The 128,065-nt window shown below is 36.4% G+C and overlaps 4 protein-coding genes across 7 annotated transcripts; 3 read left to right on the top strand and 1 right to left on the bottom strand.

Moving 5' to 3' along the window:
* Positions 1-11,672: 11,672 nt before the first annotated feature.
* slc25a51a (solute carrier family 25 member 51a) lies at positions 11,673-16,608 on the bottom strand. Its single transcript, XM_048197503.1, has 2 exons — positions 16,427-16,608; positions 11,673-12,757 (listed from the first exon to the last, which is right to left on the bottom strand). The coding sequence occupies exon 2, from the start codon at positions 12,675-12,677 to the stop codon at positions 11,829-11,831; it is 849 nt and encodes a 282-aa protein (XP_048053460.1). The 5' UTR covers positions 12,678-12,757; positions 16,427-16,608; the 3' UTR covers positions 11,673-11,828.
* Positions 16,609-17,013: 405 nt separating this feature from the next.
* LOC125272574 (thymosin beta-b) lies at positions 17,014-17,937 on the top strand. Its single transcript, XM_048197504.1, has 3 exons — positions 17,014-17,172; positions 17,294-17,411; positions 17,564-17,937. The coding sequence occupies exons 2-3, from the start codon at positions 17,312-17,314 to the stop codon at positions 17,593-17,595; spliced, it is 132 nt and encodes a 43-aa protein (XP_048053461.1). The 5' UTR covers positions 17,014-17,172; positions 17,294-17,311; the 3' UTR covers positions 17,596-17,937.
* A 6,244-nt stretch (positions 17,938-24,181) lies between these two features.
* On the top strand, positions 24,182-37,918 carry pgm2 (phosphoglucomutase 2). The gene is made up of 13 exons (XM_048197502.1): positions 24,182-24,448; positions 26,426-26,593; positions 28,291-28,482; positions 30,963-31,046; positions 31,155-31,348; positions 33,006-33,195; positions 33,418-33,515; positions 33,592-33,775; positions 34,518-34,611; positions 35,068-35,197; positions 35,286-35,475; positions 35,571-35,704; positions 36,747-37,918. Exons 1-13 carry the CDS (start codon positions 24,374-24,376, stop codon positions 36,847-36,849), a joined length of 1,836 nt encoding a protein of 611 aa, XP_048053459.1. The 5' UTR covers positions 24,182-24,373; the 3' UTR covers positions 36,850-37,918.
* Positions 37,919-38,845: 927 nt separating this feature from the next.
* Positions 38,846-124,004, top strand: tbc1d1 (TBC1 (tre-2/USP6, BUB2, cdc16) domain family, member 1). 4 transcript variants are annotated; one of them, XM_048197498.1, is made up of 24 exons: positions 38,846-39,279; positions 40,876-41,155; positions 41,628-41,870; positions 64,248-64,538; positions 64,921-65,115; positions 72,535-72,624; positions 73,332-73,436; positions 73,830-73,962; positions 76,427-76,518; positions 77,113-77,223; positions 77,378-77,488; positions 78,944-79,030; positions 80,190-80,470; positions 83,078-83,176; positions 84,551-84,670; positions 86,118-86,254; positions 98,417-98,605; positions 102,797-102,958; positions 106,960-107,121; positions 109,834-110,078; positions 114,575-114,734; positions 119,083-119,252; positions 121,947-122,123; positions 122,434-124,004. In XM_048197498.1, exons 2-24 carry the CDS (start codon positions 40,880-40,882, stop codon positions 122,644-122,646), a joined length of 3,849 nt encoding a protein of 1,282 aa, XP_048053455.1. In that variant the 5' UTR covers positions 38,846-39,279; positions 40,876-40,879; the 3' UTR covers positions 122,647-124,004. The 4 variants fall into 4 exon arrangements, with proteins under 4 accessions (XP_048053455.1, XP_048053456.1, XP_048053457.1 ...); XM_048197499.1 differs by lacking the exons at positions 83,078-83,176; positions 84,551-84,670 and having other exon boundaries at positions 38,849-39,279; XM_048197500.1 differs by lacking the exons at positions 38,846-39,279; positions 40,876-41,155; positions 41,628-41,870 and adding an exon at positions 51,035-51,293.
* The last annotated feature ends 4,061 nt before the right edge of the window (positions 124,005-128,065 follow it).

Raw genomic sequence — 128,065 nt, 5'->3', positions numbered from 1 at the left:
GAATATCAGGGAGCTTTACGATTCTGATGACAAAGTAAGGTACAAAACATTTGTATCAAATTTTGTGCAGTAGATTGAACAATTGGGCCTCGCTATGTAAATGTAAAGATAGATGTGTCATGATCACAAGTTGGAGTGCCCTAGTTAGCCACTAGAGGACACTCCAACCCGGACTATTGCTTCACCACTTTTGGACTTCATTTCCCATAAAGCACTTCCCGGACTCATTATCCCATCATTGCATTCAGCTGTTTTGTGTTTGATCATTTGTGTCTGTCTATTTATACCGTTTGTTTCTGCTTTTGTTATTGAGGTTTCATTTACGGTCACCGGCTTCTCTGTTTGTTTTCCCTTGTTTTTGTATGGACTGTTTTGTGGAGTTTGACCCTTGCCTGTTCTGGATTACGTTTTGGATTACCCCATTAAAGCTGCATATGGATTTTACCTTCTTGTCTCTGTGCCTTACGTGACAAGATGTATTCAATAGCAGAAATGACAGCTATCAACTACAGACAGTAGCCCCTCACTGCAGAACACTCAAGATCCAAGGGGCGGAGTCGGGTAGGTTAAGGTATATGGAAAGTGGGAGGAGTTAGATCTAGAACCAGGGGGTGGAGATGGGTAGGTTTAGAGCCAGGGGGCAGAGTCGGGCAGGTTTAGGGCTATGGAAAGTGGGAGGAGTTGGATCTAGATCCAACCCCACCCCTTGGATCTTGTGTTCTGCAGTGAGGATCATCTCACTACAGAAGCTAGATGTGTGTTAAAAAAATAAGATTCATTTAAAGTCAGTACGAAAAGGAAGTTGTGACAGTCTTTTCTTCCCTATTGTGCTGTATATCTGAATGAAACAGCTGGGGAAAAAGGGGAATGGGGCAGGACTTGATTTTGTCCACTGGGGATTGATTAGATGGTTGTGGTTTGCTTTTGCTGTGATATCATGTGAGTGACAGGATGCCCTGCCCTCATGCCAGTAAACACGTCATCAGAGAAGAGATGTCGCTGCAAGAGGCAGGGGAAGTTATTTTGATTTAAAGCACACGGAAGTGTTTTCTCAGACACTCCCCCATCACCCAAATGCATTCATGGCCTGTCATAATTACCGTAGTCTCGAAATGACAACACGTCACATTCTGTTCAGAGCTGTTTATGTTCTCGGACTGGGAATGCATTTCATGCAAAACTATCAACGGCTATATGAATCTGCAGAGGAAAGTGGTACAGCGGTCACGTGGTACAAGTAGGAGCTCTCAGAAAATTCCTATCTTACAAGCTGTAATAACGAGCTCTAAGAGGACGTGAACAGTTTTTACAAGTTGAAATCTCGTAATTATGGTAATTACAAGTTAGTTAGTCCCGCCCCAAAGGCTCACGATATTGGTTAGGCCAGTGGTGCTGTGTAATGGTGCATTCACATGGGGCATCAGCGTTAAAGTCGTCATGAAATCAATATTGACCCTATTTACTTTGTTAGTGCATATTACTAGTCTTTTTGAACAATTAATCCGTGCAAGTTAATACACAGAAAAAAATTGTTTGTCGTGGTAATCTTTAATCCAGGGATGCAAACAGGTAAGGGGAAAAAAGGTGAGAACATTACGTGGTGCAGGGCATGGATTTTTTTTTAAAGTTATTTGCTTTACATTTAAACTAATTTTTCATGAAAAAAAATAACATATTGTTGTAACATTTTACCAAAATCAACATTTGGTTAAAATCTGATGTTATAAAAGACGAAGTGCTATGCAGGATATTTAAGACAATATTGGCTGATTAGATGGCAATACTGTTTGCCACATCTCAGACCTCAAAAACATAAAATATTACCCATTATAGACATGAGTTTTAAAGTAAAGAGTAAAGGAAACACTGTACAGTACTTACTGAAACAACCAGTTCTTTATTTACCCTTGTAAGTTCACAAGTACCCTTGTTGCCTGTGGTGGATTTTTCTGGACCTCGGCAACTAAAGATGCGTTCTGTGACTATGACGTTCTGTCAATAAAAAGCGTTCACTGAAAGCTTCTATGTGTACCAGGTGGCCGCTGTACCACCTGACCGCTGTAGATTAATTTAGGTGTTGACAGGGGTGCCACTGAAACACATAATTCCCAGTCCGAGGACGTGAACAGCTCCAAATATAACGTCACGTGTTGTCATCTCAAGATTATGCGGTGGCGTGAATGCAGCATAACTTCTCCGCAATAGAGTACCTCAGGGATGACGCATTTTTGTAGGCAAAACCCGAAAGCGAGTTAGTATTTTAGGGCTTCCGGTTCCATCGCTCCGAAGTCTATGAGTTTTTTTAATGGGTTTTTGCTAAATCACCTGAAATAAGGTCTGTGATTAACAAAGCCTCTAAATATTTTCACGTTTTGATCTATGACATAAAACACACCAGTTATAACCTGCTTGTGATTTTTTAAACCTTTACTGTGTCTTAAAAACGGCGGTTGCTAACAAAGTGCTAAAACGGACTACTTCCTTTGGCGGGGACTTTAGACGTTCATCATGACAAACAGGACATTTGGACAGTATTGCTCATGAAAAAGTGGATAAGTATTCATACACAGCACAGATCATAATCAGCGAGCATGTTTTTAAATAGTTGTTTTTTAAATGCAGTTTGAGGACGCACGGTGGTGGTGACGATGTTGATCCGCGACCATGGTGTGCTGTAGTCCGTTTATAGCCTACTGTTAGCTTTTTATATCTGACGACTTTATTTAGGCTTCAAAATGTATAAATGTGGTGTCAACTTGTAAAGATTATCTTGATAGACAAAATGTGTAAGTGTCATAACCCTTTGTTAAACACAAAGCTTATTTTCTGCGATTTTCCAAAAGTCTATGGGAAAAATGAATCGAGGGAACCCGTGCGCCGGGTTGGGCTACAAAAACACGTCATCCCTGAGGTACTCTATGTCGTCTCTCATTTTAAATGCACGAGCCCTTAAATCAGTGTTGCCAGACGTACGTTAATTATCGTATTTGTACGATAATTTGACCTCTGTACGATGTACGATCAATAATGAAAAAAATCCCATAATGTACGATAATTTCAGTATTTTGTGACACTTAAAATGATGGTCGTTATAATCGGCTCATTGATCTAGCTGTGTGGATCCTAATTTACATAACATAATTTTGCCTGTACAGCAGCAAAAATAGTGTAATAGTCCAGCTTAACTTAGTTCAATATTGATTCTTTCCGTTGTAAAAATCATTAGTTATTAATTTAGTTCATTTACCTATACTAAAATGTCGTGTACGATAATTGGACATTTCCAATCTGGCAACACTGCCTTAAATTCAAACAGATTCTGATTGGCTGTCAGTGTTTTATCGTTCAACAGCTGGAAAAAAATAATTCTGAAAGCGATCCCAAAAATATTATTCCTCTATATCATTATCATTATACCTGTGGTGTGGACTCTGCTATTCTTTTATATGTAGATTGATTTTTAGAACTGTATCTTTATCGTTATCGTTCTTGGTGTGAACGGGCCTTAAAGCTGCTTAGTGCTGCGTTCACGCCATGTCCTAATTACAGTAATTTTGAGACATTCTACTCTGAGCTGTTCTGGGAATTGGGACTGGGAATTATGCATTTCTTTGACAACACTGGGCAAATTCCAATTGGAAGTGAGCATCCCTATCACTTCTAAGGGCAGAGCCCTTGAAGTAGGGAATTTGGAGGGAACAGGGTACTTGTGTGTCATAATGAAGCCGTTTCAAATGCACTTTGTGAATGGGGCAATGAAAGACCACAGAATTTCCTCAGATTTACATGGAATGATACACAACAATGTTAGGCAGCGGCAACAGGAAAATCGTATTCTAATTAATATTATACAAATATATGAACATTTATAATAAAGTTTTAAAAATATGCTTTATAGCCTATATGTGTGTTCTTGATTTGCTCTTAAATGTATAAGTTCAGCATTAAACACATTTCTTACCTATGAAACTTTTTTAAACTTATTATGAAATGCATGACGAAAATGTGTATAACATATCACAACAAAACAACTTGAATTAATCTATTGTGTTTATACGTTAACGCCAGGTCTCCCGCCATATCTAGATTTAAAATGCATCAGGAGGACTAGTCACCCTGGGCCAAATGACAATAAACAATTAAATTATTTCCTTCAAGTAACCATGGCATGCTCCTTCACTAACGGATTTGTGGAAGGGCCACAAATTGTTTTCACTTTCCTACAAATGGCGTCCGAAGAGCTCAAGAATGCAAAAAAAAAAATGCAGTTTGGATTCGCCCACTTTCAACACCTGTCCTAAATGAATCTACAGCAGCTAGGTGCTACGTCGGTCACGTGGTACGCGAAGGAGCTCTCAGAAAATTCCCAGTTTAGGCTACATGTTGTAATTACGAGCTCTAGGAGTAGGTGAACGAGTTTACAATTTGAAATCTCGTAATTACGACATGACATGAATGCACCTTTGATTCCCAATGAAACAAGCAATGTTTTATTGCGCCACAAAAAGAAAAGAACACAGTGTTTATAGTTTTTAGGCGATTCAACATACGATGACTTACTTATATGCCTAGATGTGGCTGCATATTAAGCTAAGATCTTAAAGATGACACTTTTCTTCTTCTAAAAAATGACTTACCTTCCAGCTCATCGTGGGCGTTGGAGCCGTTTCAGACATGCTATCGTCGCCCCCTGTTGGAGACTGTTGTTTGTGCACTCTCCTTCAAAACAAGGGTTATTTCTGCACACTGCAAAGGAGAGCCCAGAGAAGGTCAGAGAAGAGTCAACTAATATATAGAAGTAAAATGCTGTATGCCTGGTACACATAGTTCTGACTAGAGAAAAAAGAAAGAGAAAAACTAATAAGCCTGTGTTTACTTGCTATACTTATTTAATGTCAATTCTGAAGAAATAATGTAACATGCAAAAATGGATGTCCTTTTATGTGATAGAAGGCCATTATATAGGCTACCTCATGTCTTTCGAGCATATCAATAAACAAGGGTGACATTATTTAAAATGCAACACATCTTAATTACAGAATATGATGATCAGAATAAGTAGGCCTTCACATTTCATTCAGTAAGTTGTTTTAATTACATTTTACAATGTTTTTACAAGTTACAAAGTTTTTACTTAAATAAAAAACACAAAAAAAACAAAGTTTTAACACTTAACATCACAAACACACACACAAATATTTGCAGTAAACAGTTACATTTATTTAGAATAACTTAAGATGACAGGCATGAACAAACTGAGGTCAGGAGATACATGGGGAAAAGCTTAAAACATGTTTAATTGTAAATGCGTGTAAAATAATGTTATCAACAATTGTAAACAGTCTGACACATGAACAACATTTGATCTACTTAGAACATAATTATCTAAAAATTAACTTGATTTAAAGGGATAATTGCAGAGGTAATATTTAGAGGTAAATATTGTTTATAAAGATTTCATCTCTCAGTTCACATGCAGTTGTTTTAAACAGTGTGTTTTGAGCTTAAATGTTGCCAAGTTCAAGATTAAATACTTTTTTTTAATTTTTTTACATCAGTTATATCTTCTTAACTTAAGTTTAATAGTTTAAGTATGTGCTCAAGTGTTTTTTGAATTTTAAACTTGAATGACATAGAACAAGATGTGAAATATTCCTTCATGTTGATGTCTAGTTTGTGAGATTAAACTGATTTTAATTTAAATTTTGATCCTCCGTAGGTCAAATGACTTTTCACATATGAATGTGCAGGTCAGAGTTCAGCTTCATAGTATGCAAGAAAGCTTGTGTATTCATTCTCCCACATTTGCATACTGTTCAAATGTTTGGGGTCAGTAAGGTTTTTTTCTCTTTTTTTGACATAAATGAATACTTATATTTAGCAACATTGCATTAATTTGATCAAAAGTTACAGTAACACTTTTTAAACGTTACAAAAGACTTCTATATCAAATGAATGTTGTTCTTTTGAACTTTCTATTTATCAATAAATTGAGAAAAAAAAAAAAAAAACTTATTATGGGTTTCACAAATATATTATCCTGAGTAACCTAAAAAAGTTTCAGAGATTGAGAAAGGACAAGGAGGCCAAGCGAGCTCAGTTTATGAAGGACCCATATAGATTCAGCAAAACTTTGTTGGAAGAAGCAAGATCTGGGAGGTTGACCAGTCCTAAGGAAGTTGTGGAGGGATTCCTTAAAGAGAGTCACAGTGACACTTTTGGGTCACCAGAACTAAAACTCCTGAGGAAGAGTTTGACACCAGTGAACCAAAATGGAGAGTCCAGGAAAATGTACATAAAGCTGATCAGCATCTGCTCTAGGACCAAATGATATACCTTATAAAGTATACAAGAGATGTCCGATGTTACTCCACCGGTCATGTAAACTATTGCGTAGGATATGCGCAAAAGGCATCATCCCATTGTCCTGGAAAAGAGGGGAGGGCTGCTTCATAACAAAGGAAGCGGACTCCTCTGAGAAAGGAACGTTTTTTCTCTATGTTGGCCAGAAGCATGGTTACCTACATAATGAAAAACAAGTATGTTGATACATCAATTCAGAAGGGTGGCATCCCAGGCTTCTCTGTGTGATTGGAACATAGAGGTGCCCTCAGTCAGCTAATTCGGCTGGCCAAGGAGAGAAGAGGCAATTTTACAGTAATCTGGCTCGATTTTGGCTAATGTGTATGGATCATTCCCCCATGATCTTATTAATACAGCCATGGGAACACAGCACAAGGGAAGGAATCCAGAGGGCCGTTAATGGAGTCAACCTCCAATAAGAGGCTTTATGGATGACCAAACTGTAACAACCTCAAACTATGTACAAGTTAGATGGATCCTAAAGGAACTTGGTGATGTGGCAGCATGGGCAAGAATGAAGTTCAAACCAAAGAAGTCAAGAAGTATGGTGATCAGAAATGGGAAATTGACAAGTTTCTAATTCAAGTCCAGGGGAAGGTTATACCATTAATTGAGGAAGACCCAGTAACATGTCTAGGCAAGTGGTATGATACCACTCTTAATGACAGAAGAAGCATATCCAGGACAGGCAGAAGAATTGTTGAAAAAGAGAGTATTCAGGCTTACAAGGAAAGTTCATGGCATCACTCTTTCAGCATGGCCTGCTACCAAGACTTATGTGGCTCCGTGCCCATGACATTAGTGGAAGGACTTAAGAGGCAAGTGAATAAACACCTTCACAGGTGGCTTGGAATTCCACCAAGTTTCACATCAGTAGGGCTATACATCAGATCGGGACAGTTACAGCTACCCCTGTCGTCAGTGGTTGAGTTCAAAGTGGCAAAGTGCAGGGCTGTGATGATGTACAGAGATTCAGGTGATGAGAAGATCAGAGGTGCAGATGTCACCACAAGAGCAGGACACAAGTGGGCAGCTGATGCAGCAGTGGTACAGGCAGAGAGAAGGCTGAAGTTGAATGACATGATTGGGAGTCAGTGCATGGGGAGACAAGGACTCAGAACTACCCATTTCTAGCAATGGGGGAAGGCAGACATAATGCAGAGGAGAGAAATAATCCAGGCCAAGTTCGACACCTGGAGGAGGAAGAGCGAAGGGCTAGGGCAGAGGTAGGCAAGTTTGGTCCTAGAGAGCCACTGTCCTGCAGAGTTTAGCTCCAACCCTGAAAAAAAAATACTCACCTTCCTATAGCCTTAGTAATCCTAAAGAGCTTGATTAGCTTGATCAGGTGTGTTTGATTAAGGCTGGAGCTAAACTCTGCAGGATAGCGGGTCTCTAGGACCGAAGTTGCCTACCCCTGGTCTAGGGCCTTGGAACTGGGAGTACATCAAGCCTCGACAAAGTGGGACTTGCCAAAGTGGAAGATCATGTGGCCTGAACTTTGGAGACCTTTCGCATCTCTTTCCTGCTCCGATCAGTGTATGACACTCTTCCATCACCAGCAAACTTGTACAGGTGGGGAATGAGGGAGGACGCAGTTGCGTAAGTTATGTAGAGGGAAAGGAACCTTGGCGCACATAATAGCAGGATGTAAAACTGCAGTTAGCCATGGAAGATACAGATGGAGTCAGGATAATATCCTCCAAGCACTATCTGACAGCTTGGAGCAGGAGAGATGGAAAAAGTTCATCAGTGAGGGAGAGAAGCCACACTCCTCCAAAAAGGCCAAGAAGAGCCTCCTGCAGTAAACACAATCATGGGAGATGAGGGTGGACCTGGGAAGGAAACTAAGTTTTACCCAGGTTGTCCAAACATCCCTAAGGCCAGATGTGGCTATCTGGTCTGAGCAGGGAAGAAGGATCATCATGATTGAGCTGACAGTCCTATGGGAAGATTGATGCGAGGAGGCCTCAGACAAGAAAGCAACCAAATACCAGGACCATGTACAACAATGCAGGAACAAAGGGTGGAAGGCCTGTTTCCAATTGAGGTTGGTTGCAGGGGTTTCCCTGCACAAAGCTTTGGGAATGGAAGAAAGGGAGATGAAGACAGCTACACATAGGTTGGGGGAGGCAGCAGAAAGAGTCTCTTGTTGGCTTTGGAATAGGCGGGAGGAGTTGAGCTGGAAGCCAGGAGAAGATGGGCCGTGACTGGCCATCAATGCTGACCCGCCAACTGGAGGACGTTGTGTTTTAGGGTCAAACAACAGAAGAATGTTGGATGCCACCTGATGACAACATATCCTAGCTGAAAGCTAAAGTCATAAGTGACTGCAGGAGTTGGCATTTCATATGTATTTAATAGTATGCAGTTTGAACTATTATAAGTGCAGTTGAATAGTATGAACTGTTTTCAACATTGATGATGAGAAATGTTACCTGAGCACCAAATCAGCATATTACAATGATTTCTGAAGGATTGTGTGACACTGAAAACTGGAGTAATGATGCTGAAAATCATTCAGCTTTGTCATCAAAGGAATAAATTACAAATTTTAAAGTATATTAAAACAGTATTTTAGTACTGTTTTTATTGTATTTATGATCAATTAAATGCAGCCTGGGTGAGAACATGAGATTTCTTTAAAAAATATTTTTAAAAAATTGTAACGACCCCAAATTTTTGAACAGTAGTGTAAAAGGAAGTGAATAGAGCACGAAATGTACTTTAACTGCCCCTTTACAAATATAATCCATTCACACTGCTGTTTACACCAGAACTGGTGTCAGATTGACAACATAGTATGTGAAAACTAAAAGGTGAATCTTAATTCCACAAAACTGCACCAAATTACATTTACAGAGACAACTGATATCATCCAATGTGCACCTTGGCACTTTGCCATTTTCAACTGAGTCTGTGGTCTCACCTTAAAATCCAAATATATTTGGGAGTCACTCAAAGAAGCTTTTAGTGCATGAGAAACACAAACCAAACATGGCCAAATCATTGCTTATGCCATTGAAATAACCCGTTATATCTTAAATGGGCACAAAAGCATGAAGAATTCTGGCTCAGATGGGACGAATCTGTTACCACATGAAAGCTACAGCGACCACAAACACCCAACTGACTCTGGTGTTTATTGGTTTCCAGATGACTAATCAATGCTTGGACTGAAACCAAAGTCATCATAATATGGTGACTGGAGTCTACAGCATTTGGCGGCACCAAAGCTAACTCAGCAAAACTATATATAAAGCTGGCAGCAAAAAAAACAGTAAACTGTGCTCCTGATCATTCCCACCCTAGTAATGACACACTTAGTGATTTGAATACTTTGTGGTTAAGAGACCACAGTACAGTCAGTTTAGAAAAAGAAAAAGCTGGGAATATAGAGTCCCTGAGTGAGTTGAGGTCAACAATGTCTCTCTCAACACTCGCTTTTTCTCGTGTGTGATCCAATCCGAACATTATTCATTTCATAAAACTGGATGAGGCATATGTTTCATCTAGTCAGATGCTGAATTAAATGGATAGTTAAGTTAAAAATGAATTATTTTATGTAACACAAAACATAAATTCTGCCCACTCTTTTCAATATAATGAAAGTGAATTAAGACTGGGGCTGTCATGCTTCAAAATGAAAACAATTATTTTATCAATATAAAAGTATCAGAGAAGTCTTCTGCAGCCAAATTAATTTAAGTCATTATCCACTGAATATCCACCCTTTTATGAGCACTCATGAAACAGATGTTTGATTCATGAATGTTCTTTTATGTCTGTCAATGAATCGGCTGATTCAGTTCACAAAAACAGTCTGCTTCATTCATGAATAATTTTTTGTGTCATGCAAGATCCTTCCGAGGGGATTTCTCTTTCCTCAATAAAACCATTCCATTGGGTAAGACAACTTTTTATGGGTACTGCTGCCTGATTAGAAATGATAAAAAAAAGCACTTTTTCTGTGTATTTAATTGTGAAAATATGTTAAAGGGGCCCTTGATTATGATTTCACTTTTTTAACTTTAGTTAGTGTGTAATGTTGCTGTTTGAGCAAACATCTGCAAAGTTATGACGCTAAAGTTTATTGCAAAGAAATCGCTTTTTAAAGACTACAATTAGCTTCTTCCTGAGTTGGTGACATCACAAACCCCAAAATTTATATAAATCCTGCCCCCGGGAACACGCAACAAAGGGGGTGGGGCCATGTTAGGCTGCTTTAGAGAAATGTTGTTGTTGGCATGCCGTCATTTGCTGGACTGCTTCACAAACGAGTGTCAATTTGCACAAAAGATTAACATAACGGCACATGCTAGTTGATGAACAGAATCAACTCCACAGTAACTACATAAATTCATCCACTCACCATTCAGAAACGTCCAGTTGCATTCTAAAAGTTGTAACTTCTTCCTGAGTCTCTCCATCAGTGTCCAACTCCGGTTTGAACAATGCAAGGCTGAACACCATTACTGACAATCATAATTTTGGCTGCGTGAGATTCTCCAGTTTTGTTGTTGTTGAGCAACCAAAGCAAGAGCTGTTAAAGCTCTGCCCTCTTTTGGAAAGTGGGCCAGGAGCAGCAGCTCATTTGCATTTAAAGGAATACACACAAAATTGGTGTGTTTTTGCTCACATTCAAATAGGGGCAAATTTGATAAGCTATAATAAATGATCTGTGGGGTATTTTGAGCTGAAACCTCACAGACATTCTGGGGACACCAGAGACTTATATTACATTAGGTCTTTTAAATGACATATTTTACCATTTAAAAGTTTTGGGTAAGATTTTTTTTTAAAGAAAATTAATATTTTCATTTAGCAAGGATGCATTAAATACATGTATATTGTTACAAAAGATTTCTACTTCAAATAAATTCTGTTCTTTTAAACGACACTGTTTTGAACATTGATAAGAAATATTTCTTGAGCACCAAATCAGCATATTAGAATGATTTTTGAATGATCACGTGACACTAAAGACTGTAATGGCTGCTGAAAGTTCAGGTTAATAAATTACATTTTAAAATGTATTTAAAAAAGAAAACAGTTATTTCAAATTGTAATATTTCACAATATTACTGTTTTTACTGTATTTTTGGTCAAATAAATGCAGCTTTGGTGAACATAAGAGACTTATTTTTCTATAAACATTAAAAAAAATCTTACCAACCTCAACTTTTGAGCAGTATCACAAATTTAAGAAAACATGTTTTTCTAAAAATGATCAAAATAAACATTTTCCTTTCAGTAAGCCTTAGGTTCAAAGTCATATGGAATGACATGAGGATAAATAAATGAAAACAGAATTTTCATTTCTAGGGTGAACCTTTAATATAGCATACTATCCCTTTAACATATTGTCTATTGTACAATATGTATTTAGCAGCAGAAATTGAGTAAGGAAGACTAATTTTCACTCCTTTCTCTGACTTGAATTCCCCCTTTGTTCTTTCTTATCTCAATCAGAGCATTTTCAGTAATAGTTCATATGCAGCATTTATGATTCCCCATGAGAAAACAGATCTCTGGAAGTTCAAATGCACACCTCGGAAAAGACGACTCACCTTCCCATCCCTCTCTCTCAAAACGGTCGCCAATATTACTCTGCAGGACTGGAACTCCCCTCCAATCTGTACTTGTGCGTGAGACTTAACTACATTCAGAGGGTAAAACAGCACACCGAGAGCCGCTCCCAGAATCCCCCCACATACAAAGTCATTAACCAAATGTCCCGCCTTTGACTCGGCCTCAGGGAGCAGTTCTTTAATTGGTCCACGCAAGCCGAAGAAAAAAACATTGCTAGGGCCATTTCTGAGTAAGATTGGGACAAGGCCACGGTAAAGTTCTCGGACGCCATGTTGCTGAAGCAAAACACGAAAAATATGTGCAGTGTTCTGAAAGTTTCCATGATGACGTGGATCCTGCAGTAAAGTTTGGACCCTCTCGAAAGGCGTCAAGACTGCTTCAGCGGTTCCCGCTAAGACTGCTGCAATACTGTCCGTTAACAGGATGGGCGCTTGAGGAGCGTGTAACCTCAGCAACCTGGAAAAGTCCTCATAGAGTCCAAACATAATTGCAATAGTGCTGCTTTTCTGGAGTAATGGCGGGAGGATGCCTCGGTACAGTGTGCGCAAGCCATCCCTCTGGAGCTGCCGCACAGCTTCCCATGCCGGCACACCGAACAATTGCTGGCGGAACAGCGCCTTGTGTATGGGAAACGTGATGGCGATGTTGGCGAACGCTGCTACAGAACCACACAAGTAGTGGTTCTGATTCTGCAGTGGCTCCTGGTCTTGGTCAGCGGAGGCCATGGTCTTTGTTGATACCCAATCAAAGGTTGAAAATGAGGATCAGATATGACATCATCTGGTGCAAAAACTATAATGTGCTTCTGATGAAAAAAAGAAACAATTGGTATTTAAAACAAATATTTTTCTACATAAAAGTAACAATTGAAACAGTATATTGCATTGCATGAGTTATGAATTTCAATACAATAATGCATATAAAAATATTTTATAAAATTGGATAATTCAAGCCATTGAGTTTTATTACCAAATTGTGTGCTTGCGTGTCTGTATTGTAAGCATATAAAATGACATAAGCTGACTATGCATACATAACAAGAACAACAAAATCAGATCTATATGCCTTATAAGCTGAGGACTATTTTTCATCATTTGACCACCTCTGCCCTTTTGCTTTTTATCCTGCATATAGACCTTTTTTATCCTGCATAGACCTTCAGGTCACAGATTTTTATTTTTACAATAACTAACTAACTAACTAACTAAATAAATATAAATTATGTTATATCTGATATAAACTACTGTTTAAAAGTTTGTTTGTTTAAAAAATGAAATTAATACTTTTATTCTGCTATGCATTCAATTAATCAAAAGTGACAAGTGAACACAAAAAAAAAATCTATTTCACAATATTACTGTTTTATTGTATTTTTTATCAAATAAATGTAGCCTTGTGAGAAGACTTCTTTCAAAAACATTATTTTTTTTTTTAAATTGCATCGAACCCAAAATTTTGAACGGTCGTGTATTTTTCTGATACTGTCAAAGTGGATTTGAAATATAAATAAACATATATTATAGAACAATAATTATAGAATAAATAAACATACAAAAATAAAATAACTTTAAACAGCCTTATGTACACTTAATTTATTTGGCTCATGGGGATTAAAAAAAAAAAAAAAAAATGCAGCCCCTTTGGAAGCTTGATGAGGCCCCCTAATGGGCTCCAGCCCACTAGTTGACAACCACAGGACTAGTATGTTGAATTAAAGGGTTAGTTCATCCAAAAATTTCTGTTATTAAGTACTCACCCTCATGCCATCCCGAGCCCTTAACGCTTGTCTTTGGAACACAAATTAAGATATTTTTGATGAAATCTGAGGGTATCTGATCCACACATAGACAGGAATGTCATTGCACCTTCTGGTATTAAAGACATCGATAAAATTATGTGATGCTGACACAGGAGCCGGCCAATACTGAGCCCGCGTTTGGACGTAAACATGGAAGCTCTGCAACGAAAATAGCATAGCAGTATGACAGGACAGACGAATTTGTTGACTAAAGTCGTTATTTTTGTTTTGTTTTTGCGCACAAAAAGTATTCTTGTCAATTCATAATAGGGCTGCACGATTTATCGGAATTTTATCGTACGCGATTTGGCAAAGGCTGCGATTATTTTATGCGCTGCTTGTCAGAGCTGTACGGCTCTGTGACCAGTAGTAAATGCTTCTCCATCTGAAAGCCAGAGGGCGCTCTCGTGCAGAAACTGCAAATATGCCCTTCTCCGGAAGTAGAACACCCGTCATTCCAGAAAAACCCATTATATCGCTGTAGCTTAGGGGTGTTCATTTCCAGGTTTTTTGAAGTCGACTCCGACTCCCACTGTAAGAGTCGATGGAATCGACTTCATTTACTGTACATCAAAACAGGGTCATAAATAAGCCAAGATGGCAGTCCTTACACAGTTAATTTATTTTTCCCCGACGTGAAGCCTTAAAATCCCCTCATTAAAACAACACACATTTAGCGAGACTGTCCAAATTAGTCCAATTTAGATATGACTTGATGAGTAGCTGCTAATTGCGGATAACTAATTTTACCGAAAGAAAAGTCACGAAAAACATCTGTGGTCGAATATTATGTCAGAATTAAATAAATGAGAAAGCAGGGATTCTTTAATGAATTCATCTCATTACAATGGTCGTGGGATGGCATGATCATTGTCTTAAAATTGCTTGGACACGAGAGTTAAAGAAACTAAAATTAATACAATACATAAAAAATGCATAATGTACACTTATTAAAGTGTTTATTGTTGATGTGAGTTTTTTATTATTTTTATGTATGGTTAGTTTAATGGACACAGTTAACTATGGAAAATCAAATTTATATTTATTGCAATAGGCTAATATAAGCTACCATCAATACTAAAGCTGACACGGAGGTATGTATAATTACAAACTAAAGACACTATGACTGTTATCTAATTCTAAAGTAAGCTACCTAAATGTATGTGACAAAGTTTCTACGACAGCTCTCTGACACGATTCGTCAGTGTCTGAATTCCTCGCTTCTTTTCGTTCACTCCTTGCTTAGTGCACTTAACCATAGACATTATGCACTTAACTGCCATGCATTATATAGGCTATGGATTCGAGAATCAGTAAACAAGCGAGCGATTCCGGACACAGCAACAGAGTCGACACCGAGAGTCGATTCCTGTGCTGGAGTCGACCCCGGCTCTGGGGCTACTCTTATGGAGTCGACTCCCCATCACTACTATAGCTGAATAAACAGAAGATTGAAACGTTTTGATTGGTTAAACATGACTAATAAACACACGACTGCCTTATTCTGTGTAAGAAGCCACATCATCTCACAGAAGGACGCTCAACTATCGTTATAAAGTGAGTTTGGAGTAAAACGTTATTAAATGTTGTATTTTGTTGGACAAGATGTTAATAAATGCTTCTCATGTCTGGAAAGATGTTTAATGCGTACTGCTTTTTCAAATGCACATTATAAGCAGTTCAAACTTGCAGTGCTTTCAGATGGATTAGCATTTGGAGCCATAGTTCATTGACAAGCCGCGCATAAAAAATAATCCCAGCTTTGCGATTTCGCACTAAGCCAAATAATTTAAGCGCGGTTTCAATGTTTTTTTTTCTAATTGTCCGATTAATCGTGCAGCCCTACTTCATAACATTAAGGTTGAACCACTGCAGTCACTTCGACTATTTTAGCGATGTCTTTAATACCTTTCTGGACCTCAAAAGGTGCATTGTCATTGCTGCGTATGTGTTGGTCAGATACCCTCGGATTTTATCAAAAATATCTTAATTTGTGTTCAAAGGTCTTACAGGTTTGGGACGACATAAGGATAAGTACTTAATGACAGAAAATTTATTTTTGGGTGAACTAACCCTTTAATACCGACATCAGATACCCCTAGTTGATTTTAATATAAGGATTTTTTTTTGTCCAGGTCATTCACTCCTAATCTAAAATAGTTATAGTCTAAAATTAAATACAGCAAATCCAGTATAACATTTAATTCCACATTGCTAGAGAGATGTGGAAACCAGTACACATTTTCATAAGTGTACAGATCAATAATAATATCATAATAAATCAATATGGAGTTTCATTCAAACGGCTTTCATAATATTTCTGCCATTTTGGTTTATTATTTTTCTTTTGATGCAGCGGTGAATAATATACCAAGTCGCTGTATCTGTAGTTTTGTTGAGAAACTATGGATGACATAAATTATGGTTGTCATGGAAATTCATGTAAAGGCGTGACCTGTAATGTTTATGACAAAGAAAGACAAATAAATTAGCCGCGCCCGTTCATCTCAGCGATGCAGAACAGACATAAGACCATTTCATACAGTCGGAAGATTATTTCGGTCAATAAACATAATGAAGCATCTTCAATTGTTGACAACAATAAGAGCTACATCATCCAAAAACACCACATCACGTTCAAACAGGCAGAAACCGATCATATTATTATTGTTTTACCCGCTATGAATGACCTCTGGGTGAAGAGATGATAAAATATCCCGTGACATAGACAATCTGATGACTAAGTCTCTATTTTAGAAATATAGAAATCTCGCCTCATGTCATTCGTGCAAATACACGCGCTTCCGTCGCCCACATGTACCACAACACGCTCGCGCGCATCTCGCGCTCTGATTGGCTTGATACATGCCATCACTTCATGCGCTGATCTGAGATCTGCTGTGCCTGACAATGACATCGATGCCTTATCTGAGATTTGATGTGTTCTTTGGTCTTTTTTCCTTTTAAGAACTTTATTTCAAGATCGCATGTCAACTGACATACAGCAGAACAATGAAGATCATTGTACTTGATAATATGGCGTCATCATAGATTAATGAATAAAATGTAAATAGGTTATTTATTTTTTATTTTTTTCACGTCTAACAAAAAGAAAAATACAATTATTATAATATACAAGTTCAAGATATTTGTATCAGGACATTTATTTTCATCCGTGTTTTTTGGGGAATGAAGCTAGCCTATACTGACAAAGACAAAACTTGTCAATCAATTGATCAATTAACCAATGACAATAAAGGAGCAAAATTGTCAACAAGTTGCACCTGCAATGTTAATTAAATTGAGCCTCAGTTATTTAGCAGTCAGATTGTATTGTTTAAATCCAATATAAGTGTCAACTCAGAAACCCCAATTGGTATCTCCTACATTTTGTTTGTTGTTCTTCTGCAGTAAAGCCAGAGGTTTGGGATTTTATTTTGTTACATGTCTCATCTAAGTGCACTTATTTGTTATGGGGTTGACATGCTTTAGTTTATACTTCTATTTGTTGTTCATCTGTTTATCCCATTTCTTTCCCCTTAGAAAAACTGAGGTAAAACAATGGCTGACAAACCAGATATCAGTGAGATCTCTCAGTTTGACAAGACCAAGCTGAAGAAGACAGAGACGCAAGAGAAGAACACGCTTCCCACCAAAGAGAGTAAGTTTGAGATCTTCTGTTAATTTTGTTCCCATTAGTAACATTCTTCGCTAATCTCTGCAAATTTGTTTCAAACCTGTTTTTTTTTTTTTTTTTTTTTTTTTTTTTTTTTTTTTTTTGCTTCAATGGGCTTTTGTTGTTCCCTCCTGCAGCAATTGAACAGGAGAAACAATGTGAGGCATAAGTTATCTACTTCAGATCATCACCAAGGGCAAGATGTAGAGGACTCTGTGATATGGCAAGTCACTTCACTTTAGGCAGAAGATGGCATCTCCCAACCACCAGTCACTACAGCCATAGGCTGGAGTGGGATATTCACAGTTTTAACTTCTGTAGTAGACCATTCTGAAGGATGACTGGCTTTTCATGATCATTTCTACAGTATGATCATGTGTTTGTGAAGAGGCAGTCATCTTTGCAATGAGGATGTCTAATTCTCAGAAAGTTCTATGTAAATCCATCTGTAAGAAAATTAGTTTTATCTGCCCTCATTTTGAACTTTGGTGAAATAAACCTTTCAAATGAACTGGTGTCTAGTCATTTTTAACTCTGGGTTAATGTAATTTTAATCTGGCCTGGAAACTAATTCAATCCTGGGCTGTCGGGCCTTTAATCTCATAGGCCTGCTATAGGTTTGCAAGAGTTAACTCATTGTTTGCATCTCTTTGAGCTTACTTTTTGGTGTGATTGTTTGTGATCCACTGTGCTGCTTTTTGTTTCTGTATAAAGACATGTGTTTGGCATTAAAGGGTGGGTTCACCCAAAAATTCTGTCATTAATTACTCATCCTGATGTCATTCCACTTTAAGACCTTTGTTCATCTTCAGAACACTTTTTTTTTTTTTTTTTTTTTTTTTTTTTTTTTTTAAAATCAGTGGTATGTCTTGTCTGATTTAATCACTTTCAAGGTCCAGAAAGGTACTAAAGACCTAGTTAAAGGGTTAGTTCACCTAAAAATGAAAATGTCATTTATTACTCACCTTCACGTCGTTCTACACCCGTAAGACCTTCATTCATTTTTGGAACACAAATCAAGATATTTTTGATTAAATCCAATGGCTCAGTGAGGCCTGCATTCAAAGCAATGACATTTCCTCTCTTAAGATCCATAAAGGTACTAAAAAATGTAAAACTGTTCATGTGAGTTCAGTGGTTCTACCTTAATATTATAAAGAGATGAATACTTTTTGTGTGCCAAAAAAAAAACCTTTTCAACAATATAGTGATTGGCGATTTCAAAACACTGCTTTGGAGCTTTACGAATCGAATCAGTGACTCGGATCTCCTATCAAACAGCTAAACTGCTGAAATCATGTGACTTTGGCACTCCGAATCAGTGATTTGATTCATAAAGCTCCGAAGCAGTGTTTTGAAATCATTATTTTGTTTTTTAGCCGCACAAAAATATTCTCGTCGCTTTATAAAATTAAGGTAGAACCACTGAACTCTTCACTGTTTTGAATATGTCTTTAGTATCTTTATGGATCTTGAGAGAGGAAATGTCATTGCTGTGAATGCAGGCCTCACTGAGCCAATGGATTTAATCAAAACTATCTTAATTTGTGTTCTGAAGGTCTTACAGGTGTGGAACGACATGAGGGTGAGTAATTAATGACATTATTTTCATTTTTGGGTGAACTAACCCTTTAAAGTCGACGTGACAGCAGTGGTTCAGCCTTCATTTTATGAAGCGATGAGAATAATTTTTGGGCGCAAAAAACGACTTTATTCAACAATATTTTATATTCTTCTGTGTCATTCTGCTATATTGTTTACATTCATCGCTTCCAGGTTCTACGTCAGAACGGCGACTCAGGATTGGCTGTCTCCTGCGTCAACATCACACGTAAGACGTTTGTCTTTAGTACCTTTCTGGACCTTGAAATTGGTGGTTAAATTGCTGTCTATGGAGGAGTCATATACCTCACGTATTTCATCAAAAATACCTTAATTTGTGTTCCGAAGATGAACGAAGGTCTTACGGGTGTGGAATGACATGAGGGTGAGTAATTAATGACAGAATTTTCATTTTTAGGTGAACTAACCCTTTAAAATGCAGTGGCTGTATCAGAATACACACACACCCCTGCTGTGTAGTACATCTGAATCACAATCATGAAACTGTTGGCAAAAAGCACCCGGATGGAAGCGTGTATCCAATGGACACTTTATCCCATAAGGACACGGGAGAGGATTTGTTCAGTGACGACATGAAGAAAAATATATTAAATCTGCATTTATACTGCACACATTCAGAACACACTTTTTTAATGGTCACAAGTTAAGTCCTTATAGTCAAAAGAAATACCTACTCAGAGTGTATGCAATTTCAGTCTCATTGTCAAGTTCCAGCAGCGTGGCGCTTCTGCAGTCGAATACTATTGTGCAGTGTCTCGCGTGCTCTGTGAACGGCCCTCTAATCTTAAATTAACACCTTCAATGCGAATATGCAGCCTGCATAGCGCACAGCGAAAGAAGATTTTTCGTGTAGGGCACCAATGTAGGGAATTATAATCTGCCAGTGGTCGGGAGTCAGTCAACAGCGGTTCTCACAGAACATATTCTTTGTTCCCTATCTAGTTGCTTTTCAGCGCACGAGTGCTATGTGAACTTTAAAGAACTTCTAATCTCAAAATGCATCACAAGACACTGCATCCCTTGCCTTAACGTTGCATCTCATCTTTTTATGCACAAGAACATGTTCTGTGTGAACTGCCCTTTCCAACGTAAAGATGCTTTTTGATCTCTTTCATTGCATTCCTGACCCACTTATACCATTCCAAAAAAGTTATTCTGAGTTATTCTAATGGCATCTCTTGAGCATTGAGTTTCAGCTAAGGTGATGACAATGCACTTGTCCTCCACTCCCTGTCAGAATCATTCAGCAACTTGAGATGTGCATCAGTTAGCTAGGCATGTGTTGTACTTCTTGGCCTTTCTTGCAGCTGTTCTCTTTAAGAGTCTTGCTCTTTAATTTTAAACAGATCCTGTTTTGTAGACACCACACAATTACAACTGTATATCTGCAAAGTCAAGTTTGACAGCAGCAAAATGGCAAAATGTACAGAACACATAATATCTGAGGTGAAACCAGGGCATACACCCACCATCCTGCAGTCCTATATCATAGCTTGTTCCTTTCAATCCGACCACCATCACTGTGACCTTGACCACCCACTTCATCATATTATTACACCTTAAAAGATTTTTATTTTTTTCGCCCTACACATGACATCTTTTTAAAGGTGCTCTAAGTGATCCTGGGTGGATGTAACTTCCTGTTGACATTCAAAGTGTTGTCAAACAAAACAGAAGGCGTTTCTCAATGTCAAGGAATGATCCTCGGAAGCCAGAATTTCGAGGATGCTACGTCATCGACATCCGTTGAAGGACTGTTCCAATGTCGAGGATCCTCGGAATTTCAATCAAGGACTGAGTCCTTCATTTGAAAAATATCCCATATACAGGAAAGGATGCATATGTGTAGCCTTCGTGCTCTTCACGCTCTAAAACAACCCACAATCCTATGCACGCAGCTTTGCAATCTTGTTTAAAAAAAAAAAAAAAAAAAAATGTTGGACGTTAGCGGGCAATATGCTTTCAAATGTAAGTATATTTACGTTATCAAACATTTGTTATAACTGTAGTAAATATGTCAGATAAATAAAGTTTAACGTTTAAATGTCAGTACAAATTACTACCGTATTGATATTATAAATTATACAAATACAAATTACGTTATTGATGGCTAACTGAACCGGACCATCATTTAACAATTGTTAGCTTGGTTGCTGTCACCGGCATTTCTTTTACCTTTTCACTGACGTAATGACGCAATGACGTGCACTTGCTAGTCTGTTCCATTTACGTGTTCTCCGAATGCTAAAGAGGAGCCTCGCCTAGCCTCTGAAGGAAGTGACTTGGAAGGACCAGTCCTGCCAAGGAAGTATCCTTGACATTGAGAAATGCCTAGAGGCTAGCTAGACCCTCCCTCCTCCTCCTCCCCCTCCCCTCCGTGCTTTCTAAAACAGTCATGAACGCGCATTTAAAATCATTCTTGTCGGTTATTGGCTGGAGCATGTTTATTATGTTTTGTGGTCCAGGCTGCACCAGTTTGTTTTTATTGCCGTTTTCGGAACTTGTGGCCACTACAGAGACCGCGTTTTTTTATAGTGTGTTCAGGGGACAGGCAGCTAGCAGATAGTGAGGAGATGTTTGCTGTATGTGACAAAAAATGTTTTGGCCTAAAAACGCATGGCAAGTTAAGCCTGGGGTTTCTAAAAATCTGTAAAGGTCCTCTGGACCACAAGGGGGTGCTAGAGGGTAATTCAGAGAAAAAAAAATATACAGAATATTTTAACATTTTACATTGTTATTGCCTTATTCAGCTTTCTAAAGGCAGGTCAGAAATGAATACATTAATTGTGATTATTTTATTTCATTAATAATACTTGTTTTTAACAGTAGGACTGAACAGTAAGGGAAATTCTAGGTTTCTACTCAGTAAAGATGGCTTCAAACAATTCATTTTTCTTTTTCAAGTTTATATATCTAAAATTACTGAAATCCAAATAAGCTTGGCAGATCTTTTTGCAAAGGGTTTAAACAAAAGTTTGTTTATGCATTAACAATTATTACGCATGCACCTGTGGAACAGTCCTTAAAGGGATAGTTCACCCAAAAATGAAAATTGTCCCATAATTTACTCACATTAAAACCATCCTAGGTGTATATGACTTTCAGCCGGACACAATCGGAGTTATGTTAAAAAATATCCTGGCTCTTCACAGCTTTGTAATGGGATTGAATGGTGCCCGGGTTTTTGAAGTCCAAAAAAGCGCATCCATCCATCATAAACGTAATCCAATGGGATAATAAATGCCTTCTGAAGCGAAGCAATGGGTTTTTGTAAGAAAAATATCCATAACTTTATAAACTACTGGTAGCGGCCTTACACAAGCAAGGTCCGGTGGAAGAGCGACTGTTTACAGTTTATAGGCAGTAATAATAATTAATAATAATAATTCCTTAAATTTATATAACGATTTCTGGCACTCAAAGCGCTTTACATATTGAAGGGGGAATCTCCTCAAGCACCACCAATGTGCAGCATCCACCTGGATGATGCGACGGCAGCCATATTGTGCCAGAACGCTCACCACACACCAGCTTATTGGTGGAGAGGAGAGAGAGTGATGAAGCCAGTGTATGGGGATGATTAGAAGGCCATGATGGACAAAGGCCAATGGACAAATTTGGCCAGGATGTTGGGGTTACATTACACCCCTACTCTTTTCGAAGGACATCCTGGGATTTTTAACGACCACAGAGAGTCAGGACCTCGGTTTAACATCTCATTCGAAGGACAATTAAGGTCACGGTTACAATAAGTTAAGACACTAAAGAGATATTTCTACTGACTCTGTAAAACACTAGGAAAAAGATGCCCAAGGTCCACCTGTGTGAACATAGACCTGCTACAGTGAAGGACTGCAGATATGGACAGCTGGGACAGGAAGGACAGCTGATCGTCCTTGCAGTGCCAAAAAACGTGTGGTCCCCAGACATGTTCAAAAAAGCAGTTGAAAGTGAGAGTATGTTTCGTATTTGCTGAGTTTACCACTACTGTAAGTGGTGCTGACACACCAGTACAGTGCCTGGCCTGCAGTAGCTGGTTACATAAATGCTGATTTCACTGCCTGCAGGGCAGGCCAACAGAGGTGTGACAGACATTCACAGCTTTTGTGTGGGTGACAGCAATGGAGCAGAACAAAAACATTACAACCCTAAAATGCATTTGAAAAACTAATGGCAAATATTTAACAAATATTTCCCCTGAACAAAAGAACCATATGTTCATAAGGCCTTTCACAAATAGACATTTGGAAAAAGGTCACGTAACATAAAATGGCACTTTCTGCATTATTACATAAATCATTTTTTAGTATGTTTATGAAGCCACTTTCCATCCTTTCCATTCTCTGGTTCCCGTGCTGTATCTGATATGAAATGGCATCCCATTAAAAAGCAACTAAATAGCAAAACTGAGCCTTCTGATGAACAAACATCCCTTGCTAAGCTGAACTTGACATGAGCTTAGACTCTCAGAGCACTTTTTATATGCCAATGCATGACCTAACAATCAATGGAAAGAATGCAATGCATAATATTATCATCCAATATTGACCTTAATCTGTTTATATATATGGCAACTCAACAGGTCAAATTCATAATAAGAGAGAAAATGTCTTTAAACAATAACTTATGTTATGATCTTGATACTTCATAGTTCAGTGATAGTAGAATCTGTAATCTACCACAGATATTCAAAGTCTGTAATCTGAAATTCTATTCAAGTCTCTTACAAATACTAATTTTATACAGATACGTTTAGCTTTATTTATTGCAGCACATCAGTTTAATGATATTCCACACATTTGAAACGACTTCAGTGTTAGTGTCACTAATAGCAGTAGTTTGGAGCCCTCTGCTGTATGAAATAATATCTACAGGTACATCTTAGGTTCTTCATGAAAGTACTGTGTATAATAACACTAACGAGCTTTTACATTCACTTTCAATGCATGTATTATTAGTAACAACAGTGGACGCTAAATTTATCTTAAGGAATAAAAGTTAAATTGATCAGGTCAAAGAACTGAAGCTTTTTCCTGTAGCTTGGGGGACAGGCTGATAACCATAAGTGCTCCACCAATGAGCTGCTACGCAATGGCATGAGCGAATCACGCGTCCCGCCCCCTCGATAAGACCCCGCCCACTTCGTTTCATTCACTCAGCAATACGGACATACAACATCATTTATAGTCCAACAGGACAGTCACTGGTCACGCTATCGCTATATTCATCCAGAGCGACCGTCAGCATTCATATGTTCGTGTAATAGAGCAGAAGTTGAATCATTTGTTTGTTTGAATTACTGTTAAGTCTCGTAGAAGAGCAACATGGAGAACGGCCTGGAAAGCACAGGAGACAGTCGTCTGGACCAAGCTGTCACGCAGTGGTTACTGTATGACAAGGTACGACCAAACACATAGCTTTATATATGTGAGATTTGACATCTTTAGTGCTGAAACTGAAGTTCAGTAGCAGGTTGCCAAATCTCTTTTAAGTGGCTCATTACCTAACAGCTCAGTTATGAAACCGTGAAGAGGAACATCCTGACATTGCTTTATGTGATGATCCACTAAGGCGGTTATCCACTAACTATTACTAAGTGCCACTTTTCAGAGTAGTTGTAAACATGCTTTACAGTATGCTTTACAGGAAGTGCTCTTTCTCTTACTAACTAGTTTCTAATTGTGATTCGGTCAGTTTATTGATATGACATTAATACGAAGTTTATTGATATGACTTATTTATATGACATTAATACGGATCCTATTAAAAATTCTTTGCTCAGAGGTTGTTAAGGATACATTTTTGTCCAAGAGTTTTCTCCTAAAATTCCTTTGGAGAATTTAAAACAGAAACAAATAAGAGTATAGAGCTAAACAACTATAAAATTAATATACAGTACAAGACTGTTCAAAAGTAAGATTTGAAAGAAGTCTCTTATGTTCACCAAGCCTGAATTTGATCAAAAATAACTATTTTAATATATTTTAAAATGTAATTTATTCCTGGGATGGCAAAGCTGAATTTTCAGCTTCATTACTCCAGTCTTCAGTGTCACATGATCATTCAGAAATCATTCTAATATGCTGATTTGGTGCTCAAGAAACATTCCTTATTATTATTATTATTGCTGAAAACAGTACTGCTGCTTAATATTTTTGTGAAAACTGTAATACATATTTTGATGAAGAGAAAGTACAAAAGACCAGATAGAAATCTTTTGTAACATTATAAATGTTTTTACTGTCACTTTTGATCAATTTAATGCATCCTTGCTGAATAAAAGTATTATTTCTTTCAACAAAAAGAAAAAGAAAAAAGCTTACTGACCCTAAACCTTTTAAAAAAGATTTTAAAGTTTTGATAATTTGTTTGGTTTGAGTTTTTCTTTTCATATCGAAATCACTGTCTTTTGATAGCAAACCTTGGTATCTTCTATCTTGGCAAATCTGAACATTTCACAGATTGTTGGGCAAATGTGTCAGATTCAGTTGGTACAAAAAACACATGACCTGCCTGAACTGAAAGCGAATGAGCACTATGCTTCGAAAACAAAGAAACAGACAAACCGGCTCAAACTTTTTTCTAGATTGTTCGGTTACAATGAAAAGGTCAGAGTATTCTCTAATACACTAATATTCTGTATATTTAACTCATTTGAAAGCAAGTGCACACATCATATTGTTAATGTGTTCATTGTGAGGGAAATACTTTTCATTTGTCCTGATATTAAACAGAATGTAACTCATTGTCAATGGACAATTCCATAAATGCAGTTTAATATCGTTACAGTAATTGGAGTCGTGTGCTTAACTGGGTCACATGAAACGTAGTTAATGGTTTTACACAGAAGTTTATGGTCGTTGATTAGATAAAATTGGATATTTAGATTTCAACCTCTTTTTCAGTGCAGAATGTAACAAAGTTGATTGAATTCTGTTATAGGTATCACTATATGATTAATTTATGTATTTTGGCTGTGTATGTTTGCTGCTCAGATAGGTCATCAAAAGTGTCTTTGCAGTCAGGATTGGATCACGGCCCTTCGCTTTGCATCCTCACATGGTCTCACTTATCAGGAGCATGAAAGCATATTGTCCCTCACATGGTGGACAGGAGACATGTAGACACACACACAAAATTAACACTAATCAAAATCATCAGGACAAAGTGCCTAGAAACATAGAAGCTCCTTTCTTTCCCCCCTTCTCTTTTTTTTTATTACACTTCTAGAAAAGTCAACATAAAACCAAAATGGACCTTATTTACTTTCCTAATACACATTCCTGGTCTTATTGTGAATGATTACATGAGTGCACATTATTTGAAAGGATTTTTAAAAAGTTGTATATAATATATATTTTTGTGTGTGTTAACAGAATCCAAAGACGGCTGCTGCTGTGCGGTCTATGGTTAAAGATAAAGCCTTGTCAGAGCTGCAGAGGTGTTTCGGGGCCCGTATGGAGTTTGGCACAGCTGGACTGAGAGCTGCCATGGGACCTGGAGTGTCCTGCATGAATGACCTCACCATCATACAGACCACTCAGGTGATGTACTGTACCCAAGCTTCCCATGTCATCTTCCCACTTATTTGTCACTCGGAATCATTAAAACTTCAAACTATGACATCAGATCAGGAAATTCAAGTGCTTCACACAGAAGCTACAGGCTGGAGGGTGTGTCTAGGTTGTATTTGGCAATATAACACCACGACTGTCAAAACGGCACTGATAAGTAGTTTTTTCCAATAGGAAAGTCAGTCCTGGGGAACTACTTACCCTCCTTAAAGTTGGCATATTTTTTTTTAAATGCATGTTATAGATCTTATCGTGAACCAGTAAAAAAACAGGCTTCTCTAATCATTTACTCCACTTAAAGGGATAGTTCACCCAAAAATGAAAATTCTTTCATCATTCCTCAAGTTGTTCCAAACCTGTATAAATTTCTTTGTTCTGCTGAACACAAAGGAAGATATTTGGAAGAATGTCTGTAACCAAGCAGATCCCGCCCCCCATTAACTACCATCATATTTTTTTCCTACTATGGTAGTCAATGGGGGGGTGAGATATGCTTGGTTACAAACATTCTTCCTTTGTGTACAGCAGAACAAAGAAATGTATACACGTTTAGAACAACTTGAGGGTGAGTAAATGATGACAATTTTTATTTTTTGGGTGAACTTCTTCTGCCTCCACTTCCACTTCTGCCTCCACTTTTGAGAGCAACAGCTATATCTCAAGATCCAATCAACAGCTGATGCATATAACCAAGTCCCTGCCCTAAATTTGTTTTTCTCAATAATCCGTGACACTAGGTTGTATGTCGCAATATGGAAAAAAATATCTGTCATTACTTCAGTTTTATTGCGACTTTAAGGTGTGAAATTTTGTGGCAAAAAAGGTCCATTGTTTATTGTCAGTAGTGTAGCGAATCGATGTATGAAGCACGTCTGACACCAAAGTCACTTTTATACCAAGCAGCTTTCTGTTGGCCAATGTGGCAAATCCCCATTACCAAATTTAACCTGTTTCGTAATCTGTGTGAAAAGTGCGGAATTCCTGATCACGCGAGTTTCTATTGAAATGTCTGAATTTCGTCCATGATAATTTGCCGGACATCGGTAAATGTCACCAATGCGAAAAGATGGTAGATGTGCTGAATGAAAATGCAAATACATTCTCTGACAGTAGGTGGCGCTAAAGAAAAAAAATACAGCAGTACACAAGGGCAGCTGTGCACAATTTTAGTTTCTGAGATTACTTTTCACGGAGAAGAAATTAATTCAGAATTTTGTATTCACTTTGCTATTCTTGTCGCTATAGCAATATAGTCTGTTTGTCGTAGTGTAGTCTATCGGCTCTGGGAAATGTGACCAGAAGCGTGAATTTCATTGGTTAGCTAGTTTTCTTTGCAGTATGATGGAAAAGAGATTAGAGGACCTCTTCTGGCTTTCCATAAAAAAAATTAGCGCATTTTTGGCATGCGAATATTCATTCATGCAAATAAAACGTTTATTGCACCTAATTTTTGCACCGGCCGCACGTCTTGGTGTGAACAGGACTTAAACTTTCATTTTGGTCATGGGACCACAGCACTTGTACAGTATACAGTCCAATTTATTAAGAAGTTATGGCGTTCTGATTTTTACATAAATGCAAACACTTTTAGAATGCTAGCAAATGTTCTGCAGAACATAAGGTAATGGATAACATTGATATTATTTTCTCTCTTTTGCTTCTGGTAGGGTTTCTGTGCGTACCTGGAGCAGTGTTTTACAGATCTGAAGCAGAGGGGGGTGGTGATTGGATTCGATGCTCGCGCTCACCCCCCTAGTGGTGGCAGCAGTAAAAGATTCGCCTGCCTTGCTGCTTCTGTCTTAATAAGCCGAGGGGTCCCAGTCTACCTCTTCAGTGACATCACACCCACTCCATACGTGGTACGTATGAACCTGCTACACTTACTGGCACTGTGGTAGAGCATGACACATTAGAGCCACAGCACCCACTCACTTTCTTAATACCTCTGATTAATACAGTGCTCTGCATTGTGCCCAACTCTCAGAAAAATGTGTAAAAATTGTACCTTTAGGGGTACAACGACTTGTCACTGGGGTAGTACCTGTAAAAGTACAGTACTGTGCAAAAGTCTTAGGCACTCAGTATTTTCACCCCCCAAAAAAGGTTTTAAGCCAGTTATTTATATCTTTTGCTGTAGTGTGTCAGTAGGAAATATCCGTTCACATTTCCAAACATTCATTTTGCCATTAATTGTAATAATCCAGTGAGATTTTTGAATACACAAGGAGTCTGACAACAGCCGGTGCTCCACACAGTGATCTGATCTCACCATCATCGAATCCGTTTGTGATTACATGAAGAAACAGATGAAACTGAGACAAACTAAATCCAGGAGAACTGTGGCCGTGTCTCTAAGATGCTTGAAGAAACCTGCCTGCAAAGATACAGTACTGTGAAGAGTTTTAGGCATGCTGTAAAGTGAGATTATAGAATATTATAGTATAGATTTCATTTATCAATTAACTTATATTAACTAAATCAAAACAAATTTTGGTGTGACCACTCTTTGCATTTAAAACAGCTCTTGTCCAGGTACACTTGGGCATAATTTTTCAGGTAGCTTTGGAGGCAGGTTTCTTAAAATCTCTTGGAGACACAGCCACAGTTCTCCTGGATTTAGTTTGTCTCAGTTTCATCTATTTCTTTATGTATTCGCAGACGGATTTGATGAGGGTGAGCTCTGATCTCCATGTGGAGCACCGGCTGTTATCAGTCTTATTGTGTATTCAAAAATCTCACTGGATTATTACAATTAGTGGCAAAATGAATGTTTGGAAATGTAAATGGATATTTCCTATTGACACACTACAGCAAAAGATATAAATAACTGACTTAAAACCTTTTTGGGGGGGTGAAAATACTGACGTTCCTAAGACTTGTGCCCAGTACTGTACATCTTTGTACCTTTTTACCCCTAAAAGGTGCATCTTAGTACCTTAGAGTAGCAATATTAAGGTACCTTAAGATACTACTATGAAACGTTTAGGCATTGATAAGCTATAAAGTTGTTCTTTTAAGGGTACTGCTCCAATGACAAGCTGTTGTACCCTTAAAGATACAGTTTTTGCACTTTTTTTTCTTTTCTGAGAGTGAACAATGTCCCTTAGCTGTTCTGAACACTGTAAACCACAGCTTCTTGGGTTTATTGCTTTAATCAAGCAGCAATGTTTCTTGAGCACCAAATCAGCATATTAGCATATTGACTGTGACATGTTCCAGTACCATTTACCACAGTAAAAAAAGCAAAAATATTAAAATTGTATATAAAACATGAATCTACTACTTTCCTTTTCTAGCTGATGACATGGTACAGTAATGGTATCATCGTGGTACATATGCCATGGTACTGAATGATTACCATACTAATTTGTATGGTACTTCATGATGCTTCTATTGAACATATTAAAAAATATGAAGTAGTAACATTGTCCAATTTTTTTTTTTTTTTGTTATTTAGAAGTGTTGTGAGTTGTAGTGTTCAAATATCTTTTAGAAAATTTGCTACTTCCAGCTACAAATAATTAATTACAAATCAAAAACCAAACGCATGAGATAGAAGACAGATAAACACAATTGCACGTGAAAACATTGTGAGATTGTTGCATAAGAGACTGGAAGGGTTCATGAAGATTCTTCACCAATCATCAACTTTTTTTTTCCCACGAGTACACGGACACACTCTCGCTCATTCTCTTATCACTCGCTCAACCTTTCACTTTGAGCCCTCAAACAGCTTTCTCTCACTCTGTGTCCTCTAGCCCAAAAACATTTTGGTCCCTGTTATGTAAAATGGAGTAATAGTCCAAAAAACATTGGTTTAAAAAAATCAGATACACCATATTTCTTATAACTTAAGAGGGAAAAAGTTATGCCATCCACTGTAGTTTGACATATTCTTCATCTTTTGGTGGCCACAAGGGAATCTGGGTACAAATTTTCGTGTAGTCAGAGGTCTGCCACACCATGATCACGTGAACCTTGCATGCTCAGAGCATGTTTTTTTTTGTTTTTTTTTTTGAACGTACAATTTTAGGTAGCTATTTTTTAAGATAGTGTTACTTTTAAAAGTTACATGATTCATTAATTAATTCATAATGACAGCAGAAAATTCAGTTTTGCCATCACAGGAATAAATTACTTTTTAAAATATGTTAAAACTGAAAACAACAATTTTAAATTGTAATAATATTTCACAACATTACTCTTTACTGTATTTTTGATCAAATAAATGCAGGCTTGGTGAGCATAAGTGACTTCTTTCAAATACATTAATAAGTCTTTTAAATGGTAGTGTAAACTTAGAAAAAATTAACACACCTCTTCCCTTTCCTTCTTTTAGCCTTTTACTGTGTCGCATCTAGGATTGTGTGCTGGTATCATGGTAACAGCCTCCCATAATCCCAAACAAGATAATGGATACAAGGTATCATCCATCCCTCAGGCTAAATAAGATGTTTGATTTGGAAGAAGCATGTTTTTTGAGCATGTTTGTTTAGACTTCTAGGTTTTTCAATATGTGTGTGTGTTTAAGGTGTACTGGGCAAATGGAGCTCAGATCATTCCACCCCATGATAAGGGCATAGCTGCAGCTATAGAACAGAACCTTGAGCCATGGCCTGAATCATGGGACACAGATGGAGCTCTTCAGAGTTCCCTACTCAATGACCCATACCAGGACATACACAGAGAATACTGCCAAACCATACAGCAGCACTGCTTTCACAGGTACACTCACAAAGACATGTCTGCAGAACTAGGACTGGGTCAAAAAGTTGATTTATTCAATTTCTTTTGAACCATACTAACTTTCAAAAATTCCAAGATTAATACTTTTAATCTTTGCTTTTGTCAATGAATATGTAAAGTTAACTGTATTTATGATTATGAAATTATGCCATTAAACATGCCTTTTATTTTTAATACTCAACAATATATATTTTTATTATTTATTTTTTGAAAAAAAAGTCAAAATATTTTATATATATATTTTTTTTAATAGTTTTTCTCTTAAAAATAAAAGTGTGCAAAGATCATCAATCATGACAACTCTCGGAATAGTTTTAGCATGTTATTGAATATGGCAATGTTAAAGGGTTAGTTCACCCAAAAATGAAAATTCTGTCATTATTCACTCACCCTCATGTTGTTTCACACCCATAAGACCTTCGTTTGTCTTCAGAACACAAATTAAGATATTTTTGATGAAATCTGATGGCTCAGTAAGGCCTGCATTGCCAGCAAGACAATTAACACTTTCAGATGCCCAGAAAGCTACTAAAGACATATTTAAAACAGTTAATGTGACCACAGTGGTTCAACCTTAATGTTATGAAGCGACGAGAATACTTTTTGTCTGCCAAAAAACAAAATAACGACTTTATTCAACAATATCTAGTGATGGGCGATTTCAAAACACTGCTTCATGAAGCTTCCAAGCTTTATGAATCTTTTGTTTTGAATCAGTGGTTCGGAGTGCCCAAGTCACGTGATTTCAATTAACGAGGCTTCGTTACGTCATAAGTGTTTTGAAATTTTAATGGTTCACCACTGGGGGGCGTGACTTTGGCAGTTTGATACGCGCTCTGACCCACTGATTAGAAAGAAAAGATTTGTAAAGCTTCGAAGCTTGCAGTGTTTTGAAATTGCCTATCACTAGATATTGTTGAATAAAGTCGTTATTTTGTTTTTTTTGGCACAAAAAGTATTCTTGTCGCTTCATAACATTAAGGTTGAACCACTGTAGTCACATGAACTGTTATAAATATGTATTTAGTAGCTTTCTGGGCATCTGAAAGTGTTAATTATCTTGCTGGCAATCAGATTTCATCACTGAGCCATCAGATTTCATCAAAAATATCTTAATTTGTGTTCCGAAGATGAACAAAGGTCTAACAGGTGTGGAACGACATGAGGGTTAATTACAGAATTTTCATTTTTGGGTGAACTAACCCTTTAATGTATTTGGTCTTGGCGGACTAGATCTGCTACACTGTTGCTGCTGTTGATTATAGCTGCTGCTGCAGAGCAAGTATGGATTTACTACTGCTAATAGATACACAGACACGCTGCTGCGAGCATGTAAGATATCCTGCTGCTGCTGCATAAATCCCTTAGCAGATCTAGGCAGTTTCAGAGGAGCTCTGATAGCACACTAGCATACCGCAAACAATAAAAACCAGACTATTTAAATGTTGAGCAAGCAATCTCATTGGGTGCAGGATCAGCAGATGCCAATCAGCTTGCGGCATGTGGTAATGATGTGATTGCTTGCAAATTGCATGTGAAGGACCTATCAGCCTGCGCCCTCCAGAGTTTCATGAGTGCCAGTACCCAGCCCTAATAATTAATCAGTCTGGTTTTTGCACATTTTCTGTTCTCACAGGGAGCTGAATAAGAATACTAAGGTGAAGATTGTCCATACATCAGTTCATGGAGTGGGCCACATTTTTGTCCAGGCTGCTTTTAAGGCATTTGACCTTCATCCTCCATATGCTGTGGAAGAGCAGAAAGATCCTGACCCGGAGTTTCCCACTGTCAAATACCCCAACCCTGAGGAGGGAGAGGGAGTCCTGGTACAATACACATGCTCACGCACACACACACACACACACACACACACACACACACACACACACACACACACACACACACACACACACACACACACACACACACACACACACACACACACACACACACACACACACGCACACACCCATTTGGAAAAGTGACTTTTTTTGTTCTTTACATGCAATGCCAGATGGACAGTAATCTGTATGTGTTTGTGTATGTAGACGCTGTCCTTCGCGCTTGCAGATAAAGAGGGAGCAACTGTTATTCTGGCAAATGACCCTGATGCTGACCGACTAGCTATTGCAGAGAAACAGAAGAGGTCAGTGTTATTTGGCATTTCGCGTTGATTTTCATTCAATGTGTCATTTTATGAACAGCAATAATTCTTTCTGTAGTGGGCAGTGGAGGGTATTCTCTGGCAATGAGTTGGGTGCTTTGCTCGGCTGGTGGATGTTCCAATGCTGGAAGCAGCAGAAAGTAGAGGGAAAAGCCTCCATTAAGGATGTCTACATGCTATCCAGCACGGTCTCTTCAAAAATCCTCCGTGCCATCGCAGTGAAAGAGGGCTTCCACTTTGAGGTACCCCTGCTTTTTACCCCTATAATGTGTAATATGAGTGATTCCTCAGTTTTGTGGCCCCTTTACCACAGTGGTTCTCAACCTTTTAACTCTAAGACAATTTTCAAAGGCCCTCCTATCTAAGCATATCAAACATATGTTATCAGTTTAATGTTTTTTTTTTGTTTTTTTTGAGGCCCACCTGGAAGTTTGGTTGAGAACCACTGTCAGAAAATGTCATTTTCTGACATCAGCAAATATTGTAATTGGTTAAATACTGGGATAATTTTAGAGTAAACTTTATTTTATATGATTATCAACTATGTAGCTAAATTATAAACTGAATTTAGTTGCAAATTGACTGTTCCATGGGTCAATAAGAATGTGCGTTCCCACAGCCATGGAAACCTAAATATCAAGGAAATTTAAAAGTGTAATTTTCAGGCCTGGAAAAGTCATGAAAATGGATCTTAAATAGTCAAGAACATTCCTATAATCAATATAAATATATTTTTGGAATGCACACTTCTAAAGTATTTCTTTGGCTCTTCTTTGTGAGTGTGATCTCACATAAAATGTCTTTTAAAAATCCTTATTCAGTCATCAGAAATGATTGGAAAGGCCTGGATAAAATCATGGAAATTCTTTGGTCAGATAGTTCTGCTTCGTACAATATCATGTTTGATTCATCAGATTCATCATTCACTCTTGATCTTTTACTTTTTGCTTTTGTTTGCTGACTCTCTGCATGTCTGTTATGCAGGAGACTCTAACAGGCTTTAAATGGATGGGAAACAGAGCTAGAGAGCTCATGGACCAGGGAAAAACCGTTCTGTTTGCCTTTGAAGAAGCTATTGGTACACTTACATTCACACACCTTATTTATATTAGTAAGCCAATGACTGTTATTTCTTAATTATAACAGAAATCATGGAGGCCCTTGAGTAAGAAACTTCATCTCAGATTGATCTTTTGTTCCTTTTCTATGTGGTTTTGGATGGAAAATTTTCTGATATATAACACATAACCTAAATCTTGATCAGTTTGACCCTGTACTAGCTAGGGCTGTTTATCATCACATGATACATATTGCAGTATGTATCATTATAATTAAAATAATTTGTATGCATCACAATATCATAAAATCATTGCAATTCAAACTACACCAAACCAGAGTATAAGGACCTCTTATGTTTTAAACAAAAATAAAACTAACTATCCTCTACATGAGATGGTTCTCTTATTTTAAAATACACAGTGGTGCCAAACCTCAAAAGCTTTAACATTTTTCTTTGGGTGCATTGTTTTTGTAGGTTACATGTGTTGTCATGCAGTTTTGGACAAAGATGGTGTGAGTGCGGCTGCCATTGCTGGCGAGTTCATCTCTTACCTGGCTTCTAAAAATATAACTCTGTCCCATCAACTCAGATCCATTTATGAGGAGTAAGTCACAAAAACTTTAGCATTGACATCTCTCATAAATTGTCTTCTTGCTAATCATTACTGTCACATTGTCTCTCACTGATTTCAGGTATGGTTACCACATTACCAAGAATTCCTACTTTATCTGTCACAATCAAGACACCATAAAGCGGTTGTTTGAGCGTCTTCGGAACTACGACGGGGAGAACTCGTACCCTAAAGAGTGCGGGGGCTTTGCCATCACAGCAGTGAGAGACCTTACGACCGGCTATGACAGCAACCAGCCCGACAACAAGGCTGTGCGTAGCCCATAATGACCAGAATTCTTGTGACAGTTGATCTTAGTTAAATGTTTCTTATCTTATATCTGTGTGTCTCTTATTATTACTCACAGGTTCTGCCTACCAGTAAAAGCAGCCAGATGATTACCTTCACCTTTGCTAACGGGGGTGTGGCTACAATGAGGACAAGTGGCACGGAACCTAAAATCAAATATTACACTGAGCTCTGTGCTGCACCAGGAAACAGGTTTTACAGTCATCATTTGCCTAATTTTTAAATTATTATTATCATTATTAATTAAATACTGTTTTTATGTTACAGTACAATATCAATTTTGCAATAGTAATATATTTCTTTAATTTTTTTAAAAAATTACAAATAATACTAAATATATATATATATATTAGTAATAACAATATATGACATATGTATTACTTTAGTTATAATAGAATTATTATTATTATGTATAATATGTATAATATATAGGAATAATTATTCTGTACAGTATATAATAATTCAATAGGTTTATACAATAATAATAATAATAATAACAATAATATATTACATATAAATATATATTGATTCAGTTATAATAGAATTATTATTATTATTATTATTATTATTATTATATAATTTATTTTTAGTATTATTAAATACGGTTTTAATGTTACAATACATTAGTATTATTTGCAATAGCAATATTTTTCATTATTTTGTTTAATTTTTTATAAATAAATAAAATAAAAACTTATTATTATTTTTAATAATAATTAAAAATAATTTTTTTTTAAATAATAATATAGTACATATATTTATATATTACTTTAGTAATAGAATAGTATAATTATTATGTATTATATAAAATATTGTTAAAAGTATTAATTTATACAGTATATTATTATTCAATATGACTTCACAATAATAATAATAATAATAATTACTACATGTTATTATGTATTAGAGTAAATTATGTATTAGAGTATTTTTTAACATTATGATGGCATTATGATGTGATAAACATTTCCATCAGTAGTTTTCTGTGTTGTTGTCACATACAGCATATTTTAAGGTAGGTATAAAGTAGTAGTTGATCATTATTATATTCTATGCATAGAGAAAATTTGGCATATTTTCACATTATACGCACTGTACTCTGCAAGAAGAGTAAGCTCAGTGTGGTAGGCATAATCATAGTCTTGGCACTTGCTAAATAATTAAGTAGTGGCACGTGCCGCATGAATAGCTCATGATCATGTATGAAAAGGTTTTCTGTATTTCTTTTTTCTAGTGATCTTAACCAGTTGAAAGCTGAATTGGATAACTTGGTTGATGCCATTGTGGAACACTTCTACCAACCTGAGAAAAACAACCTGACTCCTCGACCAGAGTGAGACACACAGTCACACAGGATTACAAAGATATTCTTATCTTATCTAATTCTGCTATTATTCTTAACCTACCACACATAACCACTCTTATTAAAGCTTACATATTCTGAGTCTTAATCTAAGCAGGTTTTCTCTTTATGTAGATCAAAAACTGGTGCCACATGAACATAACGATTGCCTTTTTCATTTATATTTTTCCACTTCTCAGTTTTCTAATCTACAATGTTATCGGATAAAATAATTCATTCATAATTCAAAATTAATTTGCCTTTTTTTTTTAAATTACAGCAGTGATCTATGAATGTACTAATGCAAATAAAGTGTGTTTGAATTAATATAAAGATTATTTATCTCAGCAGATGTATTAGTTGAGTTGATTGACAGAAATGATTCCATATTGCTGGAGCAGAGGACAATATCTAGTTGCTGTTAAATTCAGCCAACCAAATAACCTCAGAACTCAAAATGCCAGCTGATGTTATTTAATACCAGCAATTAATACAAGAATAGTTTTACCAAAAACTATTTAAAAGGAATTAGAGGGACCTAACAACCTTACTGTGGAAGAGTTTGCCACGTTTACATGATTTCATTTCATTCTCATTCCATCATCTACGTTAAGTGACCTGTAATTGTTTGATTTATTAAATGTAATTTGTTTGTAAATGTTTATTACCATTTTAAATGTCAGTTTGATAATACATTCAGAACTGTTAACTGTGAGGTTGAGACTGGGAACCTGTTGGGAAAGTTTTACATTTGAACAGAAGAGAAAAGTTTTCCTTAAGCAGATAAGTGTTTGTTAAGTGTTAAAGCAACTCAGATGTCATTTTGGCAGTGGTTATGATGCTGAGATTTAACAGAAAATGCCTTACTACCAACATCAGTGTTGACTAGGCATCTATGTCATCTAATGTCACCACATAAAAATACCTGTTGATTTTTTTTTTTTTTTTTTTTTTCATGTAAAGTGATTTCATACGTTTCAGGTGCTTAATAGTTTGATACTTTTAAACTTAAATTGTTGTTTTGTCCTCTTTTGAATCAATAAACAGCAAGTGGTAATCACAAAGTGGTCTTTCATCTGTGCGTGAGGAATAAATAAAATGGATTTAATATATTAAATGAGGCAAATAAATACATTTTATGCTGTGAGTGTGATTGAACATGTTAATCCAACATTCATTGTTCTTATTTGAAAGTCAGTCACAGTTCTCATGGGCTCTACATTCAAGTTTACTTTCCTATAGAGGTATGTGAAATAAACCAGACTATTAAAAGGGGAAAATTGCATCATGTATTCTCTGTTTAAGGCCAGCAGAGGGTATTGTTTATCTCAAATATATAATATAATATTTCTTTATAAGATATATAAATATAGAACTACTCATTTAAACCGATTACTTTTTTTGTTCATAAGAAGTCTGTATTTGTTCGAAGTTTATATTGGCTTGTAATTGTGTAATTTGTTTTATTTTGCAGTCATAGGCAATCTTGGTCACTCTACACCTCTTTATTTATGGTCTTGCACAGTTGACAGTAGTGTGTGTGTGTGTGTGTGTGTGTGTGTGTGTAGCTCGCAGTGGTCTTTACTTTCGGTTTGTGTAACACAAACCTGAAGAGAGCAGTTGTGTCTTAAATTAAGTGCAAGAGCTGTCTGCGGGCACGCGCACAAACACCGAGCGCGCGCACCGGGATAAATCAATCTGGACAGTGGAGGCCAAAATATATTACACATGTCGCTTGTTGATACCATTAGGCGCAATAATAATTATCAAGAATAGACTACAGTACAATTAGGCCTAAATTTTAAGTTGTACTTTAGGCTAACTGTATACGTAAACAAAACGTGACACTGACTTTCTTCTTTGGACATCAAAAGGTCAACATTCACTTTTTATTGTAGTATGAGGGGGGAAAAAAATGCAACGAATGCACAAAATCTAACGTCTCCTTTTGAGTTCCTCAGAAGTAAAAAAAGTCATACGGGAAACAGCACGAGGATGAGTAATAATGACATTTATACCCGGAAAAGCTTTTAAAAAAAACTATAAACACAAATTCCGCAGCTTTATTAAAACCAGCGTGGGTTTGAAAGCACAACCGGACTGTTTTTATCATTATTTTTTCTATTGTTATTTTAGTGCTGGCAAGACCTTCTCTCCCCGTGATCTGCACACCGTCAGAAGTTCATTCAAACGTCAGATAAGAAGACTTCCTCAATCACACGCGCAGCTCGCGCTATTCACACTACTCCGTATACTGTCGCGTTATTGCAATGGCGAGAGACTGATACAGTGATTAATCGACCACTTTGGAGAAAGGTCAGCCTTTAAATCAGTTGCCGATGGGACATTATTTTCTGTATTGTCAAAAACCAACGGGACCGTTATTTAAGAACTTCCTCAAATAGGCGGTGCATCGTGCCTAAAGGTAAGTGAAAGTTAAAACTTTAGTAAAGATTACTGTTTGTATATAGAATGAATAACACTTAAAAGTAATTTATAGCAAAATATGGATCTGTGACAAATCTATGACCTTGCCAAATGTCCTCAAAATCTTTTTTTTTTTTTTTTTTTTTTTTTTTTTGAGGTGACTGTTGGCTCTCTCCTAATAATCGTAGTCTACTTGAGTCCATGATCTATACTGTATTTTTTGTTGTGACATTTTGCCATCTCTTGTTGTCATCAGAGAAACTTTCTTTTGACCTCTCTGTAAATAGTTGTGTATCATTAGACATGCTTGGCTATTTATAGTCACTGTTGGCTTCAGTGTGCATATAGGCTATGTCATGAGAAACCTGTCTCAGAATCACAATCTATTCCAATGCCTCAAACACTTTTGTTCTACAATGTGACCTTTACATGATCTTATAAAATGTATTATTATCTTATAAAGCTTCTGTATGTAGAGGATGAGGTTCCTTTTTGAAGTTATTATTATCACTACAAACTCTATTCTGAATGGCATGACATGACACACTAAAACATTTGCAGTGACATTTGTTGGTATAGTATAAAATAATGGAAAAATTACTTTTGTTAGTGTAACATAATGCAGTCAGATGATTCTAGGTTATATTAAATAATATTCTTAACTTTAAAAAAAAAAATGAAAATTAGAAATGTTGCTTCGGCAATTAATTGAAATAAGTTAAAAATTTAAAATAATCAAAAATCATATAAAAACTAATAAAAATGACAAAAGAACATAAAAAATACTAAAACTTAAACTAAAATTAAAACCTGAAAATATAAAAAGACCAAATCAATAATAATAGTATATAAAAATACTAAAACAACACACATTTTTTCAGTGATAATCTTTGTTTATTTTTAAAATATGTTTGATTATGTTCATTATCTAATGCAAATTCAAAAGCAAAAAATAAGCATTGATAAATGTAACAATTTACATGAAATACTGGTTAGTTAAAAAATACTATTATTATTATTATTATTATATTTTATTAATATTATTTTAGCATTTTTAGACAGCTTTGTCTAAAGCTTGTAATTGATAAAGAGAATCATAAGAAAAACACTCTGTAGTGTTGCCAAGTCAGTGGTTTTCCCGCAGAATTGGGCTACTTTAACATTGTTGCTGCGGGTTGAAATAACATGATATTTAACCCCTGGAATACGAATTTTACCAGGGGAACCCTGCCAAAAACGTGGATTTTACCCACCAGTATGCAATTGTTTTACTGGGTGACGCCCTTGAAACTCGATTGGGCTAGTTTTGAGTAGCAATTGGGTTTTGTTGTGAAACCTGGCAACCCTGCTGCTCTGTAACATTTGCGCTTTCAGAGTAAGCTGTTTTATTCTCCTGCAAATGGCAGAGTTGATGAAGTTGCCACTCAAAGGGTTTGAAATAGGCAATGAAGCACATTCGGACCTTCTTTACTGTGACACTGTGTGTCAATGTAACACCTTCAATGTATCTTTTCACAGAACCCCCTGCTTCATTTATTTTGGTGTTTTTTATGTTTTTGACAAGGTTACACTTAGTTCCTCATTTTTTGATTAGGAGCATGGAGGGCATTTGTTTCGAGGTCAAACCCAGAGATGACCCAATCAAAGATCATCCTCTCTGTGCCCATACACAATCACTTCCTGGATCAGAGGATAAGAGGAAGAAAGAGGAAGGGGGAGAGGAGATTCAGTACAGGCTAAATCTGGTTGGATCTTTGGCCATCCATCCACAGACCACCATGGCCATGCTCCCCTGGGTGGTGGCTGAGATTCGGAGGCCCCGGCCGGGGGAGAACAACAGAAACCATGAATTCAATGGCCCTCACTCTCCAGAGGTCAGTTTATTTGATAGTAATTGGATGTAAAACATCCAATTACTAAAAACAAAGCAACGTGAAGCCCAATTGTAAATATATTGTAAATAGACATATACTACTGTTCAAAAGTTGGGGTCGGTAGTCTCTTATGCTCACCATAAAAATACAGTAAAACAGTTATATTATTTCAATCCTCTTCAGACCTCTTCAGACCCTGTAACCATTGGAATGGACATCAAATATTTTTCGGTTTAAACCCATAAGTTTTTATGTTTGAATAAAATGAGTACTTTCTGGTCACTGACTGGTCCCTGATCAACCAATCACAATGAAATCATGACCCATAACTTAATCAGATTGAGCTTCAAGCATCACTTAATACATGCATGGCTAACCAATAGATAGGAGGACGAGAAGTACAAGAATAATGTGTGTACATAGAAGAATACCATGGTAGCACCATAGCACTATGTTTTGTTCTCTTTGATAGTCCAAGGTTCGAGATCAGCCTGTGGTACTGCAGATTTCAGCCGATTCAGTGTGCTGTATTCTGGACACGGCAGGACCGGGGAAGCCATGGGACCCATTGCAGCATATGGTTCTGTTTGATCACAGGCCACATCGAATCACCAAACTCATTCACAACAGCCAGGAGCCCAGCTATTTTGGCTGTCTGCTCAGAGAGGAGAAGAAAGCAGCCTGCTATGTATTCCGCTGCCAGGACCAGCTAAAGGTAAAGAGACATTTTTGGATTAGCTACATTTTAACTCTGGATTGATTCATTAATATGGAATGATTAATATGAACTTCAAATTCAGCAAACTAAATTGAAATGAAATGGACTCCAAGCAGTGTGACACAATTCTGTGTGAATCTTGACAGTGAATTAGTGTTGGTTTTGAGATTGTTGTGTTTGTGGCTGTTAGAACTGTTAGCGGGTTTGTTGTAGGTGTTATTCTCACACATGACTTTGAAGTGAATCTCTTTTGATGATGGAAAGCTTAGAGGTTTAAATGTCACCCCTCCCTCCTAATGGGTGTGTGCATTTGTGCAAGTATGAGTTTTGTGTAAATAAGATAGAGTACCATAACCACACAATGACAATCAGAGAGAACAATCAGTTTTTTTTTTACATTTTACAAGAGTGGTGCCCATGCATAACATTCTGCCACAATGCTAGAGTATTGCAGGTCAATGCCATGTGTTGCTATGCGGTTGCAAAGGTGTTTTAGAGGTGGCTTCTTATTGGCCCACCTCAATCTTAAAGGTGCCATCGAACGTTTTTTTACAAGATGTAATATAAATCTAAGGTGTCCCCTGAATGTGTCTGTGAAGTTTCAGCTCAAAATACCCCATAGATTTTTTTTAATTAATTTTTTTTAACTGCCTATTTTGGGGCATAATTAGAAATGCGCCGATTCAGGCTGCGGCCCCTTTAATTGCTCACGCTCTCCGCCCCCCTCCCGAGCTCTCGACTCTATCATTGCATAAACAAAGTTCACACAGCTAATATAACCTTCAAAATGGATCTTTACAAAGTGTTCGTCATGCATGCTGCATGCATACGTCGGATTATGTGAGTATTGTATTTATTTGGATGTTTACATTTGATTCTGAATGAGTTTGAGGGTATGCTCCATGGCTAACGGCTAATGCTACACTGTTGGAGAGATTTATAAAGAATGAAGTTGTGTTTATGAATTATACAGACTGCAAGTGTTTAATAATGAAAATAACGACGGCTCTTGTCTCCGTGAATACAGTAAGAAACAATGATAACTTTAACCACACTTAACAGTACATTAGCAACATGCTAACGAAACATTTAGAAAGACAGTTTACAAATATCACTAAAAATATCATGTAATCATGGATCATGTCAATTATTATCACTCCATCTGCCATTTTTCACTATTGTTCTTGCTTGCTTACCTAGTCTGATGATTCAGCTGTGCACATCCAGACGTTAATACTGGCTGCCCTTGTCTAATTCCTTGAACATGAGCTGGCATATGCAAATATTGGGGGCGTACATATTAATGATCCCGACTGTTACGTAACATTCTGTGTTATGTTGAGATTCGCCTGTTCTTCAGAGGTCTTTTAAACAAATGAGATTTATATAAGAAGGAGGAAACAATGGAGTTTGAGACTCACTGTATGTCATTTCCATGTACTGAACTCTTGTTATTTAACTATGCCAAGATAAATTCAATTTTTAATTCTTGGGCACCTTTAAAGAGACAGTCAACCCAAAAATGAAAATTCTGCCATTTACTCACCCTCATGTGGTTTTAAACCTTTTTCTGTGCACAAAAGAAGATATCTTGAGGAACGTTGGGAATTAAACAACATTTTGGTCTATTGAATTCCATTTTATGGACAAACAGAATGTTTAACAGGAGAAATAAAGTCATACAGGCAGAGCTTGACATTAACACCCGCCAACCTGCCAAATGCGGGTCACGGTAACGCAGTCACTCCTACTAGCCACTTTGGCGGGTTGAATTTTATGTATAATATGTACATTTTTCAATTGTAGTTTTTTAAAAAGGCATCTGAAATAATAAACTAAGTGCAATAGTGTTATCAAAAACATTGATTATTGATACATAATCGATACTGAAATATCTGAAACTCTTACAGTACTCATTTTCTGCAGAAAATACCAGCTGCGCTTTCTCATCTCTCCAACAGCGAGTTGAGACACAAACCCCACCTCCCCTTACTTACTCAATATATTTGCTCTGGATGAATATTGTTGGTGTTACAGGGTGTTATATTGCATGTGGCTCATTCCTGCAGATTTTCTGTTCACACCCAAAGTGTGCGCACATAAAGCTGCATCTCAGTACTAAATTGAGTTCTTTTTCACTGCTTATTGCACTTAAACAGTCAAATACACACAAAATAATGTCAAAATGACGGTCTTGGCGAGTATTCACGCAAACAGTCAATTATGTTAAGTGAACATAAACAGTTGAGAAAGAAAAGGCATGTGTAACAGTATAATGGATCTGTGCGTCAGGTCTTAAAGTGACAGCAGCCTAATATACCTGCTGCCAAATTATGAGATAATATTAAATATATCTATATGGCGTTTTATTCCCATGGTATCGATGTCAAAAGTGATAATGCTGAGTGGCTGGTAACTTTGGAAAACCACTAGCCACAGTGGCTGGTGAGCAAAAAATGTTAATGTCAAGCCCTGCATACAGGGTTGAAAAGACATGAGGATGATTAGATATTGACATCATTTTCATTTTTTGGGTGAACTACTGTATCCTTTTAAGTCTTAAAAATGTAATGGCTCACATATTCTCAAATTGATCAGTCACCAAAGTTTAAAAAGTTAAGCTGAGGTTTAACATTAACCTGTATGAGCAATAACAATTGTAATTATTGCCTTAACAAGCACCACTGATCATGAACGTAAATGAAAAGGTACAAATTTGACTGGGTTATAAGGAAATGGAAGACAAAGAAAGTACTTTCTTCTTCACATGAAGGTGAGCACATGTGGCTATCCACTGCCATAAAGCTTATAAAAAGTGGTTTATTTGTATGTATGTGGGTTTACGAGAGACATGTTATACTTTCATCTTTTGATATCACACCTATGGCAGATTCACACAACTTGTTCCATATGTGTTATCATTTGGTGTCATGCACAGATTTATAATAATAATAATGTCTAATAATAAAGCTAAAACAGTACAAATCAAAACAGTTTTGTGAAATAAGAATACAAAAGGTGTCTTTATTGTATTGGTAAATCATGGTGGTTTATTACAATGGACTGATTGTTTTTGAATATTGACTTGTAGTGATGGAGTGTCTGAGATATAGATTATGAAGCTTCCTTCATCAGCCTGCATTTAGGCAGGATGTAGATCTAAGTTGTCATAGTAACCATTTCCTGTGTCAGTGAGCCAACCGCAATGTGGCTATGGACTCCCTGACTATGACTGTTTATTGATGTGATAAACAGACAGAGAGATAGAAAGAGAGATAGACAGGTGTTCATGTTACTGACCACCTGTCACTCATGTGCTTCCACTTTCCAAAATCAGTGTGTGCGTGCATGTCTGAATGACTGAGATTCAGATCATAGTGGTGTTCCCTCAACTTCACATGCCCCATGTTCTTTTTTTAAACTGAAAAACAACAACTGAATGACCTCATCAACCATAAATTATGAAGACATGTTTTCTATCAGCTTTCATGTAAGCTTTTCACCAGCCAATTTAAGCTAACATAATTCCATTTACTCTGTCTTTCATGTGAGACCTTACAGCTGTGCTACAGCTCAACAGCTTAACATATAGCAAATACCTTTGTATCTTTTCTTGTTGTTCAGTATGTCTCTGTAATCTTATGGTGACAGCTGTGAAAAGTCACATTTAATCTGTGAAAGTCTCTGAGAGTCACATTGTAGTTATGAGTAACTTAAAGGCTTAGTTCACCCAAAAATGAAAATTATCCCATAATTTACTCACCCTCAAGCCTTCCTAGGTGTATATGACTTTATTTTTTCAGTAAAACACAATCAGAGTTATATTAAAAAAATATTCTGGCTCTTCAAAGCTTTATAATGGGAGTGAATAGTAACCAATATTTTGAAGCATCAAAAAAGCACATGCATCCATCATAAAAGTAATCCATATGGATCCAGGGGGTTAATAAAGACCTTTTGAAGCAAGGTGATGCATTTTTGTAAGAAAAATATTTATAACTTTATAGACTGTAATCACTAGCTTCCAGTAACATCCATCCGCACATTCACGAGAGAGTTGAATTCCGGTATATGACATAGGATGTAGGAGTAGCGTAAGCTTAGGTGAGAGTAGATGCCTCTAGCGGTTCAAACAAATAGAGCTGAGCAAAAAACTCAAGCTCCTCCGACATTTCTCTTTTAAATTCTCGTTTTAGACTTCTAATTCGTGACCAGTGTTTTGTTTTGCTCTATCCTCTGCGTTTCCGCTTTCATTAATATGTCATGTGTCAGATCAAAGTTCACTCTTCCACCAGAATCGACTTGCATACAGAAATATGGATATTTTTCTTACAAAAACGCATCGCTTTGCTTCAGAAGGTTCATTTCACGACAGATAGCCTATATTCTTCTGTATTGTGACGTACATCTGAGTGTAATGGATTACAGGATGGTGACTTGGTTCCATCCATCGGTAGTTGATTGGATTTTGAGATGTGGGTGTTGTGTTGATAAGAATGCTAGTTTGCCAACACAATCTCATGGCAATTTGTAACTATTTTATTTTTTGGCGAATTGGTGGCTAAGGGCATGTTTACATGAAAACCATGTACTAAGAACGGAAAAGTTTTTCCTTTGAGTTTTTTGTGTACAGACAGCGTGGTCAAAATGATCCCCATTCACACTGATCTGTGACAATGACTAATAAAGCTCTATTACGCATACCAGGCCAGTAGTTGGCGGTGTCACTTTATAAAGAAAAACTATGCGCCTATAGACTGAACACATAATACGCATGCGCATGATGTCAAATAGTTTACATGGAAACGATAACAGTGTCGTTTTCAAAAACGTGCACTTTGAATCTCGTTTTCAAAATTTTAAGGCCCCCAAAGTGCTGTTGTCATGTAAATGAACAGCGAAACTACCAAACTATAAACGGTGTTGTATAAACGGCCCTTAATTTGTATCAGTTTGTAGGATCTCATTGGTACGTTTACATACGATCTGCTGATGCCCCAATCAAGGTTAGTTTTAGGGGCGGGGTTGTGCGAAGACCTTCATGCTTTTTTCTAAAAATCACAGGCTGCATCTGAAATCGCATACTTCCCTACTATATTATGCAAAAAAACTGTATGAGACAATAGAAGTATGTCCGAATTCACAGTATTCATAAAAGAGTGGGCAAGTACCTGGATGACCTACTTCTTCCGGCAAGATTCTGAAGTGTGCATACGGTGGACACTTTATTATCCCATGAGGCCACGGGAGAGGATTTATGAATGGCAGTGAAGTGTCGCAACTGACGCTGGTAGGTCACATGATAATGACATCATGGCCCATGTAGTACGTCTAGATTACATTCATACTACACACATTCATACTATATACTGTAGAAAATACTTTTTTAGCAGTCATGAAGTAATTACTTATTCAAAATAAGTACATACTGAAGAGAGTATGTGATTTTGATGCAGCCATACATTTCCATACGATTCACATCATATGAATTCATACGTAATCGTCACCTCGTTAAAAAGTTACATTTTTCCATGAGATTGGGTTGGAGCTTGCAGTTGATTGTGGAGGGTTTAAGCAGTTTAAATAATTGGAGAAGTCTGCTGGCATATGTCACCAGAGAGAAGTCAAGTCATCTTTATTTATATAGCACTTTTTACAATGCAGATTGTGTCAAAGCAGCTTTACAGTGATAACTGGCAAATAATTCTAGAAGAAAATGGTGTCATTGTCCATCTTAAGTAAATTCAGTATTGATTCATTCCTTTGTAAAAATCAATAGTTATTAATTTAGTTCATTCATCTATATATCGGCTCTGGAGAAAACAGTGATTTCATCGTCCAGCTCAGTTCAGTTTGCATACAAAGGTGTCAATGCAGGCAGATCAAAAACATTGTTGAATATCAAGTGTTCCCAACTAAGCAAGCCAAAAGACAACAGCGGGAAGGAACCCAAACTTCAACAGGTGACAAAATGGAGAAAAAAACCTTGGGAGAAACCAGGCTTAGTTGGGGGGCCAGTCCTCCTCTGGCAAACAACGAACAGTGCATGATTATAATTCAGGCAGTGTTATAGATCGCAAGTCTGATTGGGATTGCAACAGTCAAAATATTTAATCCAGTTCCATCTAGCTGAGGATCGGATTCATCACGCTGGTATGGAAATGGTTTTGTTGAGGATCTGTGCCACTGGCTGTTGTGTCGATGAGGCCTTCACAGGGGATGGTCTAGTTGACACAATCTCAGCTGACACTTCAGAGCTTCGTTGTTGTCGTGTCTAGGTGCACGTCCTCCATCTGATCTGGATACGGCCCAGATCCGACTGACTATGTAAGACCTCGGGATAAACAAAGAGACTAATATTAGCATAGATGCCATTCTTCTTCTGATGTAACGAGTACATCTGGTGTTACAGGAGGTGTTCCCAGTTCCGCCTCACCTAATTTATGCAGCCTAATAATCCTTTAACGGATGTGAAAATATAAATTGATAATGTGTTATGTGTATGCCAGGTTAAAGAGATGCGTTTTTAATCTAGATTTAAACTGAGTGTGTCTGCTTCCCAAACAATGCTAGGAAGATTGTTCCAAAGTTTAGGAGCCAAATAGAAGGATCTACCACCTGCAGTTGATTTTTGATATTCTTGGTATTATCAACTGGAGTCTGAAGTCTGTAGTTTTACCAGAAATTTGGATCATAACATTTTAATTAAAAATTACCAGGTCAAATAATTTTTAAAAATAGAAACTATTTTCTATTGGATGAATTGTCAATTGTCAATTTTCATTTCATGTAAACTTTTACTAAAGGAAATCCTTTTGGTAGTTTTTAAAAACAACCCCAAATCCAGTTTGTAGTAATGTAGGTGCATTTTTTTTGTTAAAACACACTTTTTTTCTCTCTTTTTTTATTAATTAATGTTGTATTTTTGTTAAAACAATGAGTTTGAAAATGAAAATTATTTTACCTTTTTCACAGGAGGAGTAAAATTGGATATAACTTTGTACAAACAAACTAGTCGCATGCCAGCATGTATAATGTTTAATGTGTATAATGTGGCTTCAAAACTGTATTTTAACCTTTCATTATTTAACATTATTCCACATAATAAAAGAACTATTTTTCTTTAGGAACAGCCTATATGGCTCCTGTTTCATATTTATAACACTTTAAGTATGAATACTGAGGGAGATGTGTTTGCTGTTTCTTGCAATGGAAAAAGATCAGATATCCTTTACAGTGTCAAGGGACCGGAACAATTTAAGTAGGACAGAGAGATTTGTGAGTGTGTGTGTGGGACAGAATGTAGAATAAAATGTGCTACAAAACAATTTTATCAGATTTAGATTAAAGAAGATGATGTACTGATGACATACAGTTGTATAAAAAATTATATTGAATGTTATAAAACAATGTCTCACTGAATGTACAGGTGCTGGTCATATAATTAGAATATCATTAAAAAGTTGATTTATTTCACTAATTCCATTCAAAAAGTGAAACTTGTATATTATATTCATTTATTACACACAGACTGATATATTTCAAATGTTTATTTCTTTTAATTTTGATGATTATAACTGACAACTAAAGAAAATCCGAAATTCAGTATCTCAGAAAATTAGAATATTGTGAAAAGGTTCAATATTGAAGACACCTGGTGCCACACTCTAATCAGCTAATTAACTCAAAACACCTGCAAAGGCCTTTAAATGGTCTCTCAGTCTAGTTCTGTAGGCTACACAATCATGGGGAAGACTGATGACTTGACAGTTATCCAAAAGACGACCATTGACACCTTGCACAAGGAGGGCAAGACACAAAAGGTCATTGCAAAAGAGGCTGGCTGTTCACAGAGCTCTGTGTCCAAGCACATTAATAGAGAGGCGAAGGGAAGGAAAAGATGTGGAAGAAAAAAGTGTACAAGCAATAGGGATAACCGCACCCTGGAGAGGATTGTGAAACAAAACCCATTCAAAATGTGGGGAAGATTCACAGAGAGTGGACTGCAGCTGGAGTCAGTGCTTCAAGAACCACTACGCACAGATGTATGCAAGACAGGGGTTTCAGCTGTCGCATTCCTTGTGTCAAGCCACTCTTGAACAACAGACAGCGTCAGAAGCGTCTAAAGACAAAAAGGACAGGACTGCTGCTGAGTGGTCCAAAGTTATGTTCTCTGATGAAAGTAAATTTTGCATTTCCTTTGGAAATCAGGGTCCCAGCATCTGGAGGAAGAATGGAGAGGCACACAATCCATGTTGCTTGAGGGCCAGTGTAAAGTTTACACTGTTATAATCAGTTATAATCATCAAAATTAAAAGAAATAAACATTTGAAATATATCAGTCTGTGTGTAGTGAATGAATATAATATACAAGTTTCACTTTTTGAATGGACTTAGTGAAATAAATAAACTTTTTGATGATATTCTAATTATATGACCAGCACCTGAATTTAATTTTGTGTGGAATTTTAGAGAGTCCCTATTTGTTTGACTTATTTGTTTGTTTGATTGCTCATCTGGGTTTTTTTTCTTCTTTTTTTTCCTTCATTTAAACCTATAAATAATTTAATTTAAACAAGTTATGATGTAGAATGAATAAACACTTAAAATGGTTCACTATTTCTAGGTCACTAAGCAAAAAACAAGCATTTCACTGAAGCACAAGATACTCTTCTCAAATTATGTTGAATAATATGATTGTCAACTTCTGTCATTAAAGCAAATGACATTAAATACTAATATATTATAAAAAACTATATTTAATATTCAATTAAACTTTTCACTCAAACTGTTATGCTTATAATATAATTTGTGATGAAAAATATTTTACTAAATATGAGGAAAAAGGCTATATGTTTCTACAGTCTGTCAGATTATACAGTGTTATAATTTGTGATGAAATGTATTTTATTAAATAGGATCATTTCTGTGACTGTAAATCTGCCACAAGGTGGTGGTCAAATCCTGAACATGGGAAATCTCTTATGCATGGAGAGTAAATAATTATTTCAACAACTTTTAATAGCTATTATCATTTATAAATAATCTTAAATCCAGTCTAAAATAAACTAAATTAGGTTTTATTTATATTGCAACTAGTAGTTTCATCTCTCTTCCCATAGGATCTAAACGAATTTTTAAGCTTACAATTGAACATTTTCCACTAAACACAAGATAGGCAACAGCCAAGCCGTTTTTATTCCCGTGGATGCGATATGATCTGCTACTTCAGTGTAATTTTCACTCAACATCATGTGAATGTTACCGTCACATCCCACTAGCCCCGTTCAAACGGTCACACACACTCCAAACTCCCTCTAGTTTCACTTTCTCCATGAGTTCTGGATGGCTGAAGCGATGAAAGCGCGCTTTCACATCTTACATTTATTGCGGAGGGATGTGAAAAGCGAGCAGGAGACAGTGAGTACATTTATAAACTTTGTTTGTAATTTGTTTAGTTGGAAAGTGTATTTGTGTTAGCATGGTTAGCTAGTCGGTTAGCCACTAATGAGAGATGTTAGTGAACATTTGCCTATTGAAACATTATTTATCCCCTTGTTATTTAATTGAATTATTTACTTTTCTCTCTCATGAAGAGTGAATAACGAATTGATTTTGTAATGCTTTATAGTACGTCTAGATAATTAACTTTTTCTTTGTAAAGTTGTCTTGACGGCAGTGTTTCAAAACCTACCGAGCTGCCTATCTAGACAGCATTTTTGGGCATCGATTCAAATGTTCATAACGCGCCAATGTTGTCTAGGTAGGCAGGTCACTTTGTTTTGAGGCAGGCAGCCTATCTACCAGTTTGTTAATGAAATTAATAGTTCAAATATTATATTCAAAAAGTGTATTTGCACAAATAAATATGCTACTGGTCTAAATCTGGGTGAATAAAAACAGTAGATGGCGGTTATTTGATAGGTCAGGCAACTGTAACAGTAGCTGTTAAACAGTCATTTATTGACTTAAATCAGTTTTTAATGTGCTAAATTCAAAATAATGTATCAAACATGCTGAAAAATGACTCAAAGTTAGATCAAGTTCATGTTGAGAATAAAAGGGTGGTGCAGTTTGTTCAGTTCAGTAAGTGTTCTCATTCAAGCCTCAGTCTGTTCTAGACTAATGACACTCAAGGTATTGTGAAGGAAGATTGATGGTGTGTCAGATACGCTTTGGGAAGGAACATCAATAACAAAATGGGGAAGTGTGCATGAGAAATGTCAGTCATATATACATAGACTTTAAAGCTGTTTTTGTTCATGAATGAATATAATACAATTTGTCATTTTTCTCCCAGCTAGTCATAATGTACCTTTTGTTGTGTTCATCTGATTGTCTGACTTTTTAGATAAGTTGAGTTCAATATAGTTCAGTATTTTCATTAGGTTTTCCTATATGTGTTTTGTGCTGCCGCTATTTCTTCAGTAGTAGCCTACTTGGAACCACCTCTTTTTAAGGTGTGTGTCATAGTCACATGTCCCACACTTAGTTCCACCTCATGTGACTGGTGCTCTCTCCTTTTTTTTTTTAAAGAGTTCCTTAACCAACGTGTCTGTATGCGTACTTTATGAGCTTTTAATTTTTAACACTGAACTTGAAAACCTATTGTGTTGTGCATGTGTGTTGTTCTTGCTGTGGATGGGCAAAACGGCAGGGTGATATACAGTAGCAACAAATATTATATTTTTCAGCTTTGTGACTACATATATTTCAGTATGTGAGCAAATATAGCCATTGTTGCCAAAATGTAGTAATTTTCATTTATATGCAGCTGCAATATAAGAAAGCAGCAATATTAATGGTTGAATCTGAAGTTTGTTTCATTTTGATTAATTTTACAGACATTTCCATAAAACCATAAAACACAACACAATGAAGTTCAAAATACAAAATACAGGTAAAACACCTGTAAAAAATAAATACAGAAATTTTTGTCAAATTAACAGTACATCATGCCTTATTTTTTTTTTTTTTTTTTTTTTTATGGAAATCTGTCCATTTTCCTGCTTTTAATCTCGGGTCATGGGTTTTAATGAAACTATTCTAATTATTTTAATTTATTATTATTTTGTTTTATTAAAACAAAATCAATAAATGAAATAAAGCTTTATTAAATTATTCACATAAAATAATCAAACTTTTTAACTTTTGCACTGTTAAAACTATTATTCTAATTTTAATGTTAATGACACTATTCTTATTATTCTATTATTTAGGTTTATTCCAATATTTTATTTAGTTATTCACATAAAATAATCAAACTTTTGAACTTTTACACTATTAAAACTATTAATCTGACATTATTTTATTCAAATTGTTTATTAATTTGTTATTTTAATCAATTGTATTATTCACTTTAAAAAAAATCATCTAGTGCTTGGCAGGTCTTAAAATTTTTAAAATAATACTTCAGATGACAACAACACATTATCACACCATGCCTTTATTTATTTAGCAAAAATAAAGCCAGAATGGAAAAAACATGGTTGGCAAAGTTAGGACACCCTATGATTCAGTTGCCTGTATATCCAATTTTAGCAGCAATAACTTGAAGTAAGTATTGAAATATTGAAGTCATTTTCTGTAAGACTTTATCAGTCTCTCACATCATTTCTTTACAACGTTACTTAAGTTTATTGAGGTTTGTGGGCATTTGTTAATGCACAGCTCTCACCACAGCTTTTCAGTGGGGAAGAGGTCTGGACTTCACTGGACCATTGCAACACCTTTAAATTTGCTGGTGATCTTCAGATCATTGTCCAGTTGCATGACCCAATTTTGGCCAAGCTTTAGCTGTCAGACAGATGGCCTCACATTTGACTCTAGAATACTTTGGTATACAGAGGAGTTCATATGGTCGACTCGACTGTTATGCCTAGCCAACATTTATTCATGTATATCATTGGGCCCAAAAATATGTAATTTTTTGTTAAACTTTGAATATATTGTTGGTAAATTAGATAAGTTTGATTATTTCAATTAATTAGATGCTTTTTGATTAGTAAATTTAATTGAACCATTAAAATGGAGTCCCAAAAAAAACAAAAAAAAAACGAAATCCAGAAAAATTTAAATGGAAAAAACAGAATTTGGGAAAAAATAATATGGAATTTAGGAAAAAAATAAAATGGATTTCATAGGGCACTACATGCTTGTCCCATCTTTTTGTAATTGTACTGTCATGAACTTTATGATTTAACATGTTAACTGAGGCCTGTAGAGTCTGAGGTGTAGTTCTGTCTATCTGCAGTTTCTCTGAGCATTACATGGTCTGATCTTGTGGTGAATTTGCTGGGACATCCACTCATCACTTGTGAATAATCTTCCTTTCTGTAGAATAATGAACTTCAAATTGTTTGGAAATGGGCGTATAACCCTTCCCAGATTGATGGCAGCAACAATTGCTTCTCTAAGATCATTGCTGATGTCTTTCGTCCTTGGCATTGTGTTAACACACACCTGAAGGCTCCAGACCAGCAAAGTGCCAAAACTTCTGCTTTCATAGAGGTCATCACACTTGCTGATGATCGATTAAATAAAGGTATTTGATTAGCAGTGCCTGATTGTTACTTACCCTCTTAATTCATATGTTAACAGTAAGGGTGCCCTAAGTTTGTCACCCATGGCTTTTCCATTTTGGCTGCATTTTTTCTAAACACATAATGACACTGTGTGATATTTCATTTTGTTGTTCATATGAGGTTTTTATTTACCAAATTTTAAGACCTGCCAAGGACCAGATGATTTTTTTATTATGCCCTGATACAGAAAACCATGGAATTCAATAGGGTGTCCTAACTTTCTCACATGACTGTAGGTCGCTCCTTGCATTTTATCTCATTATCATATGACTAATTATGTGGTTTTAGTTGAGTGGTGGCTGTGGCAATTAGATGACCTCATCATCTAGTATTTCCTCTCTTTTCCTATGACCTCATGTCATGACCTCAAAAACCTGAACTTTGAGATTGTGGTCTTGTGAGTGGGTGTGCACTGTAGAGCAATGGGAAACGTGTGCTGATTATTCTTTTGTGTTATCACACAGTTGTTTTAAAAGTCTATAACACAGTGAAATATGACAGATACATTCATGTAAATATTTGTAAAATGTCACAGTGATTTAAAAGAATGTTAAAGTAAATTATCTTTGACATTTGTCTAGATTGTTTGTCCCTCTTTTCCTGAAGTTTTCCAGCATTGTGTGTGTGTGTGTCTGGATAAAGTCAAAGCTGTTTTTTCCCCGACTTAGAGCTGTGTGGCATTTCCCAGACTCCCTTGCGTTCTGTCTATCTGTTTCTCCCCCTCACTTGTTTAGATGTTAATGGGTTTAGTGTTGCATCAAAGTGCTGAGACAAGCTATTTTTTTAATGATTATGCCAACAGTAAAGACGTTTAAGCTGTTTGTGACTCACCCAAGTTGTTCATCAACTTGACTGTCTAGGTATATTTAGTTAAAAATGGCCAAAACAGTTCAACCTCAATACTTTGACTGGTTTAAGTTGTTGTATGAGTCCAGATCTTGGTGCTAACTGTGCTGAGAATGACCTGAGCTTCACCAAAGCTGCTTGCCACTTTCACTCCTCCAGTGAGGTACAGGAGCTGTTTGTTAAGGGGTTTTCTTCTCTTCTGTGTTTATGCCAAACTGAAAGGGCACTGACTTCTCTTTATTTTTGGATTACTAACTGTTCCAGCCCTCCTGACTTCCTCTGTGTGAGTGAGTGTGTGTGTTACTAAGTAAGAACAGACCTTGTGTTTGTCTGTCTTAAGTGTTCTTGGGCACAGAAAACCATGGCTGGTTGTTCACGACAGAGGGGGATGCATAGTAGCGCAAGCAGTAACGTATGTAAAGGGTTAGTTCACCCAAAAATGAAAATTCTGTTGTTAGACACCCTTATGTCGCTCCACACCCGTAAGACCTTTGTTCCTCTTCGGAACTTTTTAATGAAATCTGAGAGCTTTCTGTCCCTCTATTGGGAGCAATGAAACTAACACATTCATGGTCCAGAAAGGTACTAAAGACTACATTAAAGTACTCTATGTGACTCCAGTGGTTTTATGAAGTGAAGCGAGTGCTTTGTTTGTGCAAAAGACATAATTTACCACTTTATTTACAAAATAATATAATCCAAAGCATGTTCATGGAACAACTTCGGCTCTTGAGTCAACACAACACACATGCGTCGTGGTGCTCCCCCTACTGGATTGCAGGTTAATATTTTCTTAAATGAAGTGGTCATTTTTTTGTGTGTGCAAACAAAGAACTTGCGTTAAACCACTGGAGGTGGCGTATCATTGACGTTAAACCACTGGAGTCACCTGGATTACTTTAATGTTGTCTTTACTACCTTTCTGGGGCTTGAAATTAGTAGTTGTGTTGCTCCCAAATGAGGTACGGAAAGCTCTCGGATTTCATCAAAAATGTCTTAATTTGTGTTCCAAAAATGAATGAAGGTCTTACGGGACATGATGGTGAGTAATGATAGAATTTTATTTATTTTTTTATTTTTTTTGGTGAACTATCCCTTCAAGTTTGGAGATGTTATACTGCATCACACAGTGAACGTACATGAAAGGTGGCTAACTTTGAAAAGGTGCATCTCACGTCTTAAACATGTCTAAAGAAATTAAATTTTGCTAAAATGAATAAAAGTCAAAGACTCTATCTATCATCTATCATCTATTCTACTGAAAAAAGATGACTTGCATATTGTTTAAAGGTGCTACAGAGGATCTTTTCGTCAACTGAGAAACCAAAGACTGTTAGTGAGTTTTTGAAATGAGCACATGCGTAAGAACAACCCCCCTCCTTCACAGCTCATTTCGAGGGGTCGCCTCCCAAAACTCGTGCACGAGTATTGGAACACGAGTGTTTACCACCGGCATTCGCTGTGTCGTGTTAGTGGATTCATTATATCGGACTCACCGCAGGTAACTCATAATCTGCAGTTGTTACTCCTGTCTCCTGACAAAAACATTGCATGCGGCGCCTGTAGAGTGTGGAAAGTTACTGGAGCGCGCAGCCGCACTCGTCTCTCACAAGGAACGTCATGGCAGTGATTGACAAGCCAGAGGGCCAATTGGCTGATGTTTTTAAGGCCCTACCTCGTGCACAGATGATGTATATTAATATTATTCCTTTCAGTGCACCTAATAAATAGTCTTTTATCAGTTAGTAAAGACAGTTTCAAGTAATATTGCAAAAATGTATAAAACAAAACATCCTCTGTAGCACCTTTAACTTGTAATGTAAATAAATCATGCTATTATTTGTCTTACTGCTTTTATGCTGTATATATAATTATATCACATTAGCATTTTTACTGTTATACGGTAAAAATTACTGTATTACAGTAGTGAGAAGAATAATGGGAATTACAAAAAAACTCAAAAGTATCCAAATGCATTACATTAAAGAGAATTATGAGGGAAATTTAGTCTTTTTAATCTTTTAAGTCTTTTAAAATTTTAATTTAAAACTTAATTGCCAAATTTTAATTCTATATATATATATATATATATATATATATATATATATATATATATATATATATATATATATTTTTTTTTTTTTTTTTTTTTTTTTTTTTTTTTATTTTATTATGTTTATATTTCCTAGACATGTTTTCGTTAGATTCACCCATGAATACACGCCAGTATTTCCAGTCTTTGGCAGGCTTGTATCTTTTAAACTGTAAGCAAACCTCCACACAATCAAACACTGTTACCAGAGATAAAGCCATCCCAGAGAGAGAAGAGAAGGGTGGAGGAGGGTATGAGATATTGTAACTGTTTTTCTGAAGGTGATCTTCCTAGAAAGATGTCATGGTGCGGCGCTCTGAGCCTCTGACTGAACCACATTGTTCTGAATCAGCATGGGAGGCGGAGCCAGAGTCAGCACCAGGTCCTAATAAAACAGAGAAACAGCTAAGAGAGGGAGAGAGGGAGGGACAGAATAGAACAGAGGAAGCTTTGAGGGACTTACACTTAGCATTTGAAGTTACAGAATAGTAAAGGTGAGGACGCAGGAAAGTGAGGAAAAGAAATGTAGCTGAGATGGATGGATGAGGAGAACACAGGAAAGTGACAATCAGGTTTGGACATGCCTTCTCTGCGTAGATGGCTGAGTCAGGTGAGTTATATGAGTGTGTATGTGAGTGTATCAAGGCCATTCTGTTCATTGTTGCCATTTATGATCACAACATGCCCAATGTTAAGTAAATATGCGTATCATTTTATTTGTTATTAAGGGTCCTTAAAGCTTTGTTTGCTGATCATTTGCATGACAGCATGGTTCCCATTGGTGTTCTTCAACAATTGGGCTGAGAGCAAAACTTTGACCCTTGAAACATTTGAACTGTGTTGTGTGGTTAGTTAGATGTCTTATTTTGGCCTTTTAAACTGCGTATGCATAGTTTTAGCTAGCAGCCAATTATTTTCTGATATTCCTGTTTGCAACAGGCTGTTATGCAAGACAGGTCTTGTTGATACTTGAATATACAAGTTCATCATCTTTGGTACAAATGCTTGCAACCTTGGACTTATGAGATTATTAACAAAAAGTAGTATCTTGTTTAACGCAGATTGATACTTTTTAAGATCCAATAAATATCATTAGACCATTAGATGTGGTTTTCCATTGCAGAACATCATTAACTAGACTTCTGTCATTTTCACCACTTGCATTACATCCAGGCTGATCTGTGAGAGTTAAAGGTTGTTGGTCAAATTTCTTCCCTTTCAGTTGTTTTTGTCTTGTCATCCTTTTCTCATAAAAGATGGCCAATGAAATTACTCTCACACTGTGGTAGCCAATCAAATTATTCCTTTATAACTGTGCACTAAATAGATTAAACCCATTTTTGGCTGAACTAACCCTTTAAGCAAGGTACAAACAGACCTTAAAATTAGATGAGGCATTACTGCAGCTTTATGAAACGCAATTATACACATGAAGGCCATTTGGGTTATTTTGGCTGGTTAAAGTTGGTAAAAGCTTACGAATCCAAGTTCTGATTTACTCAATGGGCACTGACAGATCTGAGTGTTAAAGGGTTCGCTCAAAAATGAGATTTCTGCCATTAACCCATTTTAGCCCACCGGCAACTATAGTTGCCGCAGTGTATGGTTGTCATTTTCCTTTTGTAAGTTTTTTTCTAGATGTTTTCCATGTTTTATTTCTCAATGACATGCAAGAAAACATCCAAATAAAGGATTTCAAGAACAAAAAAAAAGGTATTGACTTCCTTCCTGTGACATGAGGCTGTCAACTTCCTACCCCTTCTTCCAGGAAGCATAGCGAAGGCAAACCCTCCCAAAGAAAAGTAATTTTAATGTTAATATTAGAATTTTTTTGTTGACATATATATATCTACGTAATCATGAGGGTCTCTAGAATCATCCAAACAAAACAAATCTTACAAGAGATCTATAGTTTTTTGTATACTTAGTCAAAAGTCCAAGCGGCAACTATAGTTGCCGGTGGGCAAATGACTTGTAAGTACATATATCATGGGGAAATGGGGTATACTGTGTTTAATGGGTTAATAAATCAAGGTTATTTGTCTTGTTTAGTGCTTTTTGCTTTCATAATGTTTTATATTGTTATATATTATATATTGTTATTTGTTAACTTATTTATTTTTTAATTTATTTATTTTTTGTTTGTTTGTTGTATGTGACCCTGGACTACAAAACCAGTAATAATGGTAAATTTTTTTAAATTAAGATTTATACATCATCTGAAAGCTGAATATATATAAGATTTCCATTGATGTATGGTTTGTTATGATATGACATTTGGCCGAGATACAACTGTTTGAAAATCTGGAATCTGAAGGTGCAAAAAAAAATCTAAATATTGAGAAAATTGCCTTAAAGTTGACCAAATGAAGTCCTTAACAATGTATATCCACTCACAAAAATAATTTTTTATATATTTACAGTAGAAAATTTACAAAATATCTTAATTAGGATATTAAGTAAAGATCATGTTTAATGATTTTTGTTATTAAAGAAAAAAAAAATCAATAATTTTGACCCATACAATGTATTGTTTGCTATTGCTACAAATATATCCATGCAATTTATGACTGGGTTTGTGGTCCAGGGTCACATATAGATGTAATTTTTTCTAATGAACAATGTAATTTAACTTTTTAATTCACAATGCTCTGTTGGAGCAACTTAATGGCTGCACTTTGTTCTGCACTATGTTCCACCACTTTAAAACAAACGGATTTGTTGTTTGTTTTTTTTTCAAATTCAAGAGATTATAAGTTAGATGCAGCTTTTTTGTGTTCACTCCGAATGATCTTCAACTTTGATTGATCTGTTGAAAGCAGTTATTTTGAGTTAGATGCATAAATGTTCTCCTCCTATTCAAATTTTACATTGAGGGGTGCATACAACATATTTGCCCACCGGCAACTATAGTTGCCGCACATTCAAACACGTTTTTTAAGAAAAAAAACAAAAACCTGGGGAAAATAAATGCAGAACATGTTCACATAGGACACTATTAACAGGACTATATGCATGAAACCATTCAGAAAAATTTGGGCACAAATGGGTTAAGTACTCACCTCATGTTGTTCGAAACCCATAAGACCTTTGTTCATCTTCGGAACATAAATTATGATATTTTTGATGAAATCCAAGACGATTTTATCCTCCATAGAAAGCAACGTAAATTACCGTCATTCAAGGTCCAGAAAAGTAGTAAAGATACTGTTAAAATAGTCAACATGACTACGGTGGTTCAACCTTGATGTTATGAAAACAAAACAAAAATAATGACTATAAAATTCATTAATAAAAAAAACATTATTTTATCTTACATTGAATATCTTGTATCTTCTTTCACTACGAAATATGTAAAATTATGAAAGTAAAATGGGTAGTGAATGCTATAAAAAGATCTTGGATTTTGGATCTGATAACATTAGACAATGGTTGATTTGTACTTTTGGATTCACAGTAAGACTTTTAACAACTTTATCTGACGAAGAGAAATGTGTTTTGATCATGATGAGTCAGTATCTATAGTATCCTGGTCTCATATCCTGAAGTTCTGCTGATCAGGCCCAACTGTCTTTAAATAAACATGCACACACTTTGACTCACACATTAGTGCATGGTGAATCAGACCTAGGCACAGAATAAAGAAAAAAATACTTTGATATCTACACTCAAGGTACCACATGCACTGATTTGGTTTCTAAACAGTGCTCTAATGAAAAGCACTCATTGAGAAACATTCAGCTGTGCGATTGCTTTGATTAGCTAAAGGGTTTGTACTAGACTGCCCACATAGTGGACTTTTGAAGAGTTCTTCAGCTGATCATATTACTGGGAAAAATCTCCACATCTACATCAGATAGCTGAGAGTTTAGTACATTCAAACCAGCACATGTCACAGTAGTTATTAACTATGTTTTTTTTCTAATTGACTAGGCTGCTTCTTTGCCTATGTATACATATATACACACTGTGGCCACAAAACATTTGCACAATTTAAGCCACATTTAAAATATCAAACTAAGTTGCATCTGCAAACAAACCATGCAAGAGCTTTTCTCAGAACTAATTTCACTTTTATCCAATTTCACCCAAGGTCATTTGTTGTAACATTTGAGAAGCAGAATGTCTCCAATCTGTGTCTTCATTTTGAACAGAATAACTGTTTTATGATTCAAAATGTAACTTGTTTTGCTTGAAAATGCAACTAGCTTTAGATGTTGTCTTCAGGTGTTCTTAATGCTTTGATTAGTTGACTAGATGTTGAGGCTACCCATCAACTAGAACGTTTTGAAAATATGTAATTTTTCATATTTTCCCATGCATATTGCTTTGATATTTTTTTGTAATGCTGTTTCATTTGTGTGTTTTTAAAGCACTGTAAGTGATGTCTACGAACCCAAATCTTGCCAACCCAAGCATGCAAAATAATCCACAAGCAGAGAATGGCTTGTCTGGGGTACATTTCCCATACAACAACATAACTCACTGCTTAGTGAGAACATAGTACGATGCTTTGTTGATTAAATCAACTAGTTAGTCATGACTGTTTCCCAAAACTGTATTGTCACAAATTTGTCTTTCAACCACCTTGGTTAATGATCAAGCAGGTGGTGGAGTAATAACTTCTTTTAATGAATCTGTTTGAGATCGAATTAATGCCAGACTTTTTGCTAAAATTACAGACATACAGCACTAATTCTGCTTTTTTTTTCAGATTCATATTACTAGAGCATGTACACGTAGCCACATGCGCACTCTTCAAAAACGATGCTTTAAATCTCTTGACAAACTGAAAGATGTTAAAGAAATTTGTATATTATTCAAAAGGCCTATTTGAAATGAAAGATATGAATTGTAATGAATGACAGCTTGCTTATTTTGTTCAATATAAGGATTTATTAAGTCCACATGTCATGCAAACAAGAAGCTATGCTTCTAACCACAGGTTGAGAGCTGTCGTTCAACCACACAGCTTTGCAATGCTGTTTGCGAATGTTCGTTGGAACTATACTTTTGGGAAACACTGACTTGTCAAACTATGTTGGTAGCGATGGAACTTGCGACCATATTTGGCTAATGATGCTTTTGGGAAACGCACCCCTGATTGTTTTCTGCAGCATGTGAAAAAAATCAACAAATTCGGTTATAGCATCTTTATTTGGGACTTGTCCAAGTTTTGGGGCCACTGCACAGCCTTCTAGAAGCCTACTACATAGTACACTGGTTTTGACCCCTTAATAATGTTTATGGCCCATGAAAGACTATACAAAATAGTGGCACTATTATACTTTCATAGTTGTTGAATGAAAATACAATAATCAGTAGATTGTGTTGGAACTACACTGAATTCCTGGTCACATGCCTGTACCATTGAGTGCTTATGAAACAACTCCAAATTGAGCTTGTACTATAGCCTGAGGTATTTTCCCAATGTTCGCTGTTTTCTCCTGGGCCAGCCTGTTTAACTTTTTGTTTTTTCTATGGATGTTGCTGAAATAGACTTTGACTTAGTTCTGCATACCAGTGAATTAAGATTTGATTAGCAGAAAAATAACCAACTGCATCTAAATGCTGCAGCTGTCTGGTGCAGCAGACACACTCATTTGCCCTTTACAGAGAGGTGACCATTTCTGCTGTAGTCTGACAGAGAACTAGATCTGAAATAGAATTTTTAATACCAAGATTTGTCTTGATTAGTATAAGTGATGGGATAAATACAGTGTAAACACACTATTAAATTAACACACAAGTACACCTGACTTACATTAACTCAGCCAGCCTCTGCTTGCAGAGAATGACAGAATGCTCTGACTTTGCAATTGAATATATCTGTTTTTTAGCCTTGTTTTTAAAATGCATACTGTGGAGAATCACCTGGGTTAGTGTTAAATGCTCCAGTAGTTTCACTCTTTTTAGTATCATGGGAAATAGTTATAGAGCGGTATTGCCTTGTTTGTGAAGAATCGCCTTTCCATAAAGGAATTTAACTTGTAACTCTGTTACTGTTATGCATACTTAAACAACTTGTCCCACCATCTGTCTTCTGGACAAGAATGATACATGAAATTGTGTGTCTCTTTGTGGTGAAGATGCATTCTATTACTTACAGAAGCAATCTGATAAAGCAGAAAAAACAACTGATGGACCCAAGCCATATCATAATCTAGTTCATTACCGTACATTATTAATTTTTTTTGACCACAGTAAACTTTGTCCTTTCAATTGAACATTTTAATTATTCTGTAGATAATCTCATATTCATAACAGAGCAAACTATAGTACTTCACAATGTAAAAGTGCACCATGTAAGTCTTTGGAGATACTGCAGCTCTTGTAATTTAAAAAAAGTATAATCTTTATAATGGTCCTAGCTACTGAGAATATTGTGAGGAATGGAAGTATGAGTTTATTGTCCGCCTGTCATGTTTCTCAGCATTTTTTATAGCTAAAAAGTGGTAATGTTTTGCAAGATGTGGTTTTGGGCAGGTGTGCCAAAGTGTCTGTCACATCATCACAGTTATTGAGGTTTATGCTGTTGTTCTGAACCCTCTGCTGCTGGAGTGACACTCACTCTTACACTCAGATTTTATTATGGTAATGTAACTCTGAAAGCTTATGGAATCATATTCCCTCCACGATTGTAATGATGTGCAATGGAAACATTCCATGGATGATTCATAGAACCATTGATGCCAATGTACAACCTTTTTTTTAAGAGTATGGCTGACTGAGAGTAGAGCATACAGTTGCATTGGTAACTGAAATCCTTAGTGTTGCATATCAGTCAGAGTGACTTTAGTTTACACTGTTTACTTGACCTCATTCTTTTTCTCTTTCACGTCTGTCCTCCAGGTTCCAGAGATCATCAGCACTCTCAGACAGGCTGGCAAAAGTTCTGCCCGACAGGAAGACACTCCCTCATCTCTGCCTAGCAATGGTCAGCCAGATGCCTACTGCTCCACAGCAGCCGATGCAGCAACAGCCTTTGCTAAGAAGTTTGAGGTGTTGTTCTGTGGGCGAGTGGTGGTGGCCCACAAGAAAGCACCACCCGCACTGATAGATGAATGTATTGAGAAGTTTGGACGTGTCAGCGTCACAGGAACACTTGCAGCGGGCATCAGGCGGGCATTCTCGCTCAATCAGGTTACACTCAAATTTTGTGTTTTTAGATTCTTGACCTAATACTAATTTGTAATTATAGTTCTAGATTAAACTTTCTGCACCAGGGATTTATAACTTTTATGATGGCTCCTTACTGATGTAGATAACACTTTATGTGTTTCATTTTTTTCTTCTTTTTTATTAATATTAGGGCTTTCTATATTATATTATATTATATTATATTATATTATATTATATTATATTATATTATAAATGCAATATTATGTTGTATAATATAAAATGTCTACTTTTTATATGTATATCATATCCATTTTCATAGTGACCATTCTTGTGACCATCTTGAAATGTTAAATATTTTTTAAGTAAGTTTTGTCCTTATAAGATAATTTTTTTTCACTTCCAGATGGCCAATGGAACAAACGAGGGAGCAGATGGAGGTGGAAAACGACCTCTGTTTTTCAAACGAGATCAGAGTTTTCCGTTTCTGCAGGCATTGGATGAGAACGGCCTATCACCGGAGCTCCAGCGACGAGCAGCAGACGGGGCCACCGGGGTCCAACCCACTAGCCTCCAGGAGAACAGAACCATGCTGTTCACGGTGAGTGACACACACACTCCCTCACACATGCCAATATAAACACCGGAAACAGGTTTTGTCAATATAGGGCTGGGCAATATGACCCAAAAAATGTGTCACGATTAGGGCTGGGTATTGCCACAATTTTCAGGATTCGATTCGATTACTATTCACATGCTTTCAATTCGATTCGATTACGATTTCGATTCAATTTCTATTTTGGATGTAGTATTGTAGCTGTTTTATTGACGTCTTTCCGAGGTTGAAACACTGATTAAGCTATTACACGAGACATGATACGGATTTCACTAAGTTGTACTGTGTATTTTAACATACCTTCAGATGTTTAGTTGTGTTTATTTAGCGCTGTAACTGGTATTAAAGTGGAGGAGAGGATGTTCACATGCGCTTCGTGCTGCAGCTTCGCTTTAGCGCCGGTTAAAGTGATCTGTCACGTCACATTAAACAGCACCAAAACGGTATTTATTTTTTGAATCTCATAATAAGATGGACGTCATTTGAAATCTGAAGGTGATGATACACGGGGCAACTTCTTGAGCAATGTTGCTGGGCAATGTTGCCGTCAACGGGCAACCTGATGAGACACAGGGCAACTAATTAGGGCAACAGACAGTTGGCAGCAACTAATCAGAGAGGAGCAAATCTATTGCCAACTCAATAAATACTTATATAAAATACTTTATATTATAAACACTTGTTAGGCACTTTATTTCAACTTTTCAAATATTTTCTTCATTTTTATTAAAAATAAATGCCTTTCCGATCTGATTTGTGACAGGAAAAGGGAGAAGAGCGAGTTCAGCAAAAGGCGGATTCGAACCCACGTTGATCGCGTCAAAAGCTATTCATATGTCAAACGCCCTACAGCCTATGCTACTACAGACGTTGAAAAAATCCTGTCTTTTTAGCATTTAACTGAAATCAATCAATAGCTTCATTACAGCATACACACATTACTTTCGGACAGTTGTTGGTATTTTAAGCAATATATGAGGTAAATTCCCTGTTTTGGGTTGACGCATGACAACTTACTAGCGTAAAAAGATAAAAGTTCACACTCCTGTTCTCCGCTCCACTGCCGCTTAGAGGCCGCCATCTTGTTTGAATTTTTTCTGAAATCTCCGAACCGGTCACGTGATCGGCTGCTAACATTCTGATTGGAGGATCTCAAAAAATTGCCCACGACCGATCTAACGTATCCAGATATAAATTTGTTGCTCATTCTCAATGGGAAAGTGCCCAAGCAACGTTGCTCTGCTACATTGCCCGCAACATTGCTCAAAAAGTTGCCCCGTGTATCACCACCTCAAGACTTTGCTTCATATCAGAAGTAACAAAGCACAAAGATTAGTGCGATTTATTGGATGGGAGGCGCTACATATTCTGCTCATTCATCAACTGAAAACAGACTAGACTAATCGATTCTTGGGATTTAAGAATCGATATCGGTTCGTAAAAATGAGAATCGATTAAAATCAAGAAATCGATATTTTTTACCCAGCCCTAGTCACGATAAAATTGTTCATATCAGTTGATATCGATAATTATCATGATTATCACAATTTATTTCTTTTAAGTTAAAAGGTGGATTTTTGCTCCTAAGTGAGAATTGTAGAAACCAGACTGTTAACTGTGGTTTTAAACTACTCTTTTTTTGTCGGAACATGACAAATACTTAATGTTTTTGAATTCTTTACACTTTCCAATATTTCTTCTTAACAGAATAAATATCTTAATAGAAAAATTCATTTTTTAGTTTCTGCATGGGCTAAAGGATCAGGTCAAGTCACAAGGTTTGTGTTGCCTGACTTTGATGGCATGTACTGTATCTTCGGCACAGTTTATATTAATAATTATTACAATATTAATAATATTATGTGCCTTATCTCTTAAAAATGCACATTTGACAGTAGCTTGAGTTGACTGTAATAGTAGCTTGAGCTGGGATGCAGATGTAAATTTATGTTCATTAACAAGAACATTAACATCTGCAAAAAATGTAACAATTTTTATATATGGTAAAATTTAAATATTCTGACTTTTTAAATTTAAATATTTAAAGGTCCTCTAAGCGATGTCATGCGTTTTTAGGCCAAAACATTTTTGTCACATACAGCAAACATCTCCTCACTATCCGCTAGCTGCCTGTCCCCTGAACACCCTGTAAAAAAAAACCGCGGTCTCTGTAGTCACCACAAGCTCCAAAAATGGCAACAAAAACAAACTGGTGCAGCCTGGACCACAAAACATAATAAACATGCTCCAGCCAATAACCGACAAGAATGATTTTAAATGCGCGTTCATGACTGTTTCAGGAAGCACGGATGGGAGGAGGGGAGGAGGAGGTGGAGGGAGGGTCTAGCTAGCCTCTGATTTGTTTGACAACACTTCGAACGTCAACAGAAGGGTTACTCCACCCAGGATCGCTTAGAGAACCTTTAAATACTCTGACTAAAATTAACCATTGGTCTTCCATACTAGCGTAGGCCTATATTTGGATCATGATAACCACAGTTAAAGGATTAGTTCACTTTCAAATAAAATTAGCCCAAGCTTTACTCACCCTCAAGCCATCCTAGGTGTATATGAGTTTCTTCATTCTGATGAACACAATCTGAGAAATATTAATAAATATCCTGACGCATCTGAGCTTTATAATGGCAGTGAACAGGGTTCATGAGTGTGAGCTGAAGAAAGTGTCTCCAACCAAAACCATCCATCATAAATGTGTACTCCACATGGTTAATAAAGGCCTTCTAAAGTGAAGCAATGCGTTTGTGTAAAAAAAAAAAATGTATCCATATTTAACAAGTTACGAAGTAAAATATCTAGCTTCTGCTAGATCGCTTTCATATAATATTTTTCGAATTCACTTAATGAATAAGTTTAGCTGTGTCTCGACATATGCATTGGGATGTGTTGCTTATGAGTTAGTTGGCAGTACACAGTCCTTCACTGAGGTTACCAAGCATTCACAGGGTCACAAAGAACAACAGCTTTTATGCCTTTGTTTAGTGCCGGCCCTTTTGTTTGTTCTTATGTGAATCACATCTAGATCCGTTTCACATTGACCTTTTTCAACATAAAATCCTAAAATCCTTTCCTAACATAATCCACAAAACAGATTTTAGTTGAAATGCTGTCTTTGTTCATGAAAAACTCACGATTCAAGATTATATGATTCTTCCAAAAATTGCACTGAAATGAACATGAACATGTATAATACATAAACATCTCTGAAGCCTTGCAGAAACCTGTTTGGACATCTGCTAAAGCTTTCAAAGAAAGATCTTAATAGTTTTCTCTGTAGAGATACTACACACAACTAAACATTTTGAAGTGTGTGTTCTGTGGTCTTGTCAACATGTCTTGTGGTAATTGTGACGTTTGTAAGTGTGTGAGAGGTCAGCATGCCTTACCCCTGTGTGCACACATGTATATGCATGTATGGACATTTGTGCAGGTGTGTATCTGTATGTGGCTCTTTTATGGACATTTTTTGAGTCACACTATGAGGCAATTTCTCTATTTCTTCTTCTGTCGCTCTTTTTCTCTGTCTGTCTGTCTCTGTCTCTCACTTGAATTCCATGTTCCTCTCCCCTGAGTGGAGTGTGCGATGGTATGTCAGTGTTGTAGCCTGAAGCACAGGTTTACATTCTCATTAAACAAGTCTGTGCTAAAATCGTTACTGCTTCGTTTCACACAAATCTGTACTCCTGTAATATTGTTAAATATTATTACAAATTAAAATAACCATTGGAATATATTTTACAATATAATGTATTCCTGTTAAATAGAAATCTTTTGTAATATTATAAATGTCTTTACTGTCACTTTTGATCAATTTGATGCAAAAGTAATAAAAATCATACTGAACCCAAACTAGAGGTCTGCACAGGCTTTAAACTAAAACCCAAACCTGGCCTGTATCTGAGTTCGTTTAACCCGACCCGACTGGTACAGTTAGATTTTAAGCCCGAACCAGTCCATTTCTCACAGCAAATACCTTTTTGCAATATGCTGTTGCATGCAACTATCAGTAAACAAATACATGTAAACAAACAGTTTCATCAAGACACAGTGGCTTCCTCATCAGTCAGCACACCGAGAAAAAGATAAAAAGTACATACTTACCAATTATGAAACTTTTCTAGGTGAACAGGTGTAACAGTCACATAAATTCCTCTGGAACTCAAACTTCAAAAAAAGTTTGCGCAGTGTTGGCAGTAACATGTATCCTGTTCATCTTCCATGCTGTGTTTTGCTTGCCGTCTGCTGTGTTGTGACTTAAAGAGTGAGCAAAAGCACATGTGCAAAACAGTTTTGTATAAGTTTTATATATATATATATATATATATATATATATATATATATATATATATATATATAAATTTATACAAAAGTTAAAAAAATAAATAATAATTATAATGGCATCAATAAATATAATGGCATACATATATACAGTGGCATGAAAAAGTATGTGAACCACTTGCAGAATCTGTGAAAATGTGAATAATTTTAATAAAATAAGTGAGATCACACAAAATGCATGTTATTTTTTATTTAGTACTGTTCTGAGCAAGATATTTTACATAAAAGATGTTTACATTTAGTTCACAAGACAAAACAATAGCTGAATTTATTAAAATAACCCCATTCAAAAGTTTTTGAACCATTGATTCTCAATACTGTGTGTGGTTACCTGATGATCTATGACTGTTTTTATGTTTTGTGATGGTTGTTCATGAGTCTCTTGTTTGTTCTTTGAACCCTTCCCAGCAGTGACTGAAGGATTTTGAGATCCATTTTTATCACACTGAGGACAATTGAGTGACTCAAACTCAACTATTAAAAAAGGTTCAAACATTCACTGATGCTCCAGAAGAAAACACGATGCATTAAGAGCTGGGGGGTGAAAACTTTTGAACAGGATGAAAATGTCACAATTTTTCTTATTATATTTAAATATCGTTATGTTTTTCATTTAGTACTGCCCTTCGGAAGCAACAGAAGATACTTGCATGTTTCCCGGAAGAAATATTAAGTACAATTTACCTTGATATTTAAATTCAAAAGTTTTCACCCCCCGGCTCTTAATGCGTCTTGTTTCCTTCTGGAGCATCAGTGAATGTTTGAACCTTTTTTAATAGTTGTGTTTGAGTCCCTCAGTTGTCCAATGCTGGAAAGGGTTCAAATATGCAAAAAATCCCTGAAAACTGAAGAATCTGCAGGATCTGGAGGATTTTTCTAAAGAACAGAGCTCAGTTTAACTGCTCAGGACAAACAAGAGACTTATTAACAACCATCACAAAACAAAAAAACAGTTGTGGATCATCCAGGTAACCACACACAGTATTGAGATTCAATGGTTCACAAACTTTTGAATGGGGCCATTTTAATAAATTCAGCTATTGTTTTGTCTCTTCAACTAAACGCAAACATCTTTTATGTAAAATATCTTACTCAGGACAGTACTAAATAAAAAATAACATGCATTTTGTATGATCTCAATTATTTTATTAAAATTATTCACATTTTCACAGATTCTGCAAGTGGTTCACATACTTTTTCATGCCACTGTATATATATTACAGTCAAACCAAAAATTATTCTGATTTTTACTAGTTGGTGCAGGACACTAAAGTTCATTTATGTACGTGAGGATGGCAAAATAAAGTAAACTGTGACATATTATACCCAAAAAATTTTCATACAGTGGACTACCAGTAAAATTGATAAAAATTTGGAACCAAAAATTACAGACACTTTGACATGAGAATGCATTAAAATTTTTTTTCTTTTTTCTGTCATCCTTTGGCTAGAATTACAATATATGATCACGCTCTTATTCATGCAAACGCTGTCCTGTCACACACACGACGCACAGAAAGACACGCCATTGTGCGCCTGAATCGAGTTCTCTGTCACGCTTGATCAATAATGCACAATAATGCCAAAAATATCCATTTTGTTGAGTATCCTCATAAGAGCAGCCTTGAATGAGTTAAGTAAAGTCTTAAAACGAAAGTAAAGTGCTGTGAGAAAATGGGACGTGTGTGAAATCTGCGTCATGTGAAGCAGCGGCAGCTCTTAAAATGACAGCAACCATTGCTGTCTGTCATTGAAGGTAATGAAAGAACAAAGGTAACAGAGAAAATGAATCACTGCTGTTGACTAAAGAACTTTTGTAGCTTTAATAATGATTATCCATAATTAATTTAGGCTATAAATTATGCAGTGCAGACTGTTTGGCAACTTTATTCAATTTCTAAGCTATTTATGAAACATTAACCAGACCTGAAACCCGCAAGTTTTTCGGCACCCGTTGGGCTCAGGTCATGTAGCAGACCTCTAAAATAGATATATTTAGCTGGCAGAGCAGAGCAACAATACACTGTTTACATCAACTTGTATGGTACCTTCATGATGTTTCTAATTAGCTAGTTAGGTTAGACCAATTATTTCATGATTTTTTTTATGTAGTTTCATTGGTGCACATGAACATGTTTGTATTTATATGGGGAGTCACAGGGGTTACACACTTTTATATTGTTATAGTTTGATCCAGAGGCACACAGAGTTCAAATGTGGATTGTGCTGTATAATTTATTATTAAAAGTTGCACACTGCAAGATCTGATCAGTACTTCCTGTTTCTCTGACTGACAGGAAGCTGTCAGCTCCTTATCAGGAAATTACATAGCAACAATGAGGAGCATAGCATCACAGTTAGCAGTTTTAAAATAATTACTGAATTGCCTGCAGAAGCAGCTTCAGTGTTATGAAATTACATTGTGGTCACTCTGTTCCAGTTTTATTTGTTTGTTCTTTTTTTTTGGTAAGGAAGTCGCATCAAATGTGTGGTGATGTGTTTGCTATTGTGTCATTTTTTTATTTTAGAAACTGAGTAACCATCCATAGCGGAAGCAATGGTCACAGTGTGTGCTTGTGTTTTTAATGTTCTCTAAAGTTGTGAACAGTCAGTGATCCTATCTTTGGTCCTATCCTGTACTTTATTCAGTGACTGTGCTGTGCTTTCATCACAAAGACAACACAAATTTGCTGGCTGCACGCAGAAAGAATACCCAATGAATATCTTGGATGAATGATTGCTTAGTGTATCTAAAATTATGAAGTTATGATCTCATCTGTAGTACTAAAGAGGAAAACTAGAGGCAGGTCAAATAATATATGTGGTTGCACAAAGGTGTAGTCTCACAGAGCAAATATGTGCATGATCATTTAGTGAAATCTAAAACTCTCTCACACACACACTGATTTGAATTTTCAGACATGTTTACACTGTAAAACAGTGGTCAGCATCTCAGGAAGAGCTATAATTAATGGCTTAAATTTCACTCTCCATCATTTTTATCTACACATGCATATTAATTTATTAATGTGTGTCTGTCTGTTGCAGATTGGGCGCTCTCAGATCTTTCTCGTCAGTCCCGACACTAAGAAAGTGGCCATAGAGAAGAGCTTCAGAGAGATTTCCTTCTGTTCTCAGGTCTGTTTCGTCACGTTGACGCTGAGCTGTTGTTGTGGCCAGTTAATTATCTTCTGTCTACATAATGACTTTGTCAAATAGAGATCTGATCAACAACCAGGCATGATTGAGCAAGAATTCAAGCTAGCTGAATTCATAGAGTAATTAACATAGCTGAAAAAAAATCAGTCCATTGTCTTTGCGCTTGTCCAGACCTGTTTTCAAGATATTCTTATTCACATGCTGCATCATAGTATTTAAACATATGCCAAATCAGGTACTGTAGCCTGTTAGTGGGTGGTTCACAATGTAAAAAGTATTTATATTATACACCATCATTCAAAATTTGGGGTCAGTAATTGATAATGAATAAGCAGTGTTTCTTGAGCAGCAAATCAACATATTAGAATGATTTCTAAAGGATCATGTGACACTGAAGATGAGTAATGGCTGCTGAAAATTCAGCTTTGCAATCACAGGAATAGATTACATTTGAAAATATATTAGAAAATTGTAAATGTTTGCCACAATATTACTTTTATTGTATTTTTGATCAAATAAATGCAGTTGTGGTATAAGATATGCATAAGATACTTATTTCAAAAACAATAAAAAAATCTTACTGACCCCAAACTTTTGAACAGTAGTGTAGTTGTCTAGTTGACCCATTACAAGTGGCTCCTTGGCTCTTTCCCCTTATGACTCTTCCTCTTTCTTTCTTTCTCTAGGGTATTCGTCACGTAGACCATTTTGGCTTCATATGCAGGGAGTCGGTGGAATGTGGAGGCTGCCAGTTTGTTTGCTATGTTTTCCAGTGTGCTAATGAAGCTCTGGTGAGAACCATGGATGAATAGATGAGGGATGAAAACATTGTTTCCATCTGAAGAACGTATTCAGAATAGTTCCTTTAGAAAGGACAGAAAAATGATGATCCTTTGATAATGATGATGAAAATACAAAGTGTTATAACACAGAGAACAACGCTAATTTGTTCTGTTTATGTACAAAATACAATGAATCAGAAACTGGTGCTCTTTCACATCAGAAACCAAATGGATATGACATGTTGCAAATATTTGGAAATATTTCATGGAAATATTTCAATCCCTTCAAGCGATTTACAGCTATAAATAGTCAGAATACTTCCATGGAATGCAGTTATTGTTTTTTAAACTCTTTCCAAACTGTTAAGTGAAATGCTCAGATTGTCACTCTTTCATGTTCAGGTGGATGAGATCATGTTGACTTTAAAGCAGGCGTTCTCTGTGGCCGCCCTCCAGCAGAACAGTAGGACCCAGAGTCAGCAGTGTGACAGCTGTCCCCTGCAGCAGCTGCACAAACTGTGTGACAGAATAGAGGGTGAGACGTCTACTGTTCATCATACCACTCAAGTCTATCATGGTTTATCTCTGTATCAGTCCATTGCTCTTTTTGTATCCTTTCATGTTTTGCACCTGTCAAAAGTCTCAAGTAACAAAACTTCTAGTGCACACACATTTATTTGGGACAGATTTATTGGGTGCTTGTACATTAAAGGGATAGTTCATCCAACAAGTAAAATTCTACCATCACTTCCTTTTTCCTTGAATCACAAAAAGGAAATAGTTTGAAAAAATGCTCCCTTTCCTTTTTCCATACTATAAAAATATATACATTACCATGGTTTGAGGGTGGTAAGATTTTTCCCTTATGTTCACCAAGTCACATGGTCCTTCAGAAATCATTCTAATATGCTGATTTGGTGCTCAAATATCATTTCTTATTATCAGTGTTGAAAACAGTTGTGCTGCTTAATATTTTGTGGAAATAGTAATACATTTTTATTCAGGATTCTTTGATTAATAAAAAGTTCAAAAGAACAGCATTTATTTGTAATATTTTTTTTGTGTAAGTTTACTGTCACTTTTGATTATTAATTTCTTTCAAAGATAAAAATCTATTGTAGTGTAGCATGTAGTCATTCAGCTTCAGGAAGCTAAAAAAAAGTCATAAAAATCATATAAATCTGTTTTATAGTACTTCTTAGTATGATGCTTTTTTGCCCTTTTTGGCCTTTGGTGACTATATGCTTTCATTTTATGGAGACCCCGGCAACAAAATGCAATTGTAACAATATAATATTTTTTTTAAAACCATTGTAATTTTATTCTGTTTATTAATGTTTTTACTCAACATTTGTGCAGTTTTTGGAGGATTTGTGATATCTTTTAAATTGATATAAATAAATGTAAAAATATTTTTTTTTAAATAGGTTTTTATGCAAAAGCAGCTTTTTATGTAAAATTCACTTTATAAAAGGCCCAGATTTCTAACTTTCATTCATGTGGATAACATGGATAATTTGACATGGTTTAGTGTAAGATTTTTGCCCATCTTTTGGAAAATGCAGTTATAAAAGTAAAAAAACTAACATTTTTACCAGTAGATGTCTGCAGAGCTCCACTATTTGCTATGTGCTATTTGAAAGACTGAAAGATGTCTTTTCACAAGTTTATTTCAGTTGGATTCATATCTAAATGTTATGAAATCACAATTATAACAATAAAAATTACTTTTTGTGAAAGTTTAGCATTTTTTGTACTGAAAAAAATCAGTTTTTCAATAATATCATCAATAATGTAACCCACAGAGACCCCACTTAGAAACTGGACAAAATCCATTCTCAAAATCAGAAACAACGCACAACACACACAGACAGAAATGAAGTGGCACACTTCCAAAAATGCAAAAAACATTCCCAACACAAAATAAACATGCTCACACACACATGCGCGCACACAAAAATAAAAATTATTTATTTTATTATTTTATTATTTTTATTATAAAATTATTATTGAAAAACTGATTTTGCCCTGCACAAAAAATGCTAAACTTTGACAAAGTAATTTTTATTGTTATAATTGTGATTTCATAACATTTAGATATGAATCCAACTGAAAAAAAACTTGTGAAAAGATGTCTTTCAGTCATTCAAATAGCACATAGCAAATAGTGGAGCTCTGCAGCCATCTACTGGTAAAAGTGATAGTTTTTTTACTTTTAAAACTGCATTTTTCAAAAGATGGGCAAAAATCTTACACTAAACCATGTCGAATTATCCATGTTATCGACATGAATGAAAGTTAGAAATCTGGGCCTTTTATAAAGTGAATTTTACATAAAAAGCTGTTCATGCATAAAAACCTATTTCAAAAAATATTTTTTAATTTATTTATATAAATTTAAAAGATATCATGAATCCTCCAAAAACTGCACAAATGTTGAGAAAAAACATTAATAAACAGAGTAAAATTACATTGGTTTTTAAAAAATGTATTATATTTTTACAAAATTACATTTTGTTGTCTCCAAAGACCCCAAAGACCACAAACGTAACTTTTTTTTTTACATTAACATAAAAACAAGATATCACTCCAATTTTTTTTTTATTTGTAGATCTTAAAAGTATTAACCACCGTACAAAGTCTCATGCCATTTGGACAAAGAGAACTTTTTTTTTTTATTTGAGCAAACATCATTTGCGGGTCAAAAAGACCCCGAAGACCGCACAAGGGTTAAATACATTATCCCCTTTTGTGCTCCTATGAAGAAAGAAAATCACACCGGTTTGGAATTAAATTTGGGTTAATTATGACAGAATTTTAGTTTTTAAGCTAACTATTCATTATACACACCCCAACTTAACCATAATAATGGCAGAATTGAAAAATTGTTTATTCAGAACATGAATTAGGAGGTTAGAACAGATTTTCAATTCCCAGATTTCATTTCAGAGTTCTGCGGGCTTCACAAGTGCATGGCATGACACTGTGTTTATGTGCAGGTCTACATCCATCCAAAGCTAAGTTGGAACTGCAGAAGCATTTGGCAGGTCTGGATAATCAGGAGCAGGCAGCTGTGTTTGAGAGCACCATGGTGAGTTATTTCAATTTTAAAACCGCTATAACACTACACAAATACGTTTTAGCTCCCTGGTTCTTTGGATTAGCAGTGTGTGTCAAATCCTTTAAGTGAGGCATTCAAGGAATGTGTGTTTTTCTGTTCAGAGGGTGTGACTGGTATAAATTAAACCAGTTGGTCCACTAGTCTTGCATCCTGAAACCACAGTCAACCTGAATGACTGAATATTTATCAACCTGATAAACGGACCCATATCCTCAAAGCATTAACTGTTTTTCTCCTTTACTTTTAGATAATGGTTTTAATTTAATATCAGCTTTGAGGGTTCAACAAACAGACAGTTGTCTTTACAATATTGATTATAATATAATTTATTTAAATATTCCCTGTTTTTACATAATTTTTATATATGTAATATTTTTTGTCACCTTAAAATGCTCAGACTAGCTGAAATTTGTGTTTTTGTGTAAACAGTGTAATAAATGAGTAAATTCCTTCTGCTCTCTATTGGTCACATTTCCCACTGAGCATGATTGTGTTTTGTAAGATCGCTGATGCCACCTTGTGGGAATTTGGAGAAATAAAACCTTTGTTTGTGTGTTTGAACAGAAAGCCAGGCCTAAGTCGGATCAGGAAGAGAATGAGTTGGTTGTGGCATGTCTAAGACGACTGTATGAGGACAGACAAAAGACACACACACACAACGGACAAACAAAAAAAGTACACCTCCATTTAATTAATTAAGATCTATATGAACACTCCCATTTTATTAGTCTGTTTTAAACTTGAATATCAGAGCTGGGATCTTGGAGTATTTGGTGTGAATGCCTGTCCGTATGCGATACTGTATACATGTATGTGTTTGACTTCTCAGGAGGTTGCTGTTAATGTTGATAGCAGTGTGAGTTCCAGTCGTGTGCGTCTGGAAGAGTTCAAGACTAGAGCAAAAAGGTCCCTCACTGAATCACTGGAAGGGATCTGGAAGGTACGCAAGCATTTTTACAATTATTTTTGAATGTTTTGGCCCCCTTCTACAGTTTTTACAGTATGTGCATCTAACATTCAAGGAATGCAGTCCTTGTATGGGACTTACAGTGTGTAGCAAGATATGTGCTGTAGCTTCAGTATAGGTCCAAAATGAACAAAAGAACTTAAAGGGTTAGTTCACCCAAAAATAAAAATTCTGTCATTAATTACTCACCCTCAAGTCATTCCAAACCTATAAGACATTTGTTCGTCTTCAGAACACAAATTAAGAAATTTTGGATGAAATCAGAGAGCTCTCTGACTCGTCCATAGACAGAAATATAATCACCGCTTTCAAGGTCCAGAAAGGTACTAAAGACTTTAGTGACTCCAGTGGTTCAACCTTAATTTTATGAAATCAAAACAAAAATAACGACTTTATTCAACAATATCTTCTCTTCGGTGTCATTCTCCTATGCTGTTTACTTTCAGTGCTTCCAGGTTCTACGCCAGAACACTGACTCACTATTGGCCGGCTCCTGCATCAGCATCACACACATGCATTGTGCTGCTCATGTGAACAGCGTCGGCCAATACTGAGCCGGCATTCTGACGTAGAACCTGGAAGCGATGAATGTAAACAAAGTCCCTTTAAGACAAGTCATTTCACTCAGCGGCCATCTTTGAAACGCCTCTCGGGCATCCTGGGCATCATGCAATCTCTTTGAATGGGGAAACATCAAATTCTCCAAAACTGTTCGCCAACCTTACGATTAAATTTCATATTTGAAATCACCAATGAAATCTAACAACAACCGGCTCATAAATTTAGTTTCTAAACGCTCGAATCATGACAAAAAAACTGTATTTTTCAGGCTGGATCAAGCTAATGCGCATGCGCAGACCTAAATGCGCGTCTCTTCGGAGGCGCGCGTCTGACTGTTTCTATAGAAACCGGTGATTCTAACGGCCGCTGAAGTGATGCGATGACTTTACCAGTCGGCGACTGGCTCTTATTTAGAAGGCAGACTTTTCCGCCATATTGCGCGTTACACTTTCTCCCATTCAAAACAATACAAGTGACACGTCTTGTGTTATTCTATAGTCTTTGCTGTAAACAGCGTAGGAGAATGACATGATTGTTGAATAAAGTCGTTATTTTTGTTTGGATTTTTTGCACAAAAAGTATTCTCATCACTTCATAAAATTAAGGTTGAACCACTGTAGTCACATGGACTATTTTAATGATGTCTTTAGTACCTTTTTGGACCTTGAAAGTGGTGGTTAACTCTTGGATTTAATCAGAAATATCTTAATTTGTGTTCCGAAGATGAACGAAGGTCTTACGGGTTTGGGACGACATGAGGGTGAGTCATTAATGACAGAATTTTCATTTTTGGGTGAACTAACCACTTAACTATAAAAGTTCCATAAAAACATAATTTATGGAAAAATGTATGTCTCCATGTAATAGGGCGGCAACAAGTCCAAATCCCAGAGGGAGAACAATGAAGGAGAGAGCAACTCCTCCAGCTCCACCACACTGAACAGCACATATCAGGTACAACACTCACATTATCAATATATTTTCTGTCATTGGACTGGACAATATTTTGAGTATCCACAATAAATTTGTGATTTTGTTGAGGAAGTAAAATTAAGCAATATATATATATATATATATATATATATATATATATATATATATATATATATATATATATATACCAATATTTGGCCATTTTCTTGGCAAAAGAACAGAAACAGATAAAATTTGCAATCCTTGTTTCATGGCTTGCATCTATGAAAAATCTAGTCTTTCAATGAAAAATCTTTCAGCAGCATAACTCCAGTCTTCAGTGTCCCATGATCCTTCAGATATCATTCTAATATGCTGATTTGCTGCATTTCTTATTTTTATTGGTGTTAAAAAACGTTGTGCCACTTAATATTTTTGTGGAAACTGTAACTGTAAACTTTTTTATCAGGATTCTTTGCTGAATAGAAAGTTCAAAAGAAGTGTTTATTTGAAATAGAAAACTTTTGTAACCTTATTAATGGCTTTACTTTCATTTTTGATCAATTTAATGAATCTTTTCTATATAAAATTAATTCTTAGTAATTAAAAAAAAACCTGCCAGTCTATTATTCTGATTATTTTATGGTTAGCAGCTTATTAGTCTATATTTAAAGGGATAGTTCACCCAAAAATGAAAATTCTGTCATTACAAGAGAAGGCATTTTGAAGTATGTTTGGAATTGACGTCCATTGTATGGCCAAAAATACAATGGAAGCAAATGGGAACCAACATTATTTGGTTATCCGCATTCTTCAAAATATCTTCTTTTGTGTGCAACAGAACAAAAAAATACATACAGGTTTGAAATGACATGAGGGCAGGTTAATTATGACAGAATTTAAATTTTTGGGTCAACTATCCCTTTAACCATAGCATCTTTGAGGAACTTAATGCTTTTATATAATGGTGTCAACAGCAGTATGACTAAGTGCACAATAAATAATTGAATTTGTAAGTGCTAATAACCACAATACTGTTTTACAACTTTGTATTTCAGCGATTTTAGAGCTAAAGCTATCTGTCATATAAAATGTCTTTTCCTCTAACAGTTATAATAACTCACATGAACTTACCGTCTTTAAAAGGTTTCAAGAATGATTTATTCCATCAGAGTTGACATTTTCTGTTTTGTTTTTTAAGGAAACATCACTGGTGGAGCCCCTCTGCTCTCTCCTAACCTCCAGTCCACTCCGCTCTCACAATTCCACAGGGGATCTGAAGCGTCTAGAAGACTCAGCGAGAGGTCAGGAGGATCCTGAGAGCCCGCCTCAGGGTTTCAGGAGACGTGCAAGCACAATTAGTCACTCCCCCATGCTGTTGTCCTCTGAGCCAAACCTCCCTCCTCTTCAACCTACTGCCGCCACCAAGCCCAAACTGGTCCGACACTACTCCGTCAGCACAGACTCTCCACACCAGAGCAAGTGAGACAGTGTGTGTGTGTGCTAGCTGATTCTTTTGATTATTGTACATAGGTTTAGTTTGTGTCTGTAGAATGAAATTTAAAGGGGGGTATCACACACAGTTTCTGCCAATCTCATGTTAATGTTGAGTACATATAGAGTAATATTTCATCAGTCATATCTCTGAAAAGTCTTTAGTTTTATCATATTTATAAAAGATAGATACGCTGTACCGATTCTTTCCTAAAAAAGCCGAGCTCCTGGAGGCGTGCCTGCCGTGTGCAGAGCTAAAGAGTCAGGAGCACGCGCAATTTTTGCGTAGAGATCGTCTGCAAACTGTGACATCATTATAAATAAAAAGGGAAAATAAACGTTCGTGTTGTTTACATTTTATGCATTTGCGCGCCGATTGCCAACAAAACACCGACATCTGATGCAGCTTTACTCACCACCCGCGATCTGCAAATCCAGCGCCGAACTGGGACTTGTTTACAAAGCATTCATCACCGAAATCCCGGGAACAAACAAACATATGTGCACAACTCTGTTGCTGCCCCAGAAAAACAAACTTTATCCACTGTTCATGCTGGGTTCTTAGGGAAATTTTTTTTTTGTAAATTTTACTCCTCCCAAAATAAATGTGAGAGCATGTTATAGGCTACCGGCTCCCGGTAGTCAGATACGACAGCGCTACTGCAACACGCATATAGTGCGGGAATTGAAGATCGGATTTATATTTGTTTTGCAGAGACACACTTATGTGGTCAAGTGTAAATGGAAGAGATTTAAACATATTTTTTTTTTAACGAACAGTAAAAGCGCATGAAGTCAACCAGGTGTAAACAGGCCAAATAAGTTTGAAGATTGGTGTTTGATAGGGGTGTGACGAGACAGGTATCTCACGAGACGAGACGAGACTTGAGATTGAGTTCACGAGACGAGACAAGATTTTTGCACACTATTTTCAGTCTTCAGATCTTACTGTACATGATTTATGAGCTTCTACAACTTTTGACCTCCTAACTGAACTCCATTCCACAAACTGATCATATAATAAAAACAGTATAAATAAAAATGGTAACACTTTACAATAAGGTCTCATTTATTAACATTAATGTATTAACCAACATCAACTAACAATGAGCAATATATTTGCTACAGTATTTATTAATCTTTATGTTATTTAATAGTCATTCATTGTTAGTTCATGATAGTTCACAGTGCATAAACTAATGTTAACAAATGAAACCTTATTGTTTGTGCTTATTAAGAGAAAACTGTTGTTCATTTTTATGGTAACACTTTACAAGTGCAACCATAATCACACTCTCTCAATATTCAAAGCGCAAATAAGACCAAATTTTTCTTTGATACAGAGCTAAGAGATGGTTACAACTACACTGCCCAGCCTAAGATAGCTTTCATATTGAGAGATATTTGCATGCATCAGGGAGCCGCTTTCAAAATGCAGGGTATTGAAATCACGTTTGAATGCGCGCTCACGTTTACTTTCACTTTCAGCGATCGCGCGTAACTCTGTGAATATGGAGCGGCGGCGACCGTTATCCAACTGAATTAAATGTTTTTTATTTAAATACAAAGAAAAACGACAGGAAGGTAAAGGTAGCGGTGGTATATTCTTTCCTAATCATCCTAACACTCTGTCATGGCAATATCACAAGACTACTTTTCGCCTCGACAAGAAATCTAGTCACATTTTAGTCTCGCGAGATCTCGTGACACGAGATCTCGTCACACCCCTAGTGTTTGACAAAAAAAAAACATTGCAAAAAGTGTAATCTATATTACATTTTTACATAGACTTTGTTAGACTTTACTCTAGCCATACAACAAACATTTTATAGAAAAATCTTCTAAGCTAGGGTGAAGTCAATATGTGCATTAATAACAGCCTCCAGAGTCATAGCACTTGTGTGTGTACTCATAGAAAACAATGTGTTTGAATTTTAAAGATGTGGTATGTGCAAGCCCCTTGAGACACCGCTGTGGGAACATGAGCATTTCATATTCGTCGCCCCTCTAACAGTTTAGTTTTTTTACGCACACGCACACACACACACACACACACACACACACACACACACACACACACACACACACACACACACACACACAGTTGGGGTTTATTATCACCCTATATAACTTTTTGAAGTATCAAAATCATTGAGTTATCACAAGCCCTTGCAGTATGCATATTGTGATATGTACATTGGCAATATTTCAATAATTTCTATATATAGTGCAGCCCTACTGTGAAAACAAAATGTGGAAAAAATCACCAATTGCAAATTCATAATTTCTGTGACATAATTCAAACATAATTAAAAGTTGAATTTTTGAATTTTTTACATGTACAGGTATGTACAACATTTGTTAAATGCAGAGTCTGTTTATATGTAAATTCTGTCATCACCAGTGACAGACTTTTATCAGTCAGTTACTGTGGGGTTGTGTGGAAGTTTCCTGTTCTTACATCATCACATTTCTTAGTCTGTAATGTGAATTCAGTTCATTGTGTGTTCCACTTTTTTTCATTCTGTGTATCTCTGCTTTTGTATCCCTTTGCACCCTCCTTTATCTTTTCCATCCTTTCTGTATTTCCATCAGTCCTTCCTCCCCTCTGGCTTCTTCCTCTCCCGTGTGTCAGCGGCCGTTGAGGCCTCATACTTTTGCTCTTGATCTTTCCACCCGGCCCCTCAAGCGGAGGTGAGGTGTGTGTGTGTGTGTGTGTCTATGTGTCGTCTCTCTGCTTTACTCTCATTCACAAACAGGTCAGGGTGCTTTTTTCCCCATAAAATTGATTTATTGTCGGTTTTTCTTTTCTCTTAATTTTCTGAGCTTTCTGTGTAAAAGATTGTGAAAACACAATGGGGGATTTCACTCAAAATTAACTGCACTTACAGGCTGTTTCTGAGTGCTGTGTTGTTGAGGACGCAGGAGACTACCATGATGTGACCTGTTAGTCCTCTCTTCTTAATCAGTATTGCGGCCCGATCAATAGAAATTACACAACATCCCTTTCAAATAAAATACTGTCAGTTTTCTGTAGGCATTAATTGCATCAGGCAAAAAAAATGCTGTTGTTTGCATTCTGTAATGAGGCTCATTTGCATAGAGCTAGATTTGCCCCAAAATAACGTCAATTTAAATGACTCAAAGTCAACATAATGTCAAAATTACCCCTTATTTATTTTAGTGTACTTTCAATGGTTGATCAGTTTGTGTTTTTCTTTATAATCTTTCTGCAAAAGATTAGGATTGCGTCAATATAAAAATCTCTATAAAAATAGTGATAAACCAATTATTATTTACATGTTATGGCCGATAACCGATAAATAGCCAAAATTAAATTTGATACTATTTTGTCTAAACATAAAAAAATAAAAACAGTAAAAATTCAAATCAGTCATTTTACCAACATAATTTATTAATTAATTTATTATTATAGTGTTTAACACCCACTTTCCACAATCCAGTCAATTCTGGTGGATAAAATAAAGTCCCAGTACTGGGAATATAATTTTTAATTCAAAAACAGCATTATTACAGTGTTATTTTAGTATAATTTATATACGTTTTTAGTATTTATTATTTATTTTGTATTTTTATTTTATTTTTTATATTTTTATTTTTCACTTTAGTGTAAGTTTTAATAACTTTGTGCATTTTTATTACTTTTTTTTAATATTTATATTTAGCTTTATTTATTTTTTTTGTAATTTTAGTCCTTAAACTTATTTCAGTGAGGCATAGCAAAATTTAATTATAATATTAATATTTTATTTTATTTGAGCTTCATTTCATTTAACGAACACAATTTTTAGTTTTAAGTAACAATAACAACACTTTTCAGGATTATTACAGAAGTATATTATATTAATAATAAATTAATTATTATATGAATAAACCACAGGGTTTTGCCCATCACATTTAGCACAAATGTGAATTCACCCCAGTGTGTTCTCAATTTTGCTCCAACAAGAGCAAGACAGATTTCCCTTTTGTGTGCTGGTTTCAGTGACTCTCTGTCTCACTCCTTTACTCTGTGGCTCTCTCTCTTTCTCACGCTCTATCTCTCAGTCCATCAGGGCTGAGTGGCTTTAGAGCGAGATTACACTCCTCCTCCTCTGTTCCAAATTTCCTCAAATTTCTGGCCCCTGTAGTGGAGAGTGATGATACCTGTGACTCTCAGAGGAAGAGGTACTCGATTTCTTCTTCACATTCTGCCAGTCCATCTTTCCATTTTTCTGTCTTCCATCTCTGTTCTTTTTCTGCACCTGCCACAGAGGCAGATGTGGATAAAGACTCATAGGAGTGAATAAAGAATACATTTTCTTGTAATAAATCAGGATGTGCACAGGAAGTCAACTAATCGAGTACTTGTTCTGCAGCTAAGTTTTTGTTAATGTATGTCGGTTTCTTTTCGTTTGTTTTTTAAAAAATCAAGAATTGCAAAATTACTCAAAATGCCTATTGCTAGTAATGAGTTGGTCTACGATTGCTTTTTAAAGGTGCCCTAGAATCAAAAATTGAATTTACCTTGGCATAGTTGAATAACAAGAGTTCAGTACATGGAAATGACATACAGTGAGTCTCAAACACCATTGTTTCCTCCTTCTTGTGTAAATCTCATTTGTTTAAAAGACCTCTGAAAAACAGGCGAATCTCGACATAACACCGACTGTTACGTAACAGTCAGGATCATTAATATGTACACCCCCAATATTTGTATATGCCAGCTAATGTTCAAGGCATTACACAAGGGCAGCCAGTATTAACGTCTGGATCTGTGCACAGCTGAATTATCAGACTAGGTAAGCAAACTAGAACAACAGCGAAAAATGGCAGATGGAGCAATAATAACTGACATGATCCATGATATCATGATAATTTTAATGATATTTGTGAATTGTCCTTCTAAATGTTTCGTTAGCATGTTGCTAATGTACTGTTAAATGTGGTTAAAGTTACCATCGTTTCTTACTGTATTAACGGAGACGAGAGAGCCGTCGCTATTTTCATTTTTAAACACTTGTAGTCTGTATAATTCATAAACACAACTTCATTCTTTATAAATCTCTCCAATAGTGTGTAATGTTAGCCCGTTAGCCACAGAGCACTATCAAACTCGTTCAGAATCAAATGTAAACATCAAAATAAATACTATACTCACATGACCCGACGCATGCATGCAGTATGCATGACGAACATCTTGTAAAGATCCATTTGAGGGTTATATTAGCTGTGTGAACTTTGTAAATACACTGTATTATAGTCGAGAGCTCGGGGGGCAGAGAGCACGTGATTTAAAGGGGCCGTGCTAAAACGGTGCATAGTTAATGATGCCCCAAAATAGGCAGTTAAAAAAATTAATTAAAAAAAATCTATGGGGTATTTTTGAGCTGAAACTTCACAGACACATTCAGGGGACACCTTAGACTTATATTACATCTTGTGAAAACTGGTTCTAGGGCACCTTTAACAGATTTGAAATTGTGTTTGGTTTTGTGGAATGGGCTTTCATATCAAATTAAATATGCTGTTTTTACTCTTACAGAAGTCTGTGACTCCCTTCACTTCTGTCTGTCTGTATTTGATTATATTTGTGAATGAATGCCTATGCTTATGTATTTCTGTGTGTGTGTAGTGATGTGGCAGCCCTGTCCAGTCCTGGTGCAATGTGTGTCGTTGGGGATGACAGTCCGTTACGTAGCCGTAGACACTCCTGGAGACAACAGATCTTCTTAAGAGTCGCCACACCACAGAAAGGCTCAGACACCAAAGGTAATACCCTACTTAAATACATCATGTAGGTTACATCAAACATCACCATTATCAACTACACTTAACAGTGTACAGTGCAGTAAGTGCCTCTACATGCTACGGTTGCTGTTGGTGTCCTCCAGGTGGTGCTCTTGCTCTTAATGATGCTTAAAGGAACTCATGTGGGTGAGTTTGACAGCTGACAGCCTACTTGGACTTGATGTTTCTTTTGGCAGAGAAGCGTAATTACATTGATTATAACTCTCTTAATTTCCCTCGCTTTTCTTGTTTTCTTGACCTGTTTTGTCTTTTTTTTCTTGAACTGCCAAAAGAGCAAATCAAGTCTGTTATTTTGAAGTTGGTAGCTCATTAAATTTGGCAGTATATCACAGTAAATGTTGATCCGGATGTCATAACGCCCTTCAGGTGTGTGTGAGTGTGAATTAAAGAAATTATCATTAATTATCCAAACTTGTTTAACTTCATAGGCCCAAAACTTTAAATGCCTGCAAGTTATGGTGACGTAAAGCATGGGTTTAACAGTTGTAACATCTGTTAAACCTGTGGGCTGTATAACAGTTTAACAGTTGTTAAAACCCAGTGCTGTTGTTAAAAAGGCCAAGTGTATTATTGACCCATCTGTTTGGTGGCAGTTGTGGCCTAATGAATAAGTCGGACTTGTAACCTGAAGGTCGTGGGTTCGAGTCTCAGTACCGGCAAGGGGGAGTGAATGAACAGCTTTCTCTTCCACTGTCATTACCCACAACTGAGGTGCCGTAGCAAAAATGGGGTTCGCGGTGTGTGTTTGTTCAATATTCACTGCTGTGTGAATATTGGCTTCATGTCACTTTTTTTTTTAAGAATGGCCATCAATGTAGACCTTAAAGCTTTAGTTCACCCCAAAATGAAAATTCTGTCATTAATTACTCACCCTCATGTCGTTCCAAACCCGTTTCGTTCATTTATGGATCGAACAGATCTAATTTAGGCTTTTACTCGCATATATTACTCACATTGATCAGTGAACATAAGCAGAAGCTCAACATAACCTGAATGACGCACGAGAACCGCTTCCGGAAGCTCAAACGTGTTGCGTAACCAATGAGGTTCATTCTTGTGCGTTACGCATCACGTTTGATGGTTGTTCTTGTGCATCATTTAGGTTAGGTTGAGCTTCTGTTTATGTTCGCTGATCAATGTTTATATGTGAGTAAAAGCCTAAATTAACTCTGTTCATCATATAAAGCGATCGTGTCTCTTCAGAAAATTTGGACTAAACCACTCAATTCATATGGATTCGTTTTACGATCTCTTTATGAACTTTTTGAAGCATCAAAGTTTCAGTTGCAAAGGCAGTCTATGGAAGGAAATCCGAAAGCATTCTGTCATTTAAAAAGGTCTTCATTTGGGTTCTGAAGATGAATGAAAGTCTTACGGGTGTGTGTTTTGGGTCATTGTCGTGCTGAAAATGATTCCCTCTACCTTCACTAAAGCCCCATTTTTCCAGCTGAAGAAGAGCAACCCCAAAAAATGGTGCTGCCACCACCATGCTACACCACGGTTATGTTGTTCTTTTGCTGAGGTGCTATGTTGTTTTTGCGGCAAACATACCTTTCAGAATTTTGGTCTTGGTCTCTTCAGACTAGGTCTGTCACTATCAATTTTTTTGAATAATCGATTTAGCTGTTGGTTATAGAAAAATCAAAAAATTATTATACGTTAAAAATAACTTTTAATTAAAATTATATCAACAGTAGTGCCTTTACTTTTACTGCTCTCATAAATTGTATTACTTGTGTTACATGTATATTTTTAAACCTACACTTCATTTCTAGCAAAAAGTATTTTAGCAAAATGTGTATTTTAGTCAGAATTATTGCACTCCTTTTCTACTGCACTTCATCTGTTTGACATGCATGTGCCTACCGGCGCTCATTCATTGTCTGTGAAGTTTAACAAGACACTTGTTGTCAGAATAAGCAAAATGGAAATACTTGCTGGACTTTCTAACATTTACAGATAAGGATATAACCATAAAATGTATGTTGTGCGCTGAGGAAAATGCATTTTAAAGGCATTAAACAGCACATACATCTGGGCAAGATGCAGTAAATCCTTATGCTTTTGTTTGAAGCGCTAATAAATAAATATAAAGCAGATGTTTATATCATGTTTCGGACAACTTGGATCATATACCTTTGCCGAAGCAGCTCACTCTGTCCGACGCAATTTTCCATATGCGTTTTTTCCATAGAAATGGGCTATTCACTACTGTAAAGCGACGTGACTGGCTGATGGTTTCCCGATCACAGCGTGCAGATGCGACAAATCGATAATCAAATTTGTTGTCGATGATTTTCGTTATCGATAATAATTGATTTTATCGATTGGTTGTTGCAGACCATAACACATTTTTTCCATATGGTTTTAGGAGACTGGATATGTTTTAGCCGGGCTTGGATGTTTTTTTGTTTTGTTTTTGTTTTGAAAAGGCTTGCGTCTTGCCACCCTGCCTCATCGCAAGGGGCAGATGGATAATACGGGTGATAGTTGTTGCATTTAAGGAGCCCTCAGTACTTGCCAGAAAGAGCTGCAACTCTTTACAACATCCCTGTTTTCTCTTTGTCTTCTCATCAATTTTGGAAGGATGCCCCATTCTTGATAATTTCACTGTTCTGCCATACAATCTAATTCCTTGGATTTATTTATTTATTTTTTCTTACCTGAGCCATTCAATGATCAGATCCTGTTGATGCTTTATAAGCTCTTGTATCATGCAACAAGATGTCAGAATAATCTTACAAGAACAGCTATTTAAAGTTAATCAGTGTCACTTCAGGTACAGACAGGTGTGGACTTGACGATTCCTTAATAACCTTGATGATTAGTTAATTGTGAACACCGGCACATACCCAATCATTAAAGGGTGTGCACATTTATGCAGTTAGGTTATTTTAGGTTAAGGATTTTTCTTTGTGTCGCTTTAGTTTTCAGGGATATTGCATAGGTTGTCATTTTTACATTAAAGGTGCAAAAGTTCTGATATGATTTATCAGTTTCATTTCACATCACAAAACGCAGCTGTTTTAACATAAGTGTGAAGACTTATATAACCACTCTACAAAAAAAAGTTGTAAAAGTAATCCATATGAATCAATCAGTTTAACCCAAGTCTTCTGAGGAGACAAAATCACTTTATACACAGTAAAATTGTTATAGATATTTAGATTATAGATATATTTCATGTGTAGTTTAATGTATTACTTGCTATTTCTTTGTAAGTATTTGTGAAATTTACAAGCAATTTCTGAGTGAAAATTGTTAAAAAGTAAACCCTACACCAATTTTTTTTTTAAGCGTATGATGAACAGATTTAGACTTTTCTTCTCACATTTACAATGATCAACTCACACTAAATATGGTTAACGGAAGCTCAACCAAGCCTACTTGGTGTGCCAAAAAACCCTAATTGGTTCTTGCTTTTGAAGCAAACACGTTTGAGCTGCCATTTACCATATTTGACGTTCTCTATGTATTGGGTGTACTGTATGTATGAATGAAAGATATTATTTTCATTTTTGGATGAACTATCCCTTTAAAAAGATCCTCATGACACTTCAAGCTGCTTTTTTTCCATACAATAAAAGTGACTGAGGGTGCTTTGGATGCTCACAAGGAGCAAAAAAGTCCTTCTCTAAAATCTCATTTACACTCCTGCATATTCAAGGTACCCTAGAACCCCTTTTCAAAAGATTAAAATATAAGTCTAAGGTGTCCCCTGAATGTGTCTGTGAAGTTTCAGCTCAAAATACCCCATAGATTTTTTTAATTAATTTTTTTAATTGCCTATTTTGAGCCATAATTACATATGCACCGATTCAGGCTGCTGCCCCTTTAAATCTCCCGCTCCCCCGCCCCCGAGCTCTCGACTGCCTTAAACAGCATAAACAAAGTTCACACAGCTAATATAACCCTCAAAATGGATCTTTACAAAATGTTCGTCATTCATGCTGCATGCATGCATCGATTCCTGTGAGTATAGTATTTATTTGGATGTTTACATTTGATTCTGAACGAGTTTGAGGCTGTGCTTCATGGCTAAAGCTAACATTACACACTATTGGAGAGATTTATAAAGAATGAAGTTGTGTTTATGAATTATACAGACTGCAAGGGTTTTAAAAATGAAAATAGCAACGACTCTTTTCTCCGTGAATACAGTAAGAAACGATGGTAACTAACAACATTTAACAGTACATTAGCAACATGCTAACGAAACATTTAGAAAGACAATTTACAAATATCACTAAAAATATCATGGATCATGTCAGTTATTATTGCTCCATCTTTTCTCTATTGGTCTTGCTTGCTTACCTAGTCTGATGATTCAGCTGTGCTGCTCCAGACGTTAATACTGGCTGTCCTTGTCTAATGGCTTGAACATGAGCTGGCATATGCAAATATTGGGGGCGTACATATTAATGATCCCGACTGTTACGTAACAGTCGGTGTTATGTTGAGATTCGGAGGTCTTTTAAACAAATGAGATTTATATAAGGAGGAGGAAACAATGGAGTTTGAGATGTGTGATAAAGCCATACCCATTATAGTCAGCACTTCTGTCTACACTGGATGCGGCATAACATGACGAGACAAGTCTATAACAAGAGTAAAAAAGAATACAAGAATAAAATAATTCAATGTTAAATATTTAGATATTATAATTTGATTAATGAAATAAAAACAACATTGCACTCAATAATGATCACTCAACAAGAAATAAATGTTTACTTAGTTTTAAAAAGTTTAATTATGCTTAAATTTTAATTACACCTATTGGTTGTATGTCATATCAATTTAACATTTTTCATATAGCTTTGTTATATAGCCTACTCGGGATAGAAAGATATACATATTTATGACTGGTTACAACTGGCAAGAACAATTTTGTTATTTTCCTAATCTATTATATGGCTTCTAAAGAATGGAATATAGGGCACAAGATTACTTTTATGATACTTTTATGGTTTATGGTCAAAAACAATGGCCTTTACTATATGTTAAAAAAATATATGTATGTTAAAAATTTTAAATAGGTAATTGTTTTAAAAAGAAATCAAAGTCAAATTGTGAGATATAAAGTTGCTATTGCTAGAAACAAAATTGCAATAGTGAGATAAAGTCTCAAACACTTAATTTTTTTACTTGGCGGTAAACAGGCTTCCATTGCTATGTAGACTGTGTTTGTGTGCTCAATTAAAAGGTGGTCAGTATCTGATTCTGGGGAACTGGCTGGATTTTAAATACTTCTTTTTGCCGTTTACAGAACAGTGTGTTGATGTAAGTGCAGTAATATGAGTACTTCCTTAAAGTAAAATGCGTGCCAAGAGCGCTGTTGTTGTATGTGTGCCTGTTTCTCTAGTATTTTTGGGTGTGTCTTGACAAGTGTGTGTCTGTGCTAAATGAAGTAATGTTTGTGCTAATGAGGTAATATATGTGTGTGTGTGTGTGTGTGTGTGTGTGTGTGTGTGTGTGTGTGTGTGTGTGTGTGTGTGTGTGTGTGTGTGTGTGTGTGTGAGTTGGGTGTGGTGTTTTGCAGGAGGTCATGTTGACAGATATCTACAGGAAAGCACCGGCCTTATTGACCCACTTACATATGTGTGTTTGCACACTTGCAAGGCGTTGGCCTAGGCAGAAACACCACTTATTTACAGAGGGAGTGGCCAGTGTGTGTGTGTGCACGCGTGTGTGTTTGCAGAGGGAGTGACCGGCGCCCAAATGTCCAAGTGCGTCAGTGTCCGCTGTAGAAATCTCCACACATACACTCAAACACATGTGCTACTCCACCCCACTGGAACAGGGTCAGGCGTGTGTGTGTGTGCGCGTATGATTCTTCACATAAGAAATTGCTGTTTTGACAGAAGTTTTATGGCCCTTCTGCTGAAAGCCATGAATTATGTGATGCAGAGGCATTGACTGACCAAGATCAAATGTGTTTGTGTGTGTGTGTGGAGGCACTTCAGTTCTTTCAGTGTCTTGTGAAGTTTGTTCATAACGTACTTGACTTGTATATTACTCTGTATACAGGATTTTCAAGGATTGGGTGGGAATTAACTTCTTTGTCCACCCGCCATTTGTGTGTGTGTGTGTATATATACACACATACACAGTGTATATACAAAATGTTTGTTTTATTTCTAAAATTTAGATAACAGGTGTTAATTTCAGACAGGTTTGTTAAGAAGTTTGCCAGGTCTTCTTAGGTAAATGGAAAGAGGTTGTTCCACATTATTAAGCAAGTCTCAGTTTTCATTTCATGGGGAGGAAGAAAAATCTTTCTAAAGATGAAAAGCATGATGAAATGTGCGATGTCTTGCAAAGGGCATGATAACACCTAATATTTTATGAAAAAGCTATAAAAGCTATTAAAAAACCCCCCACTGTTAAGCAGCAAACAAGGTATTTGAAGCTGCTGGTGTCTCTGGAGTCTCAAGAATCTCTCCATGTAGGAAGTGAAGTTGCATTTCAGCCACCCCTAATCAAAGCTTACAAAGAGAAATGAAATACATTTTCAAACAGTTTTATTGCTGTGGTGTGTTTTGTGGCATGGGTGAATGAAAAATTGTCATTATCCTGAATGAAAATCCTTTTATTTCAGAAGGCGCTATCCTTCTTTTTTAACAATAGCAGAAAATGGTCAGTTATGAACTCCATATATCTTGCAGAATTCATTTTGACACCCTCAGGGACCCTAAAGGGACCTTCCATCTCACTTCCCAATATTCCAGCCCAAATAATCACCTGCCAGCTCCTTTCTGATGTCACAGTCTTGTTGGAGCGTGGTGGCCACTCACCAACCATCCAGAAATCCATCCATCTTGACCATCCATTGTAGTGCGGCATTCGTCAATGAATAAAACTATTTAAAAAATAGCTTGTTTGTGTTTCTGAACAGACTTCAGACGGATACCAGCATCAGGAACAAGTGGATGGTTTATTTTTAATGGCGTCCTGGATCATGTTAGAGGATTATGTTTGTTCAGAGAATTTGATTGTTTTGTAAACGAGACACAGTGTAATGGAGAGTTCGCGAAGAATCCATAATAAACCCATAATAAAAAATCCATGTCATGACCCGTTTAAGAGAATGTGTTTTAACATAAAATAATCTTACATACTTAACCTTTAAATGAGCTGTGAAGGAGGGGGGTTGTTCTTACGCATGCGCTCATTTCAAAAACTCACTAACAGTCTTTGGTTTCTCAGCACCTTTAAAGTGTTAGTTCACCCAAAAATGAAAATTATGTCATTAATGACTCACCCTCATGTCGTTCCACACCGTAAGACCTCCGTTCATCTTCGCAACACAGTTTAAGATATTTCAGATTTAGTCTGAGAGCTTTCTGTCCCTCCATTGTAAATGTATGTACGGTATACTGTCCATGTCCAGAAAGGTAATAAAAACATCATTAAAGTAGTCCATGTGACATCAGTGGGTTAGTTAGAATTTGTTGAAGCATCGAAAATACATTTTGGTCCAAAAATAACAAAAACTATGACTTTATCCAGCATTGTCTTCTCTTCCAGGTCTGTTGTCAATCCGCGTTCACGACTCCGTAGTGACGCTGCTGACGTGTTATCTGGTGCGCCCGAGCTTCGTTTACAGTCTGAGGTAGGGCTGTTCGATTCCGGATTTTTTGGAATCGATTCCGATTCCTGTTTCTGGAATTGAAAAGAATCGATTCCAAGAATCGATTCCTCACTGTTATTTTAGATTTTTTTTTTTTTTTTTAATACCAACACCGTGTCTAACATTATTGCGTCTTACCGTGCCACACAGCGAGAAACTCTCTACACCGGGCGTGACAAAGCGACCGTTGCAAATCCATTTGTCCTTCCTATTAGACGTATTGCGAGTGCTGCTTGGTCATAAATAGAACGAGGCATTTACTTCGGGGATTTGTCACGTCGTGCTTCCTGCGTCAGGTGTAGACAGTAGACACAGTGTAAAGACTAGAAATATGTTCACCATATACAATAAATATTAAATATAAATATTAAAGAGGAGTCGATTCCCCTTAATGGAATTGATTCCAACCTTTGGAATCGACTCTCAATTCCCAATGCCTCGGAATCGAGGAATCGATTCTTTTTGGAATCGATTCCCAGCCCTAGTCTGAGGGAGACGCACGCTGTAAACAAAACAACCTTCGCAAACATGTCTAAGGATTTCGACACAGAGGAAGACTTGCATTTTTTTGTTCAGCCATGTTTATTTGAACACGAATACACGGACAAAGAACTAAGAGCGATGGAAGAAGCTCCTACACAGCAGCAACCGCTGTCACAAGCAACGTCACTGCGGAGTCGTGAACGCGGATTGACAACAGACCCGGAAGAGAAGACAATGGTGAATAAAGTCGTATTTTTTGTTATTTTTGGACCAAAATGTATTTTCGATGCTTCAACAAATTCTAACTAACCCACTGATGTCACATGGACTACTTTGATGATGTTTTTATTACCTTTCTGGACATGGACAGTATACCGTACATACTGTACACTTTCAATGGAGGGACAGAAAGCTCTCAGATTAAATCTAAAATATCTTAAACTGTGTTCCGAAGAGGTCTTACGGGTTTGGAGTGACATGAAGGTGAGTCATTAATGACATAATTTTTATTTTTGGGTTAACTAACCCTTTAATTGATTTTGTTTTAGAAATGTTCTATTCGGTTATTTATTCTACAAGTGAATGCATCCAAAAAAACATTGAGCAGTATTTGGCTGGTCATGTGATCTCAACATGGCAGCTCCATATGAAATTAAACTGCTTTTATTCTAATGATACTGTTTGACTGGAGCCTACATAACATATCAGTAGCTGTGTTTACATGGACAATTTTTGCTTCAATCTAAATGAATTCATTCCGATTGATGAATCCGAACATAGTGTTTACATCAACGCTAAATAAAGTGATCGGGTTGATGTGCACGTTTATATGTCACAAGCTTCTGATTCAGATTTAATCTTTTGACATGCGCTCACAGCACAAATATACAGAGTTTCCTGCTGTTTTTGCATACTAACTTTTTCTTTGTTTTAAAAAGTAGACTTAATATTTATCTGTTTCGGGTTCTGATTAGGCGACGACAAGCACATGGACCATTGAGTCATGCTGCTTGTATTTATCAAGCAGTAAAAGCACCCCTTCCCGTGCACAAAACCAGTCGTCTGTGGATTAGAGTATGAATGAAGTACTGGTGGGATGTTGTCCTGCTCCACTTTACAGTTGATGAGTGGAAAGAGAATTTCAGTAGGACAGGACACTTATTTATGACTCTTTATTCAACGGGAAGAACAGCTCGTTCCACACGCCAATACGCTATCTCTATGTCATTGCACATGCACAGTACTCTCTAGTTTCGGTTTTCAATCCAATCAAGTGTTTACATGTCCTCTCGATCGGAATACAAAAGGAGTAAACCACCCCTTAAAATCAGAATGAAATTTGTATCAAATCTGGCCTATTCATTCCGACTGACATGGTTACATGTGACTTTTTTGTATTCCGATTGTGCTACTAGTCCGATTACAATCAATCTGATTGTTAGGGTCCAGTATAAAGTATTTTTACTTTGTACTATTTATTTCTTTACGTATGGAAACCTTTTAATAACAACAACAAAAAAGAACCTAGTTCTCCTTGCAAGTGGACTTTTTTTTATCCACTTAGCTAAGCTTTCTCTTCATTCAGTTGTTATTTGGCAAACAGTTCAGATTTTTAGTTTCTAACGTTATGGTATAAGTTTCCTGTCCTATTTTTATTTTTAAATACCAAGAAAGAATCCATTGTTGCAATGAATGATGATGAGTACACATGACAATTACAGTTACATTTGCTGTCTATTACTAATATATATACAGCCACAAATATTTGGGATTACGAAATGTGTTTTGTGACCACTGGAATAAAGAAAGTGGAGGAAAAAAAACTCCCTTACATTTTGAAAATTGAACACAGGAGTTAAAAAATCCTGTAACCCTATGAGTCTTAAAAGCTGTTCATGCTGACAACAGAGACATTTTTAGTGAGAACTGGTGATAGACATTTCTGCACCGTTTATATTTATGCAAATGAGCTGCATTGCTGGTGTTTTCTGAAAATCCAGTCAATATATGACATTTTTGTCATTTTTTGTTTTAAACTGTGGGTGGGAAGATGGCTAAACTATAGCAGTTTAGACAAGATATGGTTTCCTATGTTCTTATGTTTCCCATAAGACATGTACAGTGTGTGGCTGAATATTGTTTTATTTATTTGATTTAATTTTTCTTCCCCCTGTAACATACACCCTTTATATCAGGTGATCTCACTGTTTGTTTATACCATAAATTACAGAACATTTTATTTTTTCACATTTTCTCACTTTGTAAAAAAAAAAAAAAAGGGGGGTTATTTTGAGGTCTCGGATCCACCCTATAGTTTGGGTGGCGTTCGTTTTATTTTTAACACCTCTGCCTGTACACATGGACACGTGTATACGAGTGAGATACATGTTTGTCTTTCTGTGTGTGTTTTGTGGTTTGCTCCTTTGTTAAGTGTTAATTTTTACAAACATGATGGAAAACTACAAAATCTTGTGGAGGACCTGAGCAGTTATCAATATACCTGCCATTTATTAAAATGTGATGTTTTTATGATTAAAAAAGAGTTTTTTTAGGATTGGTAGCTGCTCTAGGTGAAATTGCTTTTCTTGGCTAGACATTAAAGTAAACACAAATCGTGTTTGTCTTGAATGATTGTAAACAGCTGTAACAATTAAAAGTATTTAACTTTATGTAATATTATTTGACCTTTTATTACTTATGCTTTGTTTTTGTTGTTCTTTGTTTAAACACAGTAAAAAAAAAAAAAAAAAATCCTGACATGGCCAATACTCATATATAAACAGTGCACAAGATCACACAGGCATGTGTAACACATGTGACACTAAAGTAATTGAATAAACATGAACTAAATAACAAAATGTAACACAGAACACTTAATATACATTACTGATAACAAAACAAAGACTAAACTAAACTGTTTAATTGTAATATAAATCATATGTAATATGTCACGCAGGGACTTCTAGGAATGTCCTTTTATTGTTTTCATTTTAAATTATTGGGAAATTATTATAGTCATGGTTTTTACTTTAATAAAACATAAATTTTACATTTATTTTAAAGTTAAATTACATATAATGCATTAAAGGTGACCTTTAATGAATCAAAAATTGAATTTACCTTGGCATAGTTGAATAACAAGAGTTCAGTACATGGAAATGACATACAGTGAGTCTCAAACTCCATTGTTTCCTCCTTCTTGTGTAAATCTCATTTGTTTAAAAGGCCTCCGAAAAACAGGCGAATTTCAACATAACACCGACTGTTATGTAACAGTCAGGATCATTAATATGTACGCCCCCAATATTTGCATATGCCAGCTCATGTTCAAGGAATTAGACAAGCGCAGCCAGTATTAACGTCTGGATCTGTGCACAGCTGAATCATCAGACTAGGTAATCAAGCAAGGACAACAGTGAAAAATGGCAGATGGAGCAATAATAACTGACATTATCCATGATTACATGATATTTTTAGTGACATTTGATAGTTGTATATGTGCAGGGAGCGCGCGATTTAAAGGGGCCGCGTGCTGAATCTGTGCATAGTTAATGATGCCCCAAAATAGGCAGTTAAAAAAGTTAATTAAAAAAAATCTATTGGGTATTTTGAGCTGAAACTTCACAGACACATTCAGGGGACACCTTAGACTTATATTACATCTTATAAAAACTGGTTCTAGGGCACCTTTAATAAATCATTTGCAGTTATATCATTTATATTTTAAGGTATCTTAAAGTTAACCATTCAACTTTTTACTGTAGCATTTTACAGTCTTTTACTGACTGCATACCATAATACAGTTATTGGTATTGATTGCTAAAATTATGGTATAATAATGACATACATAGACATGATGATATTAGTAGTTTATGTAGATGTTATGTTTATGTAAATGTTGGGTGATGTTTGTAGCTATTGTTAGTCATTTATCTTGGCAAACACTGGTAGTTCATGTAGGTTGATTTTTGTCTTATGACAAACTGTTTATATTTTTCTTTATTTTTCAGAATCCAGCTTAGAGGTTGGCAGCAGAATGGCGCTGGGAGGTGGAGTGGGGACCGGGGACAGCACCCTGGGGGCAGTGCCAGAGGAGAGGAGAAAGAAGAGTGGTGCAGAGCTAAGAGAATTATGGAGGAAAGCCATTCTTCAACAGATCCTCCTGCTGCGGATGGAGAAGGAGAATCAGAAACTACAAGGTAAAACACAAACACACATGCAGTGAGTCTTATCATTGAACATTTTGATTTCAGCATACAATCTGCCAAGTAATCCAGCTACCAGTAGGATGCCTTTACAGACTCAATTAACAAAAATAAAATCAATTATGTTACTAATTTTGGTTTTAGGTTTGACAAAAATAAGCTCACTTGTTCTCCTAATTAGCTCTAGTTTATGTTCACCACTGCAGTGAAATATTGGTCATTATGTTAGTTTGTTTAAGTTTATTATTATTACTTTTGTTAATGTTAATATTATTCTGCCTGTACAAGATATTAAATTTTTTTTTAATGAAATCGCAACATCTAGATTACTAGGTATTATTCTGCCTGTACAAGATATTAATTTTTTTTTTAATGAAATCACAACATCTAGATTACTAGGTATTATGTCGCAATAAAGCTTAGTTTGTTCTTGCCCTTAAGATATAACCAATGAATGGTATTTAGCATTAAAAAAAATCCCTTCTGCGGTTCTCTGGAATTTAGAGCTGAGGCTTCTGCTAGACGGATGATTTGTCTGGTGTACATTCAGCCAGCATACACAAAAGCCCCTCCCATAAACAGTAGGGCACGCATGCACACACACACACACAAACACACACACACACACTTCTGCACAACTTGGCGCACCCATGCGCTGCCTTACCTGGAAGTCCCTGCTGCAGGTTAAGAGATGAACATGAAATGTGAAGAGTTTTGCTGGCACAGATGGATTCTGATTTGGGTGTGCTCATGATTGACATCCTGCCCTGCCATGCTCAGTCATGCTTCTCATGACCTGAAAAGAAACAACAGAAGCTTGAAAAGAAAGCAGCCAGACCTATTGAAAAGGGTGTGGGCATATAAAAGTGGGTCAGAAGAAGTGTACTGGGAAGACTGTCTGCCCTACATCTATCCTGCGTTTATATTACCACTTTTCCTCTCAATCACAAGACATTTGATGTTTGACACTTTAGAGACTTCTATTTCTGTTTCTTTCTTTCTGTATTTTTTATGGGGTTTTTTTGTCCCATGGGTAAGGATGGGTGGGGAGGGTATTATTCTCTTGTTCCTGAAATTTCCCTTCTTGCTGTTATATCTCTTCCTGTGTTTGTCTGAATGAGAATTCACACTGGTGCAATGTACGACTGGACTTGCTAGACTTACTACAGCTAGCTTTTAATAACATAACAAATGACAATAAAGCAAATATAAATCAAAGACCACATTGCAAGGACCGTGCGATCATGCAGGTTTGCACTGCACAACATCAGGAAGATTAATGGAGCATACTGCACAAATTCTTGTCCAGGCCCTTGTCATTTCTAGGCTGGACTATTGCAGTGCTCTTCTGGCTGGACTTCCATCATGTTCAATCAAACCTCTACAAATTATCCCGAATGCAGCAGTATGACTGGTCTTCAATGCACCCTCCTATCTCCACTCGCTCTTATGAGTCTACAAGCCTGAGCGATGCCTTCGTGGTACCTTCACTGAGAGGCACAAAATCACTTTCCAGGGCGTTTTCATTCACAGTTCTTTGCTGGAGGTTTGACCTTCCCAACGCTACCCAGAACACCGAATCCCTGACATTATTCAACAGCTGAAAAATTCATCTTTTCCTTGCATCTCATTCCACTCTTACCCTGTGCTTTCACTATTCATTAATCTCTCCCTGTTCTAGCTTGTACTATTCTAAACAATGTCTGAAACTTTTTATTACCTGCACTTCTTGCGTTTATTGCCTCTTTATGATGAATCACTTGTTGTATTCATGCTATTATGCTTTGGATAAAAACGTCTGCTAAATGAATAAACGTTAATGTAATGTAAATGTAAAAAAAAAACAATAAGAAATACGGATTTCACAAAATATGCTTTTTCCCAATTTGGTGTAGCACTAAGAGCAGTATTTCATAACCCAGGGTTATACGACCAGTTCAAATATTTTTATATGGACGTTAATGTTCAAAAGTATGGTTGGTACGATTTTTGGAACAATATGTAAGATTTTTGGATTAAAATATCCAAAAACCACAACATATTTTGTTGACTTGTGTACTTACATTATCCCAAATGTTTCCAAGAATATTTAAATTTAGAGAAATAAGCAGATTTAAACGGATTGTGTCCATGTGTCGCCTATGAGTGACGTCATACCTGCATTACCCTCGATTTCCATGAAACCATGGAAACACCAAAGACGCTTTAATATATTGCATGTTTTATTAGACAAGGAAACAACTTTTTGGTTATATTTATAGACAGAAAACGAATTATTGCTATATAGCTCAACATGTTTAGTCTTATTGTTTGAATCTCGTTTTCTTGATTTTCCGCAGCTGCGTGTTTTTACCATGCCTCAGAGAAAAACACTATTTTGTCAAGTAGCTAACATAGCATAATCAGATGTAGCTTTATTTTTAGTAACAGTAATACAGCATTTTCTCATTCATACAGTGTTTTTAAAATTAATTTCATGCATTTATCAACACAGGCCATCCAGCATTTATTAATGATATTCTAATATCGATCGAGCTTACTGCAGTGTGCAACAAGTGTCTCATTACATAGAGTAATGTTACAACATATTTTTCAACACACTCAAATGTATCATATGATAAAACAGCGCTGTGTTACCTCATACGCTTGACCGGAAGAAGCGGAAGCAGCAACTGTGGCGTAATAAAAGTTCCACTGCTCTCGAGGCTGGTGTTGCACTCATCTCCAGCATCACTCGGCCCTGCTCTACCTCATACTACAGTAACATTAATAATCTCATCCATGAGTATGATTTCTGCCTGAGTCCCATCCCGATTCTTTTCCACTGACTGTGAGGTGAGGACGACAACTCCCAAGAATTCGCGCTCAAACGTAGCGTCATCAAGCTATGCCTTTGTTTTGAATTGGCATATTTCTCATCTCTTTTGAAGTATCACTTTTTACAAAAATAGTAAGCACAAAAATACTGATCATAAGAGGCTTTTCAAAAACATTAAAACAATCTTACGGACCCCAAACTTCTAAACAGTAGTATATATGTTTGTGTCCGATAACCAATATGTAAAACCAATTTTTAATTATTTTTGATAGAGAAATTAACAGCTTGATTATGTTAACTAAAAAAGTAATGTATATTATAAATAATAATTTAATAATAGCAACAAAAGCAGCTATTGTTACACACTTTTTTTTTATAGATCTAAAATATTTTCATGTTGGTTTTGGGCTATGTGAATTAAAGGATTAGTTCACCCAAAAATTAAATTTCTGTCATTAATTACTCACCGTCATGTCGTTCCAAACCCCGTAAGACCTTTGTTCATCTTCAGAACACACATTAAGATATTTTTGATTAAATTCGAGGGTTTCTGAACCGCACATTGTTAAAATAGTCCATGTGACTACAGTGGTTCAACCTTAATGTTTTGAAGTGACGAGAATACTTTTTGTGGGCAAAAACAAAACAAAAATAACGACTTTATTCAACAGCTTCTTCTCTCCCCTGTCAGTCTCCTATGCAGTGGACGCAGTGAACGCAGTGCAGCGCTTCCGCGCTCTATGCCGGAACACCTGCTCATTATTGGCCAGCTCCTGCGTCAGCATCACACACATGCATTGTGGTGCTCACATATACAGCATGGTCTTTGATTTATATCTGCTCTGTAAACTGCATAGGAGACTGACAGGGGAGAGAAGAAATAAAGTTGTTTTTTTTGTTTTGTTTTTAAGTACAAAAAGTATTATTGACGCTTCATAACATTAAGGTTGAACCACTGTAGTCACATGGACTATTTTAACAATGTCTTTAATACTTTTCTGGACCTCAAAAGACAATGCAATGACATTGATGTCTGTCTATGTGTGGTTCAGAAACCCTCGGATTTCATCAAAAATATCTTTATTTGTGTTCCGAAGATGAACGAAGGTCTTACGGGTTTGGGAAGACATAAGGGTTAGTACTTGATGACAGGAATGACATTTTTGGGTGAACTAACCCTTTAAGCTTAAATGCTAAGAGTTTATCACATCAGAACCCATAAATGTTACTGAAAAATAATTCATGCAACCAGTAAGTAATTAAATGCTCAGTGGTGTAATGCAGTTGTTAATGTGCTATTCTTTAGCTCCACCATTTTTATTCTGCATAGTTTCAGTTTCTTAACATTTCATTTAATGTGTGTACAGCTTCAGAGAGTGATCTGCAGTGCAGACGACAGAAGCTGGACTATGAAGAGATCACTCCATGTCTGAAAGATGTCACTCTGGTCTGGGAGAGAATGCTCACCACCGCTGGGAGGTCAAAGGTCAGATTCGACACAGAGGAGATCCACACAGCTGTGGGACAAGGTAACTAAAATGCAGACACACCCACAGATAAATAAGAATGTTGAAGTTGATGTGACTGAGTTATGAGGTTTGCCATCAGCCTATTTAATGAATGTTTTGACATCTGGCTTAACTGAACTGAAACTGAACATTGAGTGAGGAGTATGTAATATGTTGTTTTAGACAGTTTATGTATCAGTTTTCCGTTTAGAGTAGTGTACAGGGTATCCGCGGGGCATTGAAAAGCATTAAAAGTAGGGGTGTAACGATACGCTCAGGTCACGATACGGTACGTATCTCGATACAGAGTTCACGATACGATACGTATCACGATATTTTGAACAAAATGAAACTGAAATTCAAACAAGATTTATTAAAAAAACATGAACAAATTTCAATAATTTTCCTTGTTGTACATACATGTTGTACATACAACATTTCAATAAAATAAATAAATATAAAATTTTAATAAAAACCTTCTGTATTCAAATTAACAGTTGAATAGGGCTGTCTGTCACTGAAAAAAATGTTAAATTTAACATGAACTTAGAATTATGAATAGGGGCCGTTCACATATCGCGTCTAAAAACGCGTGGAAGGCGCGGCCGCACCGCTTCTCCTTCTTTCCAAAGCGCTTGCGCTCCCGTGGCGTCGGTCGTTGCTATGCAACCATGAACTGAGCTCTCCAAGAGGATCAGGATGTTTCTGCAAAGGATAAATGATTTCTAGCCCTTGCATTAGTTTTACTACGAGATATATTGATGGAGATAAGATATAAAAACCACCATGTACAGCTATGATCAGCTGTTCGGCTGAGCTTTTGATGTTTTGTTACGGAAAGTCCATAGCTGATCGGTTGATTCTTGTCACACGACCTGCGGTGCGCTTGCGGCATTCTGAGAAGTTGAGAATTGCACGCGCGTCGCGACCGCGTTGATCCCATTATGAGCGCGCCTGCCGCACGGCTACATTTTTTATAATAATAACTGACTTGCACGCGGAAAAGACGCAATATGTGAACGGCCCCACAGAACTTCTTAAAGCAAAGCATCGCAAGCGTCTTTTGCTTTTCTGTGAGCACAGCTGTTCCTGTGCACTGCGGTGAAAGAAAGCCACGACTTTTCTCACGCGACCATGTATGAGACTGACATGAGAAACGTTTAAACCTGCTTGCAAGATTCAATGTGTGCCCGAAACACTTACTGAACTAGAGAGCTGATTGAGACACACCATCTACGATAAATCGTTACACCCCTAATACTTATAGTAATTTAAAAATGTGGTAGCATTGGATCTGGACAGGAAGGATAACTCTGGGAGTTGGAAGGGGTGTGTCGCGATTCTGCCTTCTCACATCGCGATACAGGTTCGTGGACCTGCGTATCGCGATTTCAATTTCATATCGCATATCGTTACAGCCCTAATTAAAAGTCATTAAATGGATTTTGCGAAAATTAAGGCCTTAAATGGCATTGAAAAGCATTAAAAGTCATTAAATGGATTTTGCGAAAATTAAGGCCTTAAATAGCATTGAAAAGCATTAAATTTCATTTCTACAGGCATTAAATTTTTAAATAGTTTGAAAGAAAAAGAATACTACCAGTTTATTTTGAATAAAGCCTAAATAATAAATTACTTTGATTTGCTGTCGCAAAATATATACACTGGTGTGATACGCACACGGAACCAGTTTGGTCATTGCCTCCGGCCGGTGTGAAATTGCCATAACGCCGGTTTGGACAGCGGCGGGCTGGGACCTGTAGACAGAAGGCTGCATCAGTGTTGCCAACTTAGCGACTTTTCAGGCCCCTTTTGCGACTTTTTTTCTAAGAAAGCTCGTTGTGACGAATAGCGACTTGTTAACCTGATCCAGCTTCCAAGACTCTCCGGTACCCAGCAGGAGCTGGCGCACGAGCGCGAGATCTTGCTTTCCTGCCGCAGCCGTTCAGCCTCTCTGGTTCAGCATTGAGGATGTGCGCTCTGAGAACAAATAAAATAGATACTATTGCTTCTAACTTGAGTGATCATTTTACGTGTAGTACATATAGCCAAAATCACAGCAAATGTCTATCTTATGTGTATGGTGATTTTGTCAGACAGCGTCTCGATTAACATGTCAGGGATCGAACTTTACTTTCCTGACCACACAAGGACCTGATTAAAACGTAAATACCAAAAAAAAAAAAAAACAGCAACTTGGGAATCACCAAAACGCGAGTGACTGATTTTATTACATTTAATTATCATTAGTGACGATAACAATGTTGCGCTGTTGACGCTATATGTTTATGCAGAAACATGTCTTGGCAAAATCACAGCGACTGTTAGAACTCGTAAGTATTATGGTATATAATAGCAAGCAAAACTTCAGGGGTCGTATCATAAATGTTTAAAAATGTTGCTCCTTGACGCCACCTACTGGTGGTTTAGTTTCATTTTTAAAATATAATTTCCACTCCAACATTTCATATTTGTATTTTCAAAAAGTATTTAAAACAATCCCATAACATTAATTAATGCAGTTGTAATCAATCAAAAATATGCAGATTTACCTATGTCAAAGCTGCAATATTTTGAAAGGATATAGACCTTATTTTCCAGAGAAACATGCGCGCCGCCATCTTTAGAATATTGTCTTTGAACTTCCGTTTTCGCGGTAGCCCTGTATATTTCTATGGCATCGCTGTTGAAGAATAATTAGCTGGTGAAGTGAATTTACCTGTTGTAGAGTTAATGAAAGTTATCATGGGCATTGTTATGTTTAAAGCAGATGTCTTAACAAATGTCAGTAGACCGGGAAGATGAGCAGTTCATTCATAAATACGTAAGATCACTGTGGAAATACAAACCGGAAGTCAAAAGACAATGAGCGCAGCGCTGAAAAGGGGCGGGGCTACATAAGGTCTGTTGCTTCAGAACAAATTTATATTTCCACCACAAAAAAAAAAAATTCCAGACAAGCTACTGTTTTACTCGTACAAGTGACTGATTTACTCTTGTCCACATGACGAGGCTTAATGTCGAGCCCTGTGTAATCTTAATGGGCCGCGTTTCAGTCACCATTTCATATTGTCTGACAACAAAAACAGAAAAAATATATGAAACAATTTTATTGGGAATTTGGCTGTGATAAAATATATTATGTGAGCAAAAGTGTAGCAGCAGAGAAGCAAACAAATGTAAAGGGCTGACACTTGGCAGAATGCGAATACAACAATGACATGATGAATATTCGAATTGCCGTATGTCGTCATCTATCGACATTTAGCGGCACATATATATATATATATGGCATTAAAAAGGCATTAATAAGCATTAAATTAGATTTGATGAAACCTGTAGAAACCCTGAGTGTATATATAGTGTTAACTATATATTTTATTATTGTTTTTCATATTTGATGGTGTATGCCAAATATTTGCATGAGTGCTTGATATTCATAGATAGAGGAGCTGTCTCTTTGATAGTCAGTTTTTTATAATGTTAGTTCTGCAGAACATTATTGTGAATGGTGAGCTTGCATGCACGAATGCACACACAAACTCACTTGTTCAAGTTCCGTGGACCTGTGGCATTCACATGAAATGATCACGTACCCCTACACATAGTTCACGTTATCTCGATAATTCTGGTGTAATTCTTCACACACTGATGATCGTTCTGATTTATGTATGATATGCTGTGGTGGAGACAAAATGCTGAGTGTTTGCAATTCTGTTTAGTCACGCTAGTGGCTCAGATATTACACAAGGAACCATGTTTTAAGCCTGTAGTTGGTTTTTGGATTTGTGATGTTTGTGAATGTCATTTTCGGATGTGTGTGAATGGGGATGCTTTTTACCGTTTTACGTCAATCGTTGTTCATGTTGACTTTGTCTTCTTGAAGTGATTGTACGGACATCCATCAACATGTCAGATGAGATCACACACTTCTGAAAAAACACTCACAAACTGTGGTGTTCTGCTTAAGGCATGTAACGCTCTCTTTCTCCTCTTCTCTCTGTTTTTTTTCTCTGTCTCAGGTGTTCCTCGTCAGCATCGAGGAGAGATCTGGAAGTTTCTTTCAGAGCAGTATTTGCTGAGGCAGGAAGTGCCCAGCGCCAAACCTCCTAACAATGACACTCCTTACAAAGAACTTCTGAAGCAGCTCACATCTCAACAGCATGCCATCCTCATAGACTTGGGTTAGTATTAAAGACACAATGGGACTGTGTCAAAGCTTAGTGAAATGTTCTGCTGCCTAGAGCTTACATAGGCACCATCTAACTAAAATTGAACCTCATAAGTGACCAATTTGGGACATTCTTGATAGGCAACAACTATGCTTGATATCACTCCTCTCATGAAGCACACAGGAGACTTGGCCCACAACTGATTCCAATAGAATTAGACATTAGCATGTTGCTGTGCTAACAATTCAATATTTTTTAAACAGTAGTTCTTAACCAGGGGGCAGGTGTCCACTAGGGGCCTCTGCAAACTTCCAGTGGGGCCACAATAAGACTTAATACAACTAAATAAATAATTTAAATAACATGATTATTTATTGAATGTTAAAAAAAGCTGTACATCATTAAAGTTGTATTTAGAGTTTTTTGTTTGTTTGTTTATTTATTTGTATTACAACAGAAGTAGCAGAGGTACATATCAGCTTAAATAGGAGGGCCTTCAAAAATGGTCTTGGACAAACTGGGGCCCTGAGAAGTCAAAAACGTTGAATGCTCTAAAAAATACATAGAATTCTCAAATGTTGGGTTAAATTTAAAATTAAATTAAATAAATAAAAGTATATATTTTTATTACATTAATATACACTACTGTGTTTAAAAATGTTTTAAAAATGCTTTAAAAAAAAAAGAAAAAGAAAGAAATTATCACTTTTATTCATCAAGGATGCATTAAATTGATCAAATTGACATTGAAGACATTTATAATGTTAAAAAAATGTAATTCAAATAAATGCTTTTTTCCTGAAAAAAAATCCGTCAGTGGAGTAAATGGCTGCTGGAAATTCAACTTTACCATCACAGGAATAAATTGCATTTTAAATATATTAAAATAGAAAACAGTTATTTTAACTTTCAATAATATTTCACTCTAAACCTTTTTTTACTGTATTTTTGATCAAATAAATGCAACCATGGTGAACATGAGAATCTTTTCAAAAACATCAAAAGTTTTGATCCCAAACTTTTGCAATGATTGAATCAAATTAACCACTTAATATCCCCTTATTATTCAAAATGTTTGCTATCCTCGTTTTCAATAATGTCAAATGCCCTTAAAATGCTTTCTTGGTAGGCAGCTCACTAGGTTTTGGAACAGAAAGTTACTGTTAACCTCTTGTATGGTCTGTAGGTATTTGTTGCTTTTGAAGGTTGTCAGTTATCCAGGTCATTGCTGAATGTCTAATAGACTTATTCTAGTCTACTGGATGTGTCTCGCTCTTGCTCAAGATGCCTTTCAGAAATGTCTTAAGCAAGATCTAAACTTGTCAATTTGATGAGAATAACTCAACTAAACTAATTGTTGGCCTTGTTTAATGTTATGTTCTAGCATGCCGAAAAACAACGTTTCTGCCATTCTTTGCCTTAAAAACACACTAACTTGTTCATGTTCATGCTTGCCCTGGAATGTTTTCAAAAATTGTCATTTGAGTATACACAAAAGTCTCCATTCTTTGCAAAATGATCATTACCTCAGTTATTATAGAGAACAACTTCTGCAGAACCTCAGGCTGAATGAATGGTTGAGACACTAGTGGAAATGGACAGATGTGAAGATGGAGAGATTAATGGGGAGGCTCAGACAAAGAAAGGGAGGTGTTACTGGCTCTCAGCACAGGGACAGCAGGGGGAAAAGAGAGATAGATATCTTTACAACACAGGAAGACACCTAATCTTATAGGAATGTATATTGTTTCTACGATGACGCCCTCTCAGATGAGAAACATGAAAGCAGATTCTGTAGATAGTGCAGATAGTGCAGATTCTTATATTGCAAGATGCATGCACACTTCATGCAATATATACATTTATGTTCTAAACATTTCCAACCAAAAAGTATTCAAAGGTTTATTTAGATTGTTTTATTAAAGTGAATGACACCATTTGCCATGGCAATTTTTATTTCATCTTATGCCACTTCAGATGCAATAATTAATCACACAATTTTGTGCATTCTTGTCATATTTTCCATTTTCGTCACCTCTTTATATATATATATATATAAAAAAATATATAAATTTAACCATGTCAGTGATTGCATCATTGTGTCAGACCCATTATTTGCATACCGATATTTCATTTGGTGGTTTTAAAATGGCATGTCAAGTTTTCAAACAACTTGTCTTGAGACCTTGCATTTTTTCATTCTCTCTGCATCTCACTTTTTAGAAGTTAAATCTTATCCGTGTGAATGGGCCTTTACGCTTTGGTAGGGATTCTGATGGTATTTTGCGCGAAAACAGCCCTTATGTTTGCTTAGTGAGTTCATTTGAATTCTCTGTTGTACTCGCACGATCCTGTATCACATCAGGCAATGTGACAACTGGATGGGAAATTAACCACTTAAACCTCCCAGGCTGGACAAAAATAATCACACCTTGCCTGTTTGCAGTCATTAAAATACAATTCCCTCAAATAGTAACAATAACATCAGGCCCCAGGTCTGTCCTTCTGTCAATTATTTCTTTTTAAGTGTGGCCGTACACTCATGAGAGTAACTTCTGAATCGGTCTGAACACTGTAAGACCAGAGGGAAGAGGAGGAGATTGAGCTGAATGAGCAGGGGGTTATATAATGTCTCTGCCAACATCAACAACAACAGCAGCATTGTTTCACTCAAACTGCTTTGAAAAAAAAATACTTGAATGATTATTTCTCTTCCTTTCCCAGGACGTACATTTCCCACTCATCCGTATTTCAGCACTCAGCTGGGGGCTGGCCAGCTGTCCCTCTATAATCTACTGAAGGCATATTCTCTACTGGACCCAGAGGTGGGTTACTGCCAGGGCTTGAGTTTTGTGGCCGGCGTGTTGCTGCTCCACATGTGTGAGGAGGACGCATTCCACATGCTCAAATTCCTCATGTATGAGATGGGGCTGCGGAAACAGTACAGACCTGATATGATCATACTACAGGTACAGTAACATTCGCATGGTCAAATATATGACATCACATGATTTTTTTTATACCTAAATAGTGCTTTTGCCAAATGTTTAAGGACATACATTCATATGAGCTGAAGACTGCTGTCATATCAGTGGCCTTTATTCTACATTTCCTTCATGGTGGCTGCAATGTTTAATCACATAACCAGCCAAATAGCAGCAAGTTATTTATACATTATTCAGTCTCTTTTTGTTTTCCATGGAAGACAGTGTCAGGCGGTGTGGAATGACATGTTGAATAAATGATGACAGGATAAAGCCCTTTTAAATCAAATTTTCTTGTAGGCATTTTAAATGATTCGATCTTTGATTGGAGAAAAGGTGAATTCTTTAGCCAAGTAGATATGTGTTTCTCAGGTTTATGTAAACTGCTGTTCAAAAGTTTTTTTTTTTTTTTTTAATTAATATTCAGCAATGATGTATTAAATTGGTCAAACATGACAATAAAGACATTTATATTGATTGTCCAGCCAAATGTGTTTTCATATCTGAACATAGTTGAGACAAACCCATATGTCATTGTCCCATAGACCAGATTTCAGTCAAAACTCAGTTTTTACTAAACAACTAGTTATTGTGTTTAGCTTTGTACTGAAGAATTTCTCATGTTAAAGAGTTTATGGGATAGATTTTTTATGAAATCTTAACTTTAGCGTGATCTCATTATTGTTTTTTTATATTTTTATTTAATTTTAAACAATTTAAATAGTTCAGTTCACTTCCTTTTTAGTAATGAGTTGCGTTTATTTTTTACTGCATTTAAAAATCATATAAATCAAATAAATTTAAAAAATAATTAATCATGTAATCAGAGCTTGACATTAACTTTTTTGCTCACCAGCCACTGTGGCTAGTGGTTTATTAACTATTAGGGGTGTAACGGTACACAAAAATGACGGTTCGATACATACCTCGGTATTAAAGTCACGGTTTGGTACGGATTCGGTACAGCAGGAGGGAAATTAAGAAAAATTAAACACAAAATTGCTTTTTTTTTTTTTTTTTTTTCTTTTTTTTTTTAAACAGTGGTTTACTGAAGAAATAGTGTGTCTGTCTTTAAATAAAATCAATTATAATTAAAGCTGCAAGTAGCATTTACCGGGGTTCAAGCATTTAAGGCCTTTAAGCACATAAAAAGTTATTATATTTTATTCAGCAAGCATGTAAACACTTAGATCAAAGATGGAAAAGACCATTTATAGCCAACACAGGCAATTCAGTGAGGAAAAACATGTTTTTTAAAGGTTTTTTGACAGTTATAGCGCCATCTATTGCCCGATCTCCACCAGTTTTTTTGGGTGTCCTCTGAGTGTGTCCTTACATATGTGTGCCAATTTTGGTGAAAATATCTCATTTCGTTGTAAAGTTATAGCCATTTTAGTAAAAGTGGCTCCGCCCACATTGCATGTTTTCACGCCCCTTAGCGACTGTGAATCAAAATTTCAACATTCTCTCGATAATTATTGATATATAGACTCCAAAGAACATTTCTGCACTGGTTTGGTTCCGATCGGGCAAAAAACCTAGGACTAGTTCGCAAAAGTAGGTTTTTCACATATTTGCGAATAATTTATGAACGATTTCATTGACAGCATTGGTTCTTGAGGCAAAGTTGTTCAGCAAATGTTCAAATGATATGCATATTTTGTGGTTTTATGAAACCACGTGATTACCGAGGCGTAAAAACTGATTAGCGCCAACTTGTGGCCGATTTCTTTCAAAATTCTTACAGTCCTCTAGGTCCATGAGTCAAACATGCCCATCAAGTTTCTTTCCGATCGGCCTCTGTTAACCTTGTCTAATAGGTGCTCAAACTTCATTGGCTGATGGTGGCCATGTTTTTTTAAGATACGCCAATGTCCTCCTAGAAAATCGGGTATCTGAGTAGCGAGCAAGACTACTACCATCTGACAGAAAGTTTCAAGTCTCTAGGCCATATGGTTTAGGCTGCACGATGCGTTTTATGGCGAAATAATAATAATAAAAATCCTTACAATTACAATAGGGTTTCAGCACTTCGTGCTTGAACCGCTAATTAAAAATTTCTTATGGATAAAAAAATCTCATCTAATGCTGTAAACGATATATAGGGAGCACTTTCTTGCACATTACTATAATATTAAAGGTTACAATTAACAACAGAGCCCAAATTCTTAAATTAAGTTGCTATTTATTTTTAGATATAATAATCAACACTCATAAAAATTGTATGTAAACATGTAAATTGCATATATGCATTGCATTAACTTCAAAATCTGTTTCTACTCCAATTCAGTACTAAAATATATTAATTTACATAGTGACCGTCATAACTCGTTTTCATGACAGATTTATTTAAACATACATTAAACATATACATTAAATAATCAAGACAGGTTAAGTAAAATATACTGAATATATAGGCTAATATAGTGCATATATGTAGCGAAAGAGTTTCTCTAGCGAACGCGACATATTGTTTACAAGCTGTTTCAATGATGTCTTTCCATGTTTGAAACACTGAGTGATCACACGAGATACGTTTCAGTAAGTTGTACTGTATATTTCAATATACCTTCAGATGTTCATTTATGTTTATTCTGTAACTAATATTAAAGAGGAAGGGATGATCGCATTCACTCGCGCTCCACACTGCTGTTTGAAATGAGGCGCCTGTACAGTGATCTGTCACGCCACATCAAAGAGCGACAAAAAGGCATATTGTTTGAAAATGGACAGAATTTTAAGGATGAGACTTTGTTTCTTATCTAAAGTAAACACAGAGCTTATTGCGATTATTGGTGGTTAATGGTGGTTAAAAGTGGTTAATGGGCTATACAACTCTGTATTCGTCGGTACACATCAGAGGTTGCGTTAGACTTTAATATTGTCCGTCATTTTGACTGACAGGGTCGTAAAAATTCCGTCATAATCTATTATTACCCTTCATTTTAATTTTCATATATTAATTATAATAACACATTTAATTGCTTTTATTTTTGCTCACATTTGAACAAAAATAAAAGCAAATAAATGTGTTATTATAATTAAAATATGAAAATTAAAATGACGGGTAATTCACACGTGAAATTTCTCTGTACTGTACTATAGGCTACGTGTTGGTAGCCATTAAAGAAAACGTAGTTTTATATTTATGTTTAAATAGTCCTATGTTATGTTTTAAATTCATCTATTTGGTTATGAAAAGTGAACAGCATGAGTAAGATGCATCATAAGATGCGCAATATATCGGGAGACATGGAGTGTGTCAGACATGATTTTGACCACTTCATTAAGTTTTGTTTAGTAGAAAGCCTTTCTTTAAAGTGAATTTCGTTTTGTAAAAATTGTATCTTAATTTTAATCAATTTTTCATTAACCAATTGCCTGGATGTAATAAATAAGAAGCAAATATAGCAGAAAATATAATCATGACATGGCTGCGCTGGCGCGATCACTGGTGCGTGAACTGGAGCGCATCTTACAGGCTAAATGACACTCAGCGTATAGGCTGTTTGCCTTGCAGGTATGAGAAATATCTCTATAGAAAGCATGAAATATCTACTTTAACGAAAACGAAATAATTCAAACCGAAAAGAAAGGTAGGCTATATGCTGTTTTCAGTTGATAAATAAACAATACATAGTGCGCCTCCCTTCCAATAAATCGCAATAGGCTTAAAGCTTTGTGTTGCTTTTCATATGGAACAAAGTCAAAGAAAAGAAATTCAAGCAATACATTTTGGCGCTCTTTAATGTGGTGTGATAGATAACTTCTGGGTACTCGCCTGTGCCTTATCAAACGCATAGCAAAAGATTTGTGCCAGTTTAATTTTTGTTGTGGATCCAGTGCTCTGCTGCTACATTGGAGCGCACTCGCCACCAACTGGACAGGGGTGGGAATTACAGTTAAAATTTACAATAGATCACCCTCAGTGTAATCTGTCAACGTGATGGACGGCCTTCAGATTTTTCCGTCATTGATAAAAAAAATTCCGTCAATGACGGACAATTTTCGGTTAACGCGACCTCTGGTACACATATACCGAACCAAAAGACGTGTACTGAAAAGTTTAGGTAAGAATACTTGTACCATTACACCCCTAACTATATTCACTTGGTATTTTTACTGGTGGGAATGAGTAAAATAATGCGCAATCCCACGCCAAAATTCAAGCCCTGTCAAATCAACAATATTCTTTCAGGGCATATGAAACGAGTGAGAGGAGGTGGGTTTGTGTGCCAACCTGCTGACAGAGAAATGAGTGATGGCGTTACATGCCAGTGCTGAAATTCACCCGCATTCAGTGGGTTCGCAGGTGTTAATGTCAGGCCCTGCATGTAATTAATAGCACCACCATGGAAACCATCATGGTTCTTAATGTTTGTTTGATGAAGAGAGATTGTTTTTGTGTGTAAATATAGTTTCATGTATATACACACAGTATATTCTACTGACTTCTGTCTTGTGAATTCTCTCTTTCTTAGATTCAGATGTATCAGCTGTCTCGTCTGTTGCACGACTATCACAGAGATCTGCACACTCATCTGGAACAGTACGAGATCGGGCCCAGTCTGTACGCTGCTCCTTGGTTCCTCACTGCCTTTGCCTCACATTTCCCACTTGGATTCGTGGCTCGAGTGTTCGGTGAATGCACACATCCTTACTCACACTTACACGCACACACTCTCAACACACCCTTTTCCAATGTAAATAAGCTCCTGAGATTACCCATTACCACAATGCTTTTTATAATTATACATTAAGCAGAATTATTTAAAACTGGGACAGTCCCTTTGGAGAAGTTCCTTGCTCAATGGCACAATGGTTGTAGTTCATGAATTGCGTACAACCTACAATCCTTGGGTTTTGTTACCAGCTCAGATGTTTAACCGCCAAGCCACACCAGCCACAGATAAAAAGCATCTTTTATTGAAGTAAAAAGTTAAAACGAAAGCACGTCAGGAGATATCAGCAGGCAGATCAGGTGCCACTGTGGTTGATAGTGACGCATTGCCATTCTTTCAATTTCCATAGAAGTGTTTATGAAGATGGTCTACATGTTTGGCATTCTTTTGTTGTCTTGAAGGATACTGTGGAACACATACACAACAGCGCATTCTCTCTCTTTTGTTGTTACCATATACAGTCAGGTGCACATATACATCTGCACGTACACAAACACAGCCTGTCTACAGAGAGATATTAACGAAATGTTGCTAGCTGGCATCAGTTTTCATCTTAAAGGGTGGTTTTACAGGTTGGGGAAGAATTTTAGCATCTGTTTTTTACTTTCTTTGTTATTTGTCTCTTTTAAGTGGTGCCTGCTATTGCACATACTTTCACAAAATCCATTAACTGAAGTATTAATCTTTTGTGCATAATACGCCCTGTTTGAGCTACAGACATGGATGATATCTTAAGTCACATGGTTTATTGTGCTGTTATTTTTGTAAGGAATCACAGTAATGATTTTATTTTTAACTAAAACTATTACAAATTATTTTTGTTAATTTAAATAAAGCTTAGATAAAATTTTAGATGAAAAAATTATATTAGATTATAAAATTTTAGATTATAAAAATTAAATTAATGACTAATGTACTTCATGAACTTGTACTTTAAAAATGTAACAAAATTTAAAATGTTGCCTTTGCAACTAACTGTAATAAAATAATTTTTAAGTTGAAGTACAAAAATGTTTATAACTGAAAATGCTAAAAAATAAATTAAAGCTGAACATAAATATTACAAAAAACTAAATTTAAAATGAAAGCTGAAAATATAAAAATAAAAGCGAATTCAAAATATTAATAGATAATGTAATAGTGCATAAATAATACTAAAATAACACTGCCAGCTAGCTAGTGAAATGGGTGGGGAAAAAAGGTCAAAAACACAAATTTTGTTTATTTAAAGGGGTCCTATTTTGCTTTTTCCCTTTTTCAACATTAGTTAGTGCGTAATGTTACTGTTTGAGCATAAAAAAGATCTGCAAGGTCCCTTACAAAGGGAGATATTCACAGAAAACACTTTTTAAGAACTACAACAAACTGCTCATTGAGACTACAACACGCTTCTTCCGGATCTTATGAAGTCACAATATCACTCATTTAAATGGCTAATCCCCACCCACGAAATACAGAAAAAAAGTGACGAGGCCTGGTTGAGCTGTGCTAGAGAAGTCACAGAAGAAGAGCTGCTTTAGTAGCATGTTGTTGCCACGTTGAAGAGATGCTGTTTTTTTTCACCCTGGTTCCAAAACCCCATTCTTTCGGCCTAGGTGAACAAACTTAAAAAAACACTGTTCCTGAACTTTATAACCCCAACGTTTATCTGTGTGCTGCACATTTTATGGAGAACAGCTTCCAGAACCTAAGAGAGTACAATGCCAACTACTCACAAATGCAGCAGTTCCCACTTTGTTGGGACAAACAGTTGTTTATGGATCACAACATGTAATGGCTCCGCTAGACTGCTAGCTACATTTACAGTGTTGATGAAGTGTTTTGCTATGGGGCTCTCGCTTTTGTAAGACTGTTCACCAATCTTTAGGAACTTACAACTCCTGTAAAATCCTATACATCCGTACTTGCAAAGGTTCTGCACAATTGTCTAGTTCATAACCGGTCTCAGGGTTTGAATCAGGCTCAAATTGGTATGGCAAAATTGATGGCATCATTAATATTTAGACCTGAGCAGATGAAATGGTTATGGCAAGGGTGTGACATTTCCAGAACACATTCTAAGCTGTTCGCCAATCAGAAGAAACTGGTCCAGCTAACCAATCAGAGCACATTTTGTATTTTGGAAGGAGGGGCTTCTTCAAAACAGGAACTAAACAGTGCATCTGAGGGTGCTTCTCAATATCCCTCCTCGTTTCCTCGCTCCTCCGTCCTCCATCCTATGACCCGGAAAACGATCGAGCTCAGCCATCTTGAAGGACATCTCAATTCTCTAATTGCACCGCGAGGAGGCGAGGATCGAGGAGTGAGGAGGCTTCCTGAGGAGTCATGAGCGAGGATACACAGGTGCATCCTTTGCGGAAGTCTTTCTCGTCGAGAAACCTGACGCATGCAAAAATTCTCCTCCCCCTTCATATCTGTCACAATAATTTAAATGTATGCTTTACTTTTACAGTTTAAATAAACTTTATACCTCATATATTTCAATGGGGCATCTTGCTTTATTAATATTTATTATAATTTTTTAAATAACCAAACTTTAACAACATATGAGTAGATCCCTCGAGCGCAGCTGATGACGCTTTGAAGTGACGCCAAAGGGAGCGAGGATAAATCATTTCACTTGATTCAGTTCCTACGTCCTCACATCTTTTCCTTGCGTCCTTCCCTCGCATCCTGAAGGGGTGGCGCTAAGACGCGAGGAAAGGAAACGAGGATGCACAAATAAGAATTGAGAAGCACCCTGAGACAGACTGGGAAGAGCAATAATGTAAAATATTTGAAAAATATGCGTAAAATGCGTTTTTTGAACAGTCGTGCATGAAAATCTATTCTAGTACACACCAAAAACAAAATCAAGACTTCCTAAAAGGGAATAATAGGACCCCTTTTAAATACTTGTTTACATTATCATAGTTTTAAACTTCTAATAATTTGTATTTTTATGATGTATTTTTATATATTACATTTGAAAAGGCAACTGCAATCTGAACAGAAATAAAACTGTATATTTGTTTTTTTATTCCACCTGTGTATATATATATATATATATATATATATATATATATATATATATATATATATATAAAATGCATTTGTTGCTGAATAATTTGATCATCTGCCCTTCTCCATTTATCATTTCAAAGAGCTGAAAATCCTGTGCCTCTTTATCTTTCTTTGCAATCTCTCTTTATCTTCTATGGGAAAGCTGAAGTTAATTATGCATGATAATCACAATCGCTGGTGCTTAGCGACTGGCGCTAACTTTGTTTTGCTTTGCCACAATTCCGTGACAGTGTGTGTGGTGTGATTATAAGGCTGAATGTCACTGACCTTGTGGCACACAAACTCACATAGCTCTTTCCAAGGGTAATCAGTTGAACCATCGTATACCATCTTGAACCACTCATCTCATTTTACGCACGCTAACGTACACATTTCTGTTTACAATGTTTTGTCTTCACACACACATACAGTGCAAACACAGCTCTCAACAAATCTACTGGAGATTTTCAGTTGCAGATTTCTTCTACTCTTAGGCAAAAACTGTATTAAAGTAGATGCAATAAAGTAATATAAAAATAATAGAATATATGTCAACTGTTATGGTCATAAGTTTACATATTTAATTTTACACACATTAATAATTTAGCAAAATATGACGGTTCAAAAATATGCATGATGTTTTTTTCTTAATAAGCTATTTTACACAACAGAAAAATACAAATTATTACAAGGTTAAAACTATGATAATGTAAACAAGTAGTTAAATAAGCAAAATTTGTTTTTGACCTTTTTTTCCCCACCCATTTCACTGGCTACTTGGATAATCCATGTCTAGGTGCGCATTAAACGATTTTAATAAATGACTTTGAGGCAAAAATTGCCCTCTGCATATTGGATATTATTAATTGTTTATGCTTATTTTCCCTATTTGATTTAACATTAATTTTAAGTTCATTTATAAACACAAAATTAATTTAATAAAACTGTTTAGCAATTCTTAATTTTTTAAATGATAGTTTTATTTTATTTTAATGTTTGTTTATTTTGACAAAATGGTGAAGAATTGGTGCATCCCTAATATATTTGTTATCAGGCACGCTGCTTATAGACGACTGAACTTTAGTGGTGTATGTTGTTGTTATGTTATGTTATGTTATGTTATGTTATGTTATGTTATGTTATGTTATGTTATGTTATGTTATGTTATGTTATGTTATGTTATGTTGCTGTCAAACAGTCAAACATAGATGCCTTCAAATGGATTCCTTGAATTGAACAGTATTTATTGATTTTATATTTTCCAGATATGCTGTTCCTTCAGGGATCAGAGGTCATCTTCAAGGTTGCCTTGAGTCTTCTTGGCAGCCACAAGCCTCTAATTCTCCAGCATGACAATTTAGAGTCAATTGTCGAGTTCATCAAAACAACTTTACCCAATCTGGGCCTCGTGCAAATGGAAAAAACAATCAATCAGGTAATATCTGTGTCAGAGTTAACTTGCATGCCTCCACCACCATACCTGCATTCCAAATAGATGTATTACTCATATAAATACACATGCTTACTTTCGCTAGGTGTCAAGGTAGCGGCACATTTGGGTGTGGATTATTTTTGTGCTTTTGTGGTGACACCCATATACGTGTGTCTTTCCCTATACAATCAACACATACTCGTGCTTGGGTGTGTCCTGTGTTCATCTTCATATGTGGTTTTGCATAAGTACTAGTTTCATCATGAACTCGGCACAAATAATAGATGGAGTTAGTAAAGTATGGGTGTTGCTCTGTGTGTGTGTGTGTGTGTGTGTGTGTGTGTATGTGTGAAATTATTCTTACATGAAAAGGCGTTTCATACAAGACAATTATCAGGAGTGCTGTCCTCTCTCTTGAATATTTGAAATGATGCCCAACCACGTACGATGACTAGATTTAGCAGCAAGAAAATTAATTAAGTAAAACAAGTGTAACAAAATGAACAAATGCGAAAAGCATTGTGCAATATGTCATTTACTCGTATTCTAGCAAGGAGAGTCAATAAGCAAGCAGGTTTCTACATTTTTATGTTTTTTTTTTATTATTATAAGGGTTGGTAAATACATTCTAGAGTAGACACACATAAATCAAACAACCCATAAAAGTGGTTAATGTGGCCTGTGCGCTATATTACGTCTTCCAAAGCCATATGATTGCTGTGTGAGGAACAGACTGAAATTTACACCTTTATCCTATGAATATCTTTCCCTGTAACGTAGAGGATAATGATGATTTTGATGATGAATTTAAATTTTAACTAATCAAAATCTAGGTATAGAATGAGAATCCTTTTAAATTTATTTGCTTCATATTTAAAATTTCTACACTTTTTAAATTATGTGTGTGTCTATATATATATATAGAGAGAGAGAGAGAGAGAGAGAGAGAGAGAGAGAGTCATGTGAAAAAGTTAGGACATTATTGAATTCCTATTGAATTTCATGGTTTTCCGTATCATAATAAAAAAAATCATCTGGTCCCTGGCAGGTCTTAAAATTTGGAAAATAAAACCTCAGATGAACAATAACACATGACATATCACACAGTGTCATTATTTATAAATTCAACAAAAACTAGGCCAAAATGGAAAAGCCATGGGTGAAAAACTAAGGACACCCTATGAACAAATTGCTTACAGATCAACTTTTAGTAGCAATAACTTGAAGTAATCATTTTCTGTATGATTTGTAGTCTTTCACTTCATTCTGGAAGAATTTTGGCCTATTTTTCATTACAATGTTGCTCCAGTTTATTGAGGTTTGTGGGTATTCGTCTGTGCACAGCCCTCACCACAGCATTTCAGTCGGGATGAGGTCTGGACTTGACTGGGCCATTGCAACACCTTTATTTTTTTCTTTTCTTTAGCCATTCTCAGTGATCTTCAGATCATTGTCCAGTTGCAGTTGGCCAAGCTTTAGCTGTCAGACAGATGGCCTCACATTTGACTCTAGAATCCTTTGGTATACAGAGGAGTTCACAGTCGACCTGATGACTGTGAGATGCCCAAGGCCCGTGGCTACAAAACAAGCCCAAATCATCACCCCTCCACCAGCATGCTTGACTTTTGAGATGAGGTGTTTGTGCTGATATGCTGTGTTTAGTTTTCACCAAACTTGGTGCTGTGCATTATGGCCAAACATCTCCACTTTGGTCTTGTGGTTTGTTCAGATGCAACTTTGCAAATTCCTGCCATGTTTTCTCCTGTAAACCCGTCCAAACATGCCACACTTGTCCAGTCCTTTTGTAATTGTACTGTCATGAACTTGAACATTTAACATGTTAACTGAGGCCTGTAGAGTCTGAGGTGTAGTTCTTGGTGCAGACAGCCCAAGAACTACACCTCAGACTCTACAGTCTCAATTTCTCTGAGCATTACATGGTCTGATCTTGTGGTGAATTTGCTGGGACGTCCACCTCTTGGAAGATTGGCTTCTGTCTTGAATGTTTTCCACTTGTGAATAATCTTCCTTACTGTAGAATAATGACCTTCAAATTGTTTGGAAATGGCTGTATAACCCTTCCCAGATTGATGGCAGCAACAATTGCTTCTCTAAGATCATTGCTGATGTCTTTCGTCCTTGGCATTGTGTTAACACACACCTGAAGGCTCCAGACCAGCAAACTGCCAAAACTTCTGCTTTCATAGAGGTCATCACACTTTGCTGATGATTGATTAATCAAAGTGCCTGCTTGTTACATACCCTCTTATTTCCTAAGGAAACAATAAGGGTGTCCTTAGTTTGTCAACCATGGCTTTTCCATTTTGGCCTAGTTTTTGTTAAATAAATAATGAAGTTCCACTGCCATATAAATGACTCCCATTATAGGATCACTGAGATAAAAATTTTATTGAAGATATCTCCGTTTGATGTCAAAGAAGTGTGTATGAGCACCCTACACTTTTTATAAATTTATGAGACTCTAAAACGGCGGTTGCAAAGAGCTCTCTCACACACACACACATACTATATGTTTTCATTTTGTTATTTTTGGATGTTGAATGAAGTTTTTTTAGACCCCCCCCTCATCATATAACTGACATTTGTATGCACGCACACACACACACAAATAAACATGCTTTGACTTGCCCATCTTTGACATGTTCATCTTGTATAATTGTACATGTCTCTGTGAAGGTGTCGGAGATGGATATCAGTAAGCAGCTGCAGGCCTATGAGGTGGAATATCATGTTCTTCAGGACGAGCTCTTGGATGGTCCCTCCACTCTCAGCCAATCACAGCGAGTTGCCCAGTTGGAGAAGACCAATGGAAGCCTCCGACAGCAAAACTTAGACCTCCTAGAGGAGCTACAGGTAGCTCATGTTAACCCAAGCAGAATCCCTTTATATATTTGCATTTACGTAGATTAAAGACTCTGAATTATCTGAATTTTCAGCATTAACATAATCAAGATTCAAAGTGAAATGGTGCTTCTTTTTATACTCAGCGTTCAAAATATTTTCTTTGGGTTTTGTTTTGTGTGTAGTTTTGTTTCAGCTGTTTAAATTCAGCATTAGATGTAGTGTAAATGGTTTCCTTGCAAAAATTCTTCCTGAATATTTTATACTTTATTTTTTTTTTTACATTGCAATTGACTTAAAGGTCATTATCTTCCTCCATCAGGTTGCCCACGCTAAAATCAGATTTCTGGAGACTCGTGTGGACGGCCTGGTGAATCGAGAGTCTGAGCTACAGTCGGAGGTAAAGACTCTCCAGCAGGAACAGACCGAGCTGCAGCAGACTGTATCCAAACTCAGAGATCTCCTCAGGAGTCTGGGTATAAACAGCCCCTCCCCTGACCAGGACAACCTCACCGACACAAGCAACAACCAATAACTGTGCCAGTGAGGATGCAGAGTCTAGTCTTTATAAACACTCAACTGTCATCACCAGTTCTGCTGTCAAGCTCCTCCTGTAAATATCACCTCTGTCATAATCCTAGGACGGGGTAGGGTTTTTTCAGGGCACTGTAGTTTCTTTACCTGAGAAGATCTTGGAGATATGATCTTGGTCTTTCTCATTAGAACTGATCAAACATTAGAAACAAAGATCAAAACATTAAACAGCTCAAAAGAATAGCTGAGATGCCTCCCTTTCTGGTTCTTACAGCTATCATGACTGGCTTTTACTTTATGGACAGAGAAGTTTTGGGTCACTGTTTTTTAATAGACACTCCCTGCTGTTGTTTTGGTGTTTTTAAAATTGCAATGATGCCAACAAACCTCTCTAAGGTAGATTTGATTGGCATTTAGACATTAGATTGACAGTTCCCCAAGCAAGCACTGAACAGCCCATTGAAAGGCTACGGATCAATGCACTTTTGCTGTGCAGTGTAATGTTTGCACCCTGTTCTTATTTCGTGTGAATGTTTGTGTGTGTGTGCATGTATGTATGTGGCAATCAACCATTATATTCCAGTGCAATATAAACAAACAAAAAAAAGACAACCCTCCAGTACACTGTAAACCCGCACAATCTTCTGTTCTAAAAGAAACCAAAGAGGAGCTTCATATCTGAGTGCACTTCCATAATCAGAGAAATCTTTTTTTTTTTTCTTCTTCTTCTTGAGGCTCAGACAGAATGCAGCTGATTGACACATTTCCCAAAATAGCATTAACACGATTCAAGCTACATACGGTCCCTTTCATTGTTACACACGAATGCAAAACTTCACATATAAGCTCAGTATCCATCAATTTGTATGTGCGTTTTGGATAATTTGGATTTTGAGGTTTCCAGCGATGCGTTTTTAGCTACTTGGCTGCACTGCTGTTAATGTGGTACCCGAAAACCAAAGACCTTATTTTTAATCCTTCTCTGCAACAAACTGTCAGGTGCTTTTATGTGTGTTAGTGCGTTTGTCTGAGCACACTGTACGCAAATGTCTGTTTTAAATTAGTTGTCACCTCTGTATTTGAGCGTGAAATATTTTGGCAGGTGGAAATACATTGGAAAAAGGGTTGTGAGTGAATGAGGAAAGAACAGATCATCTTGCTTCATTTGCGTGACAATAAGCCCTTACCCTTTGACCTCTTGTGCTTTTCTGGAGAATTCCATTTGTGTTTCTCAGTGTTGGAAAGACAAGGACAGACACTGTTAAAACATCATTCTTGATGAAGTGCTTTATTTTTATTGGTTTTTATTGAGAGTATTATTCTTATTATATGCATTAAAATACATTTTAAATTGTTTGATATACAGTGTTGGTTTCTGTTTGTGTGTGTGTGTGTGTGTGTGTGTGTGTGTGTGTGTGTGCACGCATTTGTTTGTTTCACTCCAAAGACCAATTCCATGTAATACTGTTGAATGAGATGTTCTAATGAAGCGTTTCATTAAACAACATTGCACCTGGTTTCGATGATCTAAAGTGAATACTAAGATAAATTTCTTCAGGAAATCATTTGTAGAAGCTTTTACATAAATTAAATACTCCATGCTTCTGCATGTGTTTGTTTGTAAAAAGCCATTTAAAATATCTAAGATAATATATTATATATAGCCATTTAAGATTGCATCTATAACAGTTTAGAGGCAAATTAAAAGTGATAATGTCAATATATAATGTAATGCTTTTGAGTTAAAGGATTTTGTAACACAGCTATGTCATAATTATTCAACCCCTAGTCAAAGCTGCTGTTTTCAAGTCACTTATTTGTCAAGTCAAGTCAAGTCAAATTTATTTATATAGCGCTTTTTACAATCGGTAATTGTTTCTAAGCAGCTTTACATATTAGAAGCACAGAAAAAAGAGAAGTGGTTAAAAATAAGCTGTACAAGCAAGCGTGGTAATATGTAACATACAAGATGGTGCTACAGATGGTGCTACATGGTATGGTACAAAATTGTGTTAAAACAAAATTAAGCCTTTGGAAACTCTATAACAAAAGTAAATTAGCTTGTGCTGTTACACATATATCCATTTAACCTATGCATGTGCTAAAGTTGAGTAAATATGTCAAACCAAGTCAAAAGTGCTTTCACTAAAGCTATAGAGAACAAATAGTTTTATTACATTAGAAAGTCTATGATTTCCAAAACACTAAAAGTTCCCAGAGACACAGCCAGCAGCTTTATTCATAAGTTTAAAATTGGTTGTACCAGAAAATCTCAGGGTGTTGAAGAAAAAGCACAATATTGTTAATGGGAATAAAATGTTTGATCAGAGCAACTGAGAAAAACCCTCAATTTTACTGCCAAAGATTTGCAAGATGACCTGATAAAAGGAGGAAAAAACACTTCAATGCGGAGTATAAAAAGAACACATGATGGGGCACCTTACCGAATGCCACTCTTGACCAAGAAGAACATAAAAGGCCTTGAATATGCTTAAATTGATTTGGATAGACCTGTGGAGTTCTAGAAGAAAGTTATATGGAGTGATGTGACCAAACTGGAATCATCATTACATCTGGTGCAAGAAAAGGCAAAGCTTATGAGCAGATCTCCATGGTCGAACATGGAGGTGGTCCAGTCTTGTAATGGGGGTGCTTTGCTGTTTCAGGAAGTCAAAATCTTGAATGTATGAAGGACATCATGAATTCTTTGAAGTATCAAGCCATTTTGGCAAAGATTGTGATGCATTCGGTGCAGAGACTGAAGCTTGATGATCAATGGACCTTCCTGCAGGACAGCCATTTCAAAGTATACATCCAAATCTACTTAAGCTTGGTTCAGGGATCAGTCATGAATGTTCTTGAGTGACCCGTACAGTCTTCAGATTGAAATCTCATTGAAAATATTGGTGGAATTTGAAGAAAGCAGTGGTGACATGGAAACCAAAGACTATTGGTGATCTGGAAGCTTTTTCAAGTGAGGAACGGGCCAAGATTGCAGTAGAGAGGTGACAGAAGCTTCTAAGCACTTACAGGCAACGTTTATTGGAGATTATAAAGAATAAAAGATTCTGCACAAAATGTGACTTTTTTGAATAATTTTGTACATGAATCATGTTTAGAGCCAATTTGATTTGTTTCATTATTCCTTATCTTTACGTTCTCAGAATCACTCAAATGTGTATTAATAACTTTCTATAATAGTTTACTGATGCCTTTGTTGAATTATTTTCATAAAATTTTGTTCTCGGCAGCAAAATGTTTGATACTTCTTGTAGGACAACGGGGGTTGAGTAACTTTGCAACTGATGCTGATATTATATGGTCTGCTATTTCACAATATTTACTCAAATTATGAAAAATGTTAAAAACTTTGACAGATGCTTTTATCCAAATTAAATTGCATTGCATTGAAATTGCATTTAATTTTTAACAGTTCATGTATTCTCTGGTAATTAAACCCATGACCTGTTTGCAATGACATGACATTGCTTGTGCCATGCTCTACTGTTTGAATGAATATAAAATTCAAATTAATATATTTAGAACTTGTCAAGGCTCTAATAATGGCAGTATACATCATATCAGAATTGTAAACAAGAAACTACTACATCAGTGATCAGTGTTTCTTAAAGTATTTCATCATTCTTTAGTGAAATTTTCTGTTTGAAAATAGTTAGAAATTAATGTAATATTAAGCAGATATATCAAAGTGATATGATTTAAGTTCAAACAACTGGATATCATTGACTCCCAGCAATTAAATCTGTATAATATACATTTCTTTAGACATAAGATAAATTGGTAGATTTAGCAAATATAGTATTTTGCGTCACCTCGGAATTGTAAGGTTCTATCTGACATTTTTGTCAAATTTGAGTTATTCTTACTCTGTGACAACATATTTGCATTATGTGTTTTTAAGTTGGGTACATTTTCGAACTTTGTATTCAGAAAACAAAAAGGTTCTATCTACAAAGTCAAATTCAAACTTGGTTCTATAAGGTTCTATTTGTGAGCCAATCAGCACTCTGAATGCAAACAAGAGTACCATCAAAGACTACAGAATAACACAAGACGTGTCACTCGTATTGTTTTGAATGGGAGAAAGTAGGCTTGTTTGAGATGCGCCTAGCCTCGCCTGAAGTTCAGCCGAGAGTAGGCGGCTGCAGTGAGGGGAGGAGTGGAAAAAGTGCAGGCAAGACGGACAATTCTCCGTTCTCGTAGTGCATCAGACACCTGCGAGATCAAAGGCGGATATCGCGGGATTCACACTCGTGCACTGTGTTGCTGATAAACTGGATGTAATTTACGTTCTGTTGCTTTTAAATGAAAATAAACATAATGAACAATACACCCAAAGTACTTGATATTTATTTCCATTCGAAGGATGTGTGTATCAATCATTTTTATTTTAATTACAGACATGTTTTTATATATTTTTATAAATATGATAACAGTCACATAACCCACAGAGAGATCGCACTGTCAGAGACTTTTGGAATATTCACACATAATTTATACGCATAAAATCATGGTATTAGTGTTTCAAAATCAAACATTTTAAAAGAGATCAATACATCACGGTTGTTTAAACCAATAAGCTTTAAGCTGTGTCGTCATCAAGTCGTTTCCCATCGTGCTTTTGGTCAGCGCAGTCGGTGGAGAGCAACTGCGCTCGACTGCAGAATCCGATGAGGCCGCCTCGCACTCGCGAGAGGTTTTTGACACACGTCAGCATGACATCAGAGCAAGGCGGACCACCCTCGGACACATTTCTAACCGGCATGCATCTCGCGGTGATCACCGTTGATCGATTCTGCGCAGAATTTGCTCATCTCAAACAAGCCTAGTGTAACCAGTGCCCAAGGAAGTGCGGAAGTTGAAGTCGGCCGGGTCCGATCTTGTAGCAGAACTTCACTTGCGTTAGCATCCCCATTGACTCCCATTCATTTTCGCACTCAGTGAATAACTTTACATCGAGGCGTTTAAAGACTCCATTTGTCCATTATTTATTTTAAAGATACACGACAATGTATAAAGGGCTCCATTACCTTCTATGTTACATTATGGCCCCGTAGATACAGTTTTTGTAAAAATAGGCTAACGATTGCGTCATAACCACTCGACTCTCTGTCGCACAGTAGAGAAATTACCGTACAGCAGGAGGGAGCTCGCAGGCACGGGGAGATGTCAAGAGAGATGGCTCGGTTACATTTTAAAATATTATACAAAATAATTAACAGAATATTTCTAACCGAACTCCCCGCAGCTCGCCGTCTCTGCATCTCGCGGTGATCACCGTTGCAGACGATCGATTCTGCGCAGAATTTGCTCATCTCAAACAATGGGGTCGCTGTGTCCATTTCTTTTACCTAGTGTAACGCGCAATATGGCGGAATAAGTCCCGCCTTCTAAATAAG

Source organism: Megalobrama amblycephala, linkage group LG7 (assembly GCF_018812025.1).
Source record: "Megalobrama amblycephala isolate DHTTF-2021 linkage group LG7, ASM1881202v1, whole genome shotgun sequence".
Lineage (NCBI taxonomy): Eukaryota > Metazoa > Chordata > Actinopteri > Cypriniformes > Xenocyprididae > Megalobrama > Megalobrama amblycephala.
This window is presented reverse-complemented; position numbering and strand designations above follow the sequence as displayed.

What these genes read in the sequence shown, in the direction of transcription:
- slc25a51a (XM_048197503.1), bottom strand. Translation starts at nt 12,677, where the DNA reads ATGGCCTCCGCTGACCAAGACCAGGAGCCACTGCAGAATCAGAACCAC.
- LOC125272574 (XM_048197504.1), top strand. Translation starts at nt 17,312, where the DNA reads ATGGCTGACAAACCAGATATCAGTGAGATCTCTCAGTTTGACAAGACC. An exon ending in CACGCTTCCCACCAAAGAGA is followed by an intron (nt 17,412 to 17,563) that starts GTAAGTTTGAGA and finishes TCCCTCCTGCAG; the next exon opens with CAATTGAACAGGAGAAACAA.
- pgm2 (XM_048197502.1), top strand. Translation starts at nt 24,374, where the DNA reads ATGGAGAACGGCCTGGAAAGCACAGGAGACAGTCGTCTGGACCAAGCT. An exon ending in AACAAGATAATGGATACAAG is followed by an intron (nt 31,047 to 31,154) that starts GTATCATCCATC and finishes TGTGTGTTTAAG; the next exon opens with GTGTACTGGGCAAATGGAGC. An exon ending in AGGAGGGAGAGGGAGTCCTG is followed by an intron (nt 33,196 to 33,417) that starts GTACAATACACA and finishes TTGTGTATGTAG; the next exon opens with ACGCTGTCCTTCGCGCTTGC.
- tbc1d1 (XM_048197498.1), top strand. Translation starts at nt 40,880, where the DNA reads ATGGAGGGCATTTGTTTCGAGGTCAAACCCAGAGATGACCCAATCAAA. An exon ending in ACCCGGCCCCTCAAGCGGAG is followed by an intron (nt 83,177 to 84,550) that starts GTGAGGTGTGTG and finishes TCTATCTCTCAG; the next exon opens with TCCATCAGGGCTGAGTGGCT. An exon ending in ATTCGTGGCTCGAGTGTTCG is followed by an intron (nt 114,735 to 119,082) that starts GTGAATGCACAC and finishes TATATTTTCCAG; the next exon opens with ATATGCTGTTCCTTCAGGGA.